This window comes from Lissotriton vulgaris, chromosome 4_1 (assembly GCF_964263255.1).
Source record: "Lissotriton vulgaris chromosome 4_1, aLisVul1.2, whole genome shotgun sequence".
NCBI classification, from domain to species: domain Eukaryota; kingdom Metazoa; phylum Chordata; class Amphibia; order Caudata; family Salamandridae; genus Lissotriton; species Lissotriton vulgaris.
This window is the reverse complement of record NC_141691.1, coordinates 2,093,629,803-2,093,773,981: the sequence shown is the minus strand read 5'-3', so window position 1 is coordinate 2,093,773,981 and position 144,179 is coordinate 2,093,629,803. Positions and strand designations below refer to the sequence as shown.

Below are 144,179 nucleotides of genomic sequence, written 5' to 3'. Positions count from 1 at the left end.
TTTTAAAGGAAAAATATATTTTATATGTATTTAATATAATTTTTTTATGTATATAAAGTTTTTGAGGGAACGAATTTATCAACTATCATGCTGAAGAAGAGTGTGGGGAACAAAAAACAAAGAGGAGGACTAAGAGGAAAGAACAATCAGTTCAAAAATACAATTGCTTTAAAGCATGAAGTGCTTTTCCACACATTTACATTTAAATAACCCATATTAGAACATACAAAATATCTACAGAGGAGACGGTGTACATTGAATTTTAGACTCTTCATTGGTAACTACATGTTGGTACTTACATCACCCACACAACACAACAGCTCTTTTCAGAGCTACCCTACCTCAAAGCACTCTAAAATATAATTTTACTATTTCCCTTGGTTTTCCCCTTGTTACGCTTTCCGGAACGCTACCCGGTGCGCGGACCGGGCGCTAACCGTGCGAAAATTTGAGAAAAAAAGTTTTTTATTTTTTTACATATATGGGCCTCCTCAGCCACCCTCAGAAAACCTAGGGGGTCAGGATATGTCTCCCGTGCCCCCTTATACCCATTCCCAACATTGTTTATCCACCATATTGTGACTAAATTCGTCCGAAACACAAGATGGCGGACTCCCGTTACCCTACCGGTGAGCTACCCGGTTCCCGTACCGGGTAGCGCTTCCACCGCGAAAAATCGAAAAAAAAATATTTAATTTTTTTGCCCCGCCGGGCCCTTTAATAGCCCCCACATCAATCCTAGGGGGTCAGGAGGGGTCTACCTTGCCCCCTTTCATTCATTTCCCCCTTCATTTATTTCCATCTCTTGTCTCTCGATCTTACCGAGAGACAAGATGGCGGCCGCTCCGGACTGTTTAGAATGTTGACAGTCACCGGAGAGCCAATCCGCTTCTCATCGCGAAGTTCCGTTACGCGTCTGGTACGCGAACCGGGGCGCTAACCGGGATGCTGTCACAGATATATAGGTTTTTTTTTACGTTAATTTCTCAAAATCCACTGGAGCACATATCTTGAGACCTAGCAAAGGCACATCGGGCAAACAGTTTCTACAATTTTGCCAAGTTTCATAGAAATCCATTCAGCCGTTCGAGCTAAAAGTCCAACTGCCCTATGGAAAACTCAATGTTAAAAACACGTTTTGGGACCCCCCTTTTTTCTCGGCCTCCACTTGACGAAACCCCCCCCAAACTTTCAGGGGACGCTCAGAAACAAAATGTGCCATTTTCCTGAAAAGTTCAGCCAATTCCGTCCATCAACGCCAAAGTTATTCAACATAGAATTTTCAGAAATCCCTATTGAAAAAAAAACTAACTATATATACCTACTGGCGACCGCCAGTAGGTAATATATATATATATATATATATATATATATATATATATATATATATATATATATATATATATATATATATATATATATATATATATATATATATATATATATATAACATTTCTATTGCTAAATGAAACCCCTCATTTTGTTCCTTTTCAAATTAAATGTATTAAGTGTTACCACTTTATTCCAATCAAGATGACTTCAGGTGTGCCATACTTTTGTCATAAGTAAGACTGTTAGCGTTCTAGTTGTTCTTTAGAACACTCTTGGACATTCACTCATTGGGCTATAGTTGGGCTACATCTGGCTGATATTTGGGCTACATTTGGGCTCTTTTGTCTCTGGTGGCCATCTTGGGAGACTGCATATCAGAATTTTTTTAATGAAATATAAGAGGATTTGAGAAGTCACTCAAAATGTGCCCTAATTTTTCTTTCTTCAGCACTAATCATAATTTCTATGGCAAAATGAACCCCCTCATTTTGTTACTTTGCAAATTAAATGTTTTAAGTGTTAACACTTTATTCCAATCAAGATGACTTCAGGTGTGCCATACTTTTGTCATAAGTAAGACTGTTAGCGCTCTAGTTGTTCTTTAGAACACTCTGGGACATTCTGTCACTGGGCTATAGTTGGGCTACATCTGGCTGATATTTGGGCTACATTTGTTTTTTTTTGTCTCTGGTTGCCATCTTTGGGCTACATTGGGCTACATTGGGCTACATTTGGGCTCTAACATATATATAGCCCAATGTAGCCCAATATATATTTTTCAAAGTTAATTTCCATAAAAACCACTGGAGCATATATCTTGAGACATAGCAAAGGCACATCGGGCTACCAGTCCCTACAATTTTGCTAAGTTTTGTGGAAATCCATTCAGCCGTTCGAGCTAAAAGTGAGTCCAACCGCCCTATGGAAAACTCAATGTTAAAAATACATTTTGGGACGCCCCTTTTTTCCTGGCCCCGACTTGACGAAACCCCCCCCAAACTTTCAGGGGACGCTCAGAAACAAAATGTGCCATTTTCCTGAAAGTTTCAGCCAATTCCGTCCATCAACGCCAAAGTTATTCAACATAGAATTTTCAGAAATCCCTATTCAAAAAAATCCTAACTATATATACCTACTGGCGACCGCCAGTAGGTAATATATATCCAAACGCCAAAGTTACTCCTTCTGGACTCCTCTGGACCCGTGGAAAGTGGCGCGCACGCCGGCGGAGAAAACCGGCACTTCAATACTTCCAAGCAGAGCAGGTCAGCGCGCTCTCAGGCAAGGAGACACGGTAAACATCAAACAGTGTCAAGGATGTTTAATACACACAACGCGTTTCACCATATGAAGTGACTTGATCACGTGAGAATCATGCACTCAAACACCCCATATGCATAACTAAGTAACATAGAAACAGAAATGGGACTGTGACATCGGTTGCCTGTGAATCATAGAATACAAACTCCTGCAACCTCCTGTCTGCTGCATATAACTTAATAGTTAATGTCAAAACATGAAAACAATTTATACAGCGATCTCTGGTTGCGATATTGAATTTTCGAAAGACCTCGTATGTCACAAATGATCATTATATTTGTTAATATACATTGTCCAAGTCTAATGGTCACAAAAAAATATATACACATACTAAATAATAGATAATACTAACCATCATGTAAGTACACTTTCACACGGTCGCGCCCCTGGTGCCGCGTCATCCAAGGACCTGCCCAAGACACCGCCCCCTCTAGAAACCACTGCATCGAACGTGAGTGTCAGCGGCGGTGTGTAGAATAAAGTTACAATGCAACTGTCATCATAGCATCGGAGGTGGGCAGCGGGGTGGGTAGAACACAAAGGTGTGGGGGACAATAGTGATCCATGTGCCGTGCCTGTTCCTGGAGAGACCTCATTATAAACACCACCCAGGTGTCGTGATTGGCAAGTGCCAAACTACACATCTTGTATCTCACACAGACCCAGCACCAACTTGAGGAAATATAAAATGTTATGGTCAGAAATGTTCCCTAACGTGTACCCCACCGTCTCCATGTACGAGCTTAAAGTGCATGTAACTTCCCTCCTGTGCCAGCTATGAAGACGCAAATACATTTGCGTCCAACGTTAACATGTCCTCTTTCAGATCCGCCATGAATGGATCGATAATTCAGTTCCTAAGTATGCCTTGCCAACGTCTTTTCATGGTGCACTCTCACGTTTTTCCCTAGTCAGGGCTAGGCCCTGATTTCTGCCATCAAGCCTTTCTGTTCTCTGCCTCCTGAAAAGCTGCAACGTGGGATGCTCCCTGACCTCTGTCCTACTCCCTGCGCGGCGAGCGGTGCCCGGCTCGGCCTGCTTGCCTGCCAAAGACAGTATTTTGCCTTCAAGTTATCAGTATAGCTGAGTTCAGCTCCTCGAAAACACATTCCAGTCTAGCAGAATAGATAAACAATTCCCCGGCTGCAGAGCAAAGGGCCCGGCCTCTCTGTCTCCATGCAAGTAATTCATTGCTCCTGTTACCATGGTAGACCCATGGCTCCTTGCATTACACGCAGACACGTAGGCACATATGCACTCAGTATAGAATAGCCTCTGCCCGAGAGACCTTTTCCTTCTAGATAATATAGTTCCTTAAACACAAGATATCAGATATGATTTAGGAACGAGTTGATCTGACATGCCAGACTTCTGTCTCTCCCCTCTAGGGCTAAATGTCAAGTCCCCTGCACCCTCCAGCCTCACGTCAATCACACGTCATGCTGCTGCGCGCGCATCCTTGCCACAGATTTCTGCTGACACTGCAAGATTCCACTAAGTATCCACCCACTTGTGACACCTTCATGTGACGTTTCCTAGCACACGCCTCTGTGTACGCCCTAGTGCACGCCTTCTGATTACGTATTGCTATACACATGTGTCCTTATCTCGTTTTCTCTCAGCTGTTACGCCTTCTGTATTGGTCACCATTCTGTGCATTAACTATAAAAGTTATGTTCTGTCAATAAAGTATGCTCTATCCCTTCCTGATCCTTTATGGTGACAGGAACATGATATCCAGGTTCGAACCATTCCATTTTATGGAATAAAACCCACTTTGAAACTCAGCTGCCACGGACTTTGTGTCTCTTTATTTCCGATTGAGTTATTATTATTGAACTTTACCGCATAGAAATTCAGACGGTAAATTACTATTTACCACATAATTTTGGCGCCCGAACAGGGACTCCTCCCCCACCCCATGCGCCGGTAGGTGCGTTGCAGGCTTCGCCCCCTGCTCCAGCCAAGACGGACAATTACGCGTACCCGCAGGATTTCCTGTATATCCCTCAGGCCTACGGAGGTGACGGAGACTGCGATCAGCACCCAGACGAGGCGGTGAGGAGTGCGGAGGATCCCGACCAGAGCCCAGCCAAAGAGAACAAGGTCCGAGGTATCTAGAGGCCCACCAGTTCCGAATTACCTACGTCACGAGTCGAGTCGAGTCCAGTCCGGTCCAGTCCAGTCGAGTTTCCGAGGCCTTCTGTTCCGTGCTTCCCGGTGAGTACCGTTGCTGGGGACGCATCTAGACGGGTGCATTACTATGTATCCGGTAAAGACGGGTTTGGGTACACAGACCCGGTCTGCACTGTTTTAGCTGTGTATCTGTACTGTTTAGCAGTATATCAAGACATTCAAGGGTTCGATTTTTGTTTTCGTTTTAGCATTCAAGGGTAGTCAATATGTGTTCAAAATGTTTTATGTGATTAATGTCGTGGTATGAGTGACTGTTTGATATACAATACTGTGTTCATGTGTTAGAATGTGTTCAGGTTCAAGTAAGTATCAAGTACCAAATATCAAGATGCCGTTGTTCAGCAAATTAAGACAGATAGGAACTAGGAAAGGGATATTAGAGGAAGCGATTCCTGTCCCCCCTAGGGACACTCCCGGAAATTTTATGTACCACAAACATGGCTTCGAGGCCATACTATACCTAGATTTATGGGCCGATTACACTAAGCATCTGGAAGAGAAATATAGATGGCCCGTTACAGGGACATGGGATGCAGATTGCATCATGAGAGTAGAAGAAGCACTATGAAAAAAGAAAGCCAGACAATCACAGAAAGATGCCATAGAATTGTGGCGTAAAGAATCTCATAAACGAACAGAAAAAGAATTCAGAAAAGCCGAGAAACATAGGGAGGATTCAGAAAAAGCCAGAGAAAATGAATTAGTTGAGGAAGGTATACGAGTCAAAGCAGAACAAGTAGACCGACAGCGAAACACTCTTGCGAATGGTATGTATCCTCTCTTGGCCGAGGGTTTACCTAAGGCCACCCCGGAAGTACCGAAAGACCTGCCCCCTCCATTAGTTCCGACTAAAGTACGCCACAAGACCGCAAAGGACATATTCCTTTCTTCCTATTTAGATGATGTAGCTCCCGCATATACAAATCCACGTGTCCAGGCACCACCCGCTGATGGCACTCCGCCCCGAAATGACCAACCACTTCCGCAGCAACAAACTCATCCCGCGCCTGTTCCCCCAGCCCCAGTTCTTCCTGCACCTATTATTCCTGGCATGAATCCACTGAATCCCTTTTTACCTGGCACCTCAGGAGGTGCGACAGGAAGTTTTCAGACACCGCCACAAACACATAGACTGACTTATAGGGATTTAGCAAAACAACGTACACCCCAGACAGCGAATTATGACATACTTAAGGAACCTCTCACAGACTGTAGATATGATCCAGTACCCGGTAAAGACGACAGAATGATGCTAGCATCAGTACGTCTACGACGAGTTGCCAACCATTTAATGTTACTACCAGGAATGATTGATCATCTAGACAGAATATATCATTTTGTCCAAACGGGGGTAGGTCCTGAAAGTATTGGCGAGGCCATGGCACATCAGAAAGTCGACATCCAAGGCATGATATTACGTTTCTTCATAAACTGCTTGATAAGAGATCAAGACAGGCCTGGCGTAGACCAAGATGAGATGAATGCACTTAACAAATGGGGTCAGAATATAGCAGATGGAAAACATGATAAACAGAATTGTATAAATAGCATGTACAAAAAGATCCGAAAAGCAGTAGTACAAATACACGAAAGAAGACAGCCTGAAATAGGAATAGATTCAGACAAGAATGAATCCTCGGGGGAAGAGGAGCAACCCGAGACAATGACACAAACATTGCAATTACCAGCTAAAGAAGTGATAGCTTATGTAGGTAAGGGAAGATACTTTAATAATAATATGCGTCCAGTACGTCCAGAAAGTAAGAGAGTTTTTCAAGCAGCCATGTCAAATCCAAGGACTCCTGAACATTTGTTTCAGGCTACCGATAAAATACTTCAAGATCGAATGGGGTACCATGTACTCAATTCTATGGATGAACAAGAACTAGCTCGGTCCGTCGTACAATGGGCTGACAATTCTAGTACGTATAATGATGATGTGGTAGCTCAGACGTTCTTGAGCCTTTCCCCTGACGAACAAAAATTAGCTAGTGTATACATGATTCAGCATCTCATTAGTCTGTTTAAAAGCCAACATTCTGATCCAGGTCCCTTACCGGACATATTGGTAGAACTGCTCTCTAATAGATGGAGAGGTCTAGGTACCGATCTAATTAAAGAAATTCTAGAACAGAGACTCAAGTATAATACGTTCCTGAAACCACAGTTTATGTCAGCTCCACCACCCCAAGAAAGAAAAATGTATGACTTCGACAAACAGAATCCCTTACGAGAAGTACATCCAGTGAGAAAAGAAGATGACACACTAGAACGGGTATATGTATATACACCCCTCACTAAAATAGAATTGCTAGAAATGAAGAAGCTGGTACCCTGTCACGATAAAGACCCTGCAGGTTTTCACCGAGAAATTAAAGATATGCTACTCATGGGTGACTATACATATTCAGATATTATGAAAATGTTAAAAGTACTGTTGCCAGCCGGCATTTACGAGAAACTCAAAGAAAAAGAATGGGAGGTGGGAGATAAAAAGATTAATTGGACCGAAATAGAAGACGAGGAAAACGGTCGTACTCCAGGGGTAGGCCTTGGGGAAAAAGCTAAAGCATTACCAGGATTAATTGTACAGGTTCTCCCAAGATTATTGACCCCGAAAAAGGAAGACTGGGATGCAATCTCAGCCTGTAAACAGAAACACGATGAAGACACTAGTGATTATTATTCTAGATTCGAAAAATGTTTTATTATTAACAGTGGCCTGAAACCAAGTAGCGAATCATACCCGCACCTTTTTGTAACCAAATTAGTCGAGAATTCCCTGCCCCAGGTTAAGAACCGTGTATATAAAGTCGAGAGCACATGGCAAGCAAATTCACCATCCCAAATGTTACAAATGTTACAGTACCACCAGAACAGAATTAGAGAAGAACAGGATCACGAACAAAGACGTATGAAAGATACGAAAATGAAAATGTTAGTTGCTCAGTCAGTCCCAGCTGACGGTCAGAAAAGGGGTATGACACAGTCTAGTAATTCGGCGGCTCCCGTTAAAGGGACGTGCAACTATTGCAAACAGCCAGGTCACTATGTAAATGAATGTGCCGTCCTGAAACACAACATATCCACAGGTAAAACTAAAGAGAGACCCCGTCAGCCTAGACAGGACCAGATCCAACATCAGGTCCAGCAACATGTTCCACAGAACACACAGCCAATGCATGCTCCCCAACAGACAGTACAGACGGTAGCAGTACCACAGCCTCAGCCTTTTGCCGCGGCACAGCAAGTTTCACAACAGATGTACCAGTATGCCCAATCTGATTATCCCGATTATCAGCGATACACATGAAACAGCCTAGAGAGGGAAGTTGGCTTGCCTCTTATTGAAGTACCTGTAGATCAAGATGGTCCTTATGTACATAGTCAAGTTTTAGGAAAGGATAGAAAGTTTCTAATTGACACAGGGGCAAGTCGAACAACGATAAGTCACAATGAGGTTCCAGGGGCACCCCTCTCAGGCACACAGAATGTTTTCCTTGGTTTTTCAGGACAGCCTATTGTTAATGAGGTATCGAAACCCGTTCCCCTGGCAGTTGGTCCATTGTCACGTACTACAGACTTATTACTCACGAAGTCATGTCCAGAAAACTTGTTAGGTATCAAGACACTGAAGGCTCTAGGAGCGGTCATATGTTGTTCTCCGGAAGGAGTTAGACTATTTCTGCGTGACTTTAAAGGTCACTATGTGTTACGAGACTTTGATGACAGATTGAAAAATGTACCAAAGCATTTATGGGCAAAAGGCCCAACTGATGTAGGTTGTATGCACATTACACCATACCGTGTTACACTCAAGCCAGGTGTTGTTTTGCCCTGAATCCGACAATACAAGTTACCACCCGATGCTGTAGTGGCTTTACTGGAAATCATTGAAGAGCTCATTGCACAGGGAGTGGTTGTCGAAACCGACTCCAATCTATGTAATTCCCCTATCATTCCGATTCTTAAACGTACTGACCCAAATGCACCACCTGTTTATCGGTTGGTGATTGATCTGCGAGAACTAAATAAATGTATTGTGCTACAGTACCCTGTAGTCCCCGACATCTCATCCTTATTGACTGCAATTGATTCAGAGGCGACGTTCTTTACTGTAATTGACCTCAAGAACGCCTTCTTCAGTGTCCCCATTGATCCCGAAAGCCAATATCTCTTCGGATTCTGTTTAAATGGCCGAAGCTTCAAATTTGCACACGCACCTCAAGGATTCACAGAAAGCCCCAGCATCTACAGCCAAGCATTAAAAAGACAACTTGACAGTATTCAAATGCCAGTTAACACTGCCTTGCTGCAGTACGTCGATGATCTGCTGATCACCGCTCGTAGCGAACCTGAATGTGAACACGCATCGCTGACAGTCTTACATTTTCTAGCTGACAAAGGACACAAGGTTTCCCCTTCAAAGTTACAATTCTGTGTTCAGCAAGTGGTATACCTTGGGCACTTGCTGTCCAAGAGGGGGAGACAGCTAACACCTGACCGCATCGAGTTAATTGCACACTTACCGCAACCCACGACGCGAAAGGAAGTGCGGGCCTTCATAGGCCTCACCTCTTACTGCCGACAATGGATTCCCCAGTACGCATTTCTAGCCAAGCCACTTATACAGTTGACAACGCAGGAGGCAGCGACTTCGACTGCCCTCCCTTGGACTCAGGAACATACACAGGCTTTTGAAGAATTAAAGAAAGCATTATGTCAAGCACCAGTTTTAGCAACACCATGTTACAGCAAACCTTTTACACTCTTTGTTACAGAACGTGATGGTACAGCATTGTCTGTCCTCACACAAGATCAAGCAGGTTCACATAAGCCTTGTGCTTATTTTTCAAGTACACTAGACCCAGTAGCCCAGGCTCTGCCTGCGTGCCTAAAATCTGTTGCAGCAACAGCCTTAGCAATCCGACAAAGTGATTCCATAGTGTTAGGACATCCTCTGACAGTACAAGTTCCACACTCTGTGGAAGTTCTTTTAAACAGAACACAGACTCAACACTTGACTATAGCACGACGGACAGGTTATGAATTGACATTGTTCCAGCCACACATAGAAATCAGACGCTGTAACATACTCAATCCTGCCACACTGTTACCTTCAAACATTACAGATCCAGCTCCACATGATTGTATAGAGATCATTAATGCAGTAACAAAGCCCCAACGAGACTTGACAGATGTTGCACTGACTAACCTAGACCTGACACTTTACGTGGATGGTTCATGTATGAGAACAAGCACAGGCGAATTAGTGGCCGCATATGCAGTGACCACTGAAACTGAAGTCAAAGAAATCCACCGTATTGATACATTGTCTGCTCAAGCTGCAGAGCTTATTGCTCTGACCCGAGCCTGTATAATAGCCAAAAACAGGAATGTTAACATATACACAGATTCACGTTATGCCTTTGGAGTCGTACACGACTTCGGTGTGCTCTGGCAGGAAAGAGGTTTCTTGACCTCTCACGGAGCAAAAATACAGATTGGTCCCCTCATTCAAGCACTTTTAGAAGCAATACATCTGCCTTCAGCCATAGCCATCATGAAATGTAAAGCACATACTAAAGTTACCGATACCATTTCCCAGGGTAATGACCTGGCAGATCAAACCGCGAAACACACAGCTCTGACTCATACATCTGCAGCTGACATGACAAAGACAATAGTTCCGACATCGACACATTGCATGACAGTGAAGGATCCCGCACTAGATGTAATTGACATACAGACACATGCTACTCCAGACGAAATAAAGAAATGGACTGAACTAGGAGGGGTCCAGACAGATCAGGGATGGATGACGAAGGGAAAAGCCACATGGTTTCCCCCCGACTCTATGGTTCAAGTTATGATCAACACTGCACATAGTCCAGCACATCTGGGAGAAAAAGCCATGTTAGACAGTTTACAGAATCTCTGGTACAACAAACATTTACGAGCAGCAGCAAAACAGAAAGTGCGTACTTGCATGATCTGTTGTCAGTTCAATCCAGGCAAAAGTATTCCCGTAGAGCAAGGTGGATTCAATCCTCCCGATTACCCTTTTGAAGTCCTCCAGATGGATTATATCCAGATGGAACGATGTCGAGGATTCAAATATGTCCTCGTAGTTGTTTGTGCACTATCCCGTTGGACAGAAGCATATCCAGTCCCAGATTACACTGCTCCGACCACTGCCAAGCAGCTGGTTCGTGAATTCTTCCCACGGTACGGTTTGCCTCGTGTCGTGTACTCAGATAACGGCCAGCCATTCTCATCCGAATTAATGAAGCAGGTTTCCCTCTTGCTAGGATATCAGTGGAAATTCCACTGCGTCCGACATCCCGAGGCAGCAGGTCTCGTGGAACGCCACAATCAGACACTGAAAACTCGTCTTGCAAAAATATGTGCCGAAAAAGGGGTCGACTGGATAGTCGCCTTGCCAGTTGCATTATTTTACATGAGAATGGTTGCGCACTCGAGAACAGGGCTATCCCCGTATGAGGTGGTCTTCGGTAGGCCACCGAATATGTGGGGGACGCCTATACCAAGAAAGTTAACTGATGTTGATAGTAATATGTTGACAGATTACCTTGCCTCCTTGATGTCTGCACTACAATCATGTCGTTCACAGGTAGCTGCAGCCTTTCCCGACAACACCGAGGTGAAGCCGCACGAGATTACACCAGGAACATTCGTTTTTGTGCGCAATTTCGACAGGAAAAGCCCGCTGGAGCCCCGCTGGCAGGAGCCGAAGCTCGTCTTATTGACAACGAGGACAGCCGTGAAACTTGAGGGCCGTAAAGGATGGGTCCATATGAGTCATGTTAAGAAGCTTTACGGAACACCGCCAGAGACTGACTCATCCTCCCCCTCTAAGGACTGCCCAGATTCCAGTGACTCTAAACTCCCCCTGGTAGAGAAAACTCCTCAACAAGAATATCGTTTAAAGCTGAGGTCTAGCAAGTCAGACAGTTTAATTGTTTAAGTCCTCCCCTAGGTGAATCGGTTAGACAGTTTCTGACATGTATCCGTTAGACCCCAATAGAGAGAGAGATAGACAGAAACAGCTCAAGAAACGAGAATATTGTAAATCTCTTCGTAGTCACTGTATTGTGACATTACTGATTATGTTTTTTCTGAGTCTTACGATTATTGCTACAAGTATTCTATTACATATGTACTTCCCTCTCTCCATACATGCACATTTCTTTTCAAACAGCACTGTCGAGCATTCTTTCAGTGAACTACCCCCTCATGAGTTATCATACCGACTTGCGCTGCGCAACAATACCTTCATCAGTATGTTACATCATTCTCATCAGACCAGCAATGCTACCAATTGTTGGATATGTGGCCGACTTCCTCCCTATCAAAAATACAAGGGAGTCTTGCCTCTTTTCCCGTATCCGTTCACACATAATGGTTCCTGTGGTGTATGGTTTAGTTTAATAAATTCCCTAGACTCTGAGTCCATAGTTTACCAAGGCAGTTGGATATGGGGAAATTTGAACACAGTTCTGCATAAAGCATGTTACCCTAACAAGGAGGGTCTTCCACAAAGGACAGGGACCGATCTGGAAAATGAAGTATATGGATTAGGTAATTACACACTCAACCTCATGATTCTAAATGTTCAGTCTGATACAGGACCAGACTTACCCTCTATGTCAGTACTACCCGTCAAAGGCGAATTATGTGTCAGAAAGAATGGTTCAGTACCTCTAGGTCATAGTAAATGTACTACTGTGATCGAATTCAGTGACAAAGGCAAGTCTACATTCAAAGCTACCCGCCATTCCTATTTCATTTGTGGTCATACAGCCTATATACGTTTGCCACTAGATTGGGATGGGACATGTTACATTGCATTCCTTCTGCCACCTGTTTTCCTAGCTCCACCTGATTATCATAGAAACTCCCGACTAGTACCTAACAGACCCAAGAGAGATCTCCCGCTTGTCGACTATACTGAAACGGCATGGGAACGATACACAGATTTCAATAAAGGTTTCTTTCCCTATTTAGGTGCTGTCTTTAATAGTAAATCTATACGTCACTTGACCAGAACCCTCGAAGCAGTAGTGAATGAAACTACTTCCGCCCTAGGTAACTTGACCGAGGAACAGTCTGCTATGAGACTTGTCGTTCTTCAAAATCGTCTCATCCTTGACGTCATCCTGGCCGATAGGGGCGGGGCCTGTAAAGTTCTCGGATCGAGCTGCTGTGTTTTCATTCCTAATAATGCACCATCAGTATATAAAGCCATTACACGCCTCCATAAGATTGCAAGTCAGATACACCAGAATCCAGGTACTTGGACTTGGTCCGGTTGGTTCTGGAGCGTGTTGTCAGCCTGGGGATGGAAGGTCCTATCCTTCCTCGGAATAGCTCTTCTCATAGTATTCAGTTGTTGCCTATGTATCCAATGTGGGCCGGCGATTTGCGGCCTGTGCGCCACATCCTGTTTTCCTCATCCATGTCCGCGTTCTAAATCCCGTCTAAAAAAGGAAGAGCAAATGATGTTATATGAACAAATAGATGGACTAATGAGGATTGATGTATCATGAAGGGTCCGTAGGGAACAAGGAGGGAATGAGGAAATATAAAATTTTATGGTCAGAAATGTTCCGTAACATGTACCCCACCATCTCCATGTACGAGCTTAAAGTGCATGTAACTTCCCTCCTGTGCCAGCTATGAAGACGCAAATACATTTGCGTCCAACGTTAACATGTCCTCTTTCAGATCCGCCATGAATGGATCGATAATTCAGTTCCTAAGTATGCCTTGCCAACGTCTTTTCATGGTGCACTCTCACGTTTTTCCCTAGTCAGGGCTAGGCCCTGATTTCTGCCATCAAGCCTTTCTGTTCTCTGCCTCCTGAAAAGCTGCAACGTGGGATGCTCCCTGACCTCTGTCCTACTCCCTGCGCGGCGAGCGGTGCCCGGCTCGGCCTGCTTGCCTGCCAAAGACAGTATTTTGCCTTCAAGTTATCAGTATAGCCGAGTTCAGCTCCTCGAAAACACATTCCAGTCTAGCAGAATAGATAAACAATTGCCCGGCTGCAGAGCAAAGGGCCCGGCCTCTCTGTCTCCATGCAAGTAATTCATTGCTCCTGTTACCATGGTAGGCCCATGGCTCCTCGCATTACACGCAGACACGTAGGCACATATGCACTCAGTATAGAATAGCCTCTGCCCGAGAGACCTTTTCCTTCTAGATAATATAGTTCCTTAAACACAAGATATCAGATATGATTTAGGAACGAGTTGATCTGACATGCCAGACTTCTGTCTCTCCCCTCTAGGGCTAAATGTCAAGTCCCCTGCACCCTCCAGCCTCACGTCAATCAGACGTCATGCTGCTGCGCGCGCATCCTTGCCACAGATTTCTGCTGACACTGCAAGATTCCACTAAGTATCCACCCACTTGTGACACCTTCATGTGACGTTTCCTAGCACACGCCTCTGTGTACGCCCTAGTGCACGCCTTCTGATTACGTATTGCTATACACATGTGTCCTTATCTCGTTTTCTCTCAGCTGTTACGCCTTCTGTATTGGTCACCATTCTGTGCATTAACTATAAAAGTTATGTTCTGTCAATAAAGTATGCTATATCCCTTCCTGATCCTTTATGGTGACAGGAACATGATATCCAGGTTCGAACCATTCCATTTTATGGAATAAAACCCACTTTGAAACTCAGCTGCCACAGACTTTGTGTCCCTTTATTTCCGATTGAGTTATTATTATTGAACTTTACCGCATAGAAATTCAGACGGTAAATTAGTATTTACCACAAACTGACACCGGCAGTCTACCAACAAAGAAAGATGCAGAGTCAGCACTATCCTACGTAATGGCAAGTGCCAGACCATCATTTGAACACATCATATAAAGTGCAATAACACATCTTCAGGCGATGAAAGGCCCTTCCTAAACACGCTCAGCAGCACAAAGGGGGGACAAGGCAAAGAAGTCCAGGCAAAGGTACGTTACCCAAAGTCATGGAGTGGTAGGAAAAGAGTGCAAAAACAAACGTTCTGATGCTCGTGATTGATAGAAGAAAAAGACGGGAGAAACTGCCCGTGAAAGGTGAGTGCAGGTGACTTGGGCCCCAGTGTTCCCTCCTGTAAAGAGAACATACGGCAAATAATCACACAATTAAAATGGAAAGTAATAAAACAAGACAGGCTTTAGAGGAACAGTGCAGCCATTGCAGAACATCTGTCACCCATGAAACAAGGTACATGTCAAGTGGGTAAAAACAGGGCACACACTTATGAAGTCATGTACTGTGGAATTCAATTGGCATGAAAGAGTATGTGCACAATTCTGTAAGTGACTCAACTAATATTCTTTGAGATGGACCGATAATTCGTCCTCTTGGTTGAGACCCCCTGTGCCTTAGTTTGGAAATCAATGATCATCTTCAACTTCCTCTTTCTCAGTGCCAGGACCCTATTACCTCCCCAGGGTTTTTAAAATAATTGTTCAAGAATGATGTAGCTCGGATCTTTCGTTTTGTAGAAATGGTGCTCCCTGAAATGGCGCGCCACGGGTATTTGGGGTTGAAGTTGCTGAGGGCATGAAGAATGCTGTTGCCAGTAGACGTTTTACGATGGAGATAGGTGTGAACTTTGTTGTTCTTGATTTCCACCCTAACCTCCAGATATTCTATTTCTGTCCTGCTCATGGTACCACTGAGAACTATGTTGCGATCATTGTCATTCAACCTACCGATGAACTCATGGGCCTCATCGGTAGACCCTTTCCATACAATGAAAAGGTCCTCGGTGTAGCGAAGCCACATCGAAACATTGTTGAAATCATCCTGGAAGTTTGGATCAGACTGTATGCTTTCCTCCCAGTTCCCCATGAAAAGATTGTCGATACTGGGAGAAAAGCATGATCCCAGGGCTGAACCATTGATCTGACGATACAGGCTACCATTGAAAACAATATTCCATCATTTTAAGTAACATGGAGGTATGTTCTCAAAACCTGATGTGTCTATTGGTCAAGTACTGCCTACATGCCTCAAGTCCCTGCTTATGGTCGATGATGGTATACAGACTCTCCACGTCAAGCGCTGCCTTGACGTTCAGAGTCTGTATACCATCATATATATAGATATATATCAGGAGGTTGGCACACACAGAAATAATTGGATTTCTGCAGCCGTAATCTTTTATATTAATTTTTTATGTTTTTCTTCAATAAGCAAAGTGCATGTGCAACAGAAAAAAAAACAGACCTACATGTTTCGGCAAAAACTTTCAACTGGGTCATAGAGTTTGTATTGAGATTGACAGAGTTTGGAAGGTCAACAGCCTTCATCCCACCACCTAATTAAAATCAAATATGAAATTTTACAAGGAATTGGACCTCATTTTTCAATTGTGCATTATCATATATTATTGTAGTGAAGTGCATTACACTTTATTAAGAACTCATATTGGTACAGTACATTTAGCTTTTACTCTTTGTGTAAACTACAAGATTTGTACATACGCACATAATTCCACAACCTAAATCAGAGCTAGAGGTTTGTATTATGTCATTAAAACTTTCTGTTGGAAAGGGCCCTTTTTGCAGGGCTATCCCCAAAATGTTTACTTCTTCCTCCCTTGTTTTTCCTGACCTGTGGTTGCTGGCAATAGGACTATGGGCACTTTACCACTGTTGATCAGTGATAAAGTGCATGTGCTCTCTGTATTTAAATTGTTATTGTCATTGGTTATCCATGATTGGCATATTTGTTTGACCAGAAAGCCCCTAGTAAAGTGCACTAAGTGTGCCAGGGCTGGTGATTAAAATGCTACTAGTGGACCTGCAGCACTGATTGTGCCACCCACATGAATATCCCTAAAATGGTGTCTCAGGCCTGCCACTGCAGTGCCTGAGTTCAGTTGCTAAATGCCATGCTGACATGACCAGTGTCCCCACTGGCCAGGCCTAACACTTCCCTTTCTTTGCACATTGGACACCTCTATGGAAGGTCCAAGGTACCCCCCTTGGCAGGATGCAGTGTATGTGAAAGGTAGAGGATGTACTAATGTAGGTGACATGCTCTGATAGTGAAATACTGCCAATTTCGTTTTTTCACTATTGAAAGGCTATCTTGCCCATAGGCTAGAATGGGGAATTCTGTGTATAATGTTTAATGCATATCTTCCAATAGGAGCAAGATAGACAATTGAAGTCTGGTATCCCTGAACTCAGAATTTAATAACCCATCTTTTAGGAAGACTGTTTTTTAAATCCTGTGTTTGAAAACAGCACTTTTAGAAAGTGGCTGTTTTCTTGTCTGACCTTTCTGTGTGCCTATGCCTGTTTGTGAATTGACTGTCTGATTTGTGAGTGACAGGGATTTGGGTGGCTCCAGGAGGCTGGGTGAGTCAGCACTAGACTGAATAGTTTCATCTGCATCTTGAGTGGTGGTAGGGGATAGCACTTGGGCCTGAATAGGGCTGTGCCTGAATTCCACAATGCTGGCTCCACCTCCTACTGGGCGGCTAACGACCCTGCCCCTCTCTCTCAAAGGAAAGAAGGAATCATGTAAACAGAGTGCTCCAGGACTGACCAGAACTGGTTTGGACTAGGCAAAGGCCTCTCTGCTTTCAAAGAACAAATAGAATATTGGTATAAAAAGGGCTACCGATACCCCAAGACTTTAGATCATCCTGAAATCAAGAAGAAACCTCTGCCAAGGAGAAAAGCTGGAAGACTAAAGAGAAAGGATGGTCCTGCTGTGTGTTTGTGGGCTGACCTGGAGTTGCTATTCTGCCAAGGAGAGGGGAAGGACTTTTGCTGTTGCTGTGTCCCCTTGCTTAAAGAGGTCTCCTAGGGCCTGAGGAGAGCTGCCATCCTGTTAAGAAGTCCCAGGAATAAAAGGACTTCACCCCCAGCTTACCCCTTGAACGCTACTGTGTGAGTTCTGACCTGCCTAGAGTGCTTGATCCATTTGTGGGGCCTCTGGAGGTTGTTGCCTGCTGTTTGGGGAGCTGGAAAAGAAGAAGAAAATAACTCCAATTTTGCATGCATCGCTCGCTTGCGGAGCACATCGTCGACAATGCCAGAGAATTCCCAACACCGCGAAGATGGTCGCAGCGCTTGTTGCCGCTGCAATAATCAACTCATCGTTCCCTTGTGGAGAGCATCGCCCCGATGGGGGAAGATTCCTGTTGCTGCAGATATTGTCACAGAGCCTGTCAACGCTGTCAGAACTGTTGCACCGCTTGCTTGCAGACCGCATCCCGTCACTGCGAACATCTTTGCAGAGTCCAGAGCCAAAGCATCGAGTGTCCGCAGCAGAAGAGGATCAACCCTGCGCCGTGCATCGCCGCTGCACCGAGGATCATCACTGCCCCGAAGATTGTTGCATCGTGCCTGTGTGAGACGCTTCCTACTAGAGAATCTGCACCTCGAAATCCAAACAAGATATCGCATCGCTCCCCATACAGACTGGATTTCTCACAACACGCCGGCTGCGTGCAGCGAGTTTGTCGCATCTCCTTCCCAGGGTCTCATGAGTGAAGCATCGCTTGTTTTCCGAAGCTGCAGCTGCCCTAGGAACTTTTGTCACATTGACAGGTACTTTGGGCTAAAACTGGGTATTATTTTAGTGCAAACCCTTGAACTCTTTTTTAATTCATATTTTTAAACTGTGTATGTTGGATTTTTGATGTTTTAGTTGTGTAGTTTAGATAAAAATACTTTATTTTTCTAAACTGGTGTGGAGTCCATTGGTGGTGTTTTCACTGTGTTGCTGTGAGTGTTGGTAAACATATTTTCCACATTGCCTATGATAAGCCTGTCTGCTCGTGCCAAGCTACCAAGGGGGTGAGCAGGGGTTATCCAAATAGTGTATCCCCCTTATTTATTTATATATAAGGTGTTATATAGCGCGAACGTGACCCACAAGTGTATCAGAGCGCTTTACAGTCTATAGTTATAAAGATATAGGAAATGAGGTAGTATACACGCTTTTGTTATTCATCATTACTTACAAAAGAGGTAAATAGTATAAGATAAAATAGGCGCCAAGTATACCAAATATTAGGATCCCAGAGGGCGACAGATCATTATATTATATACAGTTATTGAACCTTAGGTCAGTATTGAGGATATAAACAAACATATAATGTTCTCTTTCAATCCATAAGAGGTAGCCAGTGATATGAGGATCGTAACAGGGACTCAATGTCAGCATAGAGTCAAGACTTAGGACGTGAATTTGTTAATTAGGAGTATTTTTACCTCTTTTTTGAAGGTGGTAAAGGAAGAGATTCCCCGAACCACTGAAGTTCCAAATCTTTGGAGCGATCCCTGAAACGGCCCTGCAGCCAGTTCTCTTTTTATGAAAGCTTTGGAGTTTCAGAAGTAAGGAGCTTGCACTTCGTAGTTGTCTGCATCCTCCGGATCGTTCTAGTTTTAGAGCTAGGTAACTGGGTTACAAGCTGGCTCCCTCAGGGGAGCCAGCTTGTATTTGGGGAGACCGCAAAGAGTGGTGCTTTCATAGTCTAATCTTGGTAGCACTAATGCTTGCACTGCCATTTTTAGGTCGGTCTGAGGGAGGAAGGGTTTAAGTTTCCTTAGTAGACTCATCTGGTGATTGGCTCCCTTGGTGGCATTAGTGATGTGCGACTGCATATTCAGGTGTTTCTCTATGGTGTCTCCCAGGGATTTCGCAGAGTAAATGATGAGGGGAGAACAGTCAATGGAGGTCAGGTGTTTCAACCATTGCTTTGTCTCTTGTGTGTGATTGAGTGGGGAGATGAGAATGAATTCAGTTTTTTTTGTGTTAAGCATGAGGTGGTTGTTCGTGAGCCAACTTTGCGTGTTCTGTAGAATAGCGTTGAGGGAGATGATGTCTTCTGGAGTGGAAATTTTCAAATACAGCTGTGTGTCGTCCACATACAGGTGATATAGGATATTAGCGGATTTCAGTGCGTTCGCTAACCATTAAAAGGTTGAAAAGAATAGGTGATAGGGCTGAGCCCTGGGGAACTCCTACGTTGACCACAGATGGCTGAGAGAGAGAATTCTTCATCTTGATTCTTTGTGTTCTGTTATTAAGAAAGGAGAAGAACCAATGTAACACTGGGCCTGATAGGCCCATCCTTCCCTCCAATAGGAACAGTAGGTTGTCATGTTTAAACGTATCGAAGGCGGAGGATAAGTCAAGGAGTATCATTAGGCATGATTCATTGTGGTCAAGCATTTTTAGTATGTCATCCATTATATGAGTGAGTGCAGATTATGTGCTGTGCCCTTGGCAGAAACCAGATTGGTGATTGTCTAGGAGGTTGTAATTCTAAATATGATTGCCTAATTGGAAGCAAGGGTCCCAATTTGGACATTGGTACCTACCTCTGCCAACTAGAGGCCCCAGATCTAACATTATCCTTTTAGGCTTATCACCCTTCAGAAGGATGGAGGTCATTCTGATGTGGGGGTAGGTATTCCAAACTCAGAGGTGTCTATTTGGTGTCTATACCTTGCTTATTCTGTCGGCAAGATTGACAATATTCTTTATATATATATGAAAGTGCTAGTTCTCGAGGTTCAAAAGGGTCACTTATACAGTACAGTAACGAGGAGGAGCGAAGAGGGGAGGGAGGAAAGAAGAGGGGAAAGAGGAGAAGGGGGAGGGGGAGGGGCAAGGGAGGAGGGAGGGAGACAGGAGGGGGAGGAAAATTGACCTCCCACTCGAGGTTCAGAATGGTCGCTTATACAGTACTTTATTACTGTACAACCTCTGCAATATAATCATGGTAGAGTCTTGTATCCTACATTAAGTTGTAAATATATTTGTTACCTGTATGAAAGTGCAAGTGAAAACCCTGATTTACAGTACTTTTGTGATTTGCAAAATTTGCAATACCTCCTCAATTCCTTCCTCCTTGTCTTATATAATGTGCAAATTTCTCAAACGAAAGTGCTTGAGGTTAAAGTGGCAAAAGACACTGTAGGTCATCAAAAAGACAGGGGGTTTGAGGGTGATTTACCTCCCACTCTCCTCATGTACCTCTAACCATCAACAGTAAACAACATGCACTCACCTCTATTAACATGGACGGAGCCATTCCTGCAAAGAGAACACCTACATCCGTGAATTGATACTCACGTTTGCCCGAATAATCCCTCCCAGGTAGGTGAACTTCTGTGGGTTCCCACTTTTCTTTATTTTCCCCTGTAGCTGATTCCTACTTTCTTTTAGGCTTAATGGGGGGAGTTTAAGCAGGGGAGTCCCAGCAGTAGCCTCCAGTTGCAGCCACGTCCAAGCGCGATCTGCAATAATGGCAGGCGGGATGGATCACTGGTGCTAATGGCAGAGCTTGAGGGCTACGTCTGCCTCCCTGCTGTGCCGAAACTTACAATTTGAATGGTAATATGCATCGAGCCACTTGGAGTCCTCCCGAAGAAGACAGGGATTTTTTACCATCAATATGCAGACAACACCCAGCTGGATCTAAATGTCTCCTCTCAAAACGCTATCTGGCATCTTGCCACCTCCCTAAACTACGTTCAGGACTAGATGGCCTCTCATGACCTAAAGATAAGCCCTTCTAACACTGAATTCCTCCTTATCTCTCCTTCGAAATCAACATTTCTGCTGCAATCCTAGATGGACACACAAATTATCCTAACAGTAAACCCACCATTGTTGACCGTTCCAAATCACTAGGAGACAACCTAACCAAAATGCTCAAACTACATTTTCAAACAATCACCACAGCCAAAAATGTGTGCTATTGACTGCTTCTACAGTGGTGAATTTGCTGTTACACAGTAGATCAAGATCTTAAATCTCTTGCTCAGACACTGGTGCGCCCCAGAATACACTATTGTAACTCTCCCTGGACTGGTTTCTCCAAAACACATATTGCCCTCCAAAATTGATTATACACTCTATGGAACACAATGAAAGGATCACATTACCCCCATGTGAATCACTCTGCGGTAGTTGTCAATTGGAGCCAGGGTTATTCACAAGACTGCCTGCATCACCCATAAAGGGCTGCACACATTCACTCTCAGTTACCAGGCAGACAAACGCAAGCTATTTGGTGGTTCCAGACCATAGCAAAATGCCAAAACAATGCTGCTAGAACCCTTTCCTTTCAAAATGAACAACTGATGGCCCAATCCTTTTCGGTTAGCGCAACCAGAATGTGGAACTCATTACCTCCATTTTACGCTCAACCACTTCCCGGGTGACTTTCAAAATGGCCCTGAAAACCCTTATCTTCCAATGATATTTTAGCAAAGACATTATAGTCAATCAATTAATCAGGGAATTGTAAGTGTTCAACTCCCTCGTGAGGGTCTCAAGGCGCTGAGGGGGGGTCCACAGATCTGTTCAGCCGAAGAGGTCTTGAGGGTCTTTCATTAAGGTGTTCTTGATGGTGGCACGTCTGATGTCTGCCTGTAGCTCGTTTCAGGTATTGGCTCCAATGTGAGAGAAGGATCATCCACCTGTTCTGGCTCTGTGGATGGATGCGCTGGGTTTTGGCTAGTGCGAGGTTGGAAGATCTGGGGTTTATTTTGGGTAAGTGGAAGTTGATTCAGTTGTGGAGGCCGATAAGAGCTGGAGTGTGGTTATTATGAATCGGGTTGCCTATCTGAGTGAGATCAAACGCCAACTTGATGGTTGTCACAGTTACAGGGAGATCAAGAGCAATCCGATATCATATGTAGTGAATGACATCAATGGAAGACTGTGTGAATGGAAGGATTCATGCCTGCTGACGGAGGATAAATTCAAATTCTTACACGTGTCCCACCCTTCCTTCCCTTGTATATATATTCTCCCAAAAATTCACAAGGGAGGGGGGGCTTTCCACCTGGCAGGACCATCATCTCAGGGGTGGGCTCACCTACAGAAGGGCTTTCCCACTATGTGGACCTGAAGTTGCAGAAATATGTCCTTGGTCTCCCCTCGTATATTTGAGATAGTAAGGATGTCTTAGTGAAACTTAATGATTTTGAGTGGTCGGATGACCTTAGCTTTGTGACACTGGATGTCACCAGTTTCTACACGTGCATAGACAGAGTATATGGGAAAATAGCAGTCCAGTCGTTTCTGGATAGAGAGGACGCCCAGCTCTAGTCACAGAACGAAATGATCATGCAAATGATAGACCTTATTCTGCTTAATAACTTCTTCCTCTTCGATGGTCGCTGGTACCAACAGACCAGTGGTACCACGATGGGTTCCTGGTTTGCTCCCTCGTATGCCTGCCTCTTCATGGGGTGGTACGAGAGGGAGCATGCCTGGGCTCGATGTGCCACATTGTGTTCTGGGGGAGGTACATCGATGATGTGATTTGCCTCTGGTCAGGTACTGCTGAGGAACTCAACAACTACTTTGTTTATCTCAATGACAATCCTTATAATGTTAAGTTCACTATGTCACACAATAAGAGCAGCATTAACTTTTTAGACATTACGTTCTATGTACAGAATGGTCGGGTTCAAAGCAAACTCTACCGGAAGGAAACTTCCTGTAATTCTGTACTGCATGCGTCTAGTGCACATGCCAGTTCAGTGATCAAAAATATTCCGTTTGGTGAACTTACACGAGTGCGCAGAGCATGCAGTGAACAAGATACATTCAGGGAAAATGTAGATGAGACCAAACTAAGATTCCTTAAACGCGGCTATGACCAAAAAATCGTAGATAGAGCTGTATCCAGAATTGAGTCACTGGACAGGGACTCTACCCTCACAAACAAGGTTGAAAGAACTAAATTGGACAAAGGCTCTAGCAGATTTAGATTTGTTACTCAGTACACGTCGCATAGCGACAAAATATTCAATGTATTCAGATGGAATTGGCACCTGCTAGCTGGAATCGAGGGCATAAAAAACCATATAGGTGAAAAGCCATCGATCACCTATAGGAGGGGTGTCTCTTTACGCAATGAATTGTGTCCTAGTTATGTGACTACACCCCCCAATGAAGGCAATTGGTTACCTCCCAAACCTGCAGGTTTCTTTATATGTGGAACATGCATTGTTTGTGAGATGGGCAGGGATAAGATCACTACCTTCTCATATAACAGTGACCGCAAGTTTAGAATTACTCATTTTTGTAACTGCAACACCCCTACACAGTCTATGTCCTTGGTTGCCCTTGTGGTCGTATATATGTGGGCAGCAGTATACGACCATTGAAATTAAGAATTCAAGAACACCGTAGGGCAATCATTAATAGGGACACAAGACACCCAATAATGGAACACTACAACTTGGAACATGTAAATGATGATACCTTTTGGTTCCATGCGATTCAACATATTCCGCATAACAGGAGAGGTGGGAATCGGGAGTTAACTCTAAGGAGGGAGGAAGCCAAATGGATTTGTCGCCTTCGAGCGATCAACCAAGGACACAATTCCGATAACGAAATGCACTATTTCTTATAGTGTATCCCCTGCTCTATTTTCTGGTTCATTTGACATGGTTTAACCCTCAACTGGCTGTAATTCAATTTTCACACTGCTTGAAACTTTTATAATGCTGAAATCAAGACATCCCCATGTATGTGCATTCAGTTTATTCTGCTCTACTATCTGGTTCATTTGACATGGTTTAACTCTCGATTGGCTGAATTCCAATTTTCACACTGCTTTAAACTGTTATAATGTTTAAATCAAGACATCCTCATGTATGTACATTCCGTTTATTCACTCCACTTACTACTTCCCTTCTCCCCTCTTGAAGCTTTTTCCATCACTTGTGTATACATCTGTGTACCCACCCTTTCTTTTTCGTGCTTACGATAATGAAACTATTATTGGCATATACATCTTTCCTCATAATTATGATGCAGATACATTTATTATATCCCAATACCAATCTGGCAAGCCCCCTTCTGTGCACTCGTCAGTCCTCCTTTGGGCTTTGCGTGTAATCAGCTATTGTACATTGGTTGCGTTTGGACATTCCATCATGGCCGCTACACACCACTGCATGGTTGTTGTGTCCATTACTACTTTCCACATACCGGACTAGTGATCCTCATACCGGCACTGATGAGCTAACCTCGTTGTTCTCTTTACCCCACCCCCCTCCCTTTTTTTTGCAGATATTCGCTATGGGTCGTAAACATTTGTTTCTTAATTATGGATGTTTATCATGGTGTTTCTTAACTTATTCGAGTGCTTTGTACAATGATGGCCATTTAGTTTAGTTTTCACTAGTCCATCATGGCCGCCACACTCTACGACGCTGTTGTTTTCTTCTCCACTCTCCACACATTGGAGAGTTGGATCACGTGACCGGCCCGCCTGCTTTAAAAAGTTGGCCCGGTCTCGTTGATGTTGTTTGAGAAAATCTGTCGTGGGCCGTCACGCTGAGATAAACCCTTAAAGGTAAGCGCTGCCAGGCATTTGAAACTGGGACTTTCAAACTGTTAAGTCAGTTCCTTTTTGGTTGCGCTTCTTTGCGTGTCTGTGCTGGTCGATTACTATGCGCCAGCATTGCCCTAGCGAGCTCATCATGTGCGGTTTGGACATGGGGGCTCTCATGCCTATCTGTGTATTATTTGGGGGTAGGAGGGATATCAGGTGTCTCACGTATATGTGTCTGTGCTGGTCGATCACTATGCGCCAGCATTGTTCTAGCGAGCTCATTATTTGCGGTTTGAACATGGGGGCTCTCATGCCTATCTGTGTATTATTTGGGGGCAGGAGGGAGCTCAGGTGTCTCACGTATGTGGCCTTTCTGGCCTAAACATCTTAACAATGTCAATGGCATTCTCGGGGCTTATTTCAGATTCACCCGGGCGATATGAATAAGGTGACCGCTTTGGACTTTTTTACATAATAATGACATGCTTATATACCAATTCTGTATGACCGAAGTGGGTGCATAATATCCATCAACTCCATTTCTTGTTGCAGCAGGTGTGTATTAGCAGCTTATCAAGGACTGCACATATGTCGCTTCGCGTCACGATAACCCTATGGATATTAATGTGAGTTGCTAATAATGCTGTTTATGACTATGTACTTGGCTTGATATACTTTTCCCGTTTACAATTATGTATATTTTGGATCAAAATATAGTACCACGTGTAATGTCTTGTGGATGCAATCGAATTAGAACCAGTTTTACTGACTGTATTCCCAGTTAGATAATCAATGATGGAATGTATCTCCTGATTGCGTTAATATGGGGCCCTTCGATGAGCTTTTTCCTGTCGTGGAAATAGGAAAGTTCCTAATGATGAACTTGAGTTTTATTTGCTGTGTGTCTTAATGTAGTGACACTTCTCCATTTATTATTCTTTCAGATTTACCCTATGGGATAATCTGATATGCTAATTGTGTGAATAACCCGACGGTCCTCGACGCTTTGGATACCTCTATTTCTACTTGAAACACTTTTACTAGGTGAGGAGATAACAGATCCCGGCGGATCACTCATGCTAGGAAATATTGTCTATATTCCTCAATCCTAATATTGTTGTGACATAAACTGGACGAAGACGTTCCGGTACCGATTGTCTCAGTGTTGAAGAGTTTTTACTAATGCGTAATCACATTGCAGTCTCTTTCAGGGACTTGTGTTGGATATATATTGTTTCTTCTCCCTTTATAGTATATGTACCATCATAATTGACGTGTTTCTCATTATGCGCAATTCCTATAAATTCGTTACTAGTAGTTTGACATATATATATATTTTTCTTTTGCTGTTACAGTATATGTACCATTATATTTGCCAGTTCTTTCTTCAAGTTGATTGCACAACTGTAGGAGAACCATCTATTATAATTGGTGAGAATTATATGTTTTATCTATTAGGATAATAGTGTTCAGTTTACTGAGAAATTATTATATTTGGTTATCTTTCACTGTTTCTCCCGCTCACAAGAAACCACCCCCTCCCGTTTCTACCCACCTTTCTCCAACCTTGCCCTTCCCCTTGTTCTCCACTGACTCCCATTTTTCGATTTTAATGTAATCTATGGTTGTATAAAACTCTGTTTGACAACGTAGTAGCTGTACTTACCGTGGAGCTTCAATAATTTTATTGTGTCTCTTAAATTGGGGCAACATGCCCTCAAGTTAGTAGGATTGTCAATGTGTCCCTTTAAGTGTAGTGTCATCCTCTTTGCTCCTTGATTTTGTATTTACTTGTTTTTAAAATTTGTGTGTACTGTGATGTAATTTTCTATGTTAGTATGTGTCATTAATACATATGTATATATCTTGTTGTTTTCAGCCCTGACGAAGCTCCCATGGTTGGGGAGCGAAACACGTTGGCTGTCCTGTGCACTTTGAAAATACGAAAATAAAAAGAAAAATATTTTTTTTGACAAAAAACTTTGGTCCTGTTGATTTACTTCAAGATTGGTGCTGCCTCCACTCTCTTTCAAATTTTCTATCTGGAATTCAAGTGGCACCGAACCGCAGCAGGTCCTGGAGGTTGACAGCACAATAAGACTGAATATTCTAAGGGACTTTGGAAATTTGAGGTGCTTGCTGGTTGATCCGCTGTGGAGCTTCTTTCTTGTTCAGTTGTGGAGGTATTTTGGTTTGTTGTTGTGTAGGCATCTACTTGAAGGTCTTGAAGAAGATGCAGAGGGTGTTTCAAGCAGATGTAGGTGACAGCGTTGACCTGTTGGTTCATGGTGAGTGATGAGTAGAGTATGATGCTGAGGTTCTTGGTGGGATCTGAGGGGGTAGGTGTGGGTCTGGTGGCAGTGGAGGCAGGGGAACTGGACATGGGTCGTGTTCGGCGAGGACTGTTGCCGTTCTCTAAGTCTTTCAGGGTTGAGTGCGAGAAGGGTGGTAGTGTCACAGTGATGGGTAGTGGGAGGTCCAGGGTTCCTGGCGCTGGCCGCGGTCAGGTCGAGGAGGGGCACAGATGGGCTTGCCTTTGGTGTGCCCAAGTAGGGGATGCGGGAGTTAGCAGAGGCTGAGGGGTGGGAGCGGGGGAATTCCACGGGGGAATTCTGGGGGGGAAATCCAGGGAGAGGGGCCGAAGGGGCAGCAGTGGCGAAAGGCGAAAAGAACAGGCAGTGCGAGAAAATAAAAACAGTGGTGGAATTAGAACATGACACAGATGGGCACAATAACAGTGGCACAACAGGGTAAAAATTAAGAAAGAAAACGGCTGAGAATGGTTATGGTGGTTGCAGGCAGTCTGGTCCCAGTTGGAGCAGGCAGCAGGCGCTGGAGCGGGCAGCAGCCTTGAACCTCTCAAGGAGGAGGTCGGGGTCTGGAGGCAAGAGATGGCAGAGCGGAGCTGCGGGGAGAAAGTGGACCGAGACCGAGGGTCTGAGTCATCTCTTGGTACAGACAGCTACAGTGCCTCAACCTTTTCACTGCTGTATATACCCCTTGCACATTCTGGTTTCTTTTTTAATGATCTACCATATTTTATTCTTATCTTTTATCTGTAACTTCCATGTCATTAAAGTTGTAAAGCACTGGCACCCTCGGGTGATGCTCACACTATTTAATTATGCATCAATATACACGTAGTCAAAAGGAGTCAGTCTGTAGCGTGAAAGAGAATCTTCGAAGAAGTTATTGTGTGAAATGAACTGGTGCATCTAAGCACAGGGAGATGTTGTGAACCACTGTGATAGAATCGGATGCTGAGCAGTGTTTAATGCGCCCCAAAAGGTTTACTGCTCTCAGTGAGCAGCTTTCAGAGGTTCTGTGCACGTGTGGAGGGCGGGACCCTGCACGTGCAGAGGCTGGAATGTAGCAGGGCCAACTCTAGCGAGAGCAGAGTTCACACTCAGAGTCTGAGGAGTGTTACAAGAAAGTGAGCGCTCACTTCCGTCTTGGGCTCAGTGATCTCTCCCTACCCTCCTGTGTTCCTGCTGGTAACATGGCGTCTCTGCAGCTTCTGAGGGATGAGGCCACCTGCTCCCTCTGCCGGGGGTTTTACAAAGATCCGGTGATCACGGAGTGTGGACACAACTTCTGCTGCTCCTGCATCACTGAGCAGCGGAAGAGAGAGGGACCCCTCGCCTGCTGCCCGGAGTGCAAAGCGATCTGTGCCCTGAGTGACCCCAGACCCAACATGAAGCTGCAGAGGATGGTAGAGCTGGTGAGGCAGCTCTTTCTGCGGCCAGAGACACCCAGGAGGCCGCCTCTGTGCCAGGATCACCTGAAGCTGCTGCAAGGCGCCCGGACGGCGGACCTGAAGCCCCCCTGCCCGGTGTGCAGCCTCCTAGCGGAGCGCAGCGCTCTCGAGCCTCGAACAGAGGCCGCCGCGGACCCCAAGGTAGGAAACCCTCTGACTTCATGCCAATGCTTCGTTTGGAAAAAACAATGTGTCAAGCGCAAAGTTTGTTCAGTTGCCCAATAGGAGAGAGGATGTGGTCAGGGCTAGACTGCACACTTTGGAGGTGGGAAAACGAGGTTTGAATTTCGGGATCCACATCCTGTGATTCTGGGCAAATCTCTTACTCTCCCCTGCGTACCAAAAATACGAATGTGTCCTTGAGTAACGGAACTTGTGCTAATGTTAAAAAAAAATGGCTGGTGCTGTCAAAGTTTGTGGTGCCAAACACGAAGTCTGCCTACTCTTTATTCCACCAATATGTCTCTTTAACCGCCACTCTCCAACTCTTGTGCAGGTACTTTTCACCCTTGGTTCACCCATTTATCATAGTTTTCCGTCTCTCTTCCCCTTTTTTGTGTTTTTCCGTCTCTTACTCGAAAGTAAAGTTGGTTGAAGAAAAATGCGTGCGGGTGGCCCTCACGGGAATCACCGGCTCAAATTAAGCTCTGTTTCATGTCAATATTGTATACCAGTGACAGCGGCAGGAATGATGTAATGTGTAATGACATTGAAGGTACCAGGAGTGATGTCATATGTGGCGTCTTACGCTCTGCTGGACAGACACACGGGATATGGTTTATGTAGTGAATCATCACTGCTGAACTTCGGCAGTTTTGGGATTTGCGGGACCTGCTGCTCGGCGGGATCGCCCCACACGGCAGGAATGTGCTGGTTCAATCCGCCCAGCGGTTTGACACCAGGACATCATGTTTCAGAACAGGAGAGCGCAGGAGGCTCGGCTTCTAGGCGCTGCACCCCGCTGCCTGCACGTGGCATGGAGTGCCGTGGCGCACACACTGCGGGTTGTGGCAGCAGAGACGCACTCCATCGCCTGCTGTTGAGGTGCTTGGGGGACCGGGCCATGCGGGGTGGGGGCAGAGGGCCCGATTCACAGAACTAACTTAAGACAAAATCCTAAACTTACTACCATTTTGGTATTCACAGAAGGCACTTACTCATTTTGGTATTCACAGAAGGCGCTTACTCATTTCGGTATTCACAGAAGTTAGGACTCCTAAATGGCTTCTTTGAATACCAAAAGTCTTATGAATCCTAAAGTTAGGCGTCCTAACTTTACTACTCCTAAACTGAGAAAAATCCTAACTTTAAGACTTTTGGTATTCAAAGAAGCCATTTAGGAGTCCTAACTTCTGTGAATACCGAAATGAGTAAGTGCCTTCTGTGAATACCAAAATGAGTAAGTGCCTTCTGTGAATACCAAAATGGTAGTAAGTTTAGGATTTAGTCTTAAGTTAGTTCTGTGAATCTGGCCCAGAGAGCGGCTGTGACTTTGTATAGCCTACAGCGAGGAGAATGTCGGCGCAGCATACCCCGGCTAATGTCTGTTATTCTGATGCTCTCTAGGAAATGAGTTGCAGATGCATGGACGTGGCCGGCAGACACTTCCTGTGTGTTCATTTACTGAACACACACATTAATCGCATTGTAGCTTTATATACACGCCTACATATTTGTACATCCATAAAGGTGCAAACCAGGCACGCGATGTAAGTGTATTAAAATGTATTTTAACAGCGTGCTTTGGATTGACTTGTTAGGGCCACAGCTGCCTACAGTAAGAACAAGAGAACCTGGTTCAAGTTTTGCGTCCTCAACATCCTGTGAGTCTGGGCCAATTACCTAGCATCCCCGTGCCTTGAAAAACAAGCATTAGAAAGGCAATAGGTCTCGCATTTTTTCATTTAGAGCTGCTGGCATTGTAAATGGATATATCTTTGACTCTTGTCTTATGGAGTGGATGTATGTGGTTTGAGTGACATTATGTTGGTTAGATTGGAATTGTTCTGTAATAGTGTGCCATGGAATTGTGTGTTGTGGAGTGAATTTGTGTAGTGTAAATATGCGGCATAATCTGCAGTGGAATTATGTGTATAGTAATTATGTGATATAGAGCGCAGTGGTGTAGAGTAAAGTTGTGTAGGGTATAGAGGCATAGAGTGGTGCTGTGCTGTGCAATGGAGCATAGTATAGGGAGTGGACTCAGACTGAGGCCAAGTGGAGCATTTCCTTGTACTGCCGGCAGTAATGACTCGGTTACTTACTGGTAATGTTCATTACTCCGAGTCATAGTCTTCCAAGTCACAGTCACCAAGAAGCACCCCGTGATCCAGACTCAGCATTTACCCATAAATTAAAAGGTCCTCAGCCAATGTGGCTTCCTGACAGGAAGTACCGGTCACCCGGCCTATAAGGGTGGGACCAACACAGGAAATATCTTAACATACAAAAGCAGAAACTAAAGAAAAGACAATAAATGTGTTCGTCTCCCCCACCACCAAGGGCGGGCGGGAGGGAACATGACTGTGACAAGGAAGACTATGACTCGGAGTAATGAACATTACCGGTAAGTAACCAAGTCATTACCATCGTCGTCCGTCTTCCTCGTCACAGTCACCAAGGAGTGTATACCCAAGCGCTGGATGAACAAAGTAACAGACATCCAGGATGCCAAGGAAAAAACGATGCAGACAAGCACAACCCCTGGTCCCTGGTCCGCGACGGGCCGGGACCAGGGGCCACAGACTCTGCCCCTCCTCTGATGTATTCTTCTGCCCAACTTTCCTCCTTTTCCGCTACAACCCCTCTCTCTCCTTCCACAGTCAAACATTTATCTTTGCACGGTATTCATGTCCCCTCCCCCACTAGCCCAGTTTTGCCCATTTCCCCTCCCTTAATCTCTTCCTCGCCTCCCCTTGTTCGCGCTTCCCCTGGTTTCCCCGCTGCCTCTGCTTTTCTTCTCAACACTCGCTCTGCTATAAAAAATCAAACCGCTCTCTTTAACCTTTTGGTCACTGACTCCCCGGACTTCCTTTTTCTTACTGAGACCTGGCTCTCCTCGGATTCCCTCCCTGACCTTCTGGCTATTCTCCCTAGCACCTATTATGCTCTCCGCGTTGACCGCCCTGATGGCAAAACTGGTGGTGGAGTGGCTATGATAGTCCGCCGCTCCTTGCAATTCCAGCTCCTCCCGCATCCTAGCATCCCTGGTGTCGACTTCCTGGTGGCCCGCTCGCTTAAGCTTCCTGTTCCCCTCACGGTGATCCTTCTGTATCGCCCCCCGCAAAACATGCCATCATTTGTGTCTACCCTGCAGGACCTCCTGGCCACTTTGGCTGTAAATAACTCCTCGCTACTCCTACTCGGGGACTTCAATTTTTGGCCGGGTGACCCGAGGGAGGACTCCTCTTCTAAAGACTTCTCTGCCACCCTTCGTTGTCTTAATTTCCTCCCTCATGTCTCGGCCCCCACTCACACCCATGGCCATACCCTGGACCAGATCTGGTCCTTGCGTTGCAATCCCTCGCTTAATTCGATCTCCCCCTGCGTTTGGTCTGATCATTTTTTGATCTCCTTTTCTATCGACCTAGGCCAATCCGAGAAAGCCCCCTTGCCCAAAAACATCTGGGCCCGGAGTTGGAACAAGATTGATCTTAACGATCTCTCTTCCTCTCTGTCCTCATCGGCTCCCACCCTGACTGACCTCTCTGTGGAGAATCAGGCGGATGCTATTAACATCTGGCTTTCCTCGGCCTGCGATCGGGCTGCTCCACTCAAAAAGATCCGATCTGCTCGCCCCCACGACGCTCACAAGTGGTTTTCCAGCGACCTCAGATCCCTGAAATTAGACCTCAGGCGTTCTGAGCGTCGCTGGCGCCGTAACTATTGCCCCACCCTCCGCCTCACTTACAAGGCCCTCTTAAATACTTATAAACTGGCCATCTTAGCGGCCAAATCCAAATACTTTTCGGAGCGTGTAGCTCTCGCGGCTAACAAATCACGCGAGATATTTTCACTGGTGCGCAGTCTCGCCACCTCCGACCGTGCTAGTCTGTCCCCCGCTCCTTCTCAGTCCCTCTGTCATTCTCTGAATGATTATTTTATCAATAAAATAATCACCATCAAGGCTAACATTCCGACTGTATCTCAACTCAACTTACCGGATCATGTCCTCTCTTTATCCTCTGTTCTGGATCATTTTACACCCATTTCACCTGAGCTCTTCCGTGACCTTCTTGTAAAGGTCAAGTCCGGCTCTCCGGCGGATTGTGCACCTGCACGGATCCTCAGAACCCTATACACCTGCTGCCCCACCCCTCCTTTAACCCTTCTTAACTCTTCCTTGGCTCTGGGTTCTGTCCCCCTCTTCTTCAAACTGCCATTGTGCTTCCTATCCTGAAGAAAGCTGGCCTGGACCCCTCCCTCCCATCGAACTTTAGGCCGATCTCCCTTCTTCCCTACCTTGGGAAGATTCTTGAGAGCTACGTAACATCTTGTCTCTCCAATTTCATCGAGGAAAATAACATCCTGGCCTCTCACCAGGCTGGCTTCCGACCAGGCCACTCTACCGAGAGTGTGGTCCTTGCGGTCCTGGATGAACTGAAGGGGAAGGCCGACAGTAATCTCCCCCAGGCCCTAGTCCTGCTGGATCTGTCCGCTGCGTTTGATACGGTCGACCACGCCATTCTTCTCGACCGTGTCAGCGCAGCGGGCATTCAGGGCACTGCCCTCTCCTGGATCGCGTCCTTTCTTCAGGGCAGATCACAGGCAGTTCACCTCTCTGATTTTGCTGCACCCCCCCTCCCGGTCACTTGTGGGGTTCCCCAAGGTTCCTCCCTTTCCCCTCTTCTTTTTAATCTTTACATCCGCCCCCTTATTTCTTCTCTTCTCGGTCTGGGGGTCTCTGTGTATAACTACGCAGATGACCTCCAGCTCGTCTTTGATCTATCTTCTCCTACTCACTCTCTCCCCAAGTTCAGCTCTACTCTTGTCTTTATCTCCCAATGGATGAGCTTCAATCATTTGAAGCTCAACCCTGACAAGACAGAGCTTGTTCTCACTGGTGGCCCCTCTAATCCCTGGTCCTCTGCTCATTGGCCCCTTTCCTTCGGTCCTCCCCCCTCCCCAGTCCCCACTGTCCGGACCTTGGGTATTAAGATCAGCAATGATCTTTCTATGCATGCGCACATCAGTTCCGTCGTTTCCTCCTGCTTTCTTTCCCTCCGTCTTATTCGAAAAATTTCCCGGTTTTTTTCTGTTGATGCCCTCAAAGCCATCATTTCTGCCCTCATCACATCCCGCCTGGATTATGGTAATGGCCTGTACGTAGGCATCCCGGCCTACGAAATCCGCCGGCTCCAGGCCATCCAGAACCAGGCTGCCCGTCTTGTTTTCCGTCTTCCTAAGTTTTCCCACATCACTCCCGCCCTTAAATCCCTCCACTGGCTCCCCGTTCACTTTAGATCCCAGTTCAAACTTGCCTGCTTGGCTTTTCGGGCGCATGCCCGCTCCGCTCCTCTCTTCATTAATTCTTTAATCTCTTCTCATGCCCCTTGTCGCTCTCTTCGTTCGTCTTCCCTTTCTCTTCTTCACGTCCCCCGCTTCCGCAAATCCCGCACCGGCGGCACCCGCTTCTCGGTGCGGGCTCCCCAGATTTGGAACACTCTCCCCCTCTCCATTCGCTCCATTCCCATCTTTTCACACTTTCGCAAAGCTCTAAAAACTTTCTTCTTTCTTCAGGCTTTTCCCGACTAACTTCCCCCGGACCCCTTGGCTGACTTGGATGTGTTCCTTAGCGCCAGGAAGCCGCTTGGCCGCAGTGCGCTCTAGAAATACTTCTTTCATTTCATTTCATTTCATTTCACAACCAGTGAACAGCCACAAGGATGGCGGAGTCAAAATTCCCATAAGACCCACTCCTATCCGCAAAGAAACGGGGGAAAAAGGCACGTGGTGAGGACCAAGACACCGAAGCACAAAGTACCAACAAGGAGGTCCCAAGAAAAAAGCCCAGGAGGAAGACACACACTGAGTGAAATGACTCTGAACGAGTGGGGAAAGAGAGACCCCCGAAAGCAGAAAGGCCAATTTCACCCAACATCGGCCCTGAACCCAGAACCATGAGATTAAGAGTTACATGCCGACCGTGAGATTAAGAGGCTCATGCTCAACCGACAGAGCTAGCCGGGCAGATAAGCGGACTAAACCCAACGGGAACAGAGGCTCTTGCAGGACGTCGGCACTGCCGGGCAAACCCAAGGGAGACAAGAAAAAACCACCATGCGAAGGGAGGTTGTATGACAAGGCAGATCACCAGAGCCCATGGCAAACCTGGGAACAGAGCCGTATCCCCACCCGAAGAGGGGCAGTCAAGGACCTTTAGGAGATAGAAGAACCGTACAGGACGAACGCCCATGTAGGCCAAAGCAACAACAGGCTGTCTCAGGAAAAAAATCTGCACAGAAGGCAAGAAGCCAAGGACACAAGGGAGACGAGAGAGTACCCCAGGATAGCCAAAATGGCAGACCACCGGCAGCGGAGAGCAGAAACCGCACCGAAGGAACACATGCACAGAACCCACTCACAGGCAACAGGAAGAAACCCTATGAAGAAAAAAAAAACAGCGACGGCCGTAGACCCCAAGGGTACAGCCTGTAAAGCAGTGACTTGCTTCACTTAGCTCCAGAATTAACATGCCACATCACAGTAAATCACATGTAAGACTTGCACTGCCTATGCGCCACCAAGCATGATGCAAGGGCAACGCAATCCAACTGCAAAGCTGGCCCTGGGACTCAAACATTGTATCCACAGTTCCAGAATAGCAGTCCTGGCCACTGGGCCATAGCTCCAGAACCTTGAGGCAGTGGCAGGAACTGAACCCAAGTGCAATGTGAGCCAGAGCTACCAGGGACACAAGACGCACCAAAGAGCTACAGTTCCATGGCAGTAAAAAGGCCTCAACCATTGACCGGGAACAACAACCAGGGAAACACCAGAAAAAGAACACAAAATTTGTGGACGAATGACTGTGAACATGAACGCGAGGCCACAACATCCCCGCCAACAACTTCCAAATGCCCAACCCCAACCAGCTGAGCTTCAGACGAAACAGGAGAGGAAAGCGTAGCGGAGAAGGGGACAGCAAAAACCACCACAGAGGAGCAACCAAGGCCGGCGAGGCACCAAGCGCCAATATCCCATGCAAGGAAGCAGGGTGGAAACCACGGCAGAAAAGCAACCTGAGGGAATGTAAAAGAACTAACCAGGGTCACCGGAATCACCCTTCCAGGACCCAGAAGAGAAACTGAAGGAGAAGGGGAGCCAGCCTAACCGCACGCGACCCAACCTCGCCGAAAAAGAGGAGAGTGAGCGCCCCCCCCAAAAGGCGTCACATGAAGACCAGGCGGGACAGAATCCCACACATTGACAGGAAAAGGCTAAGTACACAGGAGCAGAGAATACACCAGCCGACACCACTCAAGACAAGGACATCCAGCGAATCGCGGGGAACCAAGAACCCTGAGCCAAAAGACTGAAGTTCCTGAGAAGGGAGTAGGCGGCCAGGCCAAGCCACGTCAACGCCACAACCACCAGAAACAACCAGCCGACAGCAATGGCAGGAACTGAACCAGTGTCCAGCGAGAGCCGATGCCATCAGAGGTACAAGACCTACCCATGAGCTAAAACCCTTGGAGAACCAAGCACCCCAAGACCATGTAATAGACCCCGCCAGGGAAGCCAATGCCGAAGTAAACACCTGAGTGACAGAGGGTAACCCAAAGGTGAGGATACAAAATGGAGGAGCTGACCCAGGGCAAGAACCCCAACACCACTGAAAGATAGGATGCACAGGAAGCCGACAGCACCAGGAATAACCAGATGGGCACTCATACAGGAACAAACCAGGCCTTTTCAAGGCGGCCTTTGAGTAACCCCTCTGCCCTGGATAGCTATGTTTGTTATGAGCGCCAAGAAACCGTCCCGGTGTACGTGCGCGGTATAAATTATTTAACATGACCATGCAGACCTCTGAGAACAGACAAGAGCAGTAGTGCATGGCAGAAGGCACCAAAGGACCAAGGTGCCAGAAGGGCCCCAGAGGACACAAGAGGCAGGAGCCGCAGCAACACTCCAACCTGTCTGGAAGCATAGAGAAGACCACAGCCAAGAGACCCAAGAAAGGGCAGAGACCCCTGACGGGCCCGAAACCCTGAAATATAGAGTGCAGCAACCCAGACCCAACACCGGCCCTGGAACCAACAACCACCAGGCGAAGGACCCATGAGCTGGAGAAGGAATGAGAACCAATCCAGCCGCCCACTGTGAGAGAGGCAGGATGTGACAAAGGCACCAGAAGGCAGAAGCTGGGAGACGAGATAGAAGGGGTGCCACGGCCACAACCCCAACCCCAAAGGGGTTGGGAGGAACCCCGCACAAGATGGGGGATGACGAAAGCCACGCCCACAAGAGCCTATGATACCAGACGCTCAAGACGAAGCAACGAGACAGAGCACTGTGGAGTCAAGGGCCCGTTTAACAGAACATGTGCATCTGGAAAGTGAAAGTATAAACCAAGGCCTCAAGTCGCCGAATAACAGATGTATATCGATACCCAACTCAATGGAACTCACTGTTATCGACCTCAGATGGATGAAAGGCTGAGAGGACCCGCCCAGATTAGAGCCTGTGACCAAGAGGACGAACACAGATGCCTACGGTGGATGCAGAAGTGCACAGTGGCTCCAGACCCGGCTCCACAGAGAGAGAGAGGTAATCTGAATCCGTGGACCAAAAACCCAGGACCAAAGGGACCCGCAGTAATGAAGCCACCACTGAAATACCAGGGAGCACCATGGGACACTGAATAGCAACTGCATGACATAAAGACAAGAAAAACAGCAAACAAAAAGCGTTAAGACACCCCGTCCGGGGAACGCGCACAGCACATACGGCATAATGTCCGGGGATGCAAATGTAGCAACATAGACAAATGCCACGGGGAGTGTAAGTGACTTGCCCAAAAGCACAGCACGAAGATGACAGTGCCGAGACTCAAACCCGGTACACCAGGGGGAGGAAAAACACCCCAGCTGTTTGGCTGGACCCACTCCCCTCACTGGCATGATGCAAACCCTTGCCCCAACGGAAACCACACCACAGTAGGACACAGTGTCTGGCTACAGAGAGACAACCCAGGGTGCATTAAATTCCAAACACAAAGTATCAAGGGATGGAAGCACAAACGATAATAACAGGATGTCCAGCGGCCTCACAACAACACAACCCGGGAACTCCAGCTCTGAGGACGACAGCACCAGCCGCAAGGTAAAGAAATTAACATTGCCTATCCATTGATATGAGCACACAGTGCCATCGAAAGAGCAGGGGCCCTCACCACCAGAGGACACAATCTCTAGAAACCACCCATAAAGGAGAAGGGTCCGTGGGAGGGCAAGGAGTCAAGCCTGCACACCACATTCCACGGCAGAAGAGCCAAGGACCCTGACGCCCAGCCCCGCCCTAAGCAGCCCAGCTGCCTGCGGCGGGACCACAAGACACCCACCACGAGAAGTAATAAGTAGCTGCGCATGCAGCGTCATCAAATGGAAAGCACAACACAAGTCAAGTCAAGTCAAGTCAAGAGATTTATATAGCGCGCTACATACCCAGAGGGTTTCAAGGCGCTTGAGGAAGGGTGGGGAATTAATTGTCGAATATCCAGGTTTTAAGTTGTTTTCTGAATGTAAGGTGGTTCTGAGTGAGGCGAAGTTGAGTGGGAAGTGAGTTCCAGGTTTTAGCTGCCAGGTAGGAGAAGGATCTGCCTCCCATGGTGGTTTTGTTGATGTGGGGTACAGTTGCATGAACCTTATGTGTTGTGAAGCTGAGTTCACAACACATAAGTATGAGGATGTCCTTAATTATTGGACTTCACACGTGTAGCCGAGACCCGAACCGGGATAATCAGAAACAGCAGCCACTTGCAAGAGCACAACAAAATGCAACAACAGTGGACTTTGAACACAGAAGCATAGTTAAACAGAGAGCAACCAGCTATAACAGCTCAGAGGACCAGGGAAGGAGGATCGAACGCTCCCCGCATTGCACATTCCACGTAGTCACTCCCTGGGATGTGCAAGCCACCTGCAAGGGAGCAGCATAAGCGCATCGCACAAGCACTGTGCACAAGCTAACACCGCATTACCTCCTCATCCTGTCTTCCTCGCCACAGTATTCACATATGAGCCTCTGGCTCCACACAGAACTTCAAGTATAAAAAAATGCTCTAGTCTCCCTCTCCCTCTTCCGAAATGGCCCCCAGTGGCTCCAGCCAATCTTTTAAAGGGATACAGATACAGCCAATCTACCTGTTCTTTTTTTCTGCACTTCTTCAAGTGCTGTGTTCCCTGCTGGTCAGGTGAGTGGGGTTGGGGTCCTGCTTGTGCAGCCCCTTATGTCCTTGGGTATCAAGTTGGGGGAAGTAGTTTTAGTAAGTTGTTGCTTGTTGTTTTTCATTCAGCGTCTTTCTTTATGTTTATATTTGTGTTTCCCCCTTCTTCTGCCTGCACGCCTCTTCTCCTGCTTTAGCGGACTTCTGTGGCGTCTGTTTGCGGCTGGGGTCGTTTTTCGACTCATTGTGCTGGACACGTGGGATCCTGCTCTGCTGTTTGTGTGTGTTTTCCTTCTGGCCGCGAGTCCTGCTGAGCGGACGTAGCGCGGCCGGGTGCGTTTGCTCTGGGCCCCGGAGTCTCTCGTTGTGTGTGTATATTTTTCTAACTTTCACTCTTACGGGTGCGCTTGCTCTGGGAGCTAGAGTGGTGTGGTGTGGCTCACTGGTTAGAGGCATATTATACAAAAACAACAACGGTCCCAAGCAAGGAGACAGAAATTAGTAGGAAATAAATATAGACCCAGTCAGTTCTATATTGGTGAAGACATGCCCAGCCGGACAGAGGTCTTCAAAGTTTATACTAAATTAGGAGTTATAACACAGCGTAATACCTTCAACATTTCACTGTTGTGGGGCACAAGCCTGTACCCAACCACAACAATACATAGACACAGACACAACATGAAAGGGCTTGCAAGGCAAGAGCAGCAGTTTCTGTAGAAATCCAATCATACAGAAAGATTTTTGTAGGTACCATTACATAGCATTGCATAGAGATTCATTACACAAGTATATAGTACTTAAGGTCGAAGGCGTTTCGGACCCACTACTAAATAATGGGGTCCATCATCAGGACAAAATAATAATTGCCTTTGAATATAAGCCTCTTTTGCCTATGGAAGGAAGGAAAGGGGGAACAGAAATACATTTAGTTTTAACGGAAATACATATTATTATCCAATCATTTAGTGACAGTTGTGTAGTGATTACTGATTTACTGATAACCGTGATTTACGAAGTGGTCTGCTAATCAACGTTAGCCTATATATTGAGGTGAAGGTTCACAAAAACACAAGTGATATTTATAGTGAAGGGTTCACATGCGTGTGGCCGAGTGACAAGAACCACAATTTCTAGTGATACTTGGTAGTAGGCATACAACTATAATGCCCGATTTGTGAAGTGAGTTGGTGGATAGTTTACATTGCACAGCATCCAGTTCGAGAGAGCAGTGATCAATTGTACCAGTGCCACACTTAGCCGGCGCAGTGAGAAAAGTGAAATTCAGAGTAATCTTTTTCAAGAAATTTGCGTGAGCTCACCGCAGGACGTATTAGTGAGAGGCTCACAGTGGAGCATGAAGCAATTTGTGGCCCGCGGAGCCAAAGTCTGGAGTGAATTGCCAGGGACTTGGGTAGCTAGACAGAGAAAAAATACAATGAATTATCTAGCAGTATTCAGCCTGGGCTGAGAAGGATAGATGGCTGCTGTGAACGGAAGCCCAAATAATTTCGGGGGGTGGTCACGTCATGATGCTTAGAGAAGGGCAGGGGGGGGGAAAAAGCATGGTGGGCTCGCTTACCGAGATAGAATTGAATTTCTGATGGTCTCGGGATCATGGGGCGGAGCATACGTGGTGCCTTAGTTCTGCTTAGTACCTGTATTAATCAAGGTACAGTTTTAGGAACCAAGAGGTTTGGAAAATACAAAATACAGTCTGACGTCAGGAGGTTGCGATGGTGCCGGTAAGCGCCGAGTCGCGCTGGGGTCATGGAGCCAGGAGTGGCCTGTGAAAAATTAAGTTAAGCCCGTTAGAACAACCGGGCTTGTGCTGGGGAATCAGGGCGGCGCGGCCATAGAGCAATGTGCGGTCTTACCGGGTCAGTCGGTTGGAATCGAATTCCTGGCTGAAGATGTCATGTGACCGACACCATTATAACGAGATTGGCCATTGGAGCTGGCTGGGGGCATGAGAATAGAAGAGGGACTATGGGACATTATCCATATTAGGAGTAATCCGAGTTGGAGGTGGTCAAGAGACCGGCAACTCGTGTATGGAAATAAACGAGGGGCTGAGTAAAAATAGCCATATTGAGCAGGCTAAGGAAGTAGAATAGTAGCAAGGAATTAGAGATAAAGGACAGACATAGAGTGCAGAAAGTGCAACCATGTGACAATTGTGACAATTAAAACATTTTGCAGAGTACATAAAATCAGGAAGGGGCATTTTAGTATCATTTTAAGTAACCAGTTATTTATCCAGTTGAGCTTCTTAGAGAGGAGTTCATAAGGGTACAGAGCAAAGTTAAAATTAAAGTGGTCCAGTCCTCTTGCTGGTTAAGTCCAGAGTCGAGACTGTCAGTCCTTATTATCCATTTTAGCTCTTCCTTGTTGAGCAATAGATTGAGGTCACCGCCTCGGGGTGGTATTGTCACTTGGTTTATCACTGTCCACCTGATATCATTTTCTGTGTGTTGCTTGGTGGTGAAATGCTTGACCAAGGGAGCATTAAGAGTTCTGCAGCTTATTCTGCTTCTGTGTTGAGATATTCGGAGCTTGATTTTTTGTTTGGTCTGTCCCACATAAATGAGATTGCAGGGGCATAGGATAGCATATGTAACATTGCAGCTGTTACAGTTGGTGAATGTTTTCAATACATTTTTAATCTCCTTAAATACAAATTCTTTACCCTCAATAGTAAAGTCACACACCACACATGTACCGCACTTAGAATGGCCCCTAAGAGGTGTTGTGGCCCAGTGGTCATCAATCGTTCTTTTTAGGGGGGTAGTGGAAGGGAGAGCTGCTCTCACTAGATGGTCTTTAATGTTTTTGCTTTTTTTTAAAGCAAAAAGTGGAGGTTCCCAATTTAGTGGGCCAGAATTTAGAATATGCCAATTCTTTTTTATAGTTTTCTTGTTTTTATTTGAGACAGTGGAGAAAGTCGTCACACAGACCAATTTGTCTGTGGTTGGCTTGGGTTTTTGTTCCAAGAGGGCATCGCGCGGGCAGTACCATGCGCGTTTCATAGAGTTCTTGATAAGGCGGCAATGGTAGCCCCTGTGTTTCAGTTTGGCAGCTAGAATACTGGCCTCAGAGAAGTAGTCCTCCTTGCGAAAGTTATTCCTTCTCAGACGAAGGAACTGTGAATATGGCAAGCTGTCTTTCAAAGCCCTGGGGTGGCAGCTACTGTAGCTCAGTAGGGTGTTTCTCTCTGTTGGTTTGCGATATAGGAATGTGTAGAGCAGACCATCCTTGTGTTGAATGTTTAGGTCCAATAAGGGGATGTTCGTTTTGCTGTGGGTAAGAGTGAATGTCAAGCCACTGCAGTTATTATTAAGCCAGTGTAGGAGGGCAGGAAATGTGTCAGTGTCACCACCCCAGATCATGAAGATGTCATCTATGTAACGTCTCCATGTAAGGATCTCTTGGCTAAATGGATTACTGTCAATGAGGATGGTGTTGCATTCAAGCCAATCCATATAGAGAATGGCTAGGTTGGGAGCAAAAATTGCTCCCATGGAGGTGCCACGGACCTGTTGGTAATATTGATTGTCATATGTGAAGAAGTTTTGTGTGAGACAAATTTCGAGCAGTTGTATTATAAACAATGTGGGTACCCTATGAGGACGTACTCTCTGGTCAAGGGTTGCCTCCATCACAGAAAGAGACTCTCTCTGTGGTATATTCGTATATAACGATTCGACGTCGAGGGTACACAAGGTCTCGGTGTCGTGATTAAAGGGGTAGTTTTCAACAAGATTTATCATATGTGTACTATCTTTAATATAGCACCTGGTGATTGGGACAAAGTCTTTCAAGAAAAAGTTTACATAATGACCCAATGGTTCCAACACCGACCCACATCCGGACACAATCGGGCGGCCAGGGGGCTGGTCAAGCCTTTTGTGCACTTTCGGGAGGGTGTAAATAACTGGGGTTCTTGGAGTGGGAGTATTTAGAAAAGCAAACTCATGTTTGGTCAAATAGCCATTTTCCAGGGCATCCGTGGTAATCACTCTGATTAGGGCTTGGATTTCCCTGGTGGGATTGGTGGGGAGTCTACAATAGTGGTCAGTGTTAGACACTTGACGGAATAGTTCGTCCTTGTAGTTATCAATATTTTGCAACACAATCCCACCACCCTTATCTGCTGGCTTGATAATTAGGTTGGTGTTATTTTTGAGTGTTAGAGTCAAGTCAAGTCAAGTCAAGTCAAGAGATTTATATAGCGCGCTACATACCTATAGGGTCTCAAGGCGCTTGAGGAAGGGTGGGGAATTACTTGTCGAATATCCAAGTTTTAAGTTGCTTTCTGAATGCTAGGTGGTTCTGAGTAAGGCGAAGGTGAGTGGGAAGTGAGTTCCAGGTTTTAGCTGCCAGGTAGGAGAAGGATCTACCTACCGTGGTGGTTTTGTTGATGCGAGGTATAGTGGCAAGGGCTTGGTTGGAGGATCGTAGCTGACGGGAGGGGGTGTAGAAGGACAGTCGTGTGTTGAGACACTCGGGTCCAAGTTCGTAAAGTGCTTTGTGTGCGTGGGTTAGGAGGCGGAAAGTAATCCTCTTATTTACGGGGAGCCAGTGGAGGTTTTTCAGGTGACCAGAGATGTGTTCTTTACGCGGGATGTCTAGTATGAGCCTGGCTGAAGCGTTCTGGATGCGTTGGAGTTTTTTCTGGAGTTTTGCGGTGGTACCGGTGTATAGGGTGTTTCCGTAGTCCAGGCGGCTCGTGACAAGTGCGTGGGTGACCGTTTTTCTAGTTTCGGTGGGGATCCAGCGAAATGTTTTTTTGAGCATGCGAAGAATGTTGAAGCAAGATGATGAAACGGCGTTGACTTGTCTGGTCATCGAGAGTGAGGAGTCCAGGATGACGCCCAGGTTCCGTGCGTGGTCTGTCGGGATGGGTGCTTTTCCAAGGGCCTCTGGCCACCAAGAGTCATCCCAGGCGGAGGGGGAGGTGCCTAAGATGAGGACTTCTGTTTTGTCTGAGTTCAGTTTCAGACGGCTGTGCTTCATCCACTCGGCTACTTCTTTCATTCCTTCGTGTAAGTTGGTTTTGGCGGTGTTAGGGTCTTTGGTGAGTGAGAGGATCAGTTGAGTGTCATCAGCGTAGGAGATGATGTTGAGATTGTGTTGGCGAGCGATGGCCGTAAGGGGGCTCATGTAAACGTTGAAGAGGGTGGGGCTGAGTGAAGATCCTTGTGGCACGCCGCAGATGACTTCAGAGGCCTCTGACTTGAATGGTGGGAGGCGGACTTTCTGGGTTCTTCCGGTGAGAAACGAGGTGATCCATTCCAGTGCTTTTCCTTGGATTCCGACGTTTCTGAGGCGCTGTAGAAGGGTGCTATGACAGACTGTATCGAAGGCAGCGGAGAGGTCGAGGAGGATGAGGGCGACTGTGTCTCCATTGTCTAGTAGAGTTCGAATGTCGTCTGTTGCTGCGATAAGTGCGGTCTCAGTGCTGTGTTTGGCTCGGAAGCCGGACTGTGAGGAGTCGAGGGATTTGTTGGTTTCGAGGAAGGTGGCGAGCTGGTTGTTGACAGCTTTCTCAATGACTTTGGCCGGGAATGGAAGGAGCGAGATGGGGCGGTAGTTTTTGAGTTCGGTGGGGTCAGCTGTGGGTTTTTTCAGAAGGGCGCTGAGTTCTGCGTGTTTCCAGCTTTCCGGGAAGGTGGCGGAGTTGAGGGAGCAGTTGATGACATCTCGGAGGTGTGGTGCTATGATGGAATCTGCTTTGTTGAAGATGTGGTGAGCAGAGGACGGCCTGGGACCAGGGTTCAATTCCCGACGCGGCAGGGTCGTGGACCAGGGTCAGCGGACTCGATAATTCTCATCTCTGTGCCTACTCTAACCAGGGATCACACTTGGCAACTCTGGGCATTAGTTTGCCTCATCTCCTCAACAGCCCCCCACATACGCCGGGGATGCCTGGTTTCACCTTGAAGATACCCAGTAGGGACCATCTCACAGGGAAAGCCAGGACGGGTTCCCCAGCTGTCTACTGCGCAGAGATACTTCTTCGGGAGCGAATTCTAGCGCATTACAAACCCACAATTAATTAATTATTTAATTAGAGGCTCCCGTTCGCGTTTGGTTTGTTTTCCCGGGGTGAGCTTGCTATGGGGGCCGGAGGCTCCCGTTCTCTTGTTACCTGCTGCCGGTTCTGTGCAATGGTGCAGTGGGTGCGCCTTCGGGTATCCATTACTCCTGCTGCCGGTAACGATATGGGGCTGTTTTTGCGCATGCGCGCGGATCTTCATGCTGACTTTATGTTGGTGAAGGTCGGGCAGGGACTGGTTTGTATGGTTGCCTAGCAACCTCAGGTCCTTTTTATGCCGGCCATGTTGTCCCATTCCTTGCCTGTTTTCTTTCCACTACTTCACTCGTGGGAGACTGTGATGGAGGGTGGTTCGCCTGAATGTCCTGCTCCTGGTTCCTTGATGGAGGCTTCTGGTTCGGGGGTGCAAATTCCTTCTTTGGAATTGTTGCAGCAAATTAATGATTCTGCTGTGGCTACGGCATTGCATGGTCAGGTTCCTGTCCCTCCTGCTAAAAAGGCGAAGGTTGATGGCGCTGCTCCTGCTGATTCTGATAATGAAGAGGAGGTTGATGTCAGGGGTCGCTTTGTGCAAGGTACCGACCTAAAGGAGGTGCTGGGTCACATTCGCGAAAACTTGGTGTCCCTGCTTCTAGAGGACGATCTGTTTTCACAATGTCAACGTCCTGAGCCTGATTCTTTGCCTCTCCATTCTTCTGTGTTGAAGGTCTTGGAGAATGAATGGAAGGATGTGGACAGAGGTTCTTTTCCGTGTTTTTTTGAGTAAGAGATACCCGCTATAGGATTTTGCGGTGAAATACCCTGCATCTGTGAAGGTTGACTCCTTGTTGGCCAGCATGTCTTCACATGGAGCTGTTGTTTCGGAGGATTCTTCTCCTGCTGACCCAGTTGACCGTAAAGTGGATGGTGCAGTGAAACGCACTTTTGCGGCTGCAAATTTTTCTATCAGGACTGCGGCCTATTCATCTTACACTATCCAGTCCTTGCTCAAGGATTTTCAGTCTCTATCGGAATTGTTGGACCAGGGGGAGGATGTTTCTTCTACCCTGGCGATGATGGAGCAGCAGGTTCGTCTGCTTTCAGATGTCTCCATTGATTCATTGGGGGCAGCGGCTTCTGCGGCCGGGTATTCTGTGGCTGCGAGGCGACAGTTATGTCTCCTTTCGTGGAAGGCTGATGCTGCACAGAAAAACTTGCTTCTGAAGATCCCCTTTTCTGGGGTTAAGCTTTTTGGTTCGCCTCTGGACGATATGGTGAAGAAGACGGCGGAGGACCGTAAACTACTTGCTCCTGAACGTCCTGGTCGATTCCGTGCCTTTGGTTCACAGAGGTCTTTTGGTCCTTCCAAGAGGGGTCGGTCTGGTCAGCCCTTTCGTGGTAGGGGGTGTGGCCGGGGTGCTCCTTCCTTTGATAAATCCCGGTTCTCCGGTGCGTCTACCTCCTTCGCTCCTGCTTCCAAATCCTGACTGGATCGCTCCTGGAGTAGGTCTGGTTGGGGGTCGCCTCGCTTGCTTCGTGGACTCTTGGCAAGAGACTGTGTCAGACCAATGGGTGCTTCGGGTGATTTCGGAAGGTTTGCGCATTGGATTTGCCCAGACACCCCCAGACTGTTTCAGGGCCACGCCTTGTCCCAGAGATCCTGTGAAAAAGTTGGCGCTTTTGGATGGCATAGATTCCCTGGTGGCCAAAAGGGTGGTGATTCCTGTGCCCAGCGATCAGTTGGGGAAGGGCGTATATTCCATAATTTTCCTGGTGTCCAAGTGCACCGGGGATCTTCGGCCTGTGATGGACCTGAAGTGGGTCAACACTTTCATCCCTCACCAAAGGTTCAAAATGGTTTCGCTTCATTTGATCCTTCCTCTGGTGTTTCAGGGCGATTTCCTTGCTTCAATAGACTTGAGGGATGCTTACCTGCATGTTCTTATTCATCCGGACTTTCAGAAGTTTCTCTGGTTTTGCGTACAGGGTCATCATTACCATTTCCAGGTATTGCCTTTTGGGCTCTGCTCTGCTCCCAGGATCTTTACTAAGATTCTGGCTCCTCTTATTGGCCATTTACATGGGGAGGGCATTAGTGTTTTTCCGTATCTGGACGACATTTTAATTTCTGCTTCTTCTCTTCCTAAGGCGGAGTTACATGTCCAGAAGGTGTGCCATGTCCTGGAGCATCATGGGTTCCTCGTGAATGTGCCAAAGTCCTCCCTGGTTCCTGCGAAGAGAATTGACTTTCATTGGGGCTCTGTTCAAGACTCAGTTGGGGATGGTGTTCCTGCCCACTCCCAGAATTCTGTCCCTGACGTCTGCTGTTCGTGCCCTGTTGGTGGGACATTCTCATCCTGTGAGCCTGTGGTTGAGGGTTCAGGGTCTGATGTCGGCGTCGTTGTTGACGGTACCGTGGGCTCGCCTCCACATGTACCCGGTGGAGTCCCACATTTTGTCGCATTGGGACCCCTGTTCCCTCAATATGGGTGTTCTGGTTCCTATGTCGGAGGATGTTCGGGTGGTCCTGAGTTGGTGGTTGGACGACGGACATCTCTCCAGGGGCCGCCCTTTTCTGATTGTTCCCACCGCGTGGTCACTACCGATGGCAGCCTGCTGGGGTGGGGTGCTACCCTGGGGGATTCGACGACTCAGGGGGTCTGGCCTCAGTTGGTGTTGTCATGTTCCTCCAACTACAAGGAGCTGAAGGCTGTCCTTCTGGGTCTGTTGGATTTCTCGAATCTTGTTCGGGGTCACCACGTGCAGATCCGAACGGACAATCAGGTTGTTATATCTTATGTAAACCATCAAGGGGGGTGCAAGTTTCGATCCCTCAGTTGCCTCAGCCATCGAATTTGTTGTTGGGCGGAGGTACATCGGGAGTCCCTATCTGCCATTTACCTGCCTGGCGCGGAGAACACTGTGGCGGATTGTCTGAGCCGGGTTTTTCATTCCATGGGGTCCTTGTCCCTCACACGGTGGAAATTCAGGAGGTTGCAGGTGATGTTTGGCTGTCCGATTGTGGACCTGTTTGCCTCCAGGGACAATGCCCAGATCCGATGCTTTTGCATGATTATGCCTTGCCGGGATGCCTGGAGAGTGGACGCACTTTTGTTCCTTGGCCGAAGGGTCTGTTGTATGCTTTTCCCCCTGTTCCCCTGATTCCTGCTGTGTTGCAAAAGATCAAGAGGGAGGGGTCCTTTGTGCTTCTGGTTGCTCCTTGTTGGAAGCCTCACCCTTGTTATCCCCTACTGTTGGAATTGGCTGTGTCTCCGGGGTGGGCCTTGCCATTCGTACCTTATCCTCTGTTGGGTCCTCTTCTTCCCCTGCCTGTGTTCCGTTCCCTGGGTGTGCGGGCCTGGCTCTTGAGAGGGATTCTCTGATGCGTGAGGGTTGTTCTGTGACTGTGGCTGGGGTCATTCAACAGTCCCGGCGGCCTTCTACGCTTAAGTCCTACGCCAAGCACTGGGATAATTTTGCTTCTTGGTGTGTTGGTCGTGGGCTGTCATTGGATTCTTTGGATCCGGCTCGCATTCTAGATTTTCTGAATGATGGATTTGTGTTGGGCTTGGCCAGTTCGACTCTTCGGGCTCAATGGGCCGCCATTTGGGCTTTTCCTGTCCTCCCTTTGGTTTCTATTTCTCCATTGGTTGCTAGACTTTTTAAGTCTCTTTCTTTCCAACGCCCCGTCCTATCTTGTGTCCACCTCCTTGGGACCTTCCTTTGGTTTTGCGTTCCTTGCAGTTGGCTCCTTTCGAACCATTGGAGTTGGTGGACTTGAAGTTTTTAACACTCAAGATGGTGTTTCTTGTGGCGTTTGCTTCTGCCAGGAGTATCGGTGAGTTGGGTGCTTTCCTTCGTTCTGCCCCCTTTTTGTTGGTTTTGTCGGACCGTGTGGTCTTGCGCCCTCATCCTACCTTTGTTCCTAAGGTGGATTCTTATTTTCACCGGTCTGCTAATGTGGTTCTTCCGGTTCTTTGTCCTGATCCTTCCTCGGCTGAGAAATCTCTTTTGCACCTCTTGGATGCTCGTCGTGCCTTATTGATTTATTTGTCACGCACTTCTTCCTTTTGTAAGGTGGACAACTTGTTTGTCAATTTTGGTTTGTCGCGTCAGGGCCTGAAACGCTCCCTATCCACGATCAGTTGTTGGATTAAGGAGGCCATTATGTTGGCATATGCTTCGGTTTCTGAGGTTCCCTCCCTTCCTGTTCAGGGTCGTTCCACCAGATCTGTTGCTGTGTCCTGGGCTTCTTTCAAAGGGGTGTCCATGGAGGATGTTTGCAGGGCTGCTACGTGGTCTTCCCCACATACCTTCATGTCCCATTACCGCCTCCAGATTGGGGGTGGGGGTTCTGTTTCTTTTGCCTCTTCTGTTTTGTCTGCGGGGGTTCCTTGAGAGGTTATCCTTTGGTTGCTATGCCTCTGTATATTAAAATATGTTTTTCACTACACTGATGGTGTGGTCTGTTTTCCTTACTTGAAGCTGATTGCTTTGGTATTGGCTCATATGTGAATACTGTGGCGAGGAAGACAGGACGAGGAGGTAATGCCCCGGTTACTTACAGGTAATCTTCATTACTCCGAGTCCATGTCTTCCTCACCACAGTATAGTTTCCCTTCCCTCCCGGCCCTGGTGGTGGCTTCATGTCTGCTGCTTGGTTTTTCAGGTAGATTGGCTGTATCTGTATCCCTTTATAGGATTGCCTGGAGCCACTGGGGGCCATCTTGGAGGAGGGAGAGGGAGACAAGAGCGTTTTTTTATACTTGGAGTTCTGTGTGGAGCCGGAGGCTCATATGTGAATACTGTGGTGAGGAAGACATGGACTCGGAGTAATGAAGATTACCGGTAAGTATTCGGGGCAATACACCCTGCAAGAGGAGGAAAACAAAAACGCACCTGATCGCTCAAACGCAGGTAGCGTAGACGGAATGGCATGAACCCAGCATCGCTGCATCCCAGAAGCTAATGCAAATAAAATGCCTGGCAAAGTGGACAGGCAGCCGCCTCTATCTCTCAGCACGGGAGCGGCGCCAAACAAAACCGCCGCCCCCTCCAAACAAGTAAAAAAGAAAGGAACACGTATGTTGTTTAGCTGTCCAAAAACTCACACCAAGTGAAATATATAAGGAGGAGGGGAACGGCGGTTGCAATATAAATGGGGATGCTAGAGCAGATCCCGGAAAATAATAAAAGAAAGGGACTTTACCGAGACCGGACAAACAAACCGCCATAGAAACTGTAGATGGGTGTTGATGAGGAACACAGAAAAAAATAGGATGTTTCCTGTGTTGGTCTCACCCTTAAAGGCCGGGTGACAGGTACTTCTTGTCATGCGGCCATTTTGGGTGAGGACCTTTTAATTTATGGGTATAATGCTATGTCTGGAACACGGGGTGCTCCTTGGTGACTGTGACGAGGAAGACGGACGAGGATGTTAATGGAAAGCCAGCTGGTGGGTGTTAGAGCAGAAAGTGGCGTATGAACTGCATGAAGCGCTCAGCAGTGTGTTTGTTCCAGCCATTTATACACTTATGCGGAAGAGTGCGGCAACTCGGATGCTGCAGTTTTATGTCAGCAGAGGCAGGTATACAAAGACAGTCACTCGAGTGCCTTTAAAGTATTTACGCAAAGGGTCTGTACACACAAAAATGTACCACAGGAATCACGCCATGATTAAGTAATTTTACTTGTGCGAAACCTGTGTTGCCTGGGCTGTGAAAATACTATTGTGGAAGATGTAAGTTGGCGCTGAATCGGATGAATTGATAAAGAAAGAAACTCATAGAAGACAATTGTTTTGGCAGATTTCATTGTGAAACTGGAAATTATTTCTACTTTTTTTTTTTTTTTTTTATTTATCAGTTTTCTTTAAGCATACAATACACTCAGAGCCGATTCATATCAACTCTGCAAAATGCAAAACTGATGACAAACAAAAACACAGTCAGTGGGTACCTTCATCTCCACCTGCCCAGTGCATCACATCCATCATAACATTCACAAATCAGCCACCACGTGGAATATCGCCCAGCTGAAATAGGCACCATGAAAGTGCAATATATTAGCCGTATCAGCACCCTCCCCAGTCACTGTCGACCGTTACAATTCGTCTTCAGAGTGCTCGTCACTGCAAGCTAGCAACTATTCTCTTAACGGAGCCCAAATGTCCCTGGGTTTAGATGATGTGGGAAGTTCTTCTGCATATGTCTCCAATTGGTCTCTACAGTATACCATGTCCTTTAACCAGCCTTCAGCTTTAGGGCGCCTTCTACTGTCTCATGTAAACAGAACTCTCCTCTTCGCCAGCAGTAGGGCCACATGTACAAATCTCCCCACCGCACCTTTGAGCTGAGGAGCATGTCCCAACAAGCACACCGCCGGGGCATTTTGCAACACAATACCTGTCATCTTCGCAATCATGAATAACACCCCTTCCCAATAAGTGGGTACATGACTACATCCCCATGCCAAATGCATAAAGCCAGCAGACTCAGTGCTACATCGCCTGCACCCTCCCAAGTCCCGTAGACCTATTCACCACAGCTTGTAAGGAGTGTGGTATGTTTGGTGTATGAACTTAAGATTAATTATTCTCAGGTCACTGTTAGGGGTCAGCCTCCCTGTTATGGAGCATATTTGTGTCCACTCCCTCTCCGTTATGGGGGTGTCTAACACATCATTCCACCGTGTCAGACTGGCATCCATACTATGCGGCTCATCGTTCTGAACGGTTTTGTATGGTCTGGTGACCAGCTTTCTCTTTGTGGGGGCTGTTATGATTAGTTGAAGCGCCGATGACGTCAATGGTTCCGCAGGGAAGCTAGCGTAGTGAGCCTTAACCGCCCGCCGCAGTCTATAGCATGTGAATTGAAAAGCCAGTGTAGAGTTACTAATATATGACAGATCTTCCCCAGTGACATATGTGCCTTCCGGAAAGAGATCTCCCATGTTTGCGATAACTGCTTCACGAAGGGCCTGTACTGACCCTCTATCTTGCCCTACCGTCACTGCAGCATGTCCCTCAATGGGCAGCGTAGGGGCATATAAGGGGAGCCTGTGCGTCTTACTCCCAATCGCCTGCCAGGCCGACGTGGTAATGTCAATTGTGTTTATCTCTGCTCTCGGTGTGTGTCTTCGGGAGTGTGTTATGATGCCTCTCAGTGGTGGCGGGTGAGCGTCCGCTTCCTCCACCGCAACATGCGGCATAAAAGCATGTGATTTGTACCAGTAGTATGCATACTGAGCTTGACAACATAGGTAGTAAATATAGATGTCTGGTACTTTGAACCCTCCCCTCTCGTAGGGTAGCATCAGAGTGCGCCAGCTTATCCTCGGTTATTTGGCGCCCCATACTAACCTCAATAGCTGTGTTTGAACGGTTTTGAAGAAGTGTGCCGATAGAGGGACTGGGACATTGCAGAAGAGGTATAGTAATTTGGGCAATATCACCATCTTGATGATGGAAATTCTGTCCGCCTGCGATAGTGGTAAGCCCAGCCATCTGTCTACTTGTGTAACTAAGGATGCGTAGGCCGCGCCGTAGTTTTCGGTGACCACCACTGCGGGATCTCTATGTATCCACACTCCTAAATACTTTACAGGATCAGCAGACCAAACCAGTGGGTACTCAACTATAGGAGGTGTTGTGGTAGCAGTCAGCGGAATAATTACAGACTTGCTCCAGTTTATGTGGAGACCAGAGTGCAAACTGAATTTAACATATTCACGAAGGATGGGAGATAAATGCTGGGCCGGTTCGCGGACATACAGGACCATACTGTCCGCGTAAAGTGAAATTCCCACCGGTTTGTTGTTAAAATTAAGAGCCGCTGCCCTGTGTAACTGCCGGATTTTGCACGCCAGAGGTTCTAGCACAATGGCAAATAAGAGTGGGGATAGGGGGCATACCTGCCGTGTACCTCTCTCTATGGCAAACGGCTCCGATGTGTCCCCTCCTACCAGAACCCTGGCAGATGGGTCTGTGTACAATAACCGTACCCAATGTATAAACATCAGTGGGAATCCCATTCTGGATAATATGTGCCACATATATTGCCACTCTATGGAATCAAATGCCTTTGCGGCGTCTAATAACACCGCAACGGTAGGTAAGTCTGGATTCAAAACGTGTAGCATGGCAAATATGGTGCGTAAATTAAGAGATGTAGATCGGTCCGGAATAAACCCAGCTTGGTTCGGTAAGACAGCAGAGGCATCAAGGGCTGCAGCTTTGTGGCCAATATCTTCGCTAGTATTTTGGCATCAAGGTTAATGAGTGATAACGGACGATATGAGTCGTAGCTTTTGGCAGGTTTATATTTTTTCAATAAAGTGATGATCATAGCCTGTCGTAAAGAGGGAGGAAGCCGTCCTGTCTCATAAGCCTCTGCATACATTGCTAGGATGTGAGGAGTAAGAATGACAGCATGTGCCTTGTAGAAATCTGCGGTTAACCCGTCAGGGCCTGGCGCTTTTCCGTTCGGTAGTGATTTTATAGCGTCTATCACATCCTCTATGTCGACTGGTAGGCTAAGATATTTTCTGTACACATCAGATAACCAGGCGCAAGCAATGTCTTCCAGGTACGTATTAAGATCCTGATCATCATTCCCGCTGCCCGGACCATCCGTTAGTTGCTGGCGTGATATGCGTGCCTCCTAGTGTTTCTGCAAGTCTGTGTCGTCAAGAATCTGCTAGCCCAAACTCTAGCATTCCGTCCTTCACACAGTTGGCCACTCTGACCATCCTAGCCCCCTGAGGGATCGACTTATCTAGCTTAGGGTCTAGGTGCGTGTTTAGATCTCCTCCCGGAAGGAGTGCTGTGTCAGGCCATGTGCATAATGTCTTGAACATGTTCAAGTATGTTGTCGCATCATCCACCACTGGCCCATAGAAACTTATGATTGTCACCAAAACATGTCCTAATTTACTAAGTACCATCGCCCATCGGCCTTCCTCATCTGTGTGTGTATCCAATGCTTGAAATGTCACCCCCTTATTTATCAATATGAGGACTCCCCTCACGTATGAGAAATATGATGATGTGAGTCTGAATGTCGCCCACTTCTTAGCCACCTTATCCTCTGACACTTTAGTCAGGTGAGTTTCTTGTGGTAGTGCTATAGTGACATTGTGCTGGTCCAACTGCGCTAGTACCTGTCGTATTTTCTGTGACGTATTCAGCCCCCGTACATTCCACGTAATGGCATTACACATGGCCCCTGTCATGGTGCATACAGGTGTGTGTTGTCGTGTGCATTGCTCTGATCCGCATGTAAACGCACCCGACTGCCATATGATTGTGCTGTGTACTTTGTTGAATCAAGTACCTCCGGACTGTAACAAGCCCAATCAACCATCCCTCCCACCTCCCACTTTAGCGCACCCCAATCGCCAAAGACATATCCCCCATTCAACTCCCTGTGTAACAACAACTCAAATAACCAAGATTCCCATCGGGGATTACCCATTGGGGGTCGTGGCGGCTGCACCCGCTCCCAGATGCCTAAGGGAAGGTAGCCATCGAATCAGTGTACTTTCCCCCAATCTCACCGCGCCCGGCAGATCCATACCCCCATGTTACACATCCTGGCACGCCACTTCTCACATCATCATGTCTACAATATCGGCATGTTACCCCTCCTTCCAGTTGCGACACATGTAGTACACCTCGTATCCTACCATGTGTCAGTCCCATGACCCTCTTATTACTCACTCAATCATCAACGTCAGACGTAGGTGATGCCTCAGATTGCTGCTTCTGGCGTCGCAGCTGTCGTGCATACTCCATAGCCTGCTTAGGATTTGTGAAGATTTTACCATTTTCCATTGTCTCAACGCGCAGATGTGCAGGATATAACATGGCGTAGGGTATCTGTTCTTTTTAGAAGTAGTTTCGTAGCGTTTTGGAATTCTTTGCAGGCTGCTTGGACGTTGGCTGTGAAGTCCGGGTAGAACGACAGTGTGTTTCCCTGGAACGTAGTCGAGCCCTTTTGCCTCGTGATGCGCAGCACTGTGTCCCTATCTCAGAAGTTGAGCAATCGGGCTATTATCGGTCTCGGAGGTGTCCCTGGAGGAGGTTGCGTTGCTAGAGATCTGTGCGCCCATTCAACAGCGAACAAAGGGGATAATTCGTCCTTGCCACATATTTCCTGTAGTAGGGCCTCGACGTAATCTTCCAGCCTCCCAACGTTTGTGGATTCCGGCAGTCCCAGTATGCGAATATTATTGCGGCGGGACTGCACTTCAATGTCCTCGTTCTTGGCTTGTATGACCGCTAATAGTTTGGTGATATCATTAGTTTTATCAGCCACTTGTTGCAGCCCATCTTCCGCATCTGTGATACGCTGTTCAGCCTCATTCAAGCGGACTGTATGCTTGTCTAGCTTCGACGAAAACTGATCCATTCTGCCATTCAAGGCTTCTATCTTCCCATCTATAGCCAGTAGGCTGGCCTGTATGGCAGCTAGGGATTTTTCGCGGGCTGTATTGGGCGTCGCAGTCGTTTCCAGTCCCGAGTCAGATGTCAGGGCTTACCCTGATCTTCCCCCTTTCCGCAGCTCAAACATCAGGTGAGGTTGGTTCTTTTCCGGCTTCCCCATGTTGAATGCATGACCAATGCACCGCCGGATACACGGGCCTGCCCGATGCCGCTCTGTGATCTGAATGCCTGGAGCCTGCCCCACTCCGGCCGCCCACTTGTCACGCAAATTCCTCCCGAGCTTCAATCGCGCTAGTAGTGTAGCAGGTCTAATCTACGGGTAGGCCACGCGTTCAGTAACGTATCCACCAAGTGCCCAGCAGATAAATGGCGCCAGTGTCAGTAAGCCAGCAGTGTGATGGGCCACATGCGGATCCTCTGCCAAGTATCAGCTGTCCTTATATTCCTCGTGGACTCATGTGCAGCTCCGTGAATGCACCCACTGCGTTGCACCCACCCGTTCAAATTATTGTGCCTTTCGCCCCCCTACAGGGGCAGTCACCAGACAGGGGCACTCCGCAATGGGGAAGGATCACTCCAGTGTTAGCACGCAGCTAGCGTTGCACCGCTGCTCCCCTGATTCGTGTAGGATTGATATGCCTCCTTGCAGTGCGGGGGGTGGGGATGAGATACTTTCCATTGCTGTGTGCGTGCTGACCTCGCACTTTGATGGTGGTAAGGGACGGTTGTACTGGACACAGTAAGCAGTAGAACCGGTCCTGCTTTTCCCGCTCTCTACTTGCGCTAGTTGGTGCTTCTCCACTGGGCTGCAATCCCCAAATGCCAAGTGCCGTTCCTGCAGCGTTTGCAGTGTCCACGCTTGGCAGTATCTCCGTGCCTGCACCTAGTCTCGTCACAGGAGGGGGGTGGGGGGAGGTGGGAAGACCGGCTCACCGTGCCATCCTTTGCAGTCTGTCCCTGCAGCGAGGTTGTTCCACCTAAGAAGTGCGGCGGGTCAGCAACAATCCGCCAGTCTGATCGCGGCTCCTCCCCCAGATGTGGCCTGTGGTGATCTCCTCCGCCGCGGGCTCGCGTAAAGCTCCATCCAGAGCTCGCCCAGATCCTCCCGACCGCTGACTCAGATATCACGCAGCCGCCCCCGCCGACTCCGCCACTTTTCTCACCAGCAAGAGAGGTCCAGACGGGGTCACGGAGAATGTCGCTAGATGTCTTCTGGCCGTCTCTGTGGTCTCTCAGCGCATATTAATCCCCTGTGTCGTCTGGGCGCCGCAATTTTCTGGAAGGGTCAGCGGCCGCTCACTGTCTCAATTCCTCACTGCAGCCCGCTGCGCGATGTCCTGCCAGCAGTCTCCGGCGGCTCCAGCGTGTCAACAGCTCATGTTGAAGGGCAAACCTGCCGAATGGCGAGATTAGGGTAAGGATGTTGTAGGATTAATCACAATTGCTGGTGGAGTTGCACTACAGTGTGGCCATTTTCGCTGAGCTCCAAATCACGCCCCCAAATTATTTCTAGTTTATGTTGCTTGTGCAGCTCCATTGCTTAAATTGTATTTTAGGGTCCCTTTGAGGTCCTATGAAAACCCCAATGTGCAGCAGGGTGCCGGGTTTCGCACCACTGTGCTATAATCTGGAGGTAATATTTAAGCAGGGGACATTTTATAGGGTCGGCATAAGAATTCTTAGTGGTGAAAGAGGGCAGTATACTCCAACCCTCCTTTCAATCACTCAGCTTCAGTACATGATTCCTTAGGAACTGGTGTTTAAATAGCTAAACATTCCTCATGCATCCTGAAGACTTTTTGTATCCTCTATTCGTGGCTTTGGTACACCCACTGATTGCCATTGGTTGTTATCTGTGTCCTTTAAAAATGTTGGTTTGTTATTGGTGCCCCTCATTTGTGTGCTTAGCTCCCTCGGAGATTTCACTATGAATATTTTGTTAGCCATCACACTGTTACAGAGTGTGAGTTGCGTGTCTCTCCTAATGTCAGGAGAAGCACACAGCTTTGTTAAAATAACGGATGATACAATCAAGGGAGAGAGAGGGAAAAAACTGTGGTGTTAACCAATCCTGGTCTTGATTGTTCTGCCTGTCCTCCCGATGTAGTGGAGTTTACAGGGGCATTCGATAAGATATACCACATATGTTGAGAAGCAATTTGTATGCTTTCTTTGGTGCCATGTTTTGCCCTCCTTTAGATCAAGTGTCTTTGTAGCTCTGGTGAGGTGGCAGATGCAGACAATTCCCACATGGGTAGTGACCCACTATGTTAGGTAGGCCCCATGCATTAAGGACAGTAATGTTTTCAGGGGCCTGAGGTTTTCTAGGGCAGGTGGACACCAATTGATCATTTACGCTGCCCACTCTTTTATATGAAAAGAGTGGTTGGTTCTAGCTTAGTGCACCTGTATTCAGGATGCTCAAGTTTTTGCCTATGACTTTAGTCACTTTGTTTGCGGCTGAATTATTTGTAGTCACACATGTGAGGGGGGATGGTGTTGTCCTCTCTTTTGTTATCCTCAAGTAGGCCTTCTCTATTTTGGTTTTGTGCTGGCTTTTTTGAATTTCTGATAATCCTATGAGGGTATTTTTGTTGGCTGAGTTTGGTGGCCAGGTCAGTGGACTGTACCTGGTAGTCCCGGGGTTTGCTGCAGTTTCCTCTTATATGGAGGAACTGGCCATAAGGGGAGATTTTCCCTGAGCCGACGAGGGTGGATACTCTTGAAATTCAGGAGGGAGTTCCTAGTTCCTAGCCGTGGGCTTGTAGATTGTCATGGTCTGCAGTGATCCTTCTTTGGCTTCAATGTTAAGATCCAAAAAGGCCAAACTGGTGGCGCTTGCAGAGTTGGTAAGTCTCAGGAATGGGTCTGGGCTGCTGAGCCACGGTATGAAGGTGGCCATGTAGTCCTCTGTCCTATTCCAAATCATTAGGATGTCGTTGATGTAACGATGCCAGAACTTAATGTGAGAACTGAATGGATTGAGAGGGGACAGGATGTGTGTGGTTTCGAAATGGTACACGTACAGACCTGTGACACTAGGGTCACATGTGCTGCCCATAGAAGTTCGGTTGGTTTGAAGGAATAAATCCCCCTCAAATTTGAAGTAATTTTCTTTGAGGGAATTTGTGGCTCATTGTAGAATGAACTCCGTGGGGGTGGTGTATTCCCATGTAGTACCTTCCAACATCTGTTCAAGTTCTCAGTGTGCCATCCTGTGGTATGCTGGTATAGAGACTTTCTAGGTCTAATCCTACCATGCTTTGTGTATTTGAGTCAAAACTCATGTCCTTGATAAGGTTGAGTTGATGGTTGGTATCCTTGATATATGTGGGGGATTTTTGCACCAGGGGTTTCAGATACAAATCACAAAAGCGTGGCAGTGGTTCCAACAGGAGTTTATTCCCAGAACAATGGGTGTCCTTAGGGGGATCTGGTTTCCTTGTGAATTTTTGCACTGTGTAAAAAGATGGTGTTTTTACTTTTTTGGCACACAAGTACTCTGCTTCCTGATTGGAAATGTGGTTCCTGGCTTCCCCTGTATCAACTGTGGAGGTTATGGTATTTCTGAGTACCTCTGTGGGGTCTTCCCTGATTCATTTGCAGTTTCTCTCTTCACTGAGGAGTCTTAAGCATTCATTGAAGTAATCAGCTTTATCCTGTATAACTCTGCCACCCGCCTTGTTTGAGGGTGTAATGACGATGTTATAATTGCTCTGGAGATTGTGCACGGCCTCTCTTTCTTTGGCACTAAAGTTGTTGTAGGTTCTGGGTTCTTGGATCTCCTCTTTCTGGTTGTAGACCGCTTGTTCAACTGTCACTATCTCTGCAGGAGATTCTAAGCAAACACACCCGATAATTTAGCAATTTATGGGCAGTGTCACTTTATCGCGATTAACTAGAAACGAAAAAAATAGTCTTTCACGGCAGATTAAAACCTGAGACCTAAGGATTCCTGTTTGTCTCCTACAGCTCTCCTTCTACAAACTAAGCCATTGAAGGTGCTGGAGTGGAGCTGCCTCTCGTCTTTCATCTCATTTTAGGACAGGCTCACTGCTACTTTGGAAGCATTTCCCCTCGGACATACACACATTGTTTACTTAGCCCACACTGAAAGCTGTACAAAGTGTTCAGCTGTTTCAAGGCTCTATAAATACCAGCAGTTACTGCAGCACAATTTATATCTCGGTAAGGTCCGCACATAATCAGGTAGACAGACTTATGCAACTGAAATACTGACTACCTTGTCCATGTAGAACAGCCACATTTGTAAATGAAACAAGAACTTTTGAAATGCCTAAACAATTGACTACCAGGGCTGAGGTCAGGACTGCTGGCTGGTAATCCCATGGGGATATTCTTTTTGGGAGGTATTATAAAGGAGCTACACATGGAGGGGTGGAGAGGAAAGACAATGTGTAATGAAGGAAAAAAGCAGTGACACAGGTGTAAGTTTGAAAAAACTGCCCTCACTCACACACAAATGTGTGTAACATGCTTCATCATCAGGTCTTCACACAGAACGTAGCATAGGGAGGGGGAACATAAAACACAAAGAAAGAACACAAAAATGGGAGTGACAAACAGTGCTCACAACAAAATGTGTCAGTCCAAGACTGGGTACAGTGGTAGAACAAAAATGTGCAGTTAAAATATTGAAATTAAAACTGGCTCATGGATACCCAATATTACTTTATTCCTATGTTCCAAGGTCAGGATTAAAATAAATAGCGGATGGTAGTGTTAAGGAAGGAAATTAGAACCCTATAACACCCCTCCTAAACTGCTAGAGTCAACATGTTTGACCTAGGCGTGCCCCCAATCTGTGGGTCACATCCGTCTTCTTCAGGACGTCTAACTGTCCCAGTCTCATGCAAAAACCCCCTTACCTTAGTCAGTTGCTAAGGAGGTAGTAGTGGATCTAATCGATCCAAAATATGTGGAGGAAATTCCGCCCCCACAGAACAATCATACTGTGAAGAAATAAACAAAATTCTAGAATCGTGACTGTTAGAACTGGGATTTCTGGTTGGCTAAGGCTTACGCCAAAGCCAGGCAGAAACCACCATTCTAGTCAGGGCGAGGGAGTCACACACCAAGATTTCCCCTGCTCACCCCCTTGGTAGCTTGGCACGAGTAGACAGGCTTATCCTGCAGGCAATGTGTAAAGCATTTGCGCATGCACACAACAGCAACAACATCCTAGGCACACCACAAAAGGAACTCCACACAAGGTTATATAACAATAACTTTTTTATTGTCAAAACACATCAGATAGTAATCACACAATATACACTGTGCCAACTAGCATGGGAAATAGTCACAAGGGATTATTTACACCAGGACAGGGCCACGTGGGCCACTGTCAGAATCAACACTTAGTAGAACTAGCACTTAGAATAACTAACACCAAATAACAATTATAGATCACAACCGGTAACCGGTAACCACTGGTAACAGGTAGGTACACACTACGCAATACTAATAACCATAGGCCTAGATAACGCAGGGACACAAGCTCACTAATATAACATACTAGGCAAAGCAAACTTCTTAGCATGAGCACATTTAGAAGTATAACACAAGCATAAAGGCAAAGCACATTACGCATAATCACATTTAGGCCTAAACAGTATAACTACAGTAGGCAATCTCTCATTAGTCTAAACACATTAGACTCTGCCTCCTAAGAATAAATCACATTTAGGGGCGTAACTCACAGAGTGAAAACATCTCACTAGCATAAACCTACATAGGTAAAATAACCTCATTATCATAGACCAAAGTTTAGAGGTATAAAACACAGGGTGCGTAAAACATACTAAATGCATTACATTTCCAAGCACCACATCACTTAGCATATAAATCACATTAGGCAATTACCTTCATAAACATAGTAACATCACATTGCGCAAAAATCACATACCAGCCCCCTGGCCAATTGGCCATCTAAGAAGGGGCTCAACTGCCCTGTGTCCAGAATGTCAGGGCGCGCTGCCAATGCAGCGCCAGCCAGGGGTGCGCCACCGGCGCAAACCTAAACATTGCAGATGCCCACTATTTGCTGGGCAGCTGGGAACAACAACAGGGCCTAAACGTTGCAGCTGGCACTAAGTGATGCGCAGCTGTAGAAGTCCTGGCACCTCTGTGCATCTCTGTCCCTCCCAGGGACTTTCATTCGAATGGCGCCTAAACGGTGCAGCTGCCCACTAATTGCTGGGCAGCTGGGAAACAACAAAACTGCGACAGGGCCCTCACTGACCCTAGAAACCAAATTGCTCCCACTGTTGGAGCCATCTGGCTCTGAAAATGAACAGGTCCCCTCAAACACTGGGAACAGGACACAGGTACTCAAAGTCACATCTGCGCCAAAACGTGGGAGCGGCCCTCTGCCATCTGGGGCCGCTCAGGGCAAAGCGCGGTGCCCTCTCTGGCACCTCTCAGGGAAAAAGTGGGGCCCCAGGAGCACACTGGCTCCTTAAATAAAACAATCTGGCCTGGATTGTACTGGCTCTAGAAACAACTGGGGGGGCCAAGAACCCTCCGTGAGCCTCGCAGGCTCGGTGGCCAAAACAACTATGCCCCCGGGAGCCTTGGGGGCTCTAAATGCACAAATTCCCCAGAAGCCTCGCAGGCTCGAATATACAATGCTGCCATCATTGGAGTCCCTCCTTTTTGGACTCGACTACTGGAAATGCCCCCAGAGCCCTCGTGGGCTCTAAACAAATTGCCCCCGGGTCATTGGAGTCCCGCTCTGGGGACTCGGAATCACAATGGCCCCTGGGAGCCTCGGGCTCCAAATTACAAATGCCCCTAAATTCCGTGGGAGCGGCCTGCTGCGAACTGGGGCCGCTCTATACCAGAAGGACTGCCCCCACTTTCCGGGGCTCCGCAAAGGTGGGACATCTCGTTGGGGCAGCCCTCTGCCAAGCGGGCCTGCCCTGAGGTTAGGCACCGACGGGGTGCTTTCCTACCCTTCTCCCCAGCCGGCTTCACTTACCGGCATGGAGCGGGGGAGTTCCTCTCTCTCGGGCGGTGGGGCAGGCACCGGCAATGTGCCTCGAGCCCCTCCGCTTCTGTCTGTGGTGCTGGCAGGGCTCTCCCTCCTCATGGGAGCCCCGCCGCCTCTATGCGCCAGTTTTCACCCGGTCCTCTCTTCTAAGCCTCAGCCACAGCATCTCCGGTCTCCTTCTCCGCACGGGTGACTGGAAGGGCAAAAAATGGCTTTCCCCAGGCAGGGGGAAGCGGAAACAAAGTCCTCCCGGCCCCGCCCACAACCAGGCGGCAGGGCAAAGATCTTCCGGCGTTTTCCCCCGGGCTGCGGCAGTGAAATCCTTTCGGGCATAACAAGGGGTAGGCTACCTCGGTGCATAATTAACATGTAGAAGCGAGGTGGGCACTCGCTAAAGGCGCCATAAACGGCGTGACACCCGCTCTATTAAAATATAAAGCGCATGGCCATAATGCAGGGTGGGCACTAAGGGGGCTTAGAGACTACCAATCCCCCAGAAAGAACCATTACAGCAAAAAGCGGGTGCCAGCAACAAGGTCCAAGAGAAGTCCTACAGGACAAGTCCATCAGGTATCCAGGGGCTAGGCAGGGCCCAGGGAGGCAAGCCTTCCCCTGGGCCCAAGCAGCAGCACACCCCTAGCAGGATTCAAGTAGCAAGACAAGAACATTTTCAGGGTGTCACAGCACCCTTTTTATACACAAAAATCCCTTTGTCTAGCAGGGTGCAGGCAATGTGAGAACTAGCTACAACTGGTTATGGGGAACTCCTTTCACTGGCCAGGCTAGGGACATCAGCCGCACCGCAGGGGGTGGAGCCAGCATTGTGGAGGGAAACCCCGGCCCTATTCAGGTCCCAGGTGTACCCCTCCCTCACATCAGCATGCTAATCTCTCCATTCACCACCAGGGCAGATCCATCCTGACTCCTGGAGCCAGGCTCACCAGCCAGCTCCAACCAATCACACGCCAGACACAAATTACACAAACATGCCAACTTCTAGAAGTTTTACAAAACAACACACTTGCCAGTGCTGAGGGATTAATTTACACACACTCTTGAACTGGTGTACATGACAATAACATGGACACTTGCTTTACAAATTGCAACTTTTTAATTGTTCTTTTTTATATTGTATCTATTCAGTTATGCATTTTTTTGCATGGGAATACAAAACATTCTATGTACATATATTTACACACAACCATGAAATACAAATAAACAAATAATACGGTATATACAATGGGTTCACAACTTACATGCAACACATTCGTGGCTGTCCATTCAAACAAAACACACAAACGTACAAACTGGTCCCAGTGTCAAAATAAACTTTTTGTTCAATTAATGAATTGTCCGTTCTTTGCTTTATCTAGCATTCGATAGTTCAAATTGTGAAACAAGCAAAAAAGTCTTTGTACTAGTTCATCATAATTATTTCAACTCAATCAGGGGAATGACCCGGGACCTGGTCGGTCGACGCGTTTCGAACCCTGTAGCTGGCAGGGTTCTCTTCAGGACCAAATTACAACAACAAAAAGAAAGGGAACAATCGTCACTACTAAGATCCTGAGAGCTCAACACCTCCTTTGCAACCTAACCACTATCAGCCTACCTTCAAAGTTGGGTCGTGGCTCCAACATGTAGTGGTATTCCCAACAGTGTAAAGAGTGATTTGGGGTGGGTGGAACTGAAAAAAGTGGGGAGAAACGGACAATAAGTGTGCTGCCTTTGCAAACAAACATGCTCATCATGCTCTGTTTCACTCGTTCTGTGAGCGTATGCGCTTACCTGCGCTGATAGAAAATGGGGAGATTCTGAGGGTTCATAGGATGCTATGTTGTTTCTGCGGAAATAATTGAAGAGCGTGTGTTAACGCTACCTTTCCGGCATTTCCTAACATCTATGGGTGTACTCGAGTATTCAGGTGGTATGCTCCTTACCGTTAGTGGAGCTCCGCATCCATATTCCAATTTCAAACGTTTCTTCGCTGACGGGGAGGCTTCCTCCGTGTGCACGGCTCTAAATCCAATTGCGTGTGTCTGCTGATGAACGAGAAAGGAAGCGTGGGTCAGCGCTTACCGTTCAATGTTTCGTTCTGCAACTAGGGCCCGCGTGGTACCCGTTCTTACCTTTAGTTATGCTCCGTATTAGTCGTCAGAGTGGACCACTTCTAGCGCTGCTCGCTCCAGCCCTTTCGGTCTGTTGTGGCTAGGAGTGCAAGCTCTCTCTTCCTGTTTGTGGGAGTGGTTACAGGTGGGAGGATTGTGGGTGATGTAGTCCATACTGCAATAAATCGACAGACTTACGTGGTAGGTTTGTAAATTTCTGACATTTCATTAAGTCCAGTTGTTGCGGTGTTGAACTTCATTATAAGCATGGCTTCCCTCTGGTTTAGCCTAGCCTCAATATTACCTCCTCGCGGGTCGTTCTCAATTTTGGACAACACCGTCCACTTGAGCTTTGTTTTTTCATGTTTCTTTGCTAGCCAATGATTGACTAGTGGTGCATTTTCCACTTCTCTCCGGAGTCTAGATTTGTGTTGGGTAATGCGCTGCCTGACTTCTTGGGTAGTTCTTCCTATGTATAACATAGGGCATGGACACATTACGCCATACACGACGTTTCTGGTTTTACAATTAGTAAAACTGTCATGTTTCCAGTTAATGTTGTTGAAGGAGAAGACTGACTCTTCTATCGTTTCTTCGCAGCAGACACATGTTCCGCATTTATGGTGTCCAGTCGTTGGGGGAAAACCAAATAGGCTTCTTATACTTGGACTTTTCTCAATGGGCAAAGCGGCTCTCACAACATGGTTGGCCACACTTTTGTCCTTTTTGTGTGTGAATAAAGGGGGTGTTTTGAAGTCCTCGTGTAAGTCCTTTATTAAATGCCAGTTTGATAACATCAGTTTCTTGAATTGATTAGTGGCCGGTCAAAACGTAGATACACAAACTAGTCGTTTCTGTTCCACTTTGTGCTTTTTCTGTAAAAGGGATTCCCGTGGTGTCCACCACGCCCTTTTCAATGAGGTCTTTAGTATTTTATTGGGGTATCCTCGTTGGAGGAGTCTTTCTTTGAGTTGGTTGGCCTGCTCAAAATAGTCCTCTTTCCGCGAACAATTCCTGCGTACCCTGAGGAATTGTCCGAACGGTAGGTTCTGTCTGAGGCTGTGTGGGTGGTTGCTCGAGTATAGTAATGCTTTATTCCTATCTGTCTTTTTCCTAAAGAGAGTGGTAGCTAGACCTCCCTCAAAAGGTTCAATTTTGACATCCAAAAAGGTGATGGAAGTGCTGGATGATGTACAGCTGAACTTTATGTCATTACTTCGAGAATTCAGCCAGTTGACAAACTGATTTAGGGTTTCGGGGCTGCCAGTCCAAATGAAGAATACATCATCGATGTATCTCATGTAATGGGAAATCTGCTCTTTGAAAGGGTTAATATTGTAGACAAATTTTTGTTCATATAGTCCCATGAACATCACCGCCAATTCTGGGGCAAATGGGCACCCCATAGCTACTCCTTTTATCTTCAGAAAGAATTCTGAGTCGAATGCAAAGAAGTTTTTTTGTAAAGCCAAAGTGGCCAGTTCTACTATAAATTCGGTAGGCACTTGGATTGGTCGATCACGTTTGTACAGAAAGAATGTCAATGTCTCCAGAGCTTGGTCTTGGGGAATCTGTGTATAAAGTGAGACGACGTCTAGTGTGACCATTAGTTGTTGGTTATGATCAAATTGTATTGTCTCAATCCTTTGAAGGAACGCAGTTGTGTCCTTGAGGTGAGCTGGAACCATTTCAATGAATGGTTTTAAAAAGAAATCTATGTATTTGGCTACTGGTTCGAAAAGGGATTCACAGCCTGACACTATTGGACGGCCGGGAGGGTTGTTTTCATCTTTATGAATTTTAGGCAGTATATAAAATACTGGGGTCCTTGGATGTTTATTCTGCATAAATTCAAATCTTGACTAATGGTAAGGAGCATACCATCCGAATACTCGAGTACACCCATAGATGTTAGGAAATGCCTGAAAGGTAGCGTTAACACACGCTCTTCAATTATTTCCGCAGAAACAACATAGCATCCTATGAACCCTCGGAATCTCCCCATTTTCTATCAGCGCAGGTAAGCGCATACGCTCACAGAACGAGTGAAACAGAGCATGATGAGCATGTTTGTTTGCAAAGGCAGCACACTTATTGTCCGTTTCTCCCCACTTTTTTCAGTTCCACCCACCCCAAATCACTCTTTACACTGTTGGGAATACCACTACATGTTGGAGCCACGACCCAACTTTGAAGGTAGGCTGATAGTGGTTAGGTTGCAAAGGAGGTGTTGAGCTCTCAGGATCTTAGTATTGACGATTGTTCCCGTTCTTTTTGTAGTTGTAATTTGGTCCTGAAGAGAACCCTGCCAGCTACAGGGTTCGAAACGCGTCGACCGACCAGGTCCCGGGTCATTCCCCTGATTGAGTTGAAATAATTATGATGAACTAGTACAAAGACTTTTTTGCTTGTTTCACAATTTGAACTATCGAATGCTAGATAAAGCAAAGAACGGACAATTCATTAATTGAACAAAAAGTTTATTTTGACGCTGGGACCAGTTTGTACGTTTGTGTGTTTTGTATGAATGGACGGCCACGAATGTGTTGCATGTAAGTTGTGAACCCATTGTATATACCGTATTATTTGTTTATTTGTATTTCATGGTTGTGTGTAAATATATGTACATAGAATGTTTTGTATTCCCATGCAAAAAGATGCATAACTGAATAGATACAATATAAAAAAGAACAATTAAAAAGTTGCAATTTGTAAAGCAAGTGTCCATGTTATTGTCATGTACACCAGTTCAAGAGTTTGTGTAAATTAATCCCTCAGCACTGGCAAGTGTGTTGTTTTGTAAAAGTTTATATTGGCTCAGCCTTGCTGAGTTTAGGAGCCAAGACCCTTTTTGTTTCCTAGATTTGAGTGAGGGCACGCAGGCTCGCGAGGTCCTGTTGGGCAGAGAAGTAGCTGCCACAGGGTGATACCCCTTGTTAGTATTAGACTGTTCACGTGGTGAATGAGATCGCGTGGGTCTCCTAATTAGTGTGTAGTTTGTGTTCAGTGTTTCCCTTCACACTCTATTTGTTACTATTATTTTACTATTATTTTTTTTGAGCACGTGTGTTCAGTTTGTGGTATGACTGAACAAGACACAGTAGCGTTCACCGAGGAACACATAAAAAATCTTCTGAGAGATCCGCCTCCTTTCGCATCGGCCACTCTTAGCCTCACGGCTAACACCCAAAACGAGTCAGAAAAGCCACTTCGATTACGGAAAAAACAAATCAGGACGGACCTCCACGGACATTTTCTTCTTCAACATTTAAGATCAGGCACTATTCCCTCCGGCCTTCAAATCCGCAACATCCCAGTGGTGTTCATGGATGACCCTATTTACAAAAAGGGTTTCAGCGGGGTAGAAACAAAATGCAGCAGGGATTTGATGGTCCTTACAATTGAGACAGCTCACAGAATCTCTGTTAAAGAACTAGAAGAAATCGCAGCATTGGAAAAGGAGATTCAAGATAACCAACTTATAACTGACTCTAAAGGACTGCTGGAGAAGGTAGAAAAAGAAATTGGAGAGTTCAAGGACTTTACAGTAGCCCAAAAGAATAACAAGTTTGAACTAGACAAGAAAAATTTCTCCCTGGAATCCGTCTATCCGTATCTTAGGAAGGATTTCTACTCGAACACTGATTCCAGAAGATTTCTACAGGACAACCAAGGGCGATCACGCCGGAAGTTTGTCACATTTTCAGATACATCCTCCTCTGGAAGTGAGTCAAATAACACAAGTAGACCTTACCAAAATAGACAAAGTAACCAACAAGACCAACAACAAAGACAGCAACAAAACCAGCTTCCTTTTTTAGGGCAGGGCCAACAGAAAGGGAGAGGCCGCACGAGACCAGTACAACCATGGAAAATGAGGACACGGTCCCATTTTACAAGAATTAAATCCTCCACCCATATTCAATTTATCTGACAAAAACCTGACAGAAGCAGAGATATCAATCCTGACAAAAGGACTAGCATTTGTACCATCGCGACCTACAGATTTTGTCAGAATGAAATTAGAAGCCTTAGAATTTTGCCGCAAAATTAGGCTGAAAACATTTTTTTCGGATACCATCGAAGATCACCATCTTGAAATAACAGGTCTAAAGAAAAAATCAATTTTTTGTCCAGCGGGTTCCAAGATCCCCAAAGAAGTTATTACGTTTGAACGCACCATTCTATCTGGCATTTCATCCTTAGAGAAAAAACGAAGCTATGTCAAATACAATATACCCAAAACAGAAAAGGAAGCATTGTTTGCATTGAAAAACGACAAATCAGTTGTCATAAAACAAGCTGACAAGGGAGGAGCAGTGGTAGTCTGGGATGTGAATAAATTCAAAACAGAAGTTCACCGTCAGCTGAATGATGTCACCTGTTACAGACGTATTCCTAAAAATCCAACAAATTAATTTCAAAATCAACTTTTCCAAATCATTCAGAAAGGATTTGAACAAGGCTTTGTAGGCCCCAAGGAATTTGAATTTATGCAGAATAAACATCCAAGGACCCCAGTATTTTATATACTGCCTAAAATTCATAAAGATGAAAACAACCCTCCCGGCCGTCCCATAGTGTCAGGCTGTGAATCCCTTTTCGAACCGGTAGCCAAATACATAGATTTCTTTTTAAAACCATTCATTGAAATGGTTCCAGCTCACCTCAAGGACACAACTGCGTTCCTTCAAAGGATTGAGACAATACAATTTGATCATAACCAACAACTAATGGTCACACTAGACGTCGTCTCACTTTATACACAGATTCCCCAAGACCAAGCTCTGGAGACATTGACATTCTTTCTGGACAAACGTGATCGACCAATCCAAGTGCCTACCGAATTTATAGTAGAACTGGCCACTTTGGCTTTACAAAAAAACTTCTTTGCATTCGACTCAGAATTCTTTCTGCAGATAAAAGGAGTAGCTATGGGGTGCCCATTTGCCCCAGAATTGGCGGTGATGTTCATGGGACTATATGAACAAAAATTTGTCTACAATAATAACCCTTTCAAAGAGCAGATTTCCCATTACATGAGATACATCGATGATGTATTCCTCATTTGGATTGGCAGCCCCGAAACCCTAAATCAGTTTGTCAACTGGCTGAATTCTCGAAGTAATGACATAAAGTTCAGCTGTACATCATCCAGCACTTCCATCACCTTTTTGGATGTCAAAATTGAACCTTTTGAGGGAGGTCTAGCTACCACTCTCTTTAGGAAAAAGACAGATAGGAATAAAGCATTACTATACTCGAGCAACCACCCACGCAGCCTCAGACAGAACCTTCCGTTCGGACAATTCCTCAGGGTACGCAGGAATTGTTCGTGGAAAGAGGACTATTTTGAGCAGGCCAACCAACTCAAAGAAAGACTCCTCCAACGAGGATACCCCAATAAAATACTAAAGACCTCATTGAAAAGGGCGTGGTGGACACCACGGGAATCCCTTTTACAGAAAAAGCACAAAGTGGAACAGAAACGACTAGTTTGTGTATCTACGTTTTGTCCGGCCACTAATCAATTGAAGAAACTGATGTTATCAAACTGGCATTTAATAAAGGACTTACACGAGGACTTCAAAACACCCCCTTTATTCGCACACAAAAAGGACAAAAGTGTGGCCAACCATGTTGTGAGAGCCGCTTTGCCCATTGAGAAAAGTCCAAGTATAAGAAGCCTATTTGGTTTTCCCCCAACGACTGGACACCATAAATGCGGAACATGTGTCTGCTGCGAAGAAACGATAGAAGAGTCAGTCTTCTCCTTCAACAACATTAACTGGAAACATGACAGTTTTACTAATTGTAAAACCAGAAACGTCGTGTATGGCGTAATGTGTCCATGCCCTATGTTATACATAGGAAGAACTACCCAAGAAGTCAGGCAGCGCATTACCCAACACAAATCTAGACTCCGGAGAGAAGTGGAAAATGCACCACTAGTCAATCATTGGCTAGCCAAGAAACATGAAAAAACAAAGCTCAAGTGGACGGTGTTGTCCAAAATTGAGAACGACCCGCGAGGAGGTAATATTGAGGCTAGGCTAAACCAGAGGGAAGCCATGCTTATAATGAAGTTCAACACCGCAACAACTGGACTTAATGAAATGTCAGAAATTTACAAACCTACCACGTAAGTCTGTCGATTTATTGCAGTATGGACTACATCACCCACAATCCTCCCACCTGTAACCACTCCCACAAACAGGAAGAGAGAGCTTGCACTCCTAGCCACAACAGACCGAAAGGGCTGGAGCGAGCAGCGCTAGAAGCGGTCCACTCTGACGACTAATACGGAGCATAACTAAAGGTAAGAACGGGTACCACGCGGGCCCTAGTTGCAGAACGAAACGTTGAACGGTAAGCGCTGACCCACGCTTCCTTTCTCGTTCAGGCAATTGGATTTAGAGCCGCGCACATGGAGGAAGCCTCCCCGTCAGCGAAGAAACGTTTGAAATTGGAATATGGATGCGGAGCTCCACTAACGGTAAGGAGCATACCATCCGAATACTCGAGTACACCCATAGATGTTAGGAAATGCCGGAAAGGTAGCGTTAACACACGCTCTTCAATTATTTCCGCAGAAACAACATAGCATCCTATGAACCCTCGGAATCTCCCCATTTTCTATCAGCGCAGGTAAGCGCATAGGCTCACAGAACGAGTGAAACAGAGCATGATGAGCATGTTTGTTTGCAAAGGCAGCACACTTATTGTCCGTTTCTCCCCACTTTTTTCAGTTCCACCCACCCCAAATCACTCTTTACACTGTTGGGAATACCACTACATGTTGGAGCCACGACCCAACTTTGAGGGTAGGCTGATAGTGGTTAGGTTGCAAAGGAGGTGTTGAGCTCTCAGGATCTTAGTAGTGACGATTGTTCCCTTTCTTTTTGTAGTTGTAATTTGGTCCTGAAGAGAACCCTTCTAGCTACAGGGTTCGAAACGCGTCGACCGACCAGGTCCCGGGTCATTCCCCTGATTGAGTTGAAATAATTATGATGAACTAGTACAAAGACTTTTTTGCTTGTTTCACAATTTGAACTATCGAATGCTAGATAAAGCAAAGAACGGACAATTCATTAATTGAACAAAAAGTTTATTTTGACACTGGGACCAGTTTGTACGTTTGTGTGTTTTGTATGAATGTACGGCCACGAATGTGTTGCATGTAAGTTGTGAACCCATTGTATATACCGTATTATTTGTTTATTTGTATTTCATGGTTGTGTGTAAATATATGTACATAGAATGTTTTGTATTCCCATGCAAAAAGATGCATAACTGAATAGATACAATATAAAAAAGAACAATTAAAAAGTTGCAATTTGTAAAGCAAGTGTCCATGTTATTGTCATGTACACCAGTTCAAGAGTTTGTGTAAATTAATCCCTCAGCACTGGCAAGTGTGTTGTTTTGTAAAAGTTTATATTGGCTCAGCCTTGCTGAGTTTAGGAGCCAAGACCCTTTTTGTTTCCTTAACTTCTAGAAGTGGCACTTCCACACTAGACACAATCATGACGCATACATCATTGCGCAGCATTCAATCTCACGCGTTCGCACATACCAAACTCGACCCTGCACTCCACACACATCAGGAACAACCATGGTCACACATATTCCCCATGCATTCCTATTGGAGGGCAGGTCAATCTCACCACACACACACACAGCGCACACACTTTACACTGGACCACAGTGAAAAAAGTGCACAGAGACCTACAATCACCAACACCAGGTTACAGAAACAGGCTAGGCAAAAGCAAAAAGTTTTGGGGTGAACCTGGCAAAAGGGCCGGGTCCAACAGTGACCTAAGCAAAAATTAATATACCTGCATCACAGTATTCAAATTGTTTTACCCTCCTGGTGTGAAGAGTACTATTCCCTTGTCCCCATAGGTAACTGCCAGGTAGTCAGTCTACCCCATCTTAATTTAATGGTTCCAGTAAGGTTAAAAATGTAGAAGTGTGTCCTTATGTTCACTGGTGGTACAGTTGTATTTGATACGTGGTGACCTAATAATAGTGATATTTCAGCAATAGAGAAACTTTAACTTGCCTGAAACATAGTTATCCTGAGCAATGTGTGGACCTCATCGTAGACTGACTGGTGTTTTGATGTAGTGTGATAGAAACTTCATAGGTGTAACTCAATTGGAAATGGTGAAAATGACTAATTCCTAATTACTCTTAAGAAATGTATATCAAAAAAGGAAAACTTGTGTATTACAGAAGTGGAGAAAGACTGACCCTCGACATGGCACTCATGACAATGAAATATAAAAACACAATTGGCAGCACTTCAGTTCCAGTTTATCATGAAGGCCCTTTGGTGAAAGAGTTTCCTTGTACTAATCCAATTTACTTCTCTTTGGGATACAAATTTAGTGGTGTCTCTGCCCTGTTTATCTGAGACTTTCTCTAAAATGATTAACTATAATTGGGCTATGTTATGCCCTTGTTCATGCCAATGTGTCATCGGTGGAGAATTGGGATTCTTGACAAGTATTGTGCTCCTGTGTTCAGTGATTCTTATCTTGACCTTGTCTTTTCCACATCCACAAGGACATTTGAAGACATACATCACACATTGAGTGTTGAAGTCAGATGTATGTTTTAGCAGAATAGATTTTCCAGTTCCTGTATGTGAGATACTAGCTCCCTACATGACATTGTTTTAGGGTGTGCAATTGTGACACTTTATCATGCCCTAGTAAGATGTAACCAGTGTTTTTTTTAACTGGAGACATCCTTTCTCTTAAATTGCTCACCCTGGTGTATGTAAAAAGAGGTGGAAAACTGAGCAAGCCCCTGAAATTTGGTTCCCAGCTCTTTAAGATAATCTTCTTAAATTTAGTGTATTTCGTGAAAAATAGGATACAAAAAAGTCTCTTTTCAATGGCTCTTTACATTGTTTCCAAATCAAAGAGAGGGGTTCTATGTAAACCACAAAGGGAATGGAACACCCAAGTTCTGAAAAGTAAACAAAAAAGGTTCCCCTTTTGGTGGTAATATCAAATCTCCTTACACCACATCCATTCACTCGTCACAAGTAGTCTACTATGACCTCAACCAGATTGGGAAGCACTTGCAAAGAAAATATACACTAAACCATGTTACAAATTCGGGTATTTATTTCTCTCTTTTTAAAAAAAACATTCATCAGAATGTACAGATATAAAAAACCACAATATTATAAAAACAATAAAAATACAGTTCATACAATTTAAAATGAAGACTAGACACAATGGAGAAAGAGTACAATCGAAAGAGAGTGTCAATAAACAATGGAGAAAAATATGCCAAGACAATTAATTAATTCTGCCTTTCTGATGCTAATTAAGGTTAACTTGGTACAATAACGGGCTGAATTTATCTTTTCTTGATAGCCCCTTTCCTTTTGCTGACCATCCCAAATTTAACAGTCACTAGGGCATCGACGCATTTCGGAGGTCTTAGATTATTGTAACCCCCTTCATCAGGACAGTTTGTATATATATTTCTCCTAAAGATAGGTGTCACCTGTGCATTTGCACACGTGTATGAATTCTTCTTGAACAGCCAAACCGTATGTTCTTTAGTTTGACGATAGACAGATCTTGTATGTACGGCTCATAGGTGTAGTATTGGTTTAAGTTTTCCTTTGCGTATGTTTATTCTCTTAGCGATTCCCCTTTCGCTATGTCCCTTGTTTTCTACCACAGGGTTTAGAGATAGCTGTGGCTTTTCTTTCCAACAGTCAGTTTCTCCCCCGTGGTGTATCCTCCGCGTCCTGTTACTTCCAAATCGCGGCTCGTTTTGTTGAAAAGATCAACCGAATCCTTAAAACCTATGGAGGTGGCACTGAAGTGAGTTCATTTTTGCCTTAAGGATTTGTTATTTACTACCAACTGCAAGTTGGTGGTAAATACAGAATACCTTAAATTTTTTTTTGCTTTTTTCAAAGTGCCATGTGGCGGACATACATGCCCTTAGGGCATGTATGTGTGCCACATGTGGACACATGCACGATTCAGGGGTGAAACAGGGTGTCAATGTGACACCCTGCCACCCTTGAATATGCTCCCTCTGTTACCGATTCGGTATTTACCGAATCAGTAATAGTGAATGGCTTCCCATTCATTCCTATGGGCCTCCAGGCCCATAGGAATGAATGGGAAGGCATTCCTTATTACCGAATCGGTATTACCGATCCAGTAATAGGGAATATTACCGAATGGGTACATTTTACTGATTTATTACCTTCATCTTATTTACCGATTCCTAAATACCGAATCGGTAAAATTCGGTATTTAGGAATCGGTAAATTGAGATCACCTACATCTAGCCCTAGATTTCTGTGCAGATGTGTGTAATAGACTCATACACATCACCCATATTAGTTAAAAATGTATAAGGTCCCAAAGGTGAGACAAATTGGATTGCATTGCAAATGCTTGTTCTTTATTATTGTATATGATAATATTTTCAAATATGAGAGTTCAGAATACCAGTTGTACAAAAACCTAGTGTGTTTTATTCAACAGACTATGTTGTTGCTCAATAAAAATAGGATTTGCATGACAACACTCTTGACCCTTAGTCACTAATGATTTGTTTCAAAGTTACCACTTTTAATAAGTACTTCTGGGTGCACTGCTTTATTGTGACACACCTCTAGTTTCTACCCATCTTGATAAGTGATCTAACAACACTATAATGGATTTTATGTTGTTGGATAAGACATGAAATGGTCCCAAGAAATCTACAGCTACTCTTTGCCAAACCCAGTCCGAACGTGGAACAGGCCTAGGTACAGGAGTGGCAGTGGTAAGATGTTTGTCGCTTTATGAGCATTGTATAACTCCCTCACTAATGCCTCCACCTCACGATCCACACCGGGCCACCAGAAATCATTGCAGACTTTGCGTTTGGTGGCAGTCATACCTAAATGACCCAGGTGAGCAGTTTCAAGTATCTTAAGTCTAATTAACTTTGGAGGAATTAACCTCCCTTTCCTGAGTAATTTGCTCTCATTTGAAAGTTTGTTAGCCAACCTGTGACTACGAAATCGATGACTAGTTTCAAAATGGGATCTGCCTTCAATGCATTCAGCCATTCACTCATTCACTCATAGTGGAGCAAATTACAGTGTCTTCTACACTTGTAAAATTGCACTCTTCAACGTCCTCTTGCTCCTTAGAATGTGCATTATTGTCCTCTACAGGTGTCCTGGATAAGACATCGACCTTTACATTCTTACCACCCGCAATATGAAGTACAATAAAATTGAACTTTAGTAATTTGGTAGAAAGTCGTGACAGTCTAGCTGTAGTTTTCTAAATCTTGTTACCTGACAACATGTCCACTGAAGGTCTATGATCTGTTCCCAGCCAGAATGTTATTCCCCATATATAGGATTTGAACTTTTCAATTCCACACACACAAGCAAACATTTATCTTTCAATGACAGAATATCTAAGTTCAACTTCCTTCATTCTCCTTGATTCAATTCCTACTGTTCTCTTCTTGTTTCCAACCATTTGAGACAACACAGCACCCATGCCATAAGAATTGTCATGAACAGTGATGTAGCAATCCCAACCCTCAACATACACCTGAAGAGCTGGAGCAGCTAAGATACTCTTCTTAATGAATTGAAAGTGTTCCTGACAAGTAGCTGTTCCTTATTGGTTGGGTGAGGAGCATTGACAATGCCTTCAACAATGCAGGGCTTTGGTTTGACACCCTCATCTGACAGATTGTGACCTAAATATTCAATTTCGTTCACAGCAAAGATGCACTTGTCCTGTCTGAGTATTACACCATTCGTTTGTAAAGTAGGAACAACTTGTTCAATAATCTCATTAAGTTTCTCACGTATGTCAGTATGCACCAATATATCATCCTGAAAAAATCACGGCAATGGGTACATCTTTATACATGCTAGTCATCACCTTCTGAAAAACAGAGGCTGCCAAGCCCAATCCAAATGGTCTGCGACACCATTGAAAGATACGATCAGGTGTAACAAAAGCTGGTAAATGACAAGAGTCCTCATCTAACATCATCTGATGATATGCTGCCCGCAAAACAAACTTTGAAAATCATTTGGATTGGCCAACGGCAGTGATCATATTGTCAATGTGTGGCAGTAGATAGCTTTCTACCCAAATAGCATTTTTATGGGATCTCAAATCTACACAGAGGCAAAATTTGCCTGACTACAATTGGACAAAACAATGGGGGACAACCAGAAAGTGGCATTCACGTTTTCAATGATCCCTTCATTAGCATTTTAGTTAACATAGTGGATAACTCATTCCTGATATTATGAGGTACATTTTGAAGTTTGTGCTTGACCAGGGGCACATCTTCTTTTACCTTGATGATATTGGAAACAAATTTAATCTGCCCAATTCTTTCTTGAACAACACACTTAAACTTTTTTTTCCAGAGCACCAGTTCAAATACTGAGTTGACTAAAGACACAGTATTTTTCTGACCTGGTTTAATAATCATCCTAAACTCAGCTTGATGCCACCATCCTAGAACATTGATGCCTTTAAACGCCATGTACACTTTACCATGAATAGTTGTGTTTTCAAATTTGATATGCCCCCAAAAGTACCCCCCCAAATCAATCCATCTTCCTTCAAACGCACTAGTGATAACATCAGGCGATAATAATACTATCTGAGACCATGACTCCTTGTACCTGTCAATTGAAATAATGTTAATCTTGGCTCCAGAATCAATGAGCAGTGGAATTCCATACCCTTCAATTTATCCGAGACATACTATTTCACTCTAGACCTTGAGAAAAAAAGGAAATTGGTAAAAACGTACTTTCCTCATGGGGCCTGGCCCCCATCACAGGCCACTATTCTTGATATTCTAGGAGATACATTTTTACACCTTATCCCACGTTACTCAAACTTCACTCCTGGCCAGGGTTTGCTCCAACTTCCTTCCCCTAACAGCTAATTTGTGAATCCCTCAAGCGTGGTCTGAACATTTTCTAATCCCTTTTAACATTAACTCTAAGCCACGTCATCAGCATAGGCGAGGACTTTGGTTTCATGTCCCTGACTCACGACTGGGCAGATTTGGTTGTTAACCTCCAGTAGCCGCAAAAGAGGTTCCATATAAATAGCAAATAGCAACGGGAGGATGGGCATCCCTTACGAGCCCCCCTCTGTATATTAAAAGACAAGGTGTAGTTACCATACATTTTTAGCCGGGCTGTAGGGGCACTATATAGCACTTGAACCAGTTTGATAAAGCCCTCTCCCAACCCAAACCATCTTAGTGCTTCCCAGAAGAAATCCCAGGAGACCATACCGAATGCCTTTTCAGCATCTAACAGGACAGCCATAGGCTCTCCCAAGATTTCCATCACGTCAAACAGAGTGATCACCCAACGTATATGCTGGGTTGTACCACATTCCATGATAAACCCGTGCTGGGTCAGGTGTTTGGTCTTTGATAAAATGCCATTTAATCAGGTGATTCAGAAAAGGGGGTGGTGATGAACAGAGTGTCTGAATTAAGCAGACCACTCTTACCCAGTCCAAAGATCAGGGCTTGATCCATCACCGTGTTCTGCTTAATTCAGACACTCTGTTCATCACCACCCCTTTTCTGAATCGTTTTTGGCCACTATAGGTGTGGCAGGGTATACTCAGACATGAGTCCCTTTCTCACTGCACCATCAGGATTCAAGCAAGCCGGGCCGAAGAAGGCTGAAATGCCAGAAACCGGTCCCCGGTAGCTTGTCTCCTTTCTGGCGAAGAATTGGCTTGGTAGTTTAGTCTGCCCTGTTCCCATGATGCACTGGGCCAGGGACAGACTGATTTGCATATAGCCAGGTTCTGAGCTGGGATGGTGCAGTGAGATAAATAACGGTGATGGATCAAGCCCTGATCTTTGGACAGGGTAAGAGTGGTCTGCTTAATTCAGACACTCTGTTCATCACCACCCCCTTTTCTGAATCGTTTTTTGCCACTATAGGTGTGGCAGGGTATACTCAGACATGAGTCCCTTTCTCACTGCACCATCAGGATTCAAGCAAGCCGGGCCGAAGAAGGCTGAAATGCCAGAAACCGGTCCCCGGTAGCTTGTCTCCTTTCTGGCGAAGAATTGGCTTGGTAGTTTAGTCTGCCCTGTTCCCATGATGCACTGGGCCAGGGACAGACTGATTTGCAAATAGCCAGGTTCTGAGCTGGGATGGTGCAGTGAGATAAATAACGGTGATGGATCAAGCCCTGATCTTTGGACTGGGTAAGAGTGGTCTGCTTAATTCAGACACTCTGTTCATCACCACCCCCTTTTCTGAATCGTTTTTGGCCACTATAGGTGTGGCAGGGTATACTCAGACATGAGTCCCTTTCTCACTGCACCATCAGGATTCAAGCAAGCCGGGCCGAAGAAGGCTGAAATGCCAGAAACTAGTTTAGTCTGCCCTGTTCCCATGATGCACTGGGCCAGGGACAGACTGATTTGCATATAGCCAGGGCCAGGTTCTGAGCTGGGATGGTGCAGTGAGATAAATAACGGTGATGGATCAAGCCCTGATCTTTGGACTGGGTAAGAGTGGTCTGCTTAATTCAGACACTATGTTCATCACCACCCCCTTTTCTGAATCATTTAATCAGGTGCCCAGGATTTTAGAAAAGATTTTAAAGTCACTATTCAAGAGGGTGATCGGGCGATATGACCCCGGTTCTCTGGCTGATTTGTCTTTTTTTTAAAAACAACCATATAGGCACTTGCCCAGGATTCAGGTGCAGGTCCGTCCTTTTGAGCTAACAACATTACCTCTACAAGATCTGTTTCAATAGAGTCTTTAAAAATCTTGTAAAACTCTAGAGGAATCTGATCTGGGCCAGCTGCTTTCCCAGAGGGGAGATCCTGCAGGGCCCCCATAATCTCATCCTGGGTAATAGCCCTTACGAGTTCCTCCTTATCTAGACAATCTACTTTCTTAAGAGGTACCTTATCCAGGTACTCATCGACCCTGGCTGGGGAAACAGCTGAACCTGCAGCATATAGCTGCTGATAGAAAAGCCTAAACATTTCCCGTATTTCAAAAGCATCTGTAATAACTTTCCTTCCAGCATCATAGATTTCTGAGATCTCCCCAGCAGATGTTTTTTGCCTGGCTCTTGCAGCCAGGGTGTGCCCTACCCGCTCATTAAATTCATAACAATGCTGTCTTTTAGACAAATATGTCTCAGCAGCCTTTTTAGCGAAATTATCTGTTGCCTCAGCTTTTTTGAGGGCCAGCTGCCGCAATATCCCATTCACCGCTTCACCTGCACCAATGGCCCTGGCCAGCACTTTCTCCAACCTATTTAGTTCCTCCCTCACCTCTTGTTCCCTTAGTCGCTTCTGCTTTTGACGACGCAAACTATAACTTAACGTCTCCTCTCTCACCCCCGCCTTAAAAGCATCCCAAACTATTCCCCAATTAGTGTCCCCCCGGTTAAAATCCAAAAATTCTTTAATCCATCTCTTCATATATGTAAAATAATCAGGCTCAAACAACAGCCTCCGTTTAAACGTCCAACGAATATTCTTTTTCTCCATCCTCGTAAAATTAACAGTCAAAAGTAGGGGGTTGTGATCAGACAAAATGCGTCGGTGCTTCTCAATACCTAGGTTAGTAATAAGTTCAATGGACACTAAAAAATAATCAAATCGAGAGATAGATTTATGTGGAACAGAAAAGAAGGTGCTACCTACTTCAGAGGGTTTCAGGTGGGCCAACACATCCGTCAGGCCATTATTACAAACTAGGTTAGAAAGGGCAGACCCCACCTTCTTTTTTTTCCCTACATAATTCTTTCTTGAACCTCCCCATTGTACCCCTAATCCGTTTACATTAAAATCCTCACACATAATTGTAGGAGCGGGCCAGACTGTCAAATTAGAGTCTAAATATTTTAGCAGCTCTGGATCATCCCGTGTTGAGCCATACACTGTACAGATTGTAAACTTCTGGCTACGTACCAAACATTCTATCATAGCCGAACGTCCCCATTGATCCACTGATTTTTTAAAAACCCTCACATCATTTCTCCGAGTAAGAATTGCCACCCCCGAGTTCGGGATCCCCGATTTGTGTGTGCCAAAAGTTTAAGTCCAAGTTGTTCTATAATGCATGCTCTGCATCCTTCTATTTGCGTTTCTTGAATACACAGAAAATCTAATCAAAGCGTTTTCAACCAAGTCGCTACCTTATTTCTCTTGTGCTGATCGTTGAGCCCATATATGTTAACTGTCAAAATCCGTAAACTCATATTGCAAAAGTATTAAGTTCTCTGCACATTTACCTATCCATCATTGACTTCACACTCCACACATGTCCGTATATGCTGATAAAACATAACCTACTAGATGACCGAATGAAACCTACATAACTCCAAAAATAACATTCCTCCAATAGCCTTGCATCTTGATATACTCCTTTCTGTGCTGATGCCTTAGCAAACCCCCACTCGAGACCTCCTCACTACCACCCCCCACCCCCACCCCCTACCTCCCATACAGGCAATTAGGTCAGACATGACCTAGGTATGACCACCGAGTTTGCCCCACTCAAGCGCATACCCCCCCTCCCGAAATGAGCACAAGCACTTTATCCCCCACTGAAAACCCTATCTCCATAATGGCAAAACAAAAAGCCAGAATTATCTGTTAAGGTGATGACACAGCAATACGACTAGAGCCCAACCCCGACACCCCCATGATACCGTAGTAACCAAATTCATAATCAAAATTTCCTTAGTAAAAATTCAATAACGTTAAGTCCTTTCCTGTTGTCCCTTTTTCCCTTACATTACCCGAGGCCATTCCCCCACGCGATTCAGTAATTTCAGTAAGGAAGTCCTGGGCTTTGATCTCAGAAAAAAACATCCTAACCTTCCCTCTGTAGATAACCTTGAGCCGAGCAGGAAAAAGCAGAAAGGCTTCACAGCCCAAGGCTTGAAAGGGACTGATCATCTGATGCAACCTCCATCTCCGCTCAACAGTTGTGTTCTCAAAAATCCGGCCGAGCGAAGAAGGTATGCCCCTCAAACGATTTTTTAGAGTCAGGTCTGGCGCGGTCTATAATTGACTGTCTAAGCAAAAAGTTGCCTATAAAAATCAGTAAAGCCCGGGGTCTCTTTTCTTGATTACTTGACTGCATTCTCTGCACCATTGGGAAGCGATGCGCCCGCTGTATTTCTGTCTCCCAGTTCCAGTGGGCCAAATCTGGAAAGGAGCCTTTTAATAGCTTCATAACAAAAAGCAGAATGTTATCCCCCTCCACATTCTCCTCTAAGCCAAGAAGGTGAACATTGTTGCGGCACTGCCGGTTCTCGAAATCCTCAAGCTTCCAGCGCGAGAGTTTCTCTAGGGCAGCCTTAGAAATATGCAATTTCTGAGCCTCTTCCTCAACCGCAACTGTTCGTTCTTCTACATGGGCGATACGGTCGGCCATATCGGTGCATATATTATTTGTTTTCCTTATGGCGCCCTGAAGTTTCTTGGCCGCCAGTTGTGACCTCTTACTTTCCTGCCTGGCCTGCATTTGTTTGAGGGTTGCATATAACAATTCCAGTGTTGGCACAGGGGGGTACTTCCCATCCGGTTAGATCCACCCCTACCTGCGACCTCAGCCTCAGGGCCATAAATGGTACAGGCAGACAATGTTGATGCTGAGTAGTCCCACTCCAGTCGCTTACTTGGTGAGTCCGACGATCTCCCCCTAATCTTAGCTCGCCATCTCGAGGTCACTACCTGGCTGTCATGTCTCTTCTGAGTGGCTGGGGATTCTTCTCCTGATTCATCTCCTGACATACTCTCCTGCGTTGTTTCAATTTCACTAGACTGCGTAGTGTCTGCTTCATTTACTGAAAAAAAGGTATCCACGTCCGGGGAAAGCAGTGGGGCATTCACACGTCGAGATCTCACCGGCATCTTCCTGCTCACAGGAAGAAGTACATGTATTGCCAGCTTGGTGTACCGTGGCTCCCGTATTTGAGTAAAACATAACAGGCATGTTCAGCTGTCCTGATGCCTGAGCGAGTTCTTCCTCCCCATCTGCCACTAGTTCAGCCATACTTCTTACTTCTATAGCCTCTGAAGGGGTTGCCTGTCTTATCTTCCCTCCAAGTGTAGTCTCCTGGTCACTCCTGTCTTTTTGATGGGAGCTATTGAAGCATTAAGCTCTCCCTCCTTTTTACCAAGGCTTGCTTGAATCCAGTGGTGTGGAGTGCATGGGACTCATGTCTGAGCATACCCATCCCACTCGGGGTGACAAATGCAAAAACCACAGGTGATGGACAGAATGCAGAACAATGTCATACATTCACCTCAGTACAGAGATCAGGGCCTACATTGTTCTGCATTCTGTCCATCAACAGAATAATGCATAATATACAAAGTGGTGGGGTCCGCAGTTGCCAGAGTAGGGAAATGACAGATGGCAGTTGGGAAGTTCTCAGTCTCCCCCCGGCAGCTTGCCCATATGTATTGGTCTTAGCTGGAGTACCTCCACTCAGAAATGACCAGACAGAATCTTGGGACCAGTTGCGCAATAAATGTGCTGACTGGCTTGGAAAACACAAAGGGCTGCGGGCTAGCCTTGCTTGTGTGGCTAAACTTAATATTGGGAATGACTTTTGGTTAGCAGTGAATGATATGAGAACTGAAGGCCTCACATTCATTTCCATAAGTTGTACAATTTCCAGTGAAGCGAAATGAGGAACTATATAACTATCAAAGACCCACTAAGATAGAGATATCTGTATCAGAAGTTGAGGATGCTATACACCAAAGCTTGGGCAATAAAGCACCCGGTCCCGACCGGCTCCCGATAGATCTTATCAAACACAAACCTGATTTCTGGGCACCCCTCCAACTGAATGTTTTTAATAATTTAACTGTTGCTTCAATTCCCTGCACCTAGTCTAACAGTATTATTGTACCTATTTTAAAAAAAGGCGATCGTTCCAACCCTAGCTGCTAGTATACATTAAAAATACTTGGAAGAATCCTGTTGAATAAGATTAGGTCCTGGGCTGAGGATGAACATATTTTAAATTCAAACCAGTTAGGTTTCAGAAGCAAAATAGGCAATGTAGAACAGTGCCTTAACCTCATCTTGATCATCAGTAAATATACCACAGCATATTGGCCTTTAAGGACCGTACTTCAGCTTGTGATTTTGTTAACAGGTCACTCCTTTGTTATATTCCTTTAAAATATGGGTTGGAAGAAGTTTTAGTTCATTTTTTGGCGTACCTACATAGGGACTTAAAGACCCGGCTGCAGATTGGCAAAGGCGGTGAGGTCACACTGGATATCACTATTGGCAGAGGGGTCAGGCAGGGGTGCGTATTGGCCCCACTTTTATTCATTTTATATATTAACGATCTGCATGATTCCCAGACTAAGCTCACTAATGATGTTCCTATCATCAATGGTAATATCCTACCTGCCTTATTATACGCAGATGATGCAGTTCTGATGGGCCGCATACCAAATGCAGTTTGCACTTTATACAGGGCTTTGTTGATTTTATGGCTGCCTTAGATCTTCATATACATTTGAGCAAATCTTTTTTAATGGCATGGCATGTGGTCCAGAAAAGCACCTTGTTAAATCAATCACCATAGGCAACGAACGTTTACAACGCACTTGCACTTTCCCATTCCTGGGACTGGTATTCGCAGCCAATGGCTCCTGGACTACTCACGTGGCACACAGCAGGGGAAAATTTGCTAAAGCAATTAATTCGGTATTGTCACCACCCCAACCAAAAAAAGTTGAGGTGGTATTACCCATAACTAAAAATTTTAAATTACAATGTATCCCTGTTGCAACCTATGGACCAGAAGTTTGGGGCTTCACGTGTTGCAGTGACATTCAGGGCGAGGAAAATAGATTCTGCAGGAAATTGCTAGGGGCCCCGATCTCTGCATCACAGTACATTTGCCACAGATAGTTAACATTGTCATATATTGAGGATTTTATTAGGGCCTGGCCCAGCATATTTTGGCTTAACATTTGGCAGAACCCAGCAGCAATACTTACAAGAAATATAATCTCCGATTGCCATAAATGTGAAAAGGGGATGGACATACTGTGGCTCTTTTCTGTACGGGAAAGTCTGATCAGTGTAAACCTCGAACATATTTTCTTAAATTCAATTCAATTAATATGGGCGGTGTAAGCAAAAAATCGCTTCAGGGGGTGTTATATGATAAATATAGCAAGGCAAGATATGATAAAGAGCTCATGAAATCCTCAGTAGTAATGTAAATGTCTCTAGAAGATGTACGATTGTTGCCATCCCATATGCCATCTAGTTATCTTCTGAAGAATATTGGCCGCTGGGAAAGAGGATTGTTGTTTCATCTAAGAGCAGATACTATGAAATATATGCTCTGTTTTTCCCTAGGGTTTAATGCCAAGCTTGATCAAATGTTATGCCCATGTGATAACCATAGCAAACAAACAATGCCACATTTTCTATTTTTCTGTAATTTTTATCAGATGTACAGAAAGTTGTTTTTGATTCTTTTTTTTTAAGAAAACTGCTATTATTGATCACAAAACAGCCTACACAGAAATTCTTAAATTAGAAGAGGATGCTCTAGTTTTTCGTGTAGGTTCCTTCCTGAAAGCGGCAGTCCACTCACGCACTCATGAGCACTAAATGAAGGTTGATTTTTATGCTTGCACTTCACATGTTATTTCCTTTTTGGGACCACAGGAAACTGAGGTATTTTGTAATGAATACATGTAATTAACTGCACTTTAGAGCTATAGTTTAGTGCTATTTTGTAACAATAAGCATGTTTTTTATGGACATTGTTTTGTACGATGTTGCTGTTGTTTATATCTATATTATTTATTTTAATATTGATCTATTTGACCTGTGCTTTTATGGATGCATCTTTCAATCCGAATAAAGTCTAATTGAATTGAATTGAATTGAATTGAATTGAATTGATAATTTACATTGGTGTAAAATGCATTTGGAAAAAAAAAACAATTAACGAGTCTAACAAAATAATTCAGGCTTCTTCTGCTTCATTTGGGAGTGTTGGAACATGGGGACACAGTGAAATATGGAGGTCATCTTCTTTGACATGCTATCAAATAAGCACTACATTTATAGCTTTAAGCATGTCAATTGCAAATCATCAACATCATGCGTTTAAGTTAATTACTTTAACTGAAACCAACAGACCCTTTAACATCAAATGCATTAAACTGCTTGGTGCGCGGCTCCCCTGGCTAGATTTGATGACTCTCAGGGAATCACAGCGCACAGTTTGGGAACCACAGACTCATATTCACATGTACTTCACCAGTCTGAACAAATCCATACACAAAAAATGCAGGGGACGTTTCCTTTTTTTTTTCACTCCCTGACATTCATAAAACCTATCTCTTCTAAGCAAACAACCCCACCCCCGGTATTTTCTGACAAGGTACAATCTACAAACATCCCTATTTCTCTTACAATTTCCGGGCCAATTTTCGATCCTAATTCACCCCTGTACCTTAGTCACAACACCATGCAGTCCTTTCGACATTAGAGACTGCATTCCTTATTTCACAAAGACACATAAATATGTACGGCGCACTTCAACAATACTTCCCCAAAGACGCATACGAATTACCATAATCACTAATCCCTTTACCAGCATGTCTTCGACCTCATCTGTCTTTTACATCTTCACTACTCAGCAACTACTAACAGTGTTGACTACCCAAATGCAAAGCACAAACCCTTTCTTTATCACAATTCAAAGTCTCACCAAAGCACGCGTGCATCTTGCTCTGCCTTTTCCTAGTAGCACATACTTTAAAAAAACATACAAATAGATTTATACCAGTGTTTCATAGGTATCAGATCTTCTGATGCATAACACGTGGAAAAAATACATTTAGAAAGGGACGTGTCATTCTTAGTCTTTCTATCTGCCGGCCTTCTTATATCTGGACATTCTGCACGGCCAGGGAGTGACAGTTCCCTTCACTTATATTCAAATATATCTCAGCCGTTTCAAAAGTCCCAGCACAAAATCTGCACGCATTATTTCTATTTTTTTCATCTCCGTCAAGTTAATAAAACATGCCTCTTCTAACCGCCCTCCACAGTATTTTTCGACAAGGCTCAATCTGCAAACATGCAACATTTCCTTTGTAATGCCTGGGTTGATTTTGGAACCCAAATTAACCCTGTATCTCACTTTCAAAACCACACACTCTTTTGAACATGACACACTACACTCCTTCTTTCTCACAGACACCTAAACATATGTGGGGTACTTGTTCAGCAACTACTCACACTCTATGTACATTTTGTAACAAAGGTGAAACCGCACACTCCAGTAACACTATGTTATTTTAAAATTAATAATTTTTTCAAACTTAAAAATATCACCTCAAAGACTAAACCACTACTACACAATATATAACACACCTTAATAATTTGTAACTCACCTCTGTTTTTGGTATGCAGATTTCAAATTTCACAAGCGCATGCAATATTTTCTTTCTCACACAATGTATGTAATTCAAGACTCTCATCCAGAATAGAACCACTAGAGGAAACATTTCCCTATCTTTCCGCACAGAAATAGATGTAAATAGCAATTCAACCCCCAGATGCGTCAAGCATCCATTTTGCTATTCCTTATTAGCGAAAAATAAGGAATCGCTAATAAGGAATAACAAAATGCTATGCAAGAACAAATCACTTTAAAAATAGCGATTTCTTAAAATTCCTTAATTGCGACTCACAAATTGCGAGTCGCAATTAAGGAATACCTCCCCATTCATTCCTATCGGCCTAGAGGCCTCCGGATGGAGCCGTCCGAAAAAGTTTTCCGCAAGGAACTCAAGACACATCTGTTCCCCAAATATTGAACTGCTCTTTTCTGGCTGTATTAGTGATCTTTCAGGCCACTATTAGCGCAGGGACACACTGACTAGTGAAACCAGGCGCTTTATAAGCTCAGTTAATAAAAAGACATTCTCAATTTGCGAATCGCAATTAGCGAATCGCAAAATTAGAATGCGATTTCAAGGGTGCAGGGGTGTCCAAAGGACACCCTGTTGCACCCCTGAAATTGATCTGTGCACATATGTTGCGCATACACATGCCCTTAGGGCATGTGTGTGCGCAACATGAAACTTTGAAAAAAGCACTTTAGTGCATTTTTCAAAGTTCTTGCAAATTACCATGAAGTTGAACTTCATGGTAATTTTCAAGCCCTATTAGCGAAATCGCTATTTTTTAAACTTTAATGCATTTTATTTAAGGAATCTCAATTTGAGATTCCTTAAATGCAAGTAATCGCAATTTAGCGAATTCTTAATTTGCGATTTTTGCATTTGGGATGATGCATCCCAAATGCAAAAATACCGGTCTCAAAGGGGCAGATTCTGAGAATCTGCCCCTTTGCGAGCGGTTTTTGGCTTCATGCATCTGGGCCCAAAATCCTTCCTAAGTTTTTTCAAATTGCAAAACACATTTCTACTGGTTAACCCTCTCTAACTCTCTTCTAATATGCCCCAAACTGGTGCTCTTATTTTGTGCTTTGGAGACTCTCCCACACTGCTGCATTGACATACAGCACCAAACCCTTACGACAATTCTGAAACCTATTTCTAATAATAGTACTGCAAATTTACAACAACACACTTCTTCTAGTCATACCACTCATTTTCAAAAACAAACTTTAATAGCTTATCAGTTGTAATTAATTTTCCATTTCATAGTTTAATACCACAGTCATTTTTACTTCTCCCCCGATCACCTTATTGCAATTTTTCATTCCAACATTTTCTGCAACATTCAAAGGCACGTGCGGGTCACAAGTTCACCATTTTTTTAAGTTCAGAACAGTACCTTCCAAATGCAAGCAGCAGGTGTGGTTGAGTTCTGCATGTCTGATCATATCCTATGTAGTGTCCATTTCAAAAATGTTTTATTAACCAATTAGAAACATACTTTTTCACGAAACTAACATACACCCTAGTTTTCACTGCACAATGTTCTTCATCAGCCAATCAGTTGTCGTTTTCTCAAAGAAAACGCTTCTTCTCCACCTTTCAACATATCTCTCATTCTACCAAAGACTACATGAGCTACAGAATTCTTTTGATTCCTTCCAACCATACCTTCAGAATGCTAGTATGGATCGTAGGACACAGTTATGTTTTCTGGTGCAAAAGGTATGCTGAACACAGACGTATTGACAAAGACCTAGGTTTACAAAATGTGGACATTAAATGGTTTGCACAGAGAGAAATAAATTGGCTACAATTGTTGCCTTATGGTTAAAACCTCTTTGCATCTCCAACACCCTGACCTCATGATTGTGCTCTTTGGTGGCAATGACCTAGGCAAATTGACTGGGGTAGGCCTGGAAATGCTCATTAAAGATACCTTTGCACAACTGATGTTGCTTTTGTCTCAAACTGTCTTCGTATACTCCAATATATGCCTAAGACAGATGTAGAAATGGTCAAATCAATTCTGTTCTCAGATTGAGAAAGCTAGGAAGAATGTCAAAAAAGCTGTGTCTGCATACCTCTGAGATCATAGAATGGGGTCCATCTACAACAACAATCTACTTTTTGATGTGGCTGACAAAAGTGATGGAGTTCATTTCACAGATCAAGGAAACAGAGTTTTTCTCAACAACCTGAAGCTGTGCATCCACAATTGATGTAGCTCCAACAAACTCATAATGAAAACAAGGGTAATTTTAGGCCCAGGGAACCACATCCCCCGGAGCCTGGCCACAATGTTTTGGAACCACGCAAAGAGCCCCAATCTCCTGCACTTCCTACCACCTCCATGCCTCCTGCAGTAGACCGCATTCCCTTTGAACAAAGCCAGCTGTTCTATGCAAGCTCCAATTGCCCAGAAGCAAATCTGCTTTGCTGTATAAAAGCGAGAGCAAATTTCCTCCTCTCACTTCCATGAAGCGAAGCAGAAATTTGCTAACATAGAGCGGCAACTCCGCATAGATTCTGCCCAGCCATAGCAAACTACAATATACCAGGGTTAGGCACCACAGGTCATTGTTGGAACCGGCCCTCGGAGATAACAATACCCAAGGCCATAGAAATCTCCTCAAAGGAAAGTTGACGATAAGCCTTCTTCCAATTTAAAGGCTCGCAAACACTGTACACCCCGGGCCAGCAGTCCACAAAAGACCCCCATATTTTAATTCATGAATACCCTGGGAAGTATTGCCCCTCATTTCAATGACACATACATTTTAAGTATACCTTCAACAAAATGCTGCTCTTCTGAGCGGAGGGGGAGGGAAGATGCTTACCCCATCGAGTAAATGGCGGTCCCCGTGACAGAAATAAAACTTGCATCATAAGTAAACATTTGTACTGGAAACTGGCCCACCTGGGGGCTTAATTCAACAAAACGTGCAAACACCCTGGTTCATTTTGTTTCCCCACTGTGATTTCCAGGCCATACGTGAATCACTTGAATCCTGCTGAAAACATAAAAAAAATGATTTAGTTTTACCTTCTGACTCCCTGTGTCACCCCAAGAGCACCCTAGGGAGGTCACAATGTTCCTACCCTTCCCTCTTATACTGTTGTTCACTGTTTTATCCCCCGACTCGTTTCAACCGAGTCACAAGATGGCTGCCAATGCTTCTTGATATGAACTGTTGGCAACCAATCACAGGCAAGCTCGTGTTCAGACCGGCTCAGCCAATCAGATCTCACATTTGTCAAATATCGATATCTGTAAATATCTCAAAAACTACTAACAGATTTACACCAGTTAAAGAAAATTTGCTCTCTGGACCAAGACCTATCTCTCTGCCAAATTTGGTCTCTTTCCATTCAGCAGTTTGGGTTGAAGACATGTCTAAATTTTCCTATGGAAATAAACATGGAGAAAACATGATTTGGGACCCCCTTTTTTTCTCAACCTCTGCTTTACGAATAACCCTCAAACTTTTAAGATAGAATCGGATCTCAGTGGTCCATTCATTTTGAAAATTTCACGAAGATTCATCAAACGTCGCTAAAGATATTGGCAAAAGAAAAAAAGTTCTTCCTATGGAAACTAGGTCCTAACTACAACTACCTACTGGTGACTGCCAGTAGGTAGGACCTAGTTTCCATTGAAAAAGCATTTTTCTTTTACCAATGTCTTTGGCAAAAAGTGTTTTTTCTTTTGCCAATATCTTTGGCGCCGTTTGATGAATCTTCACGAAATTTTCAAAACTAATGAGGCGCTCCAGTCAGCTCCTGTCTTTAGAGTTTCGGGCTTATTTGTCAAGCAGGGGCGAAGAAAAAAGGGGGGTCCCAAAATGCGTTTTCTCCTTGTTAATTTCCATAGGAAACGTTCGACAAAGCTACAACCTGAAATGCTGAAATGGAATTACATCAAATTTGGCCAAAAGGTAGCTCTTGGTTCAGAAATCATTCTTTTTTTTAAATGGTGTAAATCTGTTCAGTAGTTTCTATGAAATTCAAAAATCCAAAAATATCAAAATCTGGGCGGAGCCTAACCACACATCACATTGTGAGATCTGATTGGCTATCAGCACTTCATTCAGGAAATGTTGGCCGCCATATTGGGACCAATATACATGATAGCACCCCATTAAAATGCATTCCACTGAATTGAAGGTTTTGAGGGTCACCAAAAGGAGAAGGTATAAAGGGTGATACCAGACTTTAATTAATTTGTTGATGGTAACATGCTAATTTTAGGAATTTCGGTGTGTTCTAAGGTGATTTTATCCTGTGAAAAAGTCTTCTGCTGGTATATCATGGATCATGTTTGAGAGAAAACTATTTTCTCATGATTTTCCCGTAGAGGTCTTCTGAAAAGATTTTGAGGATGAATCTAAATTCTATTCAATATACAGATAGTGGGAGGAGGTTAACTATGCACCTGTGTTAATAAGTACTCATTTTCAAGACCAGTCACCACTTTGACTTTTCATCTCGTAGTTCTGTTACCATATTACCAAAGTGAACCTGGCATTCATGAATTACCTTTACAAAAGCAGATTATAAACCACTCTATGTCTATGAATACGAATTTCAATGCTTTTTCAACAATGTGGCTCTAAAAAAGCATACTGAAATGGTTAAGTAGAAATTACACCACACAATGATCTACCTATTAAGAAATGTCCCCTTGTATTAAAACTTGTTTGGCATCTATTAACATTCTATGTACTTGTTTGAAGAGATGTATCTCCCCTTGTGTAAAAACAATCCTGCTTTGGTTTTTGGAAGAGAAAAACAGTACCTAGGGGCCTTCGAATAATGCTGCTGCCATATGGATGGAGACTTTTCATGTGTATTGTGTGACAACAGGGAAGAATGTTCAGCCAGACTAATGCACACATTAGTGAAACATGCTAAAAGAAAAATGGAGCAACAGACATTGATCATAGACACAATCATGAAAGAACTGAAGAAGCATAAAGATGATGCAACAGTAAATGATCTACTAGTGAAAAGGGAGAAGAATTTACAAATGAATGATGAGGAAATCATGGAGAGGAAGGAACGCAAGTTTACTAGGCATTGTCTTGATTATCAGTATGGTCATATTTTTACTTTTGTGGAACAATATGATAAACTCAGAATGAAAGAAAAGATTGACAAGCCAACCACTGATAGAGACAGTGAAAGTGAGACTCATCCGGATGAACATGCTGCAAGGAGAAGGAGGCAGAGCACAAAGCAACTGTGAAAAAGGAAATACAGGACAAGGAGGGGCAAAGGGAAGAGGGAGAGGCAGGAAATTAGATCATATATAGAAGACAACAAAGAAATGAATAAAGAAAAAACATTAGTCATTAATATCTCCAAGTCAAATAGACCCTCAACCAAGAGAGAATACTTTATCCAAGACTGACATTTTGCCCTCTAGCACCTTCTAACTTTACCAGTGCCACAATAGAGACCTATAAATACATCAGGAAACTGAAATTGCATAAACAATTCCAACTGAAATCAAGGAAAGGAATGAACACCATTATATCAAGGCCAAAAACATTAGTATTCACATAGAAAATGCCATAGAACTGTTCTGCAGAAACTTAAACTCTACCTTCCACACGAAGACCTAAAACGAGCAGTCCAAGCTCTTGTACTGCCCAGACTAGACTATAGTAGTGCCACACTATGTGGCTTACCTCAATACAAATTGGCCCCTCTAAGAGTCTCCCTCAACGTGGCAGGCAACCGTGCCCTTGGAACAAAAAGAAACAAACGCATTGCCCCGGCCCTAAAATCCTTAAACTGGCTACCGTTATGAAGCAAGAATCCAACTGGAAATTGCATACATGACGCATAAAGCGCTACACTTCAATCCCCCCAGATATCTGGCTCAAAATCTAGAAAAGTCAGGAGACTGCAGACCCTCGCAAAGTGTGCACACCCTGCTTCTGAAACCCTGATGAACCCACAATAGGAAAAAAGGGAGCGAGAGCATTGTCAGTTGTTGCACCTAGAATATGCGACTCTCTAACACCGGACTTTTTTTAATCTTCTCTACCGTTTCCTGCAAAAAAAGAAGCAACATCTTTTCTTCTGACTAAGTTTTTACCCTAAGACAATATATCTGTGCCTATGAAAATGTCCCCATACTAACCTCTCTATGATGATTGACCATCTTGTTACTGACTTTAACGGAGACAAAGCCTTTTATTCTATTTTACTTTCTAATATGCTTGTTTATCACGCATGTGTCTTTTGTTTACCAGTCTAATTTATATCCTACTTCTCGTCATGTAGAGCGCTATGATACCCACTCAGGTCATGTTCGCACTATACAAAACTTTATAAATGAATAAAAAAAATCTATGAGTGACAAGTTGTGTAACAATGAAATCACAGAGAGTTTACTGAACCTGTCCACTATACACGGTTTTTGTCACCTGCACTATGGGCAAGGCTTGTAATTTCAGCACCAAAGCAAAAAAAAGTATTTTCCTCTGTTACCGAAACCTACAGGATGATTGATGAACATCTCTCTTGTTTAGCTTATTCGTATCTATACCTTCTCACCTGTCCATGCAAAAAATCATATGTAGGCAGTATAATGTTCCCTGTCAAGAAAATAGTGTTGGAACATATGCAAGTTATCTAAAATAAGGATAAACAGTATCCAGTTGCTTCCACTTTGAAGAAATCCATAACAGCATAGTATTTTAATTTGATTAATTGCATTCCCAAATCCAATTGGGGTGTCAAAGAATGCACAAATTGCGGAGATTGGAATCCAGATGTATTCTAGAATTAGACACTTAGGCCCACATACATCAACAATGCCATTTGCGATTCCTTATAGGGAATAGCAAAAGGCTATGCATGAAGAAATCGCTAAAAAAATTGCGATTTCTTAATATCCCTTAATTGCGACTCACAAATTGCGAATCGCAATTAAGGAATACCTCCCCATTCATTCCTAAGGGCCTAGAGGCCCATAGGAATGAATGGGAAGACATTCTCAATTTGCGAATCGCAATTAGCGAATTGCAAATTGAGAATGCAATTTGAAGGGTGCAGGGATGTCCAAAGGACACCCTGTTGCACCCCTGAAATTGGTCTGTGCAGATATGTTGCGCAAACATATGTCCTTAGGGCATGTGTGTGCACAACATAAAACTTTGAAAAATGCACAAAATTGCATTTTTCAAAGTTTTTGCAAATCACCATGAAGTTGAACTTCATGGTAATTTGCTACTAGCTTTTTTGACTTTGATGCATTGCATTAAGTTATCTCAATTTGGGATTCCTTCAATGCAATCACAATTTAAGGAATCTCAATTTAGAGATTCCTTAAATTGCGATTTTTGCATTTGAGAATCTGCCCATTTGCGACCTGTTTTTAGCTTGATGCATGTGGCTCTAAGGTACTATCAGACTTGAATTCAGATAAGGAACTTTCTACATATTTAGGGGAATATGATGCATGGCTTTATGATGTAAGATATATATATACAATTTAATGTTCATGCTTCTGCTTGGACCCTTTGTATCCCTGATACACTTCCCTGACCACAGGCATTATTATCATTATAATGGTAGCTCATTCTCTCTGTTTTCCCCTCTTTCAATTTCTTCTCTTCTTTTTTCTTTCTTTTTTTCTGTCGTTCTTTTTTTATTTGTTCTCCATTTCTCTTGTATTTCTCTTTCTAATGTAATACATTGTATATGAGGTTGCCTCCAGCGACGTGGTTTTTACATACTAATGAGATACTTGGTTTTAATAAGGTTGTTCTTTTTTCTTTTTCTCTGTTTTTTCTTCCTTTTTGTCCACTGACATTGGACCAGCTGGGAAGTGATATTTGAGAAGCTATCCATTTAGTGAGTGTGGAAGCTGCCATTAGTGTGGATATCCCATTTTTGTTTTTGGAGGACTAAGGGGCACATGCATCAAAGGAAATTGCATTCGCAAATGGTGCGAATCGCAAAATTCGGCCGTTTGCGAATGCAATTTCAAATTTTTTGGATGCATTAACATTTTTTTAACTCTCGCAATTTAAGAAATCGCAAAATTGCGATTTCTTAAATTGCGATTGCATTTACGGAATCTCAAATTGAGATTCCTTAAATGCAATGCATCAAACTCTAAAAATTTGCGAATTCGCAAATAAGGGGAGCAAATTACCATGAAGTTGACCTTCATGGTAATTTGCGAAAACTTTGAAAAATGCACTAATGTGCATTTTGCAAAGTTCCATTTTACACACACACATGCCCTTGCGGCATGTGAGTGTGAAAAATGTTCTTCTAAGCAGATTTCAGGGGTGCAACAGGGTGTCCTTTGGACACCCCTGCACCCTTGAAATTGCATTCTTAATTTGCAAATTTCTAATGGTGAATTGCAAATTAAGAATGTCTTTCCATTCATTCCTATGGGCCTCTAGGCCCATAGGAATGGATGGGGAGGTATTCCTTAATTGCGATTCTCAAATAGAGAATCGCAATTAAAGAATTTTAAGAAATCGCTATTTTTATAGCGATTCCTTGATGCATTGCAATTTGCAATTCCTTAATTGCGATTCCTTATTTTTCGCAATTAAGGAATCCCAAAATGCAATATTGATGCATGTGCCGCTAAGGAACTAGTTATGGTAGTAATTAAGGACAGTTTGCTATTTTTATTTCTTTATTGTGAGACTGTGTTAATGTGTTAGCATGTTTAGTTCTTACTGGTTTGATATTATCTCACCAGGGCCACATTTAATTTGTTGCCTTACTATTGGCATAGTTTCAATATCTGGCCACAGGGGCATAATGAAGTAGAACTTCCTAATATATACCTAGAGCAGTATGTTGTACATTCTCTTCACAATATGTCCCCTTTCCTTTCCATTTCATTTTTTTTTCAGTTTCTCCATTTCTTTCAACCACGCATTTATATCACTTTTATACATTTTTAAAAAACTTTCCATATTCATTTCACTGCTCTGCTCAAGGATGTAACGCATTGCATGGACATACTTAAATGTACTATGCATGATTAGTAAATTCATTTTTATTTAATTTGGCTGCTTTACCAAGGAAGCTGTGCACGCTGTTTGTTTTTGATAATTTATGGATGCCTTTGAGGTACTGGTCACCCGGAGATACCAACAGTGATTATGCATATGTATTGCCCCCTGGGACTACATTGACATTATGTTTGGGTTTGCACTTCATATTCAACACTGATACATTTGGAAATACATTCATTTAATTAAATGTTGGATTACAATAATCATAGAAGATATGAGACAGGACTATACCATTTATTTGGCAATGTGAAGATAATCTGGGATGCTATCAATATTATTATTATTTGATTTTTTTCCAACTATATATTAACATTTGTGAGTATCCCGGGCATCTAACCTGAGATTTCTATTTCTATTATTCTATGGATGTTTCAAAATGGCTGAAATGTTTATTTGTGCTGGGAGATGACTCCAGCTGGTTGTTATTTTTTATGTCACTGTATGTCATACACGAGAATGTTCACATTATTGCCGGGAACATACCTTCCCTACCCATGAACAAGGTGTTCTCTATGCCAAAAAGCATTGGATTAAGTCAGCTTAGATGGCAGTAAATCATATAAATATAATGTTATTTGTATACATTTCTTTTTAGAGGGAAGTGCACATACATGAGCTGGTTTCTGGTTTGTTCTGTGTAACTGCTTGAGTTCAGGGCTCCTCATACCTTTACATGCACCTACGGCATTTAGAATCCGGCTTTTTTTCAGATTATGCCTCATATGTATATACTTGTGTGTATATATATATATATTTATATATACCAGTGATATGTGAGGTCATCATCAGCAATGCATTACTGGGCACAAGTTATAGTTAGTTTAGGTAACTACACTTGCTAAACTTCTATGGTTTTGCATGAGTGAAATCAGAGCCTAACAATAATCATATAGCATGTTACAACGCATGCTAAAACATAGTGCTTCATTACAACGCGGTTGTTTCAATGACCGCATTGTTAGAACGCAAAACCTTTACATCGCAAGTCATTAGATCGACTTGCTCTTGATGGCGCCCCAACCTTTGGATTATATAATTTACTATTCCAACTCCAGCCTGTGCAACAATAGGGAAGATGTTGGAATAGTAAATTATACTATTCCTTAGGTTGGAGCTCCATCTAGAGCAAGTTGATCTAATGACTTGCGATGTAAAGGCATCGCGTTGTAACAACGCCGTCATTGTAACCATCGCTTTTCAAAGGTAATGCGTTGTAACAACCATGTTGCGAAGGCTGTTTCCCAACCATAATGTTTCTGTAACCTTTGGTTAAAAGTTTGCCATCTAGTAATGTACTATTCTCTACCAATCATTCGCCTAAATTACTTTGTACATCCAATTGCAAGTTGAGAACTCTGAAAAATGTGAGTATTGCAGCACTAGCATTGTTTATGCAGTACCACCTCCCTTCAATGTTGATCGCAGCCTGGGAGGGGTATGCCCTGTGGGAGAGTCAACTACTGTGAAGAAAATTGCACCAGTGCGTGTGGCAGAGAACTGGAGTTAAGCGCACAATGAGGCACCGCTGGCCCAACCTGCTGGACCAAGAACACGACCTGCTAGACCTGCTGAGTGTTGAGGTTGAGGGGCTTGGGGGTGATTATTTATTTTTTGTTTTCTAAAACACTATTTTATTTCCAAATCCCATGCTGCTCACACTCAGAGGTAAGTTAAGTTTATGTTATGAATATTATGTGATCTAGCTTGAGCTAGCAAGGTACTCAGCACTACCTCATTGGACTTGTTGGGGCTCGTTTGGGCTGCTTATTTAAGAAGTCATGCAGACTCCTCTGTCCTATCAGTAAGATAGTGGTAGTGGTATCACTGAGTAAATGTTCTCTGTCTTTCTTTATGCAGCTGATACAGTCCCAATCTCCCAGTGATGTATAGTATGCACTTATGCATTGAAAAGAGAGACTGAGGTCCTGACTTATATCTCGGTGGACAGATTACGCCACTATAACAGTGAAGGATATCCTGTCCACCAAAATATAAACCCCATAGAATATAATGGGATTTATATTTTGGTGGACGGGATATCCGTCACAGTTGTGACAGAGTAACCGTCCACCGAGAGCTAAATCAGGCCCTGAGTTGGCCCATCATAGGAGGTTGAGAAGCAAACATCATTCCTTGCATACATTAGTAGTTCCAAATGTAATATAGGTTTAAGAAATTAGTAATATGGCTTAGGTTGAGGAAATTAGTAATTAGTCAACTCAATACTACTAGTACTCTAGGCGATCTGATTTTGCCTGTCAAAATAATTTTGGGGAGATTAACTGAACCACTAATCTAAATGTTTTTATCTTTTTTATTTCTCTTATCAGCACCCAACAGCAAGAGGGCCTCAAAGGCAAATTAAGGAGGTACTGCCACCACCTGTGCCACCGCGGGTGGATCCACCACCACCATCAGGCCCTGCTGCAAAAGCCAATAGTTCTCCTTGCCCCAGTAAGTTCTGTTATTAATATTATTTCCCTTACTTTTACCTCTCCTCACTCTTATCACTCCATTATCCTTGCTTTCTAAATGTCATGTTACTTTATCTGACTTTCTCCTTTCTGTTCGAGTCTGTTTATTTCTTCTGCTTTTTTAGTAGGCTTTCCCTCTCCTCGTCCCTATCTTGTGGTAAATAGTGGTACTCCACTGTGAAGATTGCAGGCCCAAATAAGCTATTATTCACCACACATGTTTAACGAGAAGGCTTTCTTTTTCTTGCTTATGCTCAAGCTGTTAAACAGGTGAGTGGCCATGGTCATAGTGGACCCCCCCCAGTTTTGTGTCATCACTCATTTACAGTAAACCAGCAATTTCCATCATAGTGCAGCATGGCAAGACAGTTTAGGTCCCATTGCATTTGCTAACCAAAACAATAAGTCCTCAATTGACTGTTATTCCAATCATATATTACACTACAATGACTCAGAATCTTGTGTTTTATCATCCTGCAAGTGTTTGCCTGGTGTTATCATTGCCTGCTATTGCTGGGGCCACTTCCATAATACCCTACTGGATTTGGGTGCAACAAAGTGAAAAGCCAAAGATAGGCACCGCTGATGGGGGCTGCAAAGTCCAAAATCTCCTTGTGAGCCCTATTAGCGCTATATCAAGTATGCTGCAGCCCAGCAGTGCGGGCCGTGCCTGGGAGTACCCGGGCCAAGGCGGGCTCATCTTCACCCGTCCTCAAATGGAAGAGGGTGGGCTTGGCTGGGCCCTGTCTCTTGGCTTGCGTCTTCGAACCTCAAAGAGCTTTTTTGCCCGGTAGCCCACCATTGGCTAAGGAAGAGGAAACATTTACTAATCTATATTTTGATTGTTTGTTACTATTTTGGTTTATTGGTGCATGTAAAAGCATGGGAAAAAGGAGTTAATTGAAATTGGCCCTGTCCCCACTCCATTGCGTAAGTGCACCTCAATTGATGGGATGCCAGAATGTGCTGTGAATGTGGTGAGCAATAAAATAGCACTTGCTGAAAGGAGATTGTCTATTGGGTCCACCGGCCCTAGCTCTGAACTTGTTTGTGGCTTCGAAGTTAGCTCACAATGGGCCTCTCCCAATATTGAAAATTATAGATTCTCTGTGCACACATGATACTCAACTTGTTTAAGTGATAATCAAAGTTCTGTTGTGTGATGCTCCATTCGTTACACTGCATCCATCAGTGCCTGTCAATACTATGTAACTGGTCAGGTTAGGCGTACCAGTCCCTGGTGAATGTGCGCACTTTTTGTGACAAACCACAAAGGTTTTTTCATCCAAAATTATATAAACCAATCATTCAATAAATGAAATATTTCAACCATAGTTCTTCATTCTTTTCATGAATGTATTTCTCAAAGTCATCTGTTTTGATTCTTCAAAAGCAATGCAATGAACATCCAATTATGTTTTATCCATGAGTTTCACAAACCCTCTGCATTTTGGGTCCATACATCGGACCCTTCTTCAGGGGTCTGGAACAGAAATAACAAAAATCAAGATTCTATTCAGTCCATTCTCATATTGTTACAAATATCCAATTGCAAGTTTTACTGTAAATAAAAACTTATTAAGGAGTATAATAGCAAGCTTTCATGAACATGACACAATATCCAAATTTCAGTTTTTGATAAACCTCACTTCACAATATGAATCAGTTAAACGACATCACAATATATTCTGTGACCATCCGTATAATCAAATTAATAATGCACTTGAACCCACGTTTTTCTGACATTTATTCAATGCCCCTTGTTGTGAAATGCATTTAGCTCTGATCCAAAAACATTTGAGTTCTAGTAGTTTAAACCTCGATGTGGATCTAACGTTCATAATAAATGCTAGTGACCAAGAAATCATTGTGTAAACTTCCCTATACTGGTACACTGCTCTGACAAAAGACTCGCGTCTCTTAATATTAACCGGGAGCGCAGCCATCCTACATTATGCAGCGCGTGTACTCTGTATAGCGTTATCTTACGGATCTCGCTGTTGGAAGCAATCCTCTTTCCTGACTGTTCTATCCAAGTCGGATTGTAGTTAGAGGTAGCTCTGACACTTTCAAAGCGATTAAAAAATGCATTACTATGGTATCACGTGATACAGACCACATGCTAACTACTCTGGTTGATATAAACGTACAGCAGGAGTCTAGCACCTCAAAGAGCAATAAAGTTAATAAAAAACGTGTCAAAGACTATTGTTTATATAGGCATATAACCGATATTGTCTGTAGGTTCAAAACGATCAGTGCGAAATACTAAACAGTTTGAAGATTAAATAACACTCCTGAATCAAAGTGAATTATTCAAATGTAAACAAAACAGATCACAAAACTAGTTACTATGGCATTGTGCTTAGATAATTATGTAGACCCATATTTTATAAAAAAAACAAGCTAATTCAATCCGGTTGTTCAACCCTGACAGATGCATGGGATTCAATATTTTGATCCAAAAAAATTCAGATTTCAAAAGTTGCTTGTGCATATCCCTGTCTGGACGACTTTTGAGTGACTCCAAGACTGTGAATCTCAACTGGGCTACATTATGTCCGTCTTCTAGCCAATGCATGGCGATCGTTGATTTGTCATTCTTCAATCTTATGTTGCTTTTATGTATGTTATTCTAGTTTTAACTTTGCTTTCTGTCATGCCGACGTATATTTTTCCGCATAGGACATTTTAATGCGTATATCACGTTTTTGGTATCACATGTACTTGAATGTTTCAAGCTGATCTTGGTTCCTTTAGATGGATGAGTGGGTTCACTACCTTTAATCACATTATTGCAGTGTGTACAATTGCCACATATTTGCATGCCTTTATGTTTACTGGATCCACTTTTTTGAGTCTTGTTGGATAACAATTCTTTTAAATTCCGTGAGCGTTGGTATGCAAAATGATTTTGTTGTTAGTAATACATCTTAGATCAGGATCCATCTCAATCAAGTGCCAATGTTTTTTGATTGCGTTGTTAATTTGGCTCACCTCTGTTGAATGTTTCAAAATACATGTTAGAGGTTTGTTTAATCTGAGTTTTTGTTTTAGTAATGCTGATCTTTCTAGAGTTTGTACTTTCTCCATTGATTCTGTGATTAGTGATGTGGGATACCCTCTGTCTGTGAATCTCTTGGCATATCCCTTTATGGATTCCATGGCCTCTTCTTGTACACTTGTTATTCTTTTCAACCTAATGAATTGAGAGTAAGGTAGATGCCTTTTCAAAGATTGTTGGAGGAAACTCTGAAAATGAAGACAATTGTTCCGATCTGTAGGTTTCATGAAACATTTGTTTTGCTACCCTGATTAGTGATCTGATCCAAAACATCCAAAAAAGCGCTGCTCCCTTTTGAGATGGTGTAAGTAAATTTAATGTGTAGGTGACAGTATTGAGATGTTCAAAATATGTAACTAATGTTTCCTTCTCACCATTCTAGATGATAAAAATATCATCTATAAACCTTTTATACATTATAAGACTGTCTCTCCAGCCTTCCTTCTGAAGGATATGATCATTTTCAAATGATGACATATACATATTGGCATATGCCGGCGCCCCGGCAAACCCAGTGGAGGTACCATTACAATGGGAGAAGTATTTTCCATTCCATTCAAAGTAACTATGGTATAATGCAAAATGCATTAACTCCAATAGAAATACTTTGTTTGCTCATTCACAATCATTGTTCAGCAGGAACCATTCTATGGCTTCTAACCCTTCATAGTGTGGGCTCGACGTATATAAAGATGTTACGTCCACTGTACAAAGCCACCAATTTGACATGTCATTTTTCGGTAATATCTCCAATAGGTTGAGAAACGCTGTAGTATCTTTAATGCAGGTTGACCAATTTTGTACTAAAGGTTAGAAAAAAGTGTCTAGATACTGACCTAAAGGTTCAGAGATTGATCCGCAATCTGACACTATTGGTCTGAATGGAGGTTTCAATTGATTTTTATGAACTTTTGGCAACATGTAAAATTGTGGTCGCCGAGGAAATTCACAGTCAAGAAACCTGTATGTCTTTTCATGTATCCAGCCCATTTCCAGGGCTTTGTCAAAGATCTGTCGCATAATTTTTTGGAATTCCAATATTATCACCTCAACCACTGATGATGGTGCTGCTGCTTCAAGGTTTCCAATGCCTCTCAATTCCCCGAGTCGAAGTTGCCTGTTAACAAGTCATATGAAGGGCCCTTGGTCTTATGACGTAAGAGGTAATGCTCAGTCCCCTGCATTACCTAAGAAGTCCAAGTGTGGAGTGCGTTCCAAACAACCTGTAATGCAGCTATCACCCCAATACAGCCTGACACTTCACCCCATTGTTTAGCTTCAAAGAAACCTGATAACGCTCATCAACCAAGAATGATGAACTTTGATTGCATATCACAAAAAGGCACAGGGCATCTATTCAAGGACTTCTTCACCCGTTTAAATACTCTGTTAAAATCCGAACTGTCTCCCATAGTTGTGCACTTAGACGCCTTGGAATCTAAATTGTCATCATCTACATCTCATCTGGTTCCCTTACATCACATTGTAATATCTCTGCAATCTTCAGCACGTTTTTGCTCGTCCACACTACAACTTAATTCTGCAACCATGTTGTATGCTCCAAATTTAGTACCTTTGACTGATGAAGTTCAACCAGATAAGCACATTGGTCTAATGTATCTATGGCCCTGCCTTATCTAACCCCTCTGCCAAGCCCCTCGGAAATTTCAGAGTAGAACCTCAAATGACAACCCTTAGTGAAGCTGCACTGCTTATCAATATTTCAGCCCAAATTTCGGCCCGAGCAATGGTTAATCTTTCACCTGCCCACTGCCCATATGTACTGGTTATCATTGGGGTTCTAAGCCTGTTGAAGGACTAGGGTAAGTCCTTGGGAAAAAAACACAGCAAATCTTTGAACTGTGTTTGGATTAGCCCAGATACAATGGACACTTTGGGAGACGGTGTGGTTGTTAATTATAGGTACATTATTTAGAAAGAGGAACCAGGAGCTTTTGGTGCGGTCCTGCACAACGCTCCTGGAAGATATGTAAATCAAAATAATTTCCAGTTCCTAACAGTGGTGGAAGTGAACAGGTCTGTTATGGATTACCCTCACAGACCCAGAAGGATGTCATGCTTTTTCATTGGGCTGTGCTCCTCGTCGGGCCGGCACTTCAATGCATTATGGGCTCCCACGAAGGGTCTCTTTGCCGGAGATCATTTTAAGAGACAGCCGTTTGGTGAGTGGGGGTCAGTGGTCTAGGTAGTCCATAAGTGTGAGTAGTGGATTAAAATAGGACTAGTACTGCCCTAGAGGGAACTAATTTAATTTGTGGGCTGTACTAAGCTAAATAAAATGTGTGAGCCCTGTTTAGAATATCAATGATCCCACAGAGTCTAGTATGTGTATAAGGTCAACATGTTTCTTACCTTCTACCCCTAACAGGTCAATCGACAATTCTTCAGGACTAGTGTCTAGAGGAGTCAATTCTCCTAAACTCTAACAATACGGTAAAGCCGGTGCTGAATACTGTGTTTGTCACCAGCGTTGTTAGTGAAGATCCAGGGTTGAAGACCTGGATAGGTGAGACCCCCGGTGATGGGGTCACAGGTGCACGGGGTAGCCGTGCGAGCACTACGTTGCTCACTATGAGGGGAGGGCGCAATTAGCGGTGCTCCTACCGTTGCTCAGGCTCCCATTAGAGTTTTGGAGAATTGAGTCCTGGAGGTCCAACACGTATTCTTGTCCACAGAATAGGCATTGGAGGACAGGCAGAATACAATCAATCCACATTAGTCTAAAATGTCCAAGACTCACTCAGTTCTCGAAGACGAGGTGTGCTCAGATGCATTACGATGCGATCACGGAATCGGCGCTCCTAGAGCATTTTTTTTCCATCTTCTTAGTGACTGGGACATCCATGTCCAGCAAGTAACCCTGGAGCATACAGTGACGAGATATGCGATACCCAAGAGCATCCCACAACAACCTTGATCATTCAGCATCAGGTAACTCCCATTTGCAAGTAACTCAAACACCAGATAAATCAAGGTAGCTGGGATCCTTTTAAGTGACAACTGAAACCATTACGGGCCCCATGAAGCATTATGTCCAGGCATATGAGAGATCAACTTAAGGAATTCTTCGAGTTGGTACTGCTAAGGAATATTTCCATGTCCCCATTCCTACATCAAAATCTTTACCGCAATTCCCAAAATTCTTTGATGAATATCCTACCCATCTCTCCCTTTCTGGCTGTCTGTTGTTGTTTTAGACAGTACTGAAACTAGAAGGTTGTGACCGGCAATGTTATATGGCCATGGATTAACCAGTCTGTAGATGGTGACTTTGCCACAGTAAAAGATATTTTTTCCAGTTTTTCAATACGCAGCATTGTATATTTCGCTCCCCTCTGTGCCATCGTTATCTGTTTTTCAGTTAGATTATATACAGAAAATAGGGACGTGCTGTTGATGAATCGCCAAGGCACATAACCAACCCACAGTGATTGCAGCATCCAGCTTAATAACATAATAGAACACAATTTTGGAGAGGAGTTGCCATAACGGCTAGGGCTGTTTACCTCGAATCTGGGGCACTGGTTTAGAGTCTTGGCAATGACGCTGAAGATCCTGTGATTCTGGGCAAATCACTTAATCTCCTTGTGCCTAACAAAAATGAATATGTCCTCATGTAACGCAACTGGTGCTATGTAAAGCGCTCTGATACCCAATTCTGGTCAAGTTCGCACTATATAAGACTCTAAAAAAAATTATAATTATAATAGTGATTGTCCGTGTTGTAGTATGGACAAGTCCTGTTCTAGTATATCTATAGCAAAAGATACAATGTTGCCCAGTGCATAAATCCTGGATGGTAATGGGGTCAGACAGTTGTCAACTACTGCTCATGCCTTATCTGGGTTAATCTTATCAATTTGACAAAGTCTCTCTGCAGCTTCTTGTTTACATATCTTCCAGATTTCATCATAGTCAGCGAAATAGAAAGGTTTCTGAAGTGGTATTTGAGGACCTAATAAAAAATCCCTTAGATCCACCTCATCTGAGAGTAAGGATAAGTGCTGTTTTACTTAGGACAGTGTTGAGGTTTCTAGCCAATCAAGGCATAACTTCCCAACACTGTATGATGTCACTACCCCTAGATGTTCTCTTTGTACATATTGTGGGCCTGGCCTATGGATACTAAACCCTTTAGCTGTATTCTTGAATCTTCATTGATATGTGTTGGTGTCTGTGGACCAAACTAACCATCCCTTCCATTTGGGGTCTAAAGTATTGTACTGCATAATGTCATCTATGGTATCACCTCCACATATTGTAAAATTCAAGTGTGAAGATGTGGGAATCTGAGGTGTGTTCAAATCCTTGTTTTAGCTAGTCCAAGACAGGAAGTCTGTTGCACTGTTTCATTCAGAAATATTATCTGTTGCAGAATGAGGCAAACTCTAAATTTTCGTACCATTCCTTAGAACCCCAGACTGATTTTATGTCTATAGTGTCCTTCCGTAAGTCAAAACCCTGTTCAGACAGTTGAGAAATTAAGGATGCAGAATAAATCTGCTAATTAGTAATTAGTCAGCATATTTTACTGTGTAGAATGTAGGTGCAACCTGATAGTAATATGAGATAGGGTTAGAAGTGGCAAAACCTGAAAAATATGGAGATTTCTGTGCAAATGTCTTTGAACTATCTTTAGGTGGTGTCAGGCAATGTTCGCATTGGTGGTATGTGATAACACTTTATGTGGGATACAGGATTTGTGTATGAAATGATGGACATAATGATGGTAACAGTACATATTATCAAAGTCAGATGTGTCATCTAACATTTCATTGCTTGAAAAGGCAGCAGATTGTTTTTAATCAGACAACATATTATTTTCAGTTTTCTAATCCCAATCATCAGAAAATATACTGGATATCTTTGAGAGAAATTTTAAATAAATGTGGAATCTTCAAAAGTTCAGTGTGGCCAAATACATCATAATCAACTTAGTCCCAAACTATACCATCTGAAATTGGAAAAGCTGTAATGTTAACGATGAGATAATGTATGAGGTTTCAGGACCAAGTTCACTTTTGATACTGCAGAGCAATGTGGGAGATATTTTCCATTTAATAGTAAGTACAAGACAGTCACTAGGCGAATCCAGACCTGAAAAAACAATAGTCCAGATATATCCAGAGCTGGAGCTAGGGTGAAACTAGGTAAGCCTTTTTCAGAAAAGTGTAACAAGCATGAATGTTTTACTTACTGGAAACTGGAGCTGGTGTTGTCTCAGGTTCACTGAGATCAAGAGAGAAGGTATCAAAATCGATAAAGTATCCAGATTCAGTCCGATCTAACTTTGGTAGCTTTGCAGTATGTGTTAAACCGGCAGGTGTCTCTTGTCGACGCATGTTGATGTAGATGTCGGTGCACGGCCAAATTGATATTTGTCTTTCATTTATAGCCTAAAGTTCTACTCCCAGAGGAACGAGTTCTATTTCATTGTTGGAAATTCCTTCATTTTGTAGTGGTGACTCTTTGAATGTTATGAGTCTTTCTGTCTGAACTTCCTGTATGGTAGTGAGAGGAGAGCGTCAGCTACCCAGGATCCCACAAGGCCTACTATTAAGTATCGGCCACATAGTGTGGTTTTATCAGATCAAGGGAGACAAATCTCTTTCTTTTTTTTCCGGCAAGATGCGGAAGAAGTACTGTTCTTGTTCCTTCGACAGCAAGGACAGGTATAGGCTTTCTGTATGATGGCCCAAATTCGTTCTTGTCCTCGTTCTTTTCCCCAATCAGACCCCGACGTTTGAGATCAAGACAGGTCTTGCAGTGACTGATTTGACTTCCCCAGTGGCAGTTTGTTTTACTTGCACGTTGCTTAGTAGTGATCCAGATTCATTCAAATCCTGTAAAACAGCTAAACATTTATTAATGTCAAAAGGTTTTTCATCCACAACTGTGCTTTCATAATCGAGATCAGGTACCCCCATTCTAGTCCCAAATAGGACCTCATAAGGAGTGAGACCCCATAGAGGACTTTATTTAGGGCTCGCTGTACTCCAAATAAAGGATTGACTCAACTACCACCCAAACCTAACTCTTGCTGTTAAAGGCTGCTTTAAGTCTTGGGTTTTCCTCTTAAAGGCCCAATTTCCCCTGTGATGGTATGGAGAAGAATACCGCAATGCGACGCCAAAACCTTCCATGTCTGTCTTGCAAGCCCTAGTGCTAAACGCTGGGCCATGGTCAGAATGTAATGTGCCAACTGCGTATGTCCCTATGAAGACTCACAAATCTTTTATTGGGTATGGCCTCAGTGCTCAACTGATGCTTGAACAGTTACAAAGGATGTGTTGAGAGGAAAATCGAGACAGTGTAAATAATATATTCATGCTGATCCAGAGGCACTATTTCAATTGAGAAATTATGTTCTTCATATTGCAGAAATGCTTGTGTTTTCAACCTTGGGGCATATCTGTATTCTACATCCATTACAGTTAGAGAATTAGCCCATTGTATCCATCTTGGATGTAAGGCTTTAGCATTAGCAACGCTTGCCTTTGTAGCAGTCTCTAAGGCTGGTACCGGAGTTTCAACAATTATTCATTTTTCCTGAGCCAGTGCTCTTTCTCTTACTACAGCGGTCTGTACTGCTGTCTGTATCTTTTCTGTAGAAGCAAAGCGCATTTCAGCAGTTGTGTTCAGATGTGATTTATATGCTATGAGTACTGTTTCTCCTTCATTGAAGGTTAGGTAGGTATACCCAGACTTACCTGCTATAACGCGGATCACTAGGTTGCTGACGTTTACTCGTGTCTGCAAGTGTTTTGAAGCTATCATGTCAGCTTGTAGGGAACAAAGAATATCTGTGTGTTCCTGTGTTCAATGTCCAATGTGACAATACCAGCATGTGGGTATGGGAGATGCATGATGAGAAAGGTAAAGATGGTGCAGGTAAGGATGGTGTGGGTGCAGGGCCATCTGTCAGTGAAGTCAAGGGAGCAGATACACATGTTGACAAGGACAATTACAGAGCTGGGTTTGTGGTTAATACGGACTTTGATAAGAAAATAATATACTGCTGTTGATGTTAGATCTAGAGGTCCAAAATGTTTCAGGTGTGGCAGAGGAGGACATTGGACAAACAGTCCGGGGAGCTTTGCAAGATTTGCATTTTGAAAAAAGTACAGCAAGAAAGGACATTATGCTTGTGTATGTTGTGGATTCAAATAGCAACGTGTGAATTATTTAGAGGAGGAAGTGAAGGTTATTTCAAGTGTGCATGATGATGGGGTGTGGATGAGGATCTGATTGAGATACCTGAATGTGAAATAATGATTGGTGGAAAAAAAACGGTTCTTAGGTATTCTGGATCACCCTACACGATGATTGGAGTAAAAAAATGGACCACCACATTTGTAAGTGAGGATGTTGAATTGTTGCCTCCTGATATCAACCCTGTGGGTTATGGAGGTGTGAGTATTGATGTGCTTGGGTATTGTGTGAAGAAGAACCAATTTGCTGATTGTGAAACGGTTGGTAAAATTTATGCTGCAAGTAGGTGTGACAAACTTCTTGGTTGGAGACATCAGAGATACATGGGCATCATACTTAATCTCAACAGTAAACAGAAAGTTTTGGTGCTGACCAAGGAAGAGTGGCGCTTGGATATTTGTACTAACTTTTCCAAGGTTTTTGGTAGCAATCTTAGATTACTTAAAAATGTTGAACATAAGATTATTTTGAAGTGTGCTGTGGTACCTTGTTTTGCCAAAGTGAGGAAAGTTCTGCATATGATGATGGAACCATTGGAACGTGAGATCAAGAAGCTTAAAGAGAGAGGAGTCATTGAAGAAATTGACAGTTCTGAATGGTTGGCTCCAGTGGTGTTGGCACCCAAGGATGGTGGAAAAGAGATTTGTTTGTATGTGGATTTGAGAGGTTTGAATAAGATCATTTGGTTGACAGACAACCTTTACCAAATATCACAGAGACCTTGGCCCTCATATAGGGTGCCAGAATTTTTAGTTTAATGGACTTGTCCTCTGCTTACCACGCGGTTAAGCTACATCTGGAGTCTAAAGACTTACCTTCTTTTGTAACACCTATAGGTGCATTCCTGTTTATTAGAATGCCTTTTGTACTTACCTCCGCTGCGGCATGTTTCCAGAGAGTAGTGAAACAGGTATTGCAAGGTTTGGACAAAGTTCGTTTTTTCAAGGCAATATACTGGTGTATGGTAAACATTTGCGGAACGTGATGGAATTTTGTGGACATTTTTGGACGGATTGCAGAGGGCATGTTTGGTAATCAAAAGAGAGAAATGCAAGTAGAGAGTCACATCTGTGACTTGTTTAGGGCAGATAATTTCCAGTGAAGGGATTAGTCCTAAAATGGAATTGGCTAGGAGTATAATGGAAGCTCCCAAGCCTGTTAACAAAGATCAGGTATGATCTTCCTTGATTTGGCAGAGTTTTGCTCCAAATTCATTCACAATTTTGCCTGTATTTCTTAAACTTTGAGATCTCTGTTAAAAAAGGATCTTAGTATGTATGGGCCAACTAATGTGAAGTGGCATTTTATTTGTGTGAAGGATTGCATTGCAAGATTACCCACTTTGGGTCATATCAATGTAAACAAGAGAACATTCTTAACCACAGATGCTAGCATCTGTGGGTTAGGTGATGTACTTGCTCAAATTGACAATGAAAAGTTAAAAGTAGTTGCGTTTGCCTCTCGTGCTTTGAGAGAAGTGGAAAAGAGATACTCTTGAATGGGAGGCACTAGCTGTATTTTGGGCAGTCCTTCATTTTACATTCTTGTTGTTGTGGATACCTTTTACTGTGAGTTCTGATCATAAACTACTCTCCAGGATTTTCACTTGTAGAGAGATGGATAATCTTTCCCTTAGAATCTCCAGATGGGTGGATGGGTTATTCAACCATAATTTTGTGGTTGAACTTATCCCTGGTTTAAAGAATGGTATGGCTGCTTGCATGTCCAGGTTGCCAATTCAGCTTAATGTTGATAATGTAGATTGAGTAAAAGTGAATTGGATTTGTGAGTCTGCATTACAAGACAAGGAGTGGGTAGATTCTTATTCAGGTTACCCTGATTTTGATGTGCAAAAGGACGTCACTGTGAAAGGTTGGCTGAAGAGGAAGATACTGTCTCCCACTTTGGAGAATTTCTTCAGCATAAAAGATGAGTTGAGCATTTTGGATGGAAAGATCTTTAGAGAGAAGCGTTTGGTGGCTTCAAGAAGTTTAAAAGGCAAATCGATCAATTCGGCACATGAAGGCCATTTGGGTCGCAACAAGACCAAAGCAAGACTTTGTGAGTGGTGCTGGTGGCCCGGTAGGAAACATGAGGTGGAGGAAGTGGTAAAAGATTATTGGCAATGTGCAAACAATGAAAAATCTAGGAAGACTTTCTCAGCACCAATTTTTCCAGTCGAGGTGCCTGCTGATCCCTGGACTAAATTGGGAATGGATATTGCTGGTCCATTTGAGTTGTTGACCCATGGAGAGCTTTATGTGATTTTAATTGTGGATTATACATCCACATGGGTGGTAACTAAATGTGTACATATTGTAAATACTCAAACTGTAATGGAGTTACTTAAAGGTGAGTTTTCCAGCGAAGGCATTCCAAATTACCTTAATCACTGATAATGAGGCACAGTTTGTTTCTTTCTAGTTTAGCCATTGTTCATTTTATGACTGCTCTTTAGTCTTTAGACTCCACAGGCTAATGGGTGGGTGGAGAGCATGAACAAAATTGTTAAAGGTTGTGCTCAACGTGCAATCCTGAATAAGGAATCATTGAAAGTGGCTTTGAGAGAGACTTGGTGGGCACATAGAGTAACACCCCACTGTGTAACGTCTTTGTCACCTTTTGCTGTTCTCAGGGGAAGAAAACCACATTGTAATTTAAATCCAGCTTGGTTGAGACTGGATACTTCTGTACTCAACCAAACTTCTGCATCTCGGTTGAGAAAGCGAAGAGAGAGATAGCAAAACAATTTCAAAATCAATTTTGACAAAAGACATTGCACCCGAGAGTCCGATTGGTGTGTTGGTGATACAGTGTGGTGATAAGAACTTGTATAGTTAGGAAAGGACGTTCACGATTCATGGGACCTTTTGTGATTTCTGATGTTGAATAAAATGTGCTTGAGTTGGATTCTGGTGATATTTGGAGCATGTCTCGATTGGTGAAAGTATCCAACCAACGTTCACAAATGCTTCAACATGTCGTTGCCAATGAGTTTGGTAGCACATCTAGTAACGATCCTGGTAGTGCGAGAACAAGGCCTAGTTGGCATAAAGATTATGTGATGTAGTCTCATTAAATGCACTGATGTATGTGTTCTTGCATCATCTGTTATGGTGCTGTAAAATGTGTTTTTATTGTGAATTGTATCTTTATGCTTTTATTTCCTTATTCTCCTTATGTTACTTAATCCATATTCCCTATTTTAACTTTGTATCAATTGATTTTTTGTGTTTCATTATAAAGGGGAAGATGTGTTATGGTTATGGGTTGTGTCAGGAACACTTACTATGTCACAGTGTGCTGTAAGGAGTTCCAGATGCTCCTGTGTTCTGGGTTGGAGCGTGGTTCTTGCAGTTGATGCTGGATCAAGGTCTGTGAGGGTTGATGATTTGTACTTCGACAATAAATCTTTGAAACACAACTGTGTTTGGACGGATCTATATTTAACATATAAATGGACAATTCAGGCCAAAAGGATAAAGGATTTAACTTTATGTCACGCCCACCACCATTGGCATGTGGTTTGAGTGCCATCCAAGCAATCTTGTCATCATTGGCATGGTTTCTGTGATGCTGTTTGAATATCTACATGCCCCCCATGCAATCCTTCACCCTCTCTCTTGCCAGAACAGAGCACAGCAGGGAGCAGGCAGGCAGCAAATCCCTTTCGTGAATCTGTGTGATCCTGTGCAGAGGTACCCCAACAAATAAAAACAGCTGCCACAAACATAAATCAGTTCTGTTTCTAATATCTTTATGTATAAAACGTATAAAACATGGGCACAACCATTGGGTAACACAAAATGGTAAAAATAACGATGTTACACAGTGGAACATTATGAAACTGTCATCAACAGCTGAGATCAAACAAGGATAAAATGCATCTAGCGGGGAGGGCTTTACATATTAGGTGGGGACAGGGAGATTTACTGGGTGAGTGTGAGGTGTGAGACACATTTGGTCTCATAACTGAGGAAGGGGTCTTCGAGGTGAATGATTCAACAGCCACTTTAGTTCACGCTCAGCAAATGGCGTGGAAGACCTACACACTGCCTATTTATCCAACAACAGCAAAGAGGATCCCCCATAGCTACACTTTCTGACATTGTTCCCCCTCCAGTAGAGGGAGCACAAGGAGGGGAGATGTAATTATACTGTCAGTTATGGAAATCTCTTTCCTCACCAGTGTTTGCACTCACTTGTGAATGTTCCTTCCACAGGTGAGCAGTGCGGAGGAACAGAAGGGCTGAGGCTAATCCTTGTCGGGTCCTCTGGAGCCGGGAAAAGCGCCACTGGGAACAGCATCTTGGGGACGAGACAGTTTGTGTCCAAAGGCTCGGCAGTGCCTGTTACCATGGAGTGTCAGAGGGGGGAGGTGGAGTGGGGGGGGAGGCACCTGGTGGTGGTGGACACCCCGGGCGTTCTTCCCTCAAAATTCCCCGACGAGGGGCTCTCTTTGGAGATAAAGCGGTGCGCACAGATCTCCTCCCCCGGTGCACAAGTCATCCCCCTCCTGGTGCTCCAGGCCGGACGGTTCACCTTGGAGGAGCGGGACTCCATGCAGATGATCCAGCGCCTCTTCGGGGAGGAGGCCCTAAAGTTCACAGTGATCGTCTTTACAAGGAAAGACGACCTGGAGGGTGAAACTATACTAAACTTTGTACGTAAATCCGAGCAGAAGCTTAGAGAGCTGGTCAATAGGTGTGGGTGGAGGGTCTGTGCCTTCAACAACCGAGAGAAGGGAGCAGAGAGAGAGCAGCAGGTGAGGGAGCTCATGCAGGTGATAGACAAAATGCTGGCAGGGAATGGGGCTGGTATTAAAGCCTGGTGGAAGGTCAGGCAGCTGCAGAGCGGAATCGCACAATTCAAGGTCTTTGCGGGAGATGCTGGAATCAAGGGTAAATCTACCCCGGGTAATTAGAAGTATTCAAAAGTTTCTTCGTTTAAAGTAGTCCCAAGCAACCCACATCCAAGCCCAGGAACCACTTTACAGCCACAGACCCACTTATCTAAGCATTAGATAGCTTGTGGAAATGCTCTAACTCACTCTGTTATTCTTTCTTTCGATTATGACCTCTTTGACAACCATTCTATCTTATAATAATTTACAGAATTGTTGGCCTGGAGGGTGAAACCAGTGCAGGGCCAAGGTCACTAAATATAGCCTCTACTCTCCTCTCCTGCGCTCTCACGCAAACAGGCTGCCACACCACACACACATTTCCATCATAGTGCAGGTCAGGTAGGGAAGTACCATTTAGTTCCTCACCATGTGTGGCAATGCTATTGGTAATATTGGCTAGCTTTATGTGAAACCTAGTCTTCCATCATTCCACCATGACTTTCAATCAGTGTTGATGGGGTCATATCTGGTCCCACTGGGTCCAGTGTTAGCTTATGATGTGGACTGAGTACATGGGCCAGTGTCGTCAGTGCAGCCCGGGCTCCCATACCACATGACAGATTTAGCATGTGTCATCTTCCTAGTCAGCACAGACATCACCAAATCTGGCCCACCCCCACCGTGTTCATCTAATTTTCAAGTGATGTTTGCCAACCACCCAACTCCAACCCCGTGGACCTGGCAGCATCAAGGGTTCCCAGTTCAATCAGTTTAATAATATAATCCGGTCGTGTCCTTTGATATGGCTGCTTTCATAAGTAGTATGAATCCCGAGTATGACAGATCACCAGTACTTCCCACACTCCACAGTGAACCATTAACTCTGTTCTGTGGTGAGCTGTTCAGTGCATCCACGTAAGACATAGAGACATAGGGGCAGATTTACAAGAACTGGTGCATCTCTGCATATCATTCAGTTAATTTGTGTCATGCAAAAAAAAAAACCTTGCACCACCATGGATGCAGCATATTCACAGTGCACCACACCATGGCGCAAAGATTAACACATGCGTAACGCATCTGGCGGCATAAAGGTTAGGCAGTGATGGAGTCGTGTTGCAAGTGGGACGGAACATCAGCATTGCTCAGGGAAGGCCTGTAATTGTTGTGCTGCATCATTCGTTACGCCTCCTTCAAGCAGACATCAGGTTTTGACGCAGCAGCATTGTAAATGATTCAGTGAAATCATGTTGATTTTACTGCATCACTTTTGCGAGACTTTCTTGCATGGGAACGCTCACCTGCTTACATTATACCTGATGCAGGTATAATGTAGCGCAGGGCTTTACAACGTGACGCATCTCCGTAATGTGTCACATTGTAACTTTGTCGCAATTTGGCGCATTGTTTACGATGCCACTGCATCACAATAGTGACATAACTGCGGCGTAAACGTGTCACAAGAGTCTTGTATATCTGCCCCATAGAGATGAACTCACAATCTGCAGTAACTCACTCTACATTCATGTTACATCCCACACTATGCAATCTCCCAATGTACTGTCCTGTATTGTGCATCGGTTTTCACCGTGTTTTCATGTATTCTTGCTCTATATATGGTCTAAATGCTCCACTTTACTCAAGGATGTTTACTTCATACTTGTACATTGTAAACCTCTTTGGTACCTTACAGTGGACTGAGAAGCGATACATCTAGGCATAAGCAGTGCTTTAATATCAGGTAGTGTTCTGCTTGCTTCATACAGCATACCTTGCCAAGATGTCAGGTGCATTCTTCAAGCAAATCAAATCAAATCAAATCAAATCAAATCAAATCAAATCAAAAATAGCTTTATTCGATTTAGTTTTTAATTCATAAAAGCAGTATACTAGACATTCATCCTAAAAACACATTTTTAGAAGTAAATGATTTCATGATAATGAAAGATAGTCATACATCAGCTACTTTCATAAAAATGTTCTATAGTTCATAACATTTTTGAAAAAAGAGACAACAGCTAAAATTGTCAGTTCATCATCTAAACTTTGCATCACTAAAAACGCTATACAACATTGTCTCAGCCCCATCTTTTTTAAAACTGGTTTTAAAAATCTTTTTCTTGGGTGCAAATGAAAAATGACAGACTAGGGTGATGTGTAATGTAGATTGTTGTGATATAGCGTCACATGGGCAGGACCTAATGTTTTCGACCAATCATTAGTAATGGGAAACTCACCAATCTATGTTCTCCAAGCAGTGCAGCATTTTAATAACTTGTTTACATAATAAGCCTCGATTCCAAAAAGGGTACATTTTTATGTTTAAAAAAAAAACAGAAACCAAGTGACCAAGCCAGCCTGGTACAATCTTCACCAATTTTCTATTTTTAAAAACTCCACGTTTGAGTTATATATGTTCTTATATTTAAGAATATGTTTTAAATGCAAACGTACAAGTGATAATACCATAAAAGCAACGTGATAATGTAGCTTGCTTGAAAGTGTTCATGTTTTATTTTAGCATGGTTTATGTTTCTAGTAATTGCTCATAAGCAACGAAGAACTTTTCAGAGAAGGTCCTATCCTGATGTATTGGAAATTGTTTTAAGTAAAAGGAATATTTTTCTGGATGAAAATAGGCGAAAGGTTAAAGAAGCTTCATTATTGTTTGCTCTGAAGATAAGATGATCACCAACATGATTATATATAAACTGGAAAAAGTATTTTTTAGATAGAGAAGACATCACTGTAGGGATTCAAGACAGGGGTCATTCGATGGCTGTGAACACCTTTCTTACTGAAGGTTAATGGAAGGGGCACCAAGTCCTCCACACAGGCTGACTGTTTGCCAGGCTCAGGGGTGCAGCAGCTGAACCAGGGAAGAGGAACAACATATGCTGCTTATTGAGCAAGCCTTGAATTCTTCAAATAGGGTTGAGATGAGCCACGTATGAAACTAAAATAGCCCATTTTCTGTGTTATGTTTTGTTTAGTCAGCTTAAGGAAATGAGGGGTTGCAGAACGTCCTTATAATACTGTCACAATATTACAATATTTCCTGCTGTTCTAATCATTAACATCATTGTCACTGAGATATGTACTGTTATGATTAATATTGTTCACATTGTGTGCACAAGGATATTCTTTTAATTTTAATAAAATCTTGCAAACAAATTCCTAGATTCCTATTGTTGCTGAGGGTTTCTACCCCTCATGAAAGCTTGTTTGGAATTTCAAAGCTACTCCTGTGAACAGGACTGAACATTACCAAATGCTGACCTCACTCCTGAAATGCTAGGAGAGTTCCAGGAGTTTGCAGTTTCCTGGGTAGTCCTTGATGGCAGAGAATGACCAGAACTTTCTACCTGCCTGTTTTTCGAAAGTCTCGAAAATGTATTAAACGTTGCATGTAATACTCACCCTGGAGATTTTCGAAAAATCCAAAACAAATGGATGGAAATACTACACTTAATTGTCATAATGACATGTTACAACTTTTAAACAAGTATGTTGAAACACCTAACAATATGGGACTTTTAATTCCATATACCACCTATGCTATCAGCCAAGAGTAACCTATCACGTGTAAACACCAAGATCATCTTCTGTTGGTTTCAGGCACACAGGATTCAAACAAGATCCTCTCTGCAGTTTCCTATCAATGATTGTCATGATAGTTTCAAAATGATGATCACTTTTAAAGATGTTCGTGTGGAGCTTCGTCTTATTTACAAGGCTGTGTTAAGCCACTTAACGTGGCTTAACGCTGACTTGTACATAAGGTCCCCCTTCACGCTATGCTTAGCGTGAAAGGGGTGGGCAATGGGTATTGCGGTTGGCGTTCCACTGCAACACCCATTGATATTGATGCTGTCCGCTTTTTACAAGGGTGGAGTAAATAGAAGGCACCACCAAAATTAAGACAAAAAAAAACCTGATCTTAACATTGCAAAACATGGCGAAACACTTTATTTCTCCTTGTTTTTGCTGTTTCTATGTGTGTTGCACTAAGCAGTATTATTGTTTATGTGAAGGAAATGGTTCTTTCCTACTCACGAGTTGCATCTTCCATGTGTGCTGCACAAAGCAGCACACATAAAAGTTATAAATTGCCGTTTAAGATTGTTTATGTGCAGGAAGGGGCACCATCCTGTACACAAACAATAATTTTCCAAAATGTAGGTCCAAGTGTGCCTGCGTTGGCGCTCGGCAGCTGAAATAAGCTCAGGGGGAAATGGAGAGCTGCAACGTATATTTATAAAAACAGTGGCTAACGCTGCGCTCCGTCACTTCTTTGTAAGTATGCCTCTTAGTCCCACCAGAATATCTGATACTTACTGATTGTTGAGGGGACAAACATTGATGGGGTCTTCCTGTGATTGCTAAACCGTCCTTGAAATGTTAGAAAACTGTAAGAGACATACACCCAAACTTTGATATGCTCCAAGTAAATCTTGTTGATTCGATGAAGTCAAAGGACCATTTGGTAGCTTTCCATCAATTGAATGCCCACTTACAAGTGATCTTACATCAGATAAGGTTACAACAATTCTACCTGGTGATTTGGATGTTTATCTTGAGGTCCCCATAGACTATCAGGTGAAATTAAAAGAGTCTATTGCCTATCTTATCTTTAATACAGCACACATATTTTCAAACCACAGCGAATGTCAGTTGCTTGAATTGATTTTAAATGACAGAGATCTCCGTAAGATCTCTGTGAGAGTATGCCAGCATTTGCATTTTCATGAACCAATCATTTATTTTTTTAGATTGGTAGAGATTTTCAGGCACTGTATTTCTAAAAGCCAATTATTGAGCTGGTTAGTTTTGTTCATAAATGGAGAAATGTAAAATGTTGATTGGTTGGCTTTTACAATTAAGCCATGTACAACATTTGGTAACATTGTAGTGAACTCCAATTATTTGTGAGACCATTCAGTCAACAATTGTCTGGTGCAATTTAGGATACGGTGCAAGATGTACAAAGCTTCTTAATACCAAATTGCAATTTTCTATCCTTTCCGAATCACAAATTCCAAAACATTATTTGGTATGTGTCATCCAGGCACCGTAGTAATTTGTGATTTGGTAGTATTCATATTCATAATTTACTGATACTTTAATAGCAATTCGATAAATTGCAAATTTCCATTTGAGAATTGTAAATTGGAAACTTCGCATTGAGGTACTGTTTCATGACATCACGGTGAGGAAGTGATGAAACACCTTCAGAAAGGAGACACAGTAGCCCTCATTTTCCCTGACCTCCCTGCAGCATTTGACACAGTTTCACACTCCAACCTCATCAGACATTCAAATACTGCTTCTGCTTGATCTGCTCCTTAATGGATAGAACACAAGCTATCAGCCTGGTATGTTACTCCTATGAAGTCCACAAACTCATCTTTTGAGCACCTCAAAGTTCATGGATCAGCCCCACCTTCTTCAAAGTATACATGATCACTCTGTTCAATTTCATCCACACACACAACAACATTCTCTCCTAACTAAACAACATGCAACTCATACTCTCCATCTTGGACCAGACCCCCAACACAAGAAACATGTTCACTGCCTGCATGACCAAATTTGCTAGCTGGATGAAAGCCACCTGTCTTCAGCTCAACACTGATAAGACAGAAGTGGTGACCTTCGGCAAGAGCACCTCACCATGGGGCTCCAACTTGTGACTAGCTAAACCCAGCACCCAGAACCAGAACCCACTGCAGGAACTGTTGAATAATCATCAAGAGCAAAATGGACATGAACGCACAAGTCAATGTCATAACCGCATTCTGATTCTACACTCTGAACATGCGAAGAAAGATATTCAAATGGCTTTCAAGAATCACTAGATAAACTGCCACTCATGTCCAGGTCACCAGCAAGTTGGACTTTGGGAGCACCCCCCATGCAGGGATAATAATAATAATAATAATAACCTTGAATTTGAAAAGCGCACAGCTACCTCTGAAGTGGTTTTCCGGCGCTGCGGGCTCTCAGGAAGATTAAGCGAGCTATTGCCCAGAGTCACATTGTGCTGGCTGAGCTGCCACCGGCGAACAAACCATGAACCCCGTGGTCCGAAATCAAGCACCCTGGCCACTGCGCTACACCTCTTCTACCTCTTCTTTTTGACCAGATCACCAAACAACTCACTACAATAGCACTGTGAGAGGCGGGCCTGGTATATGCTGTCCACTAATGTAAGTGGCCACCCTGCACCAGTCCAGACAACCCTTACGGTGATATAAGAGGTTTTAGACAACCTTAGAAAAACTCTCTAAGTGGCAGCTGCGTAGAGCAGCCTTCAGGCTTAGCCCAGAAGGAGAGCAAAGCAGCTTGTTTTACTGGAATGCAATCTTATTGTATAGATGAAAGTGAAAAAGATCACACAAAGTATTTATAAAAATACGTATTTAATATATAATACTCTCTAACATGTTTAGAAATCTCCTACCTGGAGATACAGATAATGCACACAATAGTTTAGCAAAGAAACACAGTAAATAGCACAAATTACACAGTGGACCCAAGGAGGGAACCAAACTATATACTAAGAAAGTGGTATAAGAACCACGACTCGGGTCAAGCCAATATCAAGAGGATGTAGATGCTTGGGACCCAAGGAGCCTTCCAATGCATGATTTAAAAGACTCTTAAATTGTTGTGTTTATATGATTTAAAAGTACTTATGAAAAACATCAGATAGGAATATAGTTTAGTAGTGTCCACTGGCATATGCTTAGAAAATATGAAAGGTTGGATATAGCACTCATATAATGATGGATGAAATGTTAACTTGTGGGGCAAGACAGTGGAGATGTGGAGTTCAGCACCATCACCAGGACCAGGAGTCCGAAAGCCTCGGTAATGGAGGGGGGGGGAGGGTCACTGGCAACGGGGTTGTTGGTGGAGGGGGGCACGGGGGTTAAAGGAGGAAAATGCCACGTGGAGGTCAAATGATTGTATTGAATTAATAAAAAAGAATAGATGCAGTATTAAGAGAGTCACAAAGAGTAAAATGGGATACCCTAACGTTAAATATGTAAATAGAGGTATGATCGGGAATGGGTGTAATGGCTAAAAACATCAAGATATGCTCCTTCAACGTTTCTGGCCTTAATAATATAAATAAAAGGAAGAGGATTGCATCAGAAATTCGATTCTTGAAACCGGACATATTATGTCTACAAGAAACACATCTACCCTGGGAGAAAAGAGGTCTAGCATCAGACTTAGGATATACTATACTTGCAACATCCCAACACAAGTATGATTAGAGGGGTAAAGATCCTGATTAGACCACGGTTAGGCATATTAGTAAATAGTTTAACTGATAAATGGGGCAGGTGGGTGATAGTTACACTAAGTATAGGAGGCTTGTATTTACCGATATGTTCAATCTATGGATCCAACTTGGATGAGGGGGAAATATTTGAATACTTAAACCTTGAACTGGCTAATTGGAGAAGCCCCCTAGTCTTATGTGGAGATCCTAATATCAATTTGAGGGTAGGTGAGCTAGATGCTGGTATAGAGAATTATAAGGGGAGAACGCCTCGAGTCTTTAAAGCATTATATAATCTAGTGAAAGACCATGCATTGGTTGATACTTGGTGTGAGAATCATCATACTGCCCCAGGATATACATATTACTCCTCTCCGCATAAGAAACTTGTTCGCTTGAACTAGTTTTTTACATCAACTAGCATACAATCTAATACAAAAATCCAGATATTTCCGAGAGTAACATCAGATCATTCTCCAATGATCATTGAGATTGCCCATATAGGAGAAATGAAACAGATTAGGAACTTCACGTTTGACAGGAAATTATGTTTGGATTTACAATATAGAGAGGCCATGGTTAAATGGATTATAGATTTTATACAGAATAACATGGGCTCAGCAAACATTGAGATAATATGGGACACTTGGAAAGCATGTTTTAGAGGGGAAACAACGAGCTATGGTTTTCATCACCAAAACCTACAACGTGAAAAAATACGAGATCTATATGACCAGCTTGCTAAAGCAGAAGAATTACTAATTATAGAAATTAAGAAGGGAGTTAACAATATAACCAAAATTCAAGAGTTTGAGTGCTTAATTGCTAAACGTCGTGTGAACATTACAGGAATATGGTCTGAGGAGATAGCACAGAAATATGTAATATACAGGAGGTATATGCATGAATATGGGGAAGCTATAGGTAGGACTTTGGCCTTAAAATTGAAAATGAAAGAATCAACTTGCCAAATTACTAGATTACAAGATAAAAATTGAGTGATATCTGAAGACCCACAAAAAATTTTGGAAATACTTTATCAATTCTACACAGAACTATATACTAAACAAGCTAACGTAAATCCTGATATTTTTTTGCACGAAGCTACATTTAAAAAACTAACAGAACTAGAAAAAAGAAGTGTTAGATCAACCCTTCTCAATGGAAGAACTGGAGAGCGCAGTAAAAAATATGTCCAATGGGAAAGCTGCTGGCCCCGACCTTATCCCAGGGGAGGTGTACAAATGCTTTTTTGATCCTCTAAAGTACCTCATGGTGGAGACTTTTAGAAGGGCACAAATAGGAAAAGCTCCACAGTCTTGGGATGATGCCTCAATAGTTGTTTTTGCCAAAAAAGGTAAACCCCCAGAACACCCTGCCTCATATAGGCCTATATCCTTACTGAATTGCGACAGTAAGATTTACTCAAAGATGTTAGCCAACCGTATTTCTAAGATAGTAACACCTTTAGTATCATTAAACCAACATGGCTTCATCCCTAAAAGAGGAACTGTATCCCATATTAATAAGGTGATCACTTTAATCGATATATCAGAAACCCTGAAGAGAGATCTTGCGCTGATACTACTTGACGATGAGAAAACGTTTGATCGTGTAGAATGGGCTTATTTATGGGAAGTTATGGATAGGACAGGATTTGGTAAAAAATTCTTAACAGCCATTAAGGTACTTTATTGATTGCCTAATGCCCGAGTCGTAGCTATGGGGCAAAAATCTGACAGTATAATCATCACAAGAGGTACTCGCCAAGAATACCCCTGTTCTCCACTCCTTTTTGCGTTATTCATTAATCCTTTTTTAATTAAATTACAGGAATCATCACACATTAAACCATTTATTGTATCTAATATACCTTTTTCAATATTTGCATACGCGGATGATATAGCTATTATTACTACAAATCCCAGGCAGGCAATTACAGAGATTGAATACTTAGGTACTAACTTTGGATACAGCTCTGGCTATAAACTTTACGCTGCGAAAACGCAGGTATTATGTACTGATAGTCTTCAATTTAATGACAATAGGGTAATCTCAGAAGTGACATATCTAGGAATAACTATAAAATCTCATACACAGGAGATAGTGGAAGCTAACTGGAGCAAGGTAATACAACAAATTCAACAATCTCTTGATAGGTGGGGGAGACTTCAACTTTCTTTGATTGGGAGAGGCAACATTGTCAAGATGAATGTATTAGCTAAAATACTATATATATATATCGTAGCATTCCCCTAGAAATACCTCAAAATTATATACACAAATTGCAATCAGAATGTACCAAATTTTTCTGGGCACCCGGGAAAACCAGGCAAGTCATGAAATGGTTAACACTCCCTGAAGAGAGAGGAGGGCGTGGGATTCCGGATTTTTTTGTTTTATTACTATGTATGTTTTTTACAGAGAATGCGAATTCTCTTGACTGGAGAACAAATAAAGGATCCGGCAGAGGCTCCCTCAATATTTTATTTACTACTGGGAGAAAACTCAAAGGGGTGCTTATTGAAAGAGTTAGAAGAGAACTACTATAAGCATACTCGTTTTAAGGGGATTGACTCAGCATATAAAGTGTGGAGGAAAGTTAAAAATATAATGAAACTAGAGAAAATTATATTTCATACAAAAAAAATAAGGAACCCTCCAAGGCTCTCTGACATGGTTTAAACTGGACTATGCATGGAGGGCACCAAATGGGCCCTGCCAGACTATGTAGCGTGGCAAGCGCATCCACCCATCCCCAATACACTAAATCCTGAGGGCAAAAACGTGTCTCAGGTTGGCAGCAACCATTTTGTTCCATACGGGTCAAGAAGGTTAGTACCGGGAACACTGACAGTCTAATGGAGTTCTCTTCCAGTTCTTGGAATCATACCCCCCACCCTGTTAACAGTGTGGGAGGTATGATTCCAAGCACTGGAAGAGCACTCCGTTTACAGTGCACTCTGTTTACAGTGTCAGGTTATGATTCCAACATGTTTGATACCAAACATGATAGGGTTCGTTGCAGCCAGTTTCAAGAAGGTTGTTGCCTAATTACGTGATACCCCTCTATATGGTAAATGGCTGATTCACTTCCAACCCAGGAGAATGGACTCCGTAGGTGGTAGGGGTTTCCTGCTCATGCAGTGGCACCCTCACACTTAGAATCAAGCACCCTTCCTTCAGGATTGCTAAGTCCTGCTACAGGGGTGATTTATAGGTTTCAAGTGCAGCGACCTTAGATATAGTAAACCTATATCTTTCGTAAGTGTGTTAGCACCAGGTTACACAGGCTGCAATGTCATGCCTGCAGTTCAATTTTGCATGGTTTCTCATGGGAGGCATAATACATGTGTCAGCCCATGGGGACCTCTGGGGTACCCGTGCCTTAGGTACCTTAGTATCATATGCTGGGGACAGATAAGGGTAATCCCGTATCGAATGTGGGCTGTACCTGAGTACTGAACAAACCAATTTTATGGAGATAGCAGATAGACTGGGGTCCAGATTAGCAGGACCCCACTCAGACTAGTCAGAAAACAGCTTAGCACCAGGCAAAAAGTGGGGGTAACCATGAAAGCAGATTCTACTTTCCTACAACCAGAAACATACAGAACACTGCATTCAGACTTATACTCAATCTACCACGCAGAACTCACATCACAACATACCTCAGGGGACTACACTTGCTCCCAATATACAAATGCATTACATTTAACCTCCTCACACAAACATAAATGACACTACTCAACTCAGGTCTCACCTACCACTAACGATGTAGACACCTTTGCTCACAAGAATCCTATTTTCACACAGCCCATGCATACACGGAAACAGATTAGGAGGACAAGCATCCTCACACATCCCTCCTAAAGCATGAACATACCTCCCATGCACATCAAAGCCTCCTCCTCTCTTTTGAATTCCACAAGAAGCTGAAGACCTGGATTTTAAATTTACAAGCCTACCTTAGGCAGGGTTAGGGGCACACACCCACTCCATGCCAGCATACCCTCACATGTGCCAGTGTGCTTTGCAAATACGCATATCATAACATTACATGATCTGACAGGGGGGCTCTGTACCATAAAAATGGTAGGTATTGTTTACTGATCCTACTTTTCTGTAGTATTTGGACTATCTCAAGCCTTTTCTGCTAACCTGTCCTGAGAAGCTTAGGAAAAGAATCATAAGAGAAGAATGGTGCAGAATATGAAAGAAAGCTAAAATTTAGTGAGAAGAAGCTGGAAGTGCTCACAGAGGAATGTGCAGCAAATAATGAAGAGCTATTTTGGTTAAATGTGTCTTAAATGTCCCTGACTCTCAGAGAAAAATAATATATGGAGGGCCATTCTGGAGAAAATCAATTTGGTCGGAGTCTCCCAGCATTTTAATGTGTGGAATGACCTGGATCCAAGACCCAGGAGAAGGTTGCTAACAGATTTTCTGGCTCTATGAGACGTGAGGAGCAGGTAAGGTATCCTCCACTGCTACTGTCAATTCCTATGGTGGACCTTACAGAATAAATACTCCATTTAGACACCATTGGTGGAGTAATCAACACTTAAAATTCCAGCCCCTTCAGTACACCTAATAGTAAGCCTGAATTTTGTATATTGCACATTTGTACACAGCAATTATTAAGATACCGTAATATTAACTCCTTAATAATACTTACGTTTTTTTCCTGACATAGTATGGGAGATGTAGTACTAAAACATTGGCATCCTCGAAACACAAAATTAGCCTTCATATTACTGAGAAATAGCCTTCTAAATATTTCAAAATATTCACTTTAAAATGATATGAAGTCAAAACTGAAAGCAATCAATCCATCTATCAGGGGTATGTAAAGAAAGTGCAACAACTCACCCATGAAGGTCTCAAGATGCGACGGGGATCGGGGCAGCTCCATAGGGTGCTGGAGTCATCTGAATGGAATGGAATAGGAATTTATAAAGCGCAAAACTGCCACCCTACAAGTGTCCTGGAGCTTGGATCAGAGAATGGACATCAAATAGCAGAATCAGTTGTCGATGAAAGGAGAACTAAGAAGCATTCTTTGGAAAAAGCCAGGTTTTCAGACTCTTCCTAAAACCGATCAACAAGCTCTCTTCTCTAAGAGTCAGAGAGAGCTCATCACAAATACGTGAGGCAAGTTCTCCGAAGGCTCTACCCCCCTTCCGGGATCTCTTAAATCTGGTAGTTGTTATCAAATTGGTGTTTGGCAAATGGAGCTGCCTCCTTGGGTTTTACCAGGTGAACATTTCTTGCAAAGGGATAGGACTCAGTCCATGTGCAGCCCTATATACAATGCAGAGAGATATAAAACAAATGCTCTCCCTAATGGGCAGCCAAAGAAGATCTCTTAACGCCAGTGTCGTAGAAGACCTGCGTTGTCTATTTAACACCAACTTTGCTGCCATTGCCTGTACTTTCTGCAACCCCTGCACAATATATTGTGGTGCTCCCAGATACAGGGAGTTTCAATGATCCAACCTGCTCAATATTACACTTCTCACTACAAACGATCTTCAGCCTGGTGATAATAATGTACAGTCTTCCCTTGAATATAAAATCAAAATGCGACCATTGAAAATACAATAAAACAGATAGAGTGGCTTAAAAATAACATTGATATTGAATAGTCGTACGTAGCACAAATCCCCTAGCGCATCTTGGCGCTGAAGTCAGCTAGAAAAAAAGCATAAACACTGAGTCAGGAGCTTCTATAAAAGGATAACATCGGGGGAGACAAAGCAGCTAAGTCTTAAGATGTTTGCTGAAACTGAGCAGGTTAACTTGACCTCAAATATGTGCAGGCAGATTGTTTCTAAGGTGGCATGTGATGCAATCAAAAAATCTACCACCCCAAGTCATTTCCTTAATTTTAGGAACATTAATGGTTCTGGAAGTGGTTGAACACAGGTCTCTCCTCAGAGTGTACCAGGAGAAACTCCTCTTTAGATTGTCAGAATCTCTGCGTGCCAGACAGAGTGCTTTGAATGCTACCCTGCTCTTGACAGGGAGCTAGTAACGCTCCAGCACAACCTTTGAAACTAACACATTGGGGACCCTTCTGAGGAGATGGGCTGCAGCATTCTGCAGGATTTAAAGTGTCTTTAATGCTTGCTGATGAATGCCTAAATATAAGGCATTGCAGTAGTTCAGCCTGGCCAAAACAAAAGCTGTAACCACTGACTTCTGTAACTCATAGGGTAAAAAGGGGAGAACTTTTCTTAGGGTGTGTAGTAAACAAAAACATGATGAGGTGAGTTTAAATATCCGGGTATTAAATCAAAAATTGGAATCAAAAATCACCCCTAGATCTCGAGGCCACCAAGATTGGTCCCAGATGGTGGTGTCCCTGCCAAAAAGAAGAACTTTAGTTTTTTATGATTTGAGCTTGTCCATCCACTCAAACCCTGCATCCATACAGCTGTTAAAATGGTGCACAGTTTCACTTACATTGCTAGTCACTGAGAGCACAATTTAAATGTCATCCACATATGAAACTGCTGAAAAGCCAAATGGTCAGATTAGGCTGGTCAAGGGATGCAATATACATTTAATACAAGCGTGGGCCTCAGTGACAAACTGTGAGGGACACCACACAGCAATGTGAAGGGCTTGAAGACAAAATCTTCCAGGTCTACTGTTTGTTCCCTGTCAGAGATAAAGGAGCATACAAGGGTTAAGGCTGAGCCTCTGATTCCAATCTCAGCAAGTAGGACAGTATATTTCACGGCATCAAAAGCCTGTTATCCAAGACGCTCCTCGGTTGCCACTACCAGAACCGACTCAGTGTTATGGTATGGCCTAGAGCCAAATTGTGCAGCACCCAGAACCTTGTATGCCTCCAAAAATTCAGAAAGTGTGGTGTTCATGGAATTCTTGAGAAATTTTGCAGCGATAGGGAGCGAGATATGGGTTTATAGTTCTTTATCTCATTTGTATCCAAGCAGGCATCTTCAACAGCAGAAGGAGGGAGGCCTTTTTCCATTCAGGGGAAAACCTGAATTAAAAATGGTATGCAGGAGTATAGTTAATGGTGGAACTTGTGTCCCTTCTATGTTCTGTACAATTTTAGGCAGGCAAGGATCGGACAGAGCCCCTAATTTGGCTTGTCTAATGAGATCTGATATTCTGTCTACAGTGAGGGGATGGAATTGTCAAACACGACTCAATAGGGAACTGTGCCAAAAGCTGCCAAGGCCTGTTTTGTGGCCGTAATGCTGGAGTTCAGTTCCCTCTGTATTTCCTCCAGTTTTTTCTAAAAATATCTTCTTAATTATCACAATGTTATTGACTGGAGGGAAGTGTACAGCTGATAATTTGATTAAAGAGGACCTGAACAGTTTTAAACAGTTCTCTCATAGAATTACTGTCTGAGTGAATATTCACACAGAAAAACTAAGTTTTTAAATTTATAATCAATTTCTTATATTCCTGAATATTTGATTTATTCTAATCTTTTCTTCAGTGATAGTTCGTTCTCCATTTTTCCCCTGTCTTCAACATTGCTGTTTTAATTCCCTGAGTTCAGTAGAGAATCAGGGCCCGAAGGACTACTTCTGTCACTTTTAATTGTTTTAGGGGGAGTCAACTTAACAACTGCCGATGTGATCCGTTCAGCATGATGATTATAAGCTCCTCTATCTATGTTGTTAGTAGCTTGGGTCTATGACCTATCTAAAAAATAAGTGACTTCATCTTTATTAATTTTATTCCAAGATTGAATCTTCTTACCTTGTATAGTTTTAGTACTAACTGAGAAAGGATGCTGGATTTTTAGACTATAATCCACAGCCTTATGATCCTAATCTGAAAAATATCTTCCAGCTGTAGATCATGAATCATGATTATTTGAAGAAATGCCATCATGCGTATGACCAGCTACAAGTGTGGTAAAGTTCTCCACCAGAATAAGATTGAAACCATTGAATATATTTATGGAAATTAAAATTGCCCAGAACTGTGAAATAAGGGTACTGCAGGCGTGACTCAAGAATGTTACCTGGTTTATCTAGAAAATTGGCTTTCAGGCCAGACGGCCTGTAGTTCAATAAGACATGAAAGGTAAGGTTGATGGTTAACTTACATCTAAAGTACTATAGAAACGGGTTCACAGGTAACTTCAAGGTGGTTACGATAGTCAACTGCTAAACCATGACCCGCTTGACCATACGTTCTAGCCTAGTGACTGTGTAGCATGTCAGTATTGCATCAAGTAAATCCGGATTCGAGGTCTCATCATCCCGGGTTTTAGTTAAAAAGATAATATCAGAAGCATAAATATCAACATTGGTAAAACAATTCAATGTTGTTTTTAATAAGAGTGCGAGAATTGAGTAAAGTGCATTTCAGTCTGGTAATAACAGGGTCAGTGAGCCGAGGGAGGGCAGAAAGCTCAGGCGTACGTGTTAATGAAAGTTGTTCCATTTGATGTGTAAAATTGCAATGACTACAATACACATTCTCCAACCTCTCCCCACAATTAACAGTACAGGAGGGCAGGAGCCTATGTATGCTAAGCTGCAACAATCACTCCTAGTGTATGCTGGGGGTACCTTTGCCATAGGCTCTGGCTCGTGGTGCATTCCTATCACCTGTGGCGCACCTGGAGTAGGAGTCTACATATGCTAAGCTACATCCATCACTCCTAGGTTTATCTCAGGGGGAACCTGTGCCAAGGTCTCTGTCACCTGTTGTGTCTTAGCTCCTTTGGTGCACCTGCTGCGCGCATCCCCGGCACGTCCAAAGGCTCATGTAATACAGAGCCTGGAAGGGTGTAGAAAGAGGCAATGTAAGTGCAGAAAGAAGCAAAAGATGTGCAGAAAGAGGGAAGGAAATTGCAGAAAGAGTCAAGAGAGGTGCAGAAAGAGGAAAGAGCGGTGCAGGAAAATGGAAGAACAATGCAGAAAAAATTAAGAGAGGTGCAGAAAGAGGCACGAAGAGTGCAGAGAGAGGCACCATAGCTGCAGTAAGAAGCAAGAGTGGTGCAGAAAGAGGCAAGATAAGTACAGAAAAAAGCATAGGAGGTGCAAAAAGATGAAAGAGGGTTGTAGAAAACAGCAAGAGAGGTGCAGAAAGAGGAAAGAGGGGTACAGAAAAAAGCAAGAGAGGTGCAGAAAGAACCAAGAGAAGTGCAAAAAGAAGCAAAAGAGGTGCAGAAGGAGACAATAGAACTTTAGAAAGAGGCAAGAGAGTTGCAGAAACTGGTGACAGGGGTGCAGAAAAAGGGAACAGGGATGCACAAAGAGGCAAGAGAGGTGCACAAAGACCCATGATAGTTCCTGAAACAGGCAAAAGAGGAGCATAACAAAGCAAGTGTAGTGCAGATAGAACCAATAGAGGTGCAGAGAGAAGCGAGCGGGGTGCAAAAAGAGGCGAGAGGAGTACAAAAAGAAGTCAGATAGGTGCAGAAAGAAGAAAGAGGGGTCAGAAAGAGGCAAGAGATGTACAGAAAGAGGGAAGAGAGGTACACAAAGAGCAAAGAAGGTTGCAGAAAGAGGTAAGAGGGGTGCAGAAAAAAGAAAGACAGGTGCAAAAAGAGGCAAGAGAAGTGCAGAAACAGGCAAAAAGAGGTGCAAAAAAAGCAGGAGCAGTGCAGAAAGAGGCAACAGAGGTGCCGCAAGAGGGGTGCAGAAAGAGGAAAGAGAAGTGCAGAAGAACGCAACAGAGGTACTGAAAGAGGCAGGAAAGTTGCAGAAACAGGCAAAAGAGGTACAGAAAGAGGGAACAGGGGTGCAGACCAAAGCAATGGCAAGAGAGGTGCAGACAGAGAGAAGAGGAGTACAGTAACTTTCAAGAAAGGTGCAGACAAAAGCAATGGCAGAAAGCACCAACAGAGATGGAGAAAGAGGCAAGCGGAAACACAAAGAGGCACCAGGGATGCATACATTTGCGAGAGGTGCAGAAATTTGCAAGAGAGGTACATAAAGAAGAAAGACAAGTGCAGAAAGATGCAAGAGAAGTGCAGAAAGAGGCAAGGAAGTTACAGAAACAGACATAACAGGTACAGAAAGATGCAAGATAAGTGCAGAAAGAAGCAACAGAGGTGCATAAAAGAGAGCAAGAGGGGTGTAGAAAGAGGCAAGAGAAGTGCAGCAAGAAGCAAAAGATGTGCAGGATGAAGCAAGAGAAGTGCAGAAAGAAGCAGGAGAGGTGCAGAAAGAAGCAAAAGAAGTGACGAAAAAAGAAAGAGAAGTGCAGAAAGAAGCAACAGAGGTACGGAAAGAGGCAAGAGGCTTGCAGAAAGAGGCAAGAGAAGTGCAGCAAGATGCTACTTAGTTGCTAGCTAGGGGTGTGCGAAATCTGTGAAATTTGATTTTGCATAATTGGACAAAATGACACGTAATTACATAAAAGGCAAAAATGGCATTTGGCGATGTAATTTAGCACGAAATGTCTTTGGATGTGAGGATATATTTAACTCTGAACCAAACAGTGCAAACGCCCCCTCCTCCCCCAATTTCATGAAAGGCAAAAATGGCATTTGCCGATGTAATTTAGCATGAAATGTCTTTGGACGTGATACATTTAGCTCCGAAAGAAACAGTACAACCCCCGACCACAAACAAAACATAATTTTGCCATGTGGCATAATTGTTTCAGGAAATTTTGAGTCACAAGAGTGACTCAAAATTATTCATATTTTTTTGACGTAATGGAGATTTTGCTTGGCACTTTTGGCTACATCAAAATAAACAGTGCTGAGAAGCTGGTTTTGTAACAGTTCTAAGCTTCTATTCCTGAACCGACTTTTGGTGAGCAGCACATAAATCAGACCTGCTATGCCCTTTTTGATTTGCAAGTTCCTAGTTTTTCAAAATGTGAGTATCAACCGAATAGAGTGCAAGTTAGCCCTAAGTGTATTGCACTACAAAAAATCTGAAAAATTAAACCGTGTATGGCTGATTGGGTCACTCACTGTGCCACAGGTCAGCTGCAGCTTGTATCTGATTATGACCTTCCTTAGAAGTATAAAAACAGTAAATCTATGTGCAAGGGAAGGTATTCTGAGATAAGTGAAATAGACTGGCTATTTTCTGTGCCTGCATAGATATATACCATTAGGGCTGTAAACTTTAAGGACTTTGATCATGTGCCCCTGCTTCAGAAAAAAAAATATAAGTTAGTCTCATACCTGTGTAGGGGCAGACACCCCCGCTTCCAGAACAGGTTAGTCTTCAGTAAACTTGAGACTGAAATGTGCAAGGGCAGTTTCACACCTCCTTAGCAGAATCTGCCTTTTAAATGATCTTGCGAGCAGTAGTGCGTCTAAACTCAAGCATGAAGATAGCACATAGGATAAGTGTTAGGGATTTTAGAATCACTGGCTCTAAATTAGAATGAGAGAGAGGGATTCTTTTTGTACTTCTCCCCAAATGGTACAGAAGAAAGTGGGGTGAATGATTTCTTGTTCCTAATGTAGTAAAGTCCCTTGTAAGCTGTACCCTGTATAAACTATACCTCCTGTATATATTCACATGGATAGATCCAGAAAAGGACAGGTTGCTCAATGCCTCACACAGAGGGAGGATCTTTATTTACACACACTCTACTCACAGCTAATTTAACACTGTGCCCATCACTCTTGGCAAACTTCCTTCACTTAGCCTACCCTTGCTTTTGCCAGGGATGCATATGACACTGCAAAAACTACTGTGCCTTATTCATCCCTGGAATGACTAGCAAACTATACAGAAGCTAATCAACTGAGATGTGGTGGTGGGACCAGCAAATACTCATTTGGAAGATTCAGTTTTACATCCACCCCATGAGCCCAAAAGTGTTCCTGGCCTGAATGTGGTACACTATGGAAGTCTGATGGGATGTAATATACCAGTTTACAAGAAGTTTATTTTGACCACATGTCAGGTAGTCTTGTTTTTATAAAGGGGCAGGGATGATGCTGGTGTTTGCTTGAATCTAGCCATTGCAGCAGTTCAGGAAGGCCTGTTTCTGGGAGTTTGTGAGGAATTTATTTTATTTATAAAGTTGTATTTACAAGTGATACAAACTAAGTCACAGTAAGAAACACCCAAACGTTATTTTTTATTTATAATAGACTTTTGCTACACCCAGTCACATTACATAAAAGACATGTCATGATATCAGATACTTGTTGGTCCTGCTCCTCTGCACTAGCTGATTTAAAACACATGCTTTTTACTTGCCCTCACTTACATAAATTCTGGTCATCCGTATGGGATCAGAGTAACTTTATATTCAACTCCAATTTCCCTTTCTCTTTTACGTATTTATTCTTGGGCAGCATATCATATATGGAAGGATCATACCTCCACTACCAAAATTATAGATGTATTGGTGGCAGTTGCCTTTCAACAGATCACAAAAAATTTGAAGGACTTTACAAAGTTATCTTCTCAAACCTGGTGGTATGCCGTATGTTATCATCACAGATTGGACACAGCCTGTATCCACCCCATTCATCTAGCCATGAAGCGCTCTATTTTATGGTCACCTGTCACAACATTTATTGATTGTAATGCCAAATGCTCTTTTTCTCTATCCCCTGCTCAACAAGAAGTTGCTCAACCACCAAGACATTCCATATCTTTATTATCAACATGTTATACTATGCTGTTATGTTCTGATTATGCCACGTTGCCACATGGTTGTTATCTGCAATGTGCTGTCATATAGAAAGACTGACGTTATATTTTTATAGCTTTTTATTCTGATCTTGATATGTTTATGTAACACTTTCCACTCTTTCCGTTTGTTTCCTCCCATCTCATATTGTATTACTCTGAATCAATTGTTCTCTTAATAAACGTATTTTTCAAACTAAAAGGAAACACGAGAATGACCACAAACTTAGAAAGTGACAAACTGTGTATAGTAGCAACTTGAGGAAGTAACTTCCCTTGGATAAATCAATAAGTCGAAAACACAAGGTTCAGCAGATGAACAAAATACACGGGAGAAGATTAAGGGTCAAAATAGTGCACCTAGTGTAAAAATTTGATCGTAAGTAAAGAATTCACTTTGTTGTTGAGTGTTATGCTGATCAGTGGGTTTTCTGTCATTGTTACTTCAGGGCAATGACTCTGTTGGTGTCTTGTCTGGAGTAGGTGCCTGCTCACCATGAGGGTGGAGGCTTCTGAAAAGAGCTTGCCCAGAGGTGGCGGACAAAATGAGAATGAGGTTCTAAAAACTCTGACCTAGGTTCTGCCATCACACGATGTTTGGAGGAAACAATGAAATGACACTTTCTCAGAGCCTTCTATTGGGCAAGACATCCTTTTATCAGATTGCACAAGTATTTTTAAAGGTTAATTAATAAATAAATAAATGCACAATTAACATAATTAATTATCAATTAATCAAATAATATTCATTAACCTCTTAAGCGCTGCTGACGGCCAACGGTCGTCACGAGCGCTACCTCCCCAGTGCTGCGCACGACCATTGGACGTCCATTCAGCACTAGTTCCAATGGACAGCGCAGCACTGGGGAGGGATATTTGCGCCGCAGCTAAGGTGTTAAAAAATATATAAAAATGATTCACAATTAATTAACTTTCTACCCCTATAAATGTCACAACGCCCACCCAAATTAAACAAAAATAATACAATTAATATAATGAATTTACAATTAATATTAATAGAATTTAACAAGCAAAAATGTATTAAATTAATTCACTCCTCACCCTACACCCCTGTAAATCCTACAAAACTGCACCTAAATAATGAAATTAAACAATTAACATAATTAGTTATCAATGTATTCATTATTATTAACAAACAAATTATTAATTAATTACTTCTGACCCTTTACCCATATAAACCCCTCAACCCAGGTAAAACATTTAAATTAAATAATTAATAGCCCAATTAACCCAATTAAATATCAACTTCATAATAATATTTTTTTTAAAGTATTCATTATAATTAAATTACTCCCCACCCTACACCGATAAACCCACAACCCACTATGGAACTAAAAAATACAAAATGTATTTTAATTACATTTCATAACTACTAAAAATGTAACTAATGAAGTAAGAAACATAAACAATAATTAAACAAAAATATTACATCATAAATATTTTGAATATATTCTAAAATACATAACAATTATTAAAAAATGATACTTACCCCTTCCATGCGCAGGACAGCCGGGAGCCTTCGTGTGCCACAGTGCTCGTGTGCGCAGGGCGGCTCCCGGCCATCCTCGCACATGGCACTTGAAATTCCTCTGGTGCAGGCACCAGATGGATTGCTTTTCCCCCAGAAAAGCCTCTGGAGTAGGAGTAGAGCTTCCCCAGCTTCCAAGGCTGTTTCTTTGGTTTCTTTGAAATTACAATCAGTGCGCACATCGCGCACATATCAGTTTCACTTTCTATGTGTTCAGGGGGCTATCCCAGGCCCCTGAGCATGTAGAAAGATGGGAGAGGTATTATTGGACAGGGGATACTCTTCCCTTTCTGGTGATAATAATGTACAGTCTTCCCTTGAATATAAAATCAAAATGCGACCATTGAAAATACAATAAAACAGATAGAGTGGCTTAAAAATAACATTGATATTGAATAGTCGTACGTAGCACAAATCCCCTAGCCCATCTTGGCGCTGAAGTCAGCTAGAAAAAAAGCATAAACACTGAGTCAGGAGCTTCTATAAAAGGATAACATCGGGGGAGACAAAGCAGCTAAGTCTTAAGATGTTTGCTGAAACTGAGCAGGTTAACTTGACCTCAAATATGTGCAGGCAGATTGTTTCTAAGGTGGCATGTGATGCAATCAATAAATCTACCACCCCAAGTCATTTCCTTAATTTTAGGAACATTAATGGTTCTGGAAGTGGTTGAACGCAGGTTTCTCCTCAGAGTGTACCAGGAGAAACTCCTCTTTAGATTGTCAGAATCTCTGCGTGCCAGACAGAGTGCTTTGAATGCTACCCTGCTCTTGACAGGGAGCTAGTAACGCTCCAGCACAACCTTTGAAACTGACACATTGGGGACCCTTCTGAGGAGATGGGCTGCAGCATTCTGCAGGATTTAAAGTGTCTTTAATGCTTGCTGATGAATGCCTAAATATAAGGCATTGCAGTAGTTCAGCCTGGCCAAAACAAAAGCTGTAACCACTGACTTCTGTAACTCATAGGGTAAAAAGGGGAGAACTTTTCTTAGGGTGTGTAGTAAACAAAAACATGATGAGGTGAGTTTATATATCCGGGTATTAAATCAAATGTTGGAATCAAAAATCACCCCTAGATCTCGAGGCCACCAAGATTGGTCCCAGAAGGTGGTGTCCCTGCCAAAAAGAAGAACTTTAGTTTTTTATGATTTGAGCTTGTCCATCCACTCAAACCCTGCATCCATACAGCTGTTAAAATGGTGCACAGTTTCACTTACATTGCTAGTCACTGAGAGCATGATTTAAATGTCATCCACATATGAAACTGCTGAAAAGCCAAATGGTCAGATTAGGCTGGTCAAGGGATGCAATATACATTTAATAAAAGCGTGGGCCTCAGTGACAAACTGTGAGGGACACCACACAGCAATGTGAAGGGCTTGAAGATAAAATCTTCCAGGTCTACTGTTTGTTCCCTGTCAGAGATAAAGGAGCATACAAGGGTTAAGGCTGAGCCTCTGATTCCAATCTCAGCAAGTAGGACAGTATATTTCACGGCATCAAAAGCCTGTTATCCAAGACGCTCCTCGGTTGCCACTACCAGAACCGACTCAGTGTTATGGTATGGCCTAGAGCCAAATTGTGCAGCACCCAGAACCTTGTATGCCTCCAAAAATTCAGAAAGTGTGGTGTTCATGGAATTCTTGAGAAATTTTGCAGTGATAGGGAGCGAGATATGGGTTTATAGTTCTTTATCTCATTTGTATCCAAGCAGGCATCTTCAACAGCAGAAGGAGGGAGGCCTTTTTCCATTCAGGGGAAAACCTGAATTAAAAATGGTATGCAGGAGTAGAGTTAATGGTGGAACTTGTGTCCCTTCTATGTTCTGTACAATTTTAGGCAGGCAAGGATCGGACAGAGCCCCTAATTTGGCTTGTCTAATGAGATCTGATATTCTGTCTACAGTGAGGGGATGGAATTGTCAAACACGACTCAATAGGGAACTGTGCCAAAAGCTGCCAAGGCCTGTTTTGTGGCCGTAATGCTGGAGTTCAGTTCCCTCTGTATTTCCTCCAGTTTTTTCTAAAAATATCTTCTTAATTATCACAATGTTATTGACTGGAGGGAAGTGTACAGCTGATAATTTGATTAAAGAGGACCTGAACAGTTTTAAACAGTTCTCTCATAGAATTACTGTCTGAGTGAATATTCACACAGAAAAACTAAGTTTTTAAATTTATAATCAATTTCTTATATTCCTGAATATTTGATTTATTCTAATCTTTTCTTCAGTGATAGTTCGTTCTCCATTTTTCCCCTGTCTTCAACATTGCTGTTTTAATTCCCTGAGTTCAGTAGAGAATCAGGGCCCGAAGGACTACTTTTGTCACTTTTAATTGTTTTAGGGGGAGTCAACTTAACAACTGCCGATGTGATCCGTTCAGCATGATGATTATCAGCTCCTCTATCTATGTTGTTAGTAGCTTGGGGCTATGACCTATCTAAAAAATAAGTGACTTCATCTTTATTAATTTTATTCCAAGATTGAATCTTCTTACCTTGTATAGTTTTAGTACTAACTGAGAAAGGATGCTGGATTTTTAGACTATAATCCACAGCCTTATGATCCTAATCTGAAAAATATCTTCCAGCTGTAGATCATGAATCATGATTATTTGAAGAAATGCCATCATGTGTATGACCAGCTACAAGTGTGGTAAAGTTCTCCACCAGAATAAGATTGAAACCATTGAATATATCCATGGAAATTAGAATTGCCCAGAACTGTGAAATAAGGGTACTGCAGGCGTGACTCAAGAATGTTACCTGGTTTATCTAGAAAATTGGCTTTCAGGCCAGACGGCCTGTAGTTCAATAAGACATGAAAGGTAAGGTTGATGGTTAACTTACATCTAAATTACTATAGAAACGGGTTCACAGGTAACTTCAAGGTGGTTACGATAGTCAACTGCTAAACCATGACCCGCTTGACCATACGTTCTAGCCTAGTGACTGTGTAGCATGTCAGTATTGCATCAAGTAAATCCGGATTCGAGGTCTCATCATCCCGGGTTTTAGTTAAAAAGATAATATCAGAAGCATAAATATCAACATTGGTAAAACAATTCAATGTTGTTTTTAATAAGTGCGAGAATTGAGTAAAGTGCATTTCAGTCTGGTAATAACAGGGTCAGTGAGCCGAGGGAGGGCAGAAAGCTCAGGCGTACGTGTTAATGAAAGTTGTTCCATTTGATGTGTAAAATTGCAATGACTACAATACACATTCTCCAACCTCTCCCCACAATTAACAGTACAGGAGGGCAGGAGCCTATGTATGCTAAGCTGCAACAATCACTCCTAGTGTATGCTGGGGGTACCTTTGCCATAGGCTCTGGCTCGTGGTGCATTCCTATCACCTGTGGCGCACCTGGAGTAGGAGTCTACATATGCTAAGCTACATCCATCACTCCTAGGTTTATCTCAGGGGGAACCTGTGCCAAGGTCTCTGTCACCTGTTGTGTCTTAGCTCCTTTGGTGCACCTGCTGCGCGCATCCCCGGCACGTCCAAAGGCTCATGTAATACAGAGCCTGGAAGGGTGTAGAAAGAGGCAATGTAAGTGCAGAAAGAAGCAAAAGATGTGCAGAAAGAGGGAAGGAAATTGCAGAAAGAGGCAAGAGAGGTGCAGAAAGAGGAAAGAGCGGTGCAGGAAAATGGAAGAACAATGCAGAAAAAATTAAGAGAGGTGCAGAAAGAGGCAAGAAGAGTGCAGAGAGAGGCACCATAGCTGCAGTAAGAAGCAAGAGTGGTGCAGAAAGAGGCAAGATAAGTACAGAAAAAAGCATAGGAGGTGCAAAAAGATGAAAGAGGGTTGTAGAAAACAGCAAGAGAGGTGCAGAAAGAGGAAAGAGGGGTACAGAAAAAAGCAAGAGAGGTGCAGAAAGAACCAAGAGAAGTGCAAAAAGAAGCAAAAGAGGTGCAGAAGGAGACAATAGAACTTTAGAAAGAGGCAAGAGAGTTGCAGAAACTGGTGACAGGGGTGCAGAAAAAGGGAACAGGGATGCACAAAGAGGCAAGAGAGGTGCACAAAGACCCATGATAGTTCCTGAAACAGGCAAAAGAGGAGCATAACAAAGCAAGTGTAGTGCAGATAGAACCAATAGAGGTGCAGAGAGAAGCGAGCGGGGTGCAAAAAGAGGCGAGAGGAGTACAAAAAGAAGACAGATAGGTGCAGAAAGAAGAAAGAGGGGTCAGAAAGAGGCAAGAGATGTACAGAAAGAGGGAAGAGAGGTACACAAAGAGCAAAGAAGGTTGCAGAAAGAGGTAAGAGGGGTGCAGAAAAAAGATAGACAGGTGCAAAAAGAGGCAAGAGAAGTGCAGAAAAAAGCACCAGAGGTGCAGAAAGAGGCAAGAGAGTTGCAGAAACAGGCAAAAAGAGGTGCAAAAGAAGCAGGAGCAGTGCAGAAAGAGGCAACAGAGGTGCCGCAAGAGGGGTGCAGAAAGAGGAAAGAGAAGTGCAGAAGAACGCAACAGAGGTACTGAAAGAGGCAGGAAAGTTGCAGAAACAGGCAAAAGAGGTACAGAAAGAGGGAACAGGGGTGCAGACCAAAGCAATGGCAAGAGAGGTGCAGACAGAGAGAAGAGGAGTACAGTAACTTTCAAGAAAGGTGCAGACAAAAGCAATGGCAGAAAGCACCAACAGAGATGGAGAAAGAGGCAAGCGGAAACACAAAGAGGCACCAGGGATGCAGACATTTGCGAGAGGTGCAGAAATTTGCAAGAGAGGTACATAAAGAAGAAAGATAAGTGCAGAAAGATGCAAGAGAAGTGCAGAAAGAGGCAAGAAAGTTACAGAAACAGACAAAACAGGTACAGAAAGATGCAAGATAAGTGCAGAAAGAAGCAACAGAGGTTCATAAAAGAGAGCAAGAGGGGTGTAGAAAGAGGCAAGAGAAGTGCAGCAAGAAGCAAAAGATGTGCAAGATGAAGCAAGAGAAGTGCAGAAAGAAGCAGGAGAGGTGCAGAAAGAAGCAAAAGAAGTGACGAAAGAAGAAAGAGAAGTGCAGAAAGAAGCAACAGAGGTACGGAAAGAGGCAAGAGGCTTGCAGAAAGAGGCAAGAGAAGTGCAGCAAGATGCTACTTAGTTGCTAGCTAGGGGTGTGCGAAATCTGTGAAATTTGATTTTGCATAATTGGACAAAATGACACGTAATTACATAAAAGGCAAAAATGGCATTTGGCGATGTAATTTAACACGAAATGTCTTTGGATGTGAGGATATATTTAACTCTGAACCAAACAGTGCAAACGCCCCACCCCCTCCCCAATTTCATGAAAGGCAAAAATGGCATTTGCCGATGTAATTTAGCATGAAATGTCTTTGGACGTGATACATTTAGCTCCGAAAGAAACAGTACAACCCCCGACCACAAACAAAACATAATTTTGCCATGTGGCATAATTGTTTCAGGAAATTTTGAGTCACAAGAGTGACTCAAAATTATTCATATTTTTTTGACGTAATGGAGATTTTGCTTGGCACTTTTGGCTACATCAAAATAAACAGTGCTGAGAAGCTGGTTTTGTAACAGTTCTAAGCTTCTATTCCTGAACCGACTTTTGGTGAGCAGCACATAAATCAGACCTGCTATGCCCTGATTGATTTGCAAGTTCCTAGTTTTTCAAAATGTGAGTATCAACCGAATAGAGTGCAAGTTAGCCCTAAGTGTATTGCACTACAAAAAATCTGAAAAATTAAACCGTGTATGGCTGATTGGGTCACTCACTGTGCCACAGGTCAGCTGCAGCTTGTATCTGATTATGACCTTCCTTAGAAGTATAAAAACAGTAAATCTATGTGCAAGGGAAGGTATTCTGAGATAAGTGAAATAGACTGGCTATTTTCTGTGCCTGCATAGATATATACCATTAGGGCTGTAAACTTTAAGGACTTTGATCATGTGCCCCTGCTTCAGAAAAAAAAATATAAGTTAGTTTCATACCTGTGTAGGGGCAGACACCCCCGCTTCCAGAACAGGTTAGTCTTCAGTAAACTTGAGACTGAAATGTGCAAGGGCAGTTTCACACCTCCTTAGCAGAATCTGCCTTTTAAATGATCTCGCGAGCAGTAGTGCGGCTAAACTCAAGCATGAAGATAGCACATAGGATAAGTGTTAGGGATTTTAGAATCACTGGCTCTAAATTAGAATGAGAGAGAGGGATTCTTTTTGTACTTCTCCCCAAATGGTACAGAAGAAAGTGGGGTGAATGATTTCTTGTTCCTAATGTAGTAAAGTCCCTTGTAAGCTGTACCCTGTATAAACGATACCTCCTGTATATATTCACATGGATAGATCCAGAAAAGGACAGGTTGCTCAATGCCTCACACAGAGGGAGGATCTTTATTTACACACACTCTACTCACAGCTAATTTAACACTGTGCCCATCACTCTTGGCAAACTTCCTTCACTTAGCCTACCCTTGCTTTTGCCAGGGATGCATATGACACTGCAAAAACTACTGTGCCTTATTCATCCCTGGAATGACTAGCAAACTATACAGAAGCTAATCAACTGAGATGTGGTGGTGGGACCAGCAAATACTCATTTGGAAGATTCAGTTTTACATCCACCCCATGAGCCCAAAAGTGTTCCTGGCCTGAATGTGGTACACTATGGAAGTCTGATGGGATGTAATATACCAGTTTACAAGAAGTTTATTTTGACCACATGTCAGGTAGTCTTGTTTTTATAAAGGGGCAGGGATGATGCTGGTGTTTGCTTGAATATAGCCATTGCAGCAGTTCAGGAAGGCCTGTTTCTGGGAGTTTGTGAGGAATTTATTTTATTTATAAAGTTGTATTTACAAGTGATACAAACTAAGTCACAGTAAGAAACACCCAAACGTTATTTTTTATTTATAATAGACTTTTGCTACACCCAGTCACATTACATAAAAGACATGTCATGGGGGCAACTCCGCACCCTGCGCACTAACAAGGCGGAACACTCCCTGCTAGCGCTCAAGCAACGGTATTACGAGGGAGGGGACAAGGTTGGTCGCCTACTGGCCGGTAGACTGCGGGCGCGTGCTGCTAGGGCCCACATCGCTAATGTCAAGCGGCAGGATGGCACCCGTGCCACCTCCGAGAGGGCCAAACAGGCTGCATTTGTCGACTATTACTCCTCTCTATATGCCGAGGAGCCCACCTCTGCGGAGGCACGGGAGGCCGTACTCGCGGACTTTGAGGGGTCCCCGCTGTCCCCGGCCTGTGCGGCCACGCTGGAGGGCCCCCTGCAGGAGGAGGAAGTGACAGAGGCTGTCGGAGACCTCCCCGTGGGGAAAACCCCAGGGCCGGACGGCCTACCGTTGACCTTTTATCGCCTGTTCCTGACCCAGCTCCGCCCGCATCTGCTGTGCCTCTACAGCTCCTTTTCTGACGCCACTGGCCCGTCTCCCGATATGGGCATGGCGGAAATTGCCCTGATCCCGAAACCTGGGAAGGACCCCGACCTATGTGCCTCCTACCGCCCCATCGCCCTCCTTAACACCGATCTTAAGATCTACACTAAGATCCTGGCCAAACGACTGGATCCGCACATGCGGGGTCTGGTGAACCCGGACCAGGTGGGTTTTATACGGGACCGCCAGGGGGCCGACAATGTTCGCAGGTTGGCGCACCTAGTGGGGAAGGTACACCATTGGAAAATCCCGGCCTGCCTCCTCTCGCTAGACGCGGAAAAGGCCTTCGACCGAGTCGACTGGACCTTCCTGCGGGCGGTCCTCGAGAAACTAGGTCTTGGCCCTACCATGATCTCCAGGTGCATGGCCCCTTACCTTGGACCACAGGCTAGAATCCGGGTCAACGGCCAACTAACACCGCCGCTCTCGATCCACAGGGGCACGAGGCAGGGATGCCCGCTCTCGCCGCTCCTGTTCGCTCTGGCGGTAGAGCCGCTGGCGGAGCTGATTAGGCGAGCACCTGACATCCATGGCATCCCCCACGGGGGCGTATCAACAAGGTAGCGCTGTTCGCGGACGACCTGATTCTTACTCTCACGGACCCTCGGGTCTCCCTCCCAGCAGTACATGACGCCCTCACACTGTTCGAGCGGGCGTCCGGCCTTAAAATCAACCACACCAAATCTTGGGCGCTTAACCTCACCATCCCCGAGGTGGAGGTCACCTTCCTGAAGGGGGTCACGTTCTACCGTTGGGCGGATGACCACATAAAATACCTGGGTCTGGACCTCACACCCCACCTCGACTCGTGGTCCTCGAGGAATTGGGCCACTTGCCGCAAGGAAGTCCTGGCGGACCTGCGGAAATGGAAACCCCTGATGATTTCCTGGCTGGGGCGGCTCAACGCGGTCAAGATGTCGGTCCTCCCCCGCATTCTATATGTTTTCCAGTGCCTCCCCACCCCGATACCGATTCACTGCATCAGGAACCTCCAACGCGACCTCACGGCCTTCATATGGGGGGGCAAACGACCCCGGTTCTCGCAGAAAGTCCTCATGGAACCGAGAGACAGGGGCGGCCTCGCCTGCCCGAATCTTCTCCACTACTACTGGGCGGCACATCTCCGGTTCGTGATAGAATGGGGTGCCCGCGAAAGCGACAAGC

At 43.8% G+C, this 144,179-nt stretch overlaps 1 protein-coding gene across 1 annotated transcript; it reads left to right on the top strand.

The window, feature by feature from the left end:
* Window positions 1–28,714: 28,714 nt before the first annotated feature.
* LOC147725111 (GTPase IMAP family member 6-like) lies at window positions 28,715–117,326 on the top strand. Its single transcript, XM_086966541.1, has 3 exons — window positions 28,715–29,113; window positions 98,865–98,988; window positions 113,529–117,326. Exons 1-3 carry the CDS (start codon window positions 28,715–28,717, stop codon window positions 114,227–114,229), a joined length of 1,224 nt encoding a protein of 407 aa, XP_086822667.1. The 3' UTR covers window positions 114,230–117,326.
* Window positions 117,327–144,179: the final 26,853 nt, after the last annotated feature.

Coding starts and splice junctions, on each gene's coding strand:
- LOC147725111 (XM_086966541.1), top strand. CDS start 28,715: ATGGCGTCTCTGCAGCTTCTGAGGGATGAGGCCACCTGCTCCCTCTGC. Junction 29,114..98,864: donor AGGCCGCCGCGGACCCCAAG/GTAGGAAACCCT, acceptor TTCTCTTATCAG/CACCCAACAGCAAGAGGGCC. Junction 98,989..113,528: donor CAATAGTTCTCCTTGCCCCA/GTAAGTTCTGTT, acceptor TTCCTTCCACAG/GTGAGCAGTGCGGAGGAACA.